Source organism: Lutjanus erythropterus, chromosome 8 (genome assembly GCF_056507025.1).
Source record: "Lutjanus erythropterus isolate fLutEry1 chromosome 8, fLutEry1.hap2, whole genome shotgun sequence".
NCBI classification, from domain to species: Eukaryota; Metazoa; Chordata; class Actinopteri; order Lutjaniformes; family Lutjanidae; genus Lutjanus; species Lutjanus erythropterus.
Genome location: NC_139324.1, coordinates 19,028,248 through 19,130,124, shown reverse-complemented (window position 1 = coordinate 19,130,124; position 101,877 = coordinate 19,028,248). Strand labels below are relative to the sequence as shown.

General features: G+C 39.9%; 4 protein-coding genes across 5 annotated transcripts; 2 read left to right on the top strand and 2 right to left on the bottom strand.

The window, feature by feature from the left end:
- The first annotated feature begins 2,540 nt into the window (after positions 1–2,540).
- LOC146322743 (uncharacterized) lies at positions 2,541–5,678 on the top strand. The gene is made up of 2 exons (XM_084724042.1): positions 2,541–4,493; positions 4,600–5,678. The coding sequence occupies exons 1-2, from the start codon at positions 2,580–2,582 to the stop codon at positions 5,341–5,343; spliced, it is 2,658 nt and encodes an 885-aa protein (XP_084580168.1). The 5' UTR covers positions 2,541–2,579; the 3' UTR covers positions 5,344–5,678.
- Positions 5,679–13,823: 8,145 nt separating this feature from the next.
- Positions 13,824–38,550, bottom strand: ankrd50l (ankyrin repeat domain 50-like). Of its 2 annotated transcripts, none has more exons than XM_084724818.1 (4): positions 38,306–38,550; positions 29,601–30,396; positions 19,229–19,446; positions 13,824–17,498 (listed from the first exon to the last, which is right to left on the bottom strand). In XM_084724818.1, exons 2-4 carry the CDS (start codon positions 30,026–30,028, stop codon positions 13,942–13,944), a joined length of 4,203 nt encoding a protein of 1,400 aa, XP_084580944.1. In that variant the 5' UTR covers positions 30,029–30,396; positions 38,306–38,550; the 3' UTR covers positions 13,824–13,941. The 2 variants fall into 2 exon arrangements, with proteins under 2 accessions (XP_084580944.1, XP_084580943.1); XM_084724817.1 differs by lacking the exon at positions 38,306–38,550 and adding an exon at positions 30,492–31,223.
- A 9,175-nt stretch (positions 38,551–47,725) lies between these two features.
- Positions 47,726–53,304, top strand: hpxa (hemopexin a). Its single transcript, XM_084725517.1, is given in 9 exon segments — positions 47,726–47,833; positions 47,877–47,985; positions 48,108–48,186; positions 48,651–48,810; positions 49,542–49,695; positions 50,168–50,380; positions 50,704–50,969; positions 51,109–51,217; positions 52,649–53,304. Coding segments are annotated over 9 exon segments (1,413 nt in total). The 5' UTR covers positions 47,726–47,740; the 3' UTR covers positions 52,879–53,304.
- A 35,544-nt stretch (positions 53,305–88,848) lies between these two features.
- On the bottom strand, positions 88,849–89,916 carry olig1 (oligodendrocyte transcription factor 1). Its single transcript, XM_084724041.1, has one exon. The coding sequence runs from the start codon at positions 89,868–89,870 to the stop codon at positions 89,094–89,096; it is 777 nt and encodes a 258-aa protein (XP_084580167.1). The 5' UTR covers positions 89,871–89,916; the 3' UTR covers positions 88,849–89,093.
- Between the last annotated feature and the right edge of the window lie 11,961 nt (positions 89,917–101,877).

Sequence of the window (101,877 nt, the reverse complement as noted above, 5' to 3'; positions counted from 1 at the left end):
TGGTTTCATATCAAGTGCAAATTCCTTGTAGTAGCTTTAATGTAAAATCATAAAATATCAAACAATCTACCGTCATGGGTCACAAGTCTAATGTTATTAATTCTACAATCTTAATAGCAGTGGCTGTGAAGTTCTGCCATCAGAAAACTGTTGAAAGTTAAGGTAAAACTGAAAAAATTCAGTTGTTGCTTGATTTTCCACCACAAGTAAAACATTAACCTAAATTTCATAATCACAGTAGTTGATAAGCACAAGCCTAATATTAAAACTAAAATCATGCTTAATTTAGCCAAACATTAACTTTTGTCACATTAGCTGAGGTTTGACCCTGCAAAAGCTAAAGAAAAAGTCAAAGAAAAAGGTAATCACAAGGCTCTGCAGTGAAGTGTACAATGATAATGTCAGTAACAATACTGGCTTCTAGATTCCAGTCTACAGCTTTTGGCAGTCACAAGGTTGTGGTTAAAGTAAAATCATCAAATGTAGCTGATATAAAAGCAAATATGAATTACAATACTGCATGTTGTTTACCTTTAATATTGGCCACTTTTTATTATAGCTGTGTGTATGTTGAAACTACTTGCTGAGCTTCAACCAAGCTTATTATAGTTCACTAAAACTAAATTGGAAAACATTTTAATTAACTGGAAAAAAAAGAACTAGACTCGGAAAAATGAACTAAAAAAACATCATGTACTTCCAAAACTAACTAAAAGAAAAGAAAAAGTATACAAGAAATATCCTTATTTTTGGCAGCACAAAAAGCATGATGAAGCTTTGGCACATGTTTATTGAGACTGGGATGTCTACAAAACTGTGAGTCAATTGTCTCTGCACAATGTTTTTGTTATTATGAAAAAAGACTGAAACTAAAAAAAACGAAGCACTAATTTGAAAAAAGAAAAAGAAAAAAGAACCAAACAAAAGCCAATAAAAATACAACATTATAATAACTTTCACTTCAAAATATAGATTAAAGCACATATGTCAGAATATACATAAGTATGAATGTGTCCAAACAATTCAGTAATAAAATTTGAGAAGTGCCAAAAGTTGTAACTGAATACTTGATCATTATTATTTTCTTAACTTAAATAGATACTTTGCAATTTGATTGATAATTATTTTGATATCAGACTGCGTTTATTATAAGCCAAGTTCTTGTACAGCTTTGTTAAATGCTTATTTGTCAGAGTAGCTTGTTTTTTCCAATTCTGGAAATATTGAAAAGTGTTGTGTAGTATTCGTGCATAGGACTGGCAAGTGTTATGTATTCCTGTAAATGAAAAAAAAATGTTTGGGGCCGTAAACTTCTTAATGTTTTCCCGGTAAGAATGCGATTTTCTGTGATGGCTCCCTGGGGTTCGAGTATTATCCCAATACATCACACGGACGACAGACATCCCTCACTGCCATTTCTCCACATCGCTTTGTTCTGCTCATGAATAAAATATCAAAGCAGGGTCTGTTTGCAGAACTGGGGAGTTGAGAAGTATTGTTGTGTTGACACTTGGGCTGTCTCTTTACCTCCCACTCCCACCCTCACTCTGGATGCTTCTGGCTGTCTGCCACCATTTGAAATGCTAATAGATTTCTCGGTGAAAAACTCAAAACTTTCTTCCTTCTCTATACTAGTTCTTTCTGCCCACAGCCTCGTCTCTCTCATGGCCCGCGTTATAACTGTATCACCTTTCCATAAGCAGCTGTTCAGCTGGCAGCATAGAAATAGCTCTACTAACAGACATATCTGGTGCAAACGGTAAAATGAGTGGTGGCTGAGTCGCCCCAGCCAAGCTGAATTAGAGCAGAGGTTCTTAATTTTTTTCTAAACCAAGGATCCCTTGGCTTAATAACCATACTGGGGACTGGGAAAGCTATTAAAGATATTTTCATCATGTCAACCAAGGGTGCTGATCTCATTACAATGTAAGGAGGGATAGTGGTTTGGACTATTAAACCAAACTCTACTCTAAAAGCAGGTGTTTTATGGTAGGGCCATATTTTTTCACAGCAAAATCCTGAGTTAAACCATCACTAACACTATTTTCTGATTGGCTTCAGTTTACATGCACAATCTGCACATATGTCATTTAGTCATTCACTCAGTAACATCATTAACTAACACGTGATGAAGTGTTTTCCACAGACTTGCACTACGCGCATTGAATGGTTCAGCACTACAGCGCTTGATTTCACTGGACGAAAGTGTTGTATGCAGTTCAGAGCACTTAGCGGATAGAAAAAAGTGTTTTGTTTATGTGAGAAATATTTCAAAAGAAGAGTCGGTTTCTGTTAATTTTTTAAAATAACAGGGATAGAAACAGCTTGCAGCACATGGTAAGCTATCTTAAAGCATACATCATGCATCTTGAAAAGAGAGGAAACTGAAGAGATGAATAGTGTTTAATTTTAGACTTGATGGGTTCAGTCAATAGATCTGCTAATGCTAATGTTGCTACATGTTGCGATTGCTGATGCTAATGCTATGTCTATATGCTATTTATCTTTCCCTTTATTGTGCCTTTCTGCAGGAACTCAAATTGATGCTAAAAAAGTAAGTAAAGATCCATCCATCCATCATGATGTATGTGGGAACTTCTTTGGATAGCAACCCCACCTCCCCTATTCCAGCCCACAGCCCAAATCCTGATGGTCAGTCAGACAGTCTTCTAACCCAGTCCCCTCCATGCTGGATGACACAGGCACGGTGTGACCTTGCCCAGGCAGAGGCAGAGCTACGTTGCCTACAAGAACGTCATGCAACTGAGACTGAATCTGTTAAACGGGGCATAGAGCGGGCCATCCTGGGAGCACGCAGAGAAGAGCGGCGCCTGTTAGAAAGGGTGGAGCAGGACCATCGAGACATGCAGCAGCATCTGGAGCAGGTCAAGAGGGAGAATATGGCAGCAGCCCGGGTCAGCCAGTCCCTGCTGGACCAAAGATTCAGTAAATTGTCTCAAATTCAACAGCGGATTCAGGAGATGGGTCAACAATCAGGTCTGGATGATGGAGGACTGCTGCTGAAAGAGGTTGCAGAGTTTTTACAACCCTGGGAAATCTCAGTGTCCCTAAAGAAAGTGAACTTTAAACCCAGTTCCCAACCCAATGCTGTCACCTTTGGAGATATTCGTGTGCAAGAGCAAAGCCTATGTCTGCATGTCGGAGGTTGCGGGCCACAGGGGCAGCTGTGTGCTCTTCATTCACATGAGATGCAGTGTGAAGACACAAACCATGAAGGTGCTAGGGGAGAAAAAAGCGCCCAAGGACAGGGGTGGACCTCACCAACAGGCAGAGTTGTTAGAAAGATTAGCCTCTCTGCCCGGAGTGATCTGGAATCAGAGGAGGAACAAAAGTTATCCTCAACAAAGATAGGTCACTGGAAGTGTGAACCTTCTGACTGGGCGTCAGATGAGATGGAATCAGGCTCCTTTCAGCCACAAGGGGAGGATGTATTCCTCACTGTCCCTATGGTATGTAAAAACATGGATACTGAAGGCAAGGAGCAGGGGTACAAGATGAATAGTAATGGAAAACATTATTCTCCTAGGAATCAGAGGAAGTTGCTTACAGTGGCCTCTGATAGGAAGCCATCCCCCTCATCTAAACGAAGATGGGAACATGCTAAGCTGAGTCACTGTTTGAGTTTAGACAGCCAAGATGGAGATAAAGGAAAACTAGGCCAGGATTCCAATACTAGACTTATGAGGTATGGCAACAGTGCACTAACATCTCCCAGGATGTCTCCAAGAGAGCCTCTGACCAGCCAAAGCTGCCTAGACCTCACCTCCAGATGCCGACCTCACTCTCGCCTCAGCCAGTCTTCTGATGAACACTCTCTAGGGACCCATGCCGACTCTGGCCGAGCACCATCCCCAGCAGACAGCCTTGACTCCAGCTATACTTTCATTGTTAGCCCATCTCATGACTACAATATGAACCGAGGCTCTTTGAACTACAATTGTCGTCTATCAAAGTCTGCAGTGGACTTGACACACAAGACACGCCCATTGATCAGCAGTGGGACGAATGAGCACGTAGGAGTGTGGAGGGTGAAGTGTGGCAACTTCAACTCTATGTCGAGCTCCACCTCAGCGTCACCAACTCTCAGTAGGGGGCCTAGGGTCTCTGACATGGGACAGACCTTTTCGTACCCTACATATAGGGGTCATAATACTGGGCACCAGCCACAGAATAAAATCACAGGGGTTAGCTCAAAACAACCCTTGGTGGCTAGGTCTTTATCCATGTCCATCATAGATGGTTCCTCTCAAGAGCCAAAGAGAGGCAGGGGAGAGAGAGGAGGGCCGGCCCTCGTGGAGTTGGAAGAGGAGGTAGACCCATCCTTGACAGTATTCAACCCCAGAGGAGTCCATCTGGTCAGGCAGTTTGGGAAGCAGGGCTCTGGTCGGGCTGACCTAACCCTGCCAAGTGGTATCCATGCCACACCACAGGGTCAACTCTTTATAGTGGACTGCGGAAATGCACGTGTTCAGGTATGTCTTGTGTTAAATGTCAGACGTGTACAACATACAGTATGTGTACTATAGTCAATGAAGTTGCCTCTGATGCTAAAACTAAATTTTTAATTTAATAAAACAGGTGACTGACCCTCGGGGCAATGTCCTCCAGCAAGTGACCTCTCCAACTTCTGATGGCTCAGCCAGACGATGTCGGAACTACTTTGACCTTGCTGTCAATGCCAAGGGTTTGATCGCTCTAAGCTGTGCAGCTGAGAGAGCCCTGCTTGTGTTCAGCCGACATGGTCGCCTACTCCAGACCTTTGGAGGGTCAGGGTTTGGCTCTGCAAAAGATGAGCTGGAGGCACCCAGGGGTGTGACTGTAACCAGGCTGGATGAGTTCGTAATTGCTGATATCAGGAAAGGTACCCTCATTGCCCTAAAGCTTGATCCTAAGACAGGCTGCCGTCTTGAGCGCACAGTGGTGACTGGATTCCACCGGCCCTACTTAGTAGCAGCTTGCCTTAGCTCAGGCATGATAGCTGTGTCCGAAAGGGGCAATGAAACAGGCCGTGTGCCCTGCATCAAAGTGCTGGAGCCAGGCTGGAACACAGTGAGAGTTCTGGGTGTATGTGCTGGGATGGGACCCGTCCTCTCCTGCCCCTGGGGCATCTGTATAGATACAGATGGTAATGTTCTGGTAGCAGACTGGGGGGAGCAACACAGAGTCCTGTTATACCCAGCACAAGGAGTGGGGTGGCCCATAGTAACCCAGGGCTTGAGTAGTCCTCGTGGCCTGACCTTGCTACCCGAGGGTCAACTAGCAGTGTCCGACAGCATGCACCATTGCATTAAGATATACCAGTACAAAGGGACCCAGGACTAAGAACAGTGAGTTAAAAGATAGATAGATAGATTGACAGAAACAAAGTGTCTATTTGTACCGTGGTGAGGACAGACAAAACAGCTATTTAACTATTCCCATCCAACCCCCCTAATCTATCTATAAATAGCGACAAATCCACTGTGCAGCTATTTAAGTAACCAATCACACTTTGAGACATATTTATTCTTAATAAAAACCAATTTTGGATAAGGTTACTGCTAAAGTTTGGTCTAGCTGTACCAAAAGAGCAACCCAATGGATTTTGTATCTTTGGCATGGTCTGAATGACATGAAGAAAGTTTTGAGGAATCAATGAATGGAAAGTTTTGATAATCACCTATCAAAAATGCCCTTTTATGTACAGCATTTCGTGAGATAAAAAGGGTGAAGCTCACACAAATTACAACAGAAAATCTGACAAATTTTTATTACTCATAAAAGTGAAGTCAAGTGAAGCAGTAAATTCCACAGTGATGGTATATTATCTGAGTGGCCAGGGGACATGGTAGAGGAGCATTTTTTTTTTGTCACCTAGTGGTTCCAGCCAACAAAGTAATAGCTACAGGCTAGGATGGTGATAATATAGCACAGTGGGGTATTTACTGCTTCAACTGACTACATTTACCATCAACACCGATTACACATTACACCAAAAGTGTCAAAGTTTCTCTTTAATGTGCAATGTCTGTGTGGGCTACCTTTAGTTTTTTTTCTGGGACATGCTACCTGTTGTCACCCACAGCTACTACTCTGCAGAGATGAGCACTGACAAATAAACTCTGAATAGTATTCACCTTGTATGGATTTAAAATATTCATCACGACAGAGTGGAGCAGCAGAGATTACTTTCTTTTCCAGTGCATTTATATTCCGTTGTGTTCAAACGGGTTTCAGTGTTTCTATGGAATCATGTCATGATTGGCTTCAGTAATTCCTGTAAATTCTACAATTTTTCACGCTGCCACTGATCTTTACTGACAATGAGTGGAGCTGTGTTTTTTTTTTCAGTCCTCCCACTTCCTTCTTTCACCAACAGTGTCTGTCATATATATCCACCACTCTTTGACGGATTCTGTGTTTAACACGTGGATAAACTGGTGCCAGGCAGTGCATGGTGGGTGAATAATCAGCAGTGACATGGGACTGTCAGATTCTCTTCTATTAAATGTGTCTGTTTGTAGCAGATGTTTCATTCAGGGGGAATTGCTTATTTGGGATCAGGCAGGGGTGTGTGGTTACTAACTACATTTATACAAGTATAGTATCCTTTAATCCATCTACAACCACTTATCCGAAGTTGGGTTGCGGAGGTAGCAGTTCCTGCAGGGGACTTTTTGGCATACTTTCAGTTTTTCTCCACTTCATGCATCTGATAGCAGTGCTGTGTTACTCACTACTTTTTTGAGATAAAGTCACATTACTGTCATTGGGTAAAAACATCCACATCATTCTTGTTTTAGCTTCATTAATACATTTCTGATATTATCTAATCTATTTCAGAACAGCAACAATATTATTATAATATTATTATTATAATACAATACAATATTATTACAGTAGTTTAACCCCCCCCCCAACAGTACAATTAAATAGTCAGATGCAGTACAAATACTACTAGATGTTAAGGCATCAATAATTAAACATTGTGAAGATGACCACTCAAAAGTCACTACTTTTACTTTTGATACCTCTGTACTTTTTACTGATAATACTTTTTCTTATAAGTACAATTTTTAATACTTATTTAAGACTTATAGATATAATGGAGTTTTTTGTTTTTCCAGTGTGATATTGCTACTTTTAAGGAATTGGAGTGCTTTTCTACTAACTGGGTTGTATCCAAAATGTTGTGGGTGTGAACCATTATTTGAAAAGACCAGCTGGTTTCATCTGTTATCATTTTTGCTTTCATAACTATAGAATATAGAGATATTATTATGTTATAGATATTTTTCCCTGGGAAATATACTGTTGTGATGATCTGCATGTTAACATTAAATTTAGGAAAAATGTTGGCTTAACTTTTTCATGTTTATTGTGTTCTTTTCCTCTTGTTGTTTTGTCTCAGAATACACAGGTGATGCCACAATGTAACAAATAACTTTTTGCTATTTGCTATTTGCTGACATATGATAGCAATTAACTACAGATCATTATGGACATTTTAAATGCCTTTTGGTGTATAGAAAATATGGAGTATTAAACCTATTAGTTAGTTAGTGTGTGGAGTTTTGTGAGTGTTGCTGTTTATTGCATCTACAAATTAATTTGCAGAATGGTGAATCTCATTCTATTCCAATAAATGATATTTTCTGTATTTTACACCAACATTTTACCATTATTTGACATTCACTTAACAATAAATCATTATGACAATATATGCCAGCCATCTCTTGCACTGGTGGGAACACATGAGTTATATTCTGCAGTATATGCCAACCATAATTAGAATTTTTATGCTGATGAAAATTAATAACCACAAAATGAAATTGCAGAAAGAACTGAAGGAGGACTCTCTTGGGTCTAACACCTACATACTCATAACAGTTGCCAAGCAAACAATAACATAAGAGCGCTGTTTGCATTTCGAGTCGATGTCCTCCCGTTCTGAGAAATTCATACTGACCTCTCCACAGATCAAAAGGTTTGCGCAGACTCTTTTTCAAGATCTACATTAGAGCCTTTAAGAGCTTGACTCATGCAGCACTATAAATACAATGGGGTTAAAGGTCCATTGTGTAGCAGAATATGGCAGGAATGTAATATAATATACAAGTATATTTCATTGGTATATAATCACCTGAAAATAAGAATCAATGTGTTTTCTTAACCTTAGAATGGGCCCTTTGTATCTGCAGAGAGTGCGGGTCCTTTTCCATGGACGCCATCATGATGTCACACTGCCATGTTTCTACAGTAGCCCAGAAGGGACAATTTTTTGCTTGAGTGTTGTGACCACCACAGGTTGTCCTACGTACTTAGAAGGGAAAAGTGATCCTTGACATTGATTTTCAACAGCTGACAACTAACTTTCCTTGTATTTTTTTCTCATCACTGCAGCCCTTGAGCTACCAAGCGCTGGTCTGAACCTCTGAACCTCCTCCACCTTTAATTTCAAGACTTGCTTGCTCCTGGACCCACCAAGTGTTTTTTTTAAAGGTGCAAGCAGTACTATCAACTGATTCTATGCACCAAATGAATATAAAATATACCGTAGTATAGGCTTTTAGGTGTGGATGTACAAGATTCCTCTATTACCCCAACAGCTGCTGACATTACAAACTTGGAAGACAGGCAGCTCAGTCGGCTATGTGTATTTCCTGAGAATGCTCCACTTGCTAATGTGAACTATCCCCTGGCTCTGCTGGAACTAATCTACATGTCAGGCTCCCAGAATACTAACAGTTTGCTCTTTAATAGGTAAAAGTGACATTATGTTTGGTGGAAAGGCAACACAAAAGCAACTAACATGAGCCATATAAGACAGCAAACTTAAGTTTGTTGCTGATTAAATATAACAATGTAACCAGCACAACTTATCTCACAATTCACCCCCAAATCAGATATACTTTTTTTTTTCTTACCCATTGCGCTTTTGATCCATCTAGATATTCAGACACATATTCAGATCCAGTGCTGTTGAATCAGTCGGGTCCAGTTTGGGTCCCATTCACTTATCACAGATCATCCGTGTAACATTATGAGTGATACCTGAGAGGATCAGAGAAGTCTGGTCATGATCAGACAGCTATTGAAGGCTACTCATGTTACATTAGGTAGGACAGAAAGTTTTGTTTTAACAACTTGTAAACTGCTTTACTGTTATCTTACTAATAGGAGTCAACTATGAAATTCTGCATGGGTCTGCGTCCTGACATAACTCTGTTTCAGTTATGTATAGTGCATTTCTGTGTTTGAGGAGGTTAGGGCACAAATATTTGTACCCATGAGGACATCTAGTGCAAAGAAGGCACATTGTTGTATTTTCTGCCATTGCCACTAGATGTTAGTAAAGAGACAGATTTTACTATACCTTTAAAGCCAAACCTGGCTGGCTCTCTGGAATTCAAGTTGATCCCAGTGCCTATTGTGATGTCTGGGGTCATTCATCAGCTCTTTTCACTGTCAACTTCATCTCCGTCTCTGTAAAGTAAATCTTCCTGTTTCTCGGTCAGCGGGTCCACTTGTTTCCGATCAGCTGTTTCCTGGTTGATGACCTATCCTGTTTCTCCATTGTTCTCCAGTTAGCGAGCTTTCTTGTTTCCTAGCCAGCTGGTCATCCAGTTTTCCTATTCCACTGACCCTTTATTCTCCCTTTTTTTTTTTTACTTCAGTCCGATATATTTCATTTACAGCAGACAGTTTGCATGCTTGCAACTATCTCACCACAATTGTCTGTTTGGAGCAAGCATTATTTAAATTACTGATTAATGCATTTATATAAGAACATCATAACCTTGTGCTCATTGTATTTATTGATTAGCTGTGGGGGAAGAATTATGGAAATGACTGGGCTCCTACGCACAAGACACCAACATAAAATTGACAGATTTCTTTACTTTAAGTGTATTTGGAGGCTCATATAAGAGTATAGGAGGCTCTGATTTGCAGAGTATCAAGCAAATACCCATCCCCCCAACCACTGTTGCATTTTTTTTGTTTCTAAAACCCCATTTACACCTGGTATGAAAATGGGATCTGTATCCGGATATGTTATCCAGATTTTTGTAGGGATCGTGTTTACACATGCCTAAAATCTGAACACAAAGCATGCCAGACTACCTTCAGATCCACTCAAATTCTGATCATGAAGCATTTCTCCTTGTGTGGATAACACATCCATATACAGATCACATTTCAATACCTGGTGTAACTGGACTATCTGTCTCTGTACAACTGATGTTTACCTTTGGATCTTGTCTACCAAACAAAAAGTTTGCTTCTATACTTGCCTTAAAGTTAACATTTAAGAAAACAGTTTCCTGCAGAGAGACTGCAGAGAGGCAGAGTGGTTGAAAGCTGCTGTTAACCTTTCCAGCTACTACTCATACAGCAACACAGCAACCAGCACAACTTGAAGTAGTGTGACTTGCCTATGCATACAAACATAACATGTACAGAATACTATCTTCTTTGTCAGTCACCTTGGTAACAGTGCTGACTACATCCCTAAAATAAAGCAAAGTACACTCTGCTGAATGCAGAGTGTAATTTAAGAAAACACTTATTTCTTCACTAATGTGTGTGATTTCAAAGCACATTTTTTTCTCTTAGCCTCCTGCCACACCAAGCTGACATTTTCCACCACTGAACATTTCAAAATGCTCTTCAGGGTCGAACAAAAAAAGGGTAAAAAGAGCTTTTTCAAAACCTTGATGTATGGCTTCACAGACACGGTTTAAATTTCAGTGCCTCAAACAGAAATAGTCTGCCTCCAACTCTCTGTGAACATTTATTTGTGCAGTTTCTGTCTGACAACAGGAAGATATTTCACTGACAACACCTGAATTGTGTGCTTGACTTAAGAGCCAAAGTTGCATGACAAATCTGTAGTTAGTTTTTGTCTTTTGTTTGGAAGGCTCAAAGTTTCCAAGGAGGTTCCTATCCATTTTCTAAGCTACATGGGTACCTACTACAGCACTGGATAAATAAAAAAAAAAAAATAGCTCCTTATCCAACAACAGCTAAGAACCAACAGCTAGGACTCTCAGGGATTTTTAACTGAATATTAACAAATTATTTGTTTGTTAAAATGATGAGGTGTTAAAACTTTACTGTCAAACAATGTAGCATAAAGATAGAAGATAAAAATTTAGCTTGGAATAGCATGAGAACTGATACTTAGTTACCAAGCTAATGTCAAATTTCTGAAAATGTTTTCCTACAGAACCATGGCTACCAGGGATGCAATACTCGCGGACCTGACAGGGACAGCATAGACCTACAATATAAGCCACCAAGTGTTCTAGTCTGCTGTTAAATGTAAGAAGGAAGAAAAACCACTGCCAGCAAGAAGAACAACATGTTAAGAGTCATGGTTGGAAGTACTTCGCTTTCAAGGTAGATCATCAGGGATTAATATAAAATTTGCAAAAACCAGTCTGCCATCGAACTTTTCAGACAAAAGGAGGAAACACTTTCACCTTATTGTGAGTAGAGTGAGTTTCAATTCAAGCAAATATTACATTAACATATCTGAAGTGTTATCCTTGTTATCCTTATTTACATTATTCCATGATGTTCATGATAGCTAGCTATAGCCATTGTAACCACAACTTGTAGTATTACCCTCTCAACTCCTTACTGTGTCATCTGTCATCAAAATGTAACATTACCGTTTCAAGTCAAAATTTATGGAAAAGTGGTCTCTCACCATGTTAGTGAATTCATACTACTGCTTGCACTCTGAGTTCAACTTCAAATTTAAAGTTCAGCAGCAGAAATCACTTTTCGATAGTAAGGATAAGTAAATATCACCCTCAGTCTTTTGTCCCAAAAGCTCATTAGAGTTTTTATTTCAGATTGCAAAGACAAATAACAATGATTACTTTCATTTATTTGTTTTGTTTTTTACCGGGGCATCGAACTGGGTACCAGAATCGTAGAATTTCACTAGCAATGGTACTAAATTTTGTGGCATCCTCAAAAAGGACAACATAACCATGCTTTAGCAACACAAATTAAAGTAACCTTCCATTATTACAGTACATTAAATTACCAGTGGAAAAGAGCATAACTAAAGTTATAAATAGGGGAGGTTTGGACTCTCTACACTGAAACACAGAATAAGTTAATCACAGAGAGCTGGAGGTGTCAAAAGAGATATTTAACCTGGTGAAAACGGCTATCTGGACACGTACAACTGATTGAAAAACTCTTATGCATAATTAATTGCTCTATAGATTTAAAGTAAATCAGTGAAAATGTTTGTTCAAAACTATAATTTTCAGAAAATCATAACACTCAGGACACAATACTAAGGTTCAAGGAGGCCGAAAACATAAAATATATACACTGCAAGTATCACATAATAAAACCTTTTTTGGCACTAGACCTTCATCAAAGCAAATGTTAACAAAAGACCTTATAATGACATCAAATGCAGTTCATAAGCACACTTCTCAAGGTTCAAATACCTGAGGCATTTCACAGATACCACATATCAGAGAAATGAAGGATGAGTCACAATTGGACCTGTCTGCACAGCCCTCCTTTCTCTAGTTTCAAAATTGTCCAACAACGCTTGCTTTTATATTCCCAGGTGGCCACCATCAGCTGGCTGCCAGACTTTCATCTCTGCATGATGCTACCACATCAGAAGCTAACCGTGACATTTAGTTGTAAAGTGCATGAAATATAAAGATTTAAACGCATACACACACCTTCACAAATAAGGAGAAGAAGACAATATCACTGCACTGCTTGCCATTTTAATGAATGAATTTATTTAAATATTGATCAAATGAAAAATGTAAAAGAACTAGACATTTATTTAGGCCACATACAAGTTTTGGAATCAACAACCCTCCCACATCCACCCTCAGTTTTTATGGTCCAATTTTCACTTTCCTTCCTGCCTGCTCTCTTCCACACACACACACACACGCACACACATGCACTGCAAGCAAGCCAAGTTGGTTCAGTAAACTTGGCTGTCTTTTATCGTTTATATTATAAACCCTATACTGGGTCAAGCTTTGGTAGGCTTGCTTTTTCTGCAAACTGTTTTTGGTTTTCAGTGATGGACCTATGAGGGATGAAGGCCAGTCTTTTATTATGAATATCAAAGGCTTCGATAAAGATCAAGGCCACAAGCTTAAAGCTTAAACAAGGTTGTTTACCGCTTAAAAGGAGATCTTTACTATCAAAAAACAGTTTAAAACATAGCCAAACCCAGACATTTGTGTTCTGTAACAGGAAATGCTATTCACTGTAGAGCTAATAAAGTCCCCAGCACAATGGGAACATAAGGTCCAAGTTGAAAATAAACACACTTAAGCTTTAAACTTACACTTTAAATGAATAAGCATGATATTGTCTGTGAGAGCCCTGCTCAACACAAACAACAGGCAACAGAAAGGCAGGAATGTAAGCTTTCATGTCATTCAATTCATTTTTCCTCTGGTTTTCTGGAGAGTGGTGGAGAAAGGAATCACTTCATCTCTCATCTAAACCCAGAAAATCATTGCATACTTTGAAACCACCTTCCCCTTGAACTGCAAAAATGTCCAATTCCACCTAAAACAAAAGATGCTGACAAACATTGGAATTTAAATTTCTGTTAATGTATGCCAAGTATTTTTGATTTGATACCATAAAACAACCTGTAAATACCCTAACAGGGTCTGCAAATAAGGATGATCGATTATTCTGTCATTTTTCGGTCTAAATAACTGAATGACTAAACCCTAATATATTCATTTAAAACTATATAAATGAAAGAAAAGCATCAAATCCTCACACTGGAAACACTGACACCAGTTCTGGTAATTTAATGTTGATACTGTTTGTTTCGGTACTAACCCACATACTGTAAGAAAGTAAAAAGAAACAGGTTTGTTGAAAGTGTAGCAATAGCCAACTTTGGTTACGTACTGGTCACAAGGGTGTCTCTCTCTTGTATAAGGCTGCACTGGTGGGACCCTCAAACTGCAGTTTGATTGCCTGTTTCAGGTTAAGCTGCGGGTCTGTGGTTGTCATAGTGACCATAACATCCTCTGGCAAGGCACTGCAAGGCGGGACTGGGGTAAAACTGTAGCAGGCAGGTGACAAAATGTTTTTTTGGGGTATAGAATCCCAAGCTTTCCCTTGAAGTGGGCTCTGTAGCCTATATGGGTAGCCCAAAGGTGGGCTCTCTCTGTTTTTAGCACCTGCCGCAGGGCTATCTTGCCCTGGCATGATTCCAAGGGAAGCCATGACTGAGTTCCATTTACCACCAGTGTAAATAGTCCTATCTGCTTTTATTAAGTTTGAGTTTTGTTTGCTTATTTTGTTGTGATATTCAAGTCCAGACGATAAGCCTTTCTGGGGCAGTTCGCAGTTGTGCACCATGGCAGTAACTGTGCAAACAGTGGGAGGAGGGCTGCCTTTGGGATGCCTCTGGCTGCTTCCATGGAGGCTGCCCATGCCTGAACTCCCTGCTGGGGGGAGGGTGGAGGGACGGCTACGACTGCGGGGCAGTGAGTGCTGTTGGATCTGCTGAATAAAGCTGAGGCTGTCAGCTGGCACTGTCTGCACCGTGGCCAGCGAGTGGCAGGTAGATGAGGTTTGGGAGCTCTGCATGGAGTGGAATCGTTCTGCAGTGGAGCCGGGGGAAGATACTGAAGAAGAGGAGGTAGCAGCTGTGACTTCACCTCCATTACTCTCTGAAATGCCTGAGGAGAGAATCTTGTTGGGTTTTGAAGGGGAGAAAGCACCAGAGTTAGGCAACAGTCCTATATATGGCTTGGCTCCATAGCTCTCCAAGAGCCTTACAATGTTAAAGTGCCCGTGTTTCCCAGCCACTTTGACTGGAGAACGGCCATATTTATCCATGTGATCTGGATTTGCACCTCTTTCCAGAAGCATTGCAACAATATTAGCATGTCCCTCCTGGGCAGCAATGCTCAGAGCTGTTGCCCCCTGGTAGCAAGCAAGGTCTATATTGATACCACTGGCTTCTAGGAGATGACGTCCTACTTCAGCATGTCCTGTCCAAGCCACTGAATGCAATGGTGGTCTCCCCTCTGTATCCTGTGCATTGGGGTTTGCCCCGTGCTTTAAAAGTAGGTCTACCATCTCCACACATCCCTGCCAGGAAGCCACATGAAGGGCTGTACGGCCCTCAGAGTCTCTCGACTCCAAGGGCACCCCCCCTTTCTCTATGAGGAGAGTAGTCATTTCAAGGCGAACCTCTAACACCAGGAGGTAGAGAAGCGGTCTTCCCTCTGCGTCACGGACGTCGGTATCAGCTCCTCGCCTCATGAGCAGCTCTGCAACCTCAGCATGACCTTCGAGAAGGGCAGCACTCAAGGCAGAATGTCCATCATATGCCCTGTGGTCAATGGGAGAACGTCTGTCCAACAAAAGCCTCACAGTGCTCCAGTGACCTTCCTGGGCAGCCAGTATAAGAGGGGTACGTCCTTCAATGTCCATCTCTCCGACCCGTGCCATGCTGCCTCGCTCTGTCAAAGCAGCACACACAGTCCGATGGCCTTCACAGGCAGCAGCGTGCAGTGGAGTCCAGCCGAGGTCATCTTTGTGGTTCTCGTCCAGGCCTCGGTCCAGCAAGGCGCGGACAACTTCAACACTTCCTCTTGCTGCTGCTAGACAGAGTGCTGTCCTACCTTCACAATCAATGGCGTCTACAGCAGCTCCCCAAAAAAGCAGCCGTGACACTGTTTTCATGTGGCCCATTGCTGCAGCTGCCAGCAGGGGAGTAACAGCCGCTGCAGCAGAGACGCTGCCATCAGGGCCGGCAGTCTCGTCTACATCAGCACCAGCTTCTAACAGAAGCTCAACTACATCATCATTGCCCTCATAAGCTGCAAGAAGCAATGGTGTCATTCCATCATGGTCTCGGTGTCCTGGATTTGCTCCACGCTCCAGTAACAGACTCGCTACCTCACCATAACCTTTGACCCCAGCTGCTGTAGGGACACAGAGGGCAGAGACTGACAGAGCAGTACGCCCATCTCCATCAGCTAAGTCAACTTTTGCATTGTGGTCCAGCAATATTTCCACAGCTTCATGATGTCCCATATAGGCAGCAGCAATGAGTGGTGTGCGGCCCTTGCTGTCAGCTTTGTCAACCTGTGCCCCATAGTCCAGCAGTGTCAGGACAATTTCCTCATGACCCCCCCACGCTGCAGCTCTAAGAGCAGTCCGGCCCTCACCATCGCATCCATCCACATCTGCTCCCGCATCCAGAAGAAGCCGGACAGCCTCGCTATGTCCTCCCCAAGCTGCAGAGCGCAGTGCTGTCCAGCCTTCGTTGTCAACATGCTCCATCATTTGCACCGCAGTTTCTGACTCCTGGCTCTTGGCCCATTCCAGGAGCACTGACAACACTTTGACATGACCCTGCCTGGAAGCCAAAGTCAGTGGTGTTTGACCCTGGTGATCACTGTCCAGCGGATCAGATCCCTGTGTCAGGAGAAGTTCGACTACATTTGCAGAACCCTCGTGGGCTGCACTGGCAAGCAAGGTCTGACCATCTGTAGAACCACACTGGTTTACAGACACCCCACTGGCTAGCAGCTTCTTTACAGACACCTCTCTTTCAAATGTCTGTTGTAAGTTACTTTCCTCTTCACCTACACGATGCACTCCAGCACTTGAGTTTGCATCTGATAAAAAGGCTGCAGGGAAGAGCCCACTGTTCATTAAGAGGTGAAGGACTTCTGGACTGACCAGAACAGATGACTGGGTTAAGGATTTGGTGAGGGCACTACTGTTGCCAGGTGTAAAAGTGGGCACACCTGTCCACAGCATCCACAGTGCCAATAATGCAGGGTTATTTTTATGGTGACCTGAGCAAACTAAATGTGTGGCTAGCTGGCAAGTGTCCTCAATGTCCAGTTGTGGTCCCTGCAAAGTCAGAGCCATGGCAAGCATGCTGTGGCCCTCTGCTCTGCTACAAAGGTACTTCTGTGTGCAATACTTAACATCCGTCAGCCACTCAGCAAAGCTGGCATGAAAAAGTAGTTTGGTTCCCCCAGGGCCATCAATCAGGACAGGAGAGAGGGTTCGGAGCTTGTTCTGGAAGTCCTGGAGGCTGAGCAAGGTGTCATGCGTCCAGGCTGCTGTGAACAGCTGCTCGGGTGTGAGGGGCCTTGTGGCAGCCAAGAGGACATTGAGTAGAGGCCTGACATAGATGAAAAGCCCCCGAGGGAAGAGTCTCTGGCACAACCACAGATAGAGGCCATTGAGAGTCCCAGGGATATCCCGGATCTCCCGCAGACCCACCAATGCCCCTGCCACACCATCCAACACACGCTCAAGGAAGAGCACGCAGCCACCACTCTTAATGTGCAGCAGATTCAGCATATCAGCTGTGTCTGGGGTGAGCTGACGGCGAAGTGCTGCCTCTTCATCCAGCCGGCAGAGGATATACTGCTGCACGTCACGGACTGGTGGGGACTTCCGCAGATCATCCAAACAGAGCTTGCGAAAACCTACAACACAGAAAGAGATGGTGCAGGATTTTAACCCTGATATAGTTTGCATAGCTGGCTAGCATAGACTTTATCAGTTCTATATTCTCACCCATTGTCTCCGTTATTGCCACTTGTTTAAATAACAAAAATAAGAAAGCTATGTCTGAGGGGAGGCCCAAAATCTCAGACTTTGAAAACCCCTGTTGTGAACACATTTAATATTCTTCTCCTTTCATCTTTATTTAAGAGAAGATACATACTATAGTGTACAATTTTCTACAGCTATAAAACAACCCTGAACCAAGTACCAGCTCTTAAGAAGAGTTTCAGTCAAGGATCCTTTTTGCTTTGGTTACATAACAACTTCGATGCCGATTTCTATCTCCAGCCATTACTGTACATCTTTTATTTATATTCACTGATAACAAATTGTTGTTTCTATCTGTTTAGTCTCTTCATGTGGATGTTAAGATTCATTCACCAGTTGTTTTTCTGGGTGGCAATCTTATTGTGTGATTTTTGTCTTTTTTTTTTTTTTTTTGCCAATTTAATAGTCTGCCTCTGAAGCAAAGAACAAGAGCCACTGCTCAGGGACAGATCCTAATTCAGCAGCACAGTACACTGGAGTGGAACAATATGTTAAAATTCTCCGAACAATCATTGTCAGCCCATCCATCAGCGATAGGCGATATCTTCGCCCCCCCTCCCACCTCCTCCCGTCCTCTCCGCTCTCAGCTGTGAGATGTGCACAAGCGGCGAATTCACTGTTACACATGCTGCATACGTTCACTATGTCCAATAGACAAAATAAACTCAGTATCTAGTGTCTAGAAATTACGTTCTCATACTTATTTTCCATTTTAAACAGAGAAATACACCTCCTGAATTAAAGTTTCTCTCCTTTTCCGAACTAAGATGACCTTAACTGGCTCGCTAACTATTCAGAAAATACACTTAATTCAAACTCGACATAAAAACATGTAAAAGTCACCAAAACCATCTTTGTTAGTCTGTCCACTCTTCCAACAATCACCAACTCTGGTTTGGTAAAAATTAATCCTTAATTCACTGCGTGAAAACAGTGTAAAGAGTCTGACTCTGCAGGCTGTTTTCCTCTCACTCATCACCCAACTCACCCAAGTGGGTGTGTACTATGACTGTGAGCGTGGTGCAGAGCAAAAGCTGTCACTCTGCAGTATTACATTAGGAAAATAAAATGACAAATATAGCCCTAACAATCAGCCAGAGAAAGCAATCAGATGGATTCAGTCCATCGTCGATTCAATTAAGTGCATCGTAATTTGGTAAAAGAGAGGAACTTGGGAGGTGGATGGTTGTATTTTTCTTTTTTGACACTTTGAGTCAATTTTGTAGCAAAGCCATATAGTGCACTTAATGCAGCGGACTTGCCACTTGCATCTCCCAACTGAAACACACACCTGCACAAAAATATCAGCAATCACTGGTTGCTAGGGTGACATATTGCCCAACCCTAGTGATTAAGGGTATGATGGGCAACCGGTTGCTAGATTTTCTGTAGAATCACCAACTTTGATGTAGCAAAAGAAACTTTAAAAAGTCCACAAAGTGACTTGGTCCTTTGTTTATTGTATTGTGATTCCACTGCCAAATACTGGCTGCCCAATATCCACCACACACATGCCTGAGGTAGTTCATGTACTCCTCACAAGACATCATAATATCTTTAATCAAAACGCCCAGTAAAATGAGTTATTCTTTCTTCATACCTGAGAACATCTTGCACACAGCCTTGTTGTTGCGGCGGACGGAGCAGACCAGCAGAAGCCAGCTGGGCAGCAGGTGTTGATTGACGGCCAGGAGCTCTGCAATGGAGCTGCTCTTGCCACTTCCTTCACCTGCCCCATATCCCATGTCCAGGGAGTCCACCACCACCATCAGAGTCTGGGCAGGAGGAGGAAGGTCCAACAGGGGTCCCAACACTGCTCTAAGGACACGTAAGAAAGACACAGACACACAAAGGAAGAGATTAAATTTAAGACAGCCTTGTAAGAAATGCATGAGTCGTGGGCAGATGAGGGGGTTGAATTAAGCAACAGAGTGAGCATTTTCTTTTATATTGACTGCGGTGTAATTACACCACAGATAAACACAGCAGGTCAAACTCTTTTGAATATAAATCAATTAAACTACATCAGTGAAACTACATCATGTCCACTACATGAAAATAAATGTCTGACTTAAGGCAATTATCTTTCAAGCATGGAAATGTTTTGTTGAGTATTTGCTTTTGTTTTCCATTTCACTTATTTTAGAAACAATCTTACTCATATCCTTCGTTTGACACACTGTCAGTTCAAACAAGACTAGGTCAAAACCTAGTATAAGGCTGAGCCATGACTGGTCAACAGTCCTCATGCATGAGTATTTTCTCATTTTTCTCTTACATTTGTTCTTTAATATAGCAGTAAGAGGAAACTAGGAGGAACAGAGGAAAATTCTATGTGGGATTCATGAAACATGCACTGACAGCCAAGCCTGTTCTTACCCACCTGAGCATGTTGATGAATCATGTTTGATCTTATATTGGATGCAAACGCCCCAATAAATCAGTATAAGGGCAGTATACTGAAATATTTTGTGCAAACCACAAACCAACAAACCACTGATATGGCCAGCAGGCCGCTGCGTTTGAAATTCTGGGCATCACTTACTGATGGATTTTTATTTAATGGATTAATGGAAACAGCCAAATACATACATTACACTGTAAATTAAGACCTTGGACCCTTCACACTTGGATAAAACTTTGATTAGAGAACATAAATGCCAAATATTATATTTCTCACTGTGATTAAAACTTGGCAAAAACCTAAAGTAGAGCATAATTGTCTTTTAAAGTGAATAGACAGCACCCACACCCTGCTGTGATCCGATGACTCAGATTATTGGAACTTGTGAGATTTCCTGCTCCACCCCTGGGCAAACGCACGCGCACACACACACACACACACAGACACAAACGCACATGCATGTACATACATGCACGCACACACACACACACACACACACACACACACACACACACACACTTGTAGGTTTAAGTGTGTACACGGGTTATAAACACAGACAAACATACCCAAGCACATGTGTAGAGCTCATCCTTGTCCCCTGTAACATTCCTGTTACTTCTCAGCTACACTACTGTAGGACTTATTTCTCTTGAACATGAAAATAATGCTAGTAATAATAATGATTTCATTTTAATTTAAAGTCAAATTAAAGTCTGCCCCTCTGTCTTAATCCAGGTTTCCTGTTTTTTCTTTTTTTTTTATCAGTTCTTTGTTTCCAGTACTCCTTAGAGTCCAAGTCAAGACAAGCCAGCACATGTGTATGGAAAAGGGGTATTTTTCATCATGTCCTTAACCCTGTGAAACTGTGGTAGTTTGGGTAGGTTTAAGCACAAAAACTACTTGGGTAGGTTTAGGGATAAGACCATGTTTGGGGTTACAACAGCTACATAATGTACATCATATGACTTCACTAAAGCGACTCACAAGAAGACAGTCACCGAAGTAACTTGCACATGTAACATTATATACCTTACAACTTTAAGTAATGTCTTGGTTTTCACATGGGACACGAATCCCGGTCTCCTGGGTGAAAAGCCCTGTGTTTGTTTGCGTCTACATTAGAATCTCCCCTTGCTTCTTCTGAAGTGGTTGACATACTACTCACTGTAACATTGGCTGGGAAAATGTAAACACAGGCTCATTTCATTGGATTTCAAGGAGAATCCCACTCAGTATCAGGCATCGCGGATGGTTTTCTTTGTTTATGTAGGTCATGTAGAGATATCAGTATTAAATTGAGACATTTCATAACCAGTTACAAAACTGCTTGTAGTTGCTTTTAACCAAAAGATACACACGGTGTCTACAGCAGCATACTGAACCTACATTGTTAAAAATTCATATATAACAGTTAATATGCAAAAAGGCAACAACTTTAGTAAATATATTTGTGCCAGGTCTGGTTTAATAATGTGTTACAGAACTACACATACAGACAGGGGTTTTGTTATACAGGTAAGAGACAGTGGTTAACCTCTGACAGCAGCCTGGTTATGAATGGGTCACACAGAGACCGAACTCTTTTTAATTATCCTGCAACAAACACAGGGTGTGTGTTTGTGTGTGTGCTGTTATTAGTGTTAATGTCTATGTTTAAGAATGACCGTAAGGTCCAGTCACCTTTAGTCACTGACAGGTTTTCTTTAAACCTGATTTTAAGAAAACTTGAAAAACCTTATTAACACACACAAAAAAGGCATGGAAAAATAAAAATTCTGAATCATTTCAGCCTCAAAATGATTAACAGTCTCTCAGGTTTTTGCATATGTGCATCTGGTGCCTACTAGAAGCAAGTCAAACAATCTCATAAAAGCGGAGTATTCTGCTCCCAGGAGAACAGCAGCTCCAGAAGTGTTTATAAAACACTCGGAAGAGGTCACGCAACCTGTAAATGGAGCCATTATGCCACAAATGAATGAATATTTCTCTTTACTCTGGCAAATACAGACGTTTTGTCAAATCAACCAAACAGAAATGCGAAGCTGAAAGAGTAACTAACAGCAGCAGGGTCAATAACTGCACGAGCCAAGGTCAACAACAAAATATCAGTCTTAGGATTTACATATGCTGAGGGAGTGGAGTGAGAAATTTCAGCATCACAGAAATCCAGAACTATGAGACTTTGGTAAATGATACATCCAACAAATCTCCCCTGCTTTAGTTACTGTCATGAAATGGTGTGGCCATGTTCTGAGACACACAGATTAACTATTGCTGCTTTAAACTGTCCATAAATTAATTAATTTGTCCTAACATGATGGACATATAAAGTATAGGGTATTATGCCGTAAGTATATAGCACTTGCTGTGTGAAATAGTCCATAAAACAGGGCTTCTACACCTTTTCAAAACTAAAATTTAGCTATTGAGCTATTTAATCAGATAGGCATTTCTTACGAAATGAATGCAATTACAGTTTTAAGCAGTTTCAAGCACAATATTTAAAATTCAAGCATTTTTTCAAACCTTGGAAACATTACATTAAAATTTAAGTGTTTTCAAGGACTTCAATCTTGAAAAAGAACACTCTTCAGGGCTGCAACTAAAACAAAGTAGGATACTTTACTTATATCATTGCACATATCCAGTAATTAAAAGCATATTTCCACCCTGCCCTGACTATGACAGTCACATCTGGGTTACAACAAGCTTATCACACCTTTGTGTGCTTTAGTCATCTGATTAAAGCGACACTCCCTCATCGGGCACACTTTCAGTTATGCGTAGGAGGAAATGTTATGAACCTTTTATTGCTGCTGAAGGTTTTCTGCTCCATTAAGCCCACACAGTGCTGGACACAGGTCTGTGGGTGACATTTGTCCCTGAGCTTTAATGTTGACTAATGACTTGTAGACGGGAGCTTGTCCCAGTCAAGGCTCCTATAATTAGGTGGTCGCCTCAGGGGCAAAAATTAGAGCAAAATTACTTCCTGTTAGTGCAGTACTAAAATTACTTCACCAACTCTCTGACCTGCTGACAGACCCATCCAAGCAAACCTGTCAGGCCATCAGGTGGTGGTTTTTCAATGTACAATGTGGTGGAGTACTTGACCACCGAGCCCTCTATAATCACGCCGTGTCTTCAGTATTTGAGATAGTGCTGCTGGTCACTGCACTATGTCCATATGTCCTAACTATTCACGTTTCTCTTCTGCGGGCCGCTGTTAGTGTGTTTCTTTCAACCATGCCATTGTTATTAGCACTTTTTGCTTTTTTTTTAGTCTTTTAAACCTGGTACAGGGACGTAGGTCAGGCGCTCGCGTGGTAGGGATGTGAGAGTTGATCTGCCTGCTACCTTCACTGGTGACTGAAGTCAGACTTTTCTCAGCTGAGTGAGACATTTGGAGGTTGTGGTCAGAACAATAGTGGGAAGCGATGTCATTGTCCATAGACAATCTTTCAGTATATACATCATCATATGCCAATTGGCCAACTCCAGAATAGTACAATATATAATAACACTGCATTACTTTGCTACTGAAGCAGATGTCAGTTTAAAAACTATAGTTTGCAACCCTTCATTTTTACAGTCAGGGATGACCTGATTGTAAAACTGGCCAACATAGACAGCAATAACAAAGAGATACAGACTGATGATATAAAAAGCAAACATCACAAGATCACAATTAAAACATGAATGACTGATTTAAAAAAAATGGGTCAACCACATGATTGCATGATGAGATGTGAGCATGTTTTCAAAAGCTAAACTACTATTTTAGCCATCTGCCGATTGTGAACCATCAAGTAACCATGGGGGGAAAAAGCAGTGAAATTCTGGATTTATGTAAAATGAGAAAATTAAATTACAATATAACACTATTGCACATTAAATTGTTCTGCATGAATATTATGTTACACCATGTTAATATTTGTTTTGCTTTACTGGTCATTTATATGATTTGTTTTCCCTCTAAATGCATCTGTTCCAAATTTGGGTCATCTCTGTGACCCTCAAGAAGAAGAAAAACAAGGTCAAGATCTTCAAATTTCAAAGCAAACAAAGGGTACAATCAGTATTTTTCAACCTGGGCCCTAATGTCCCAGGTTTTTGTGTTTTGGAAAGTGGTCCAGTATTGAGCAAGACCACTGCAAAACAGGCTGCAATGTAATCCTCATGGGCAACTGCACCATCACCAGACTCATTACTGTGTCATTATTAATGTGATTTTTATTTTCAAATATTATTTTAACACTTAAGTAAATATTTTTACAAATCATAAGTGCAATATCTGTCAAAAAGCAACTATTTATCTTTTGTTTGCACGAACACAGTTGATATCCGAGGTTACTGTCTAAATTTTCTATTGTGTAAACTATTAAATTCCCTTTTTTTCTTATTTTTTATTATCAGTATTTACAATGGTGCACAAAGTATGATGAAAATGCATTTAAATGTATTACAATTTTGCAGAAATGTATAAAATGAAACTTATTGTAATGTTGCAGTGAGGACATTCTGTAAGTGGTGAAAACCATAAAAAGTTCCAGATTAAAAGTGTAATGACTATATGCAATTTTGTGTACCTGTTTATGTGTATTACAGGGTCAGGAGAGTCAAACCGGTCTTAGTTGCAGAAACATCAATATGGATTTTCCCTGATTTGTTAGAAACTCAAAAGGGGTTAAAAAAAAAGCAGTGCATTGTGTTTGTGTCCAAGTGTGTGCATTTTGGCGGTTCCTCCTTTTTAATACACAACACCTTTTTGTCCAGTTTCTACTGGTTCATCATTATTTTTTACTCATATAAAGTCCAGTAGTTTTGTTCTCGTTAGCTCTTTGTGACATAAAAGATAGCGGTAAGGAGCTGTCAGCCTGACTCATGATATGTTTACTACATATCAGAACTAAAAAGCAGCAAGTTAATTTGTGAGAGGTGTGAAACCAACCTAAAACTATGACACAATGAACACATCTATTTTTTCCTGTAGCTATGATTTAAATTCAGAGGGAGACCCGCTCTGTGAACTTTAGATCTAACTGTTGAAGGTTTCAGGCAGAGGGAGCAGCAACACATAAAAGTTCAGCGACGAGTTAATGACTTGCTGACTACAGCTACCAGCTGGCTCAAGGCGTACGCTCCATGTATGCCCTTTCACTGCCAATTCAAGCCCGTGTTTCATCAGTTTGTCAACGGCTGTTCTCACATGGCAACGTTTCGCCTGCAGCCACTTTCTCCCACTAGAGCTACAAATGCAAACAGCGGCTGGCTGCGAGCCAGACTGAGGGGAATGTGGAATCCAGCTTGGTACTTCACACCAGAGGTAAGCAAACACAGGAGGAGTGCAAAAGGACTCGGGCTCATCGCAGAGTAAACAAACCGCTAGAGAGTGAAAAAGTCCTGGAGAGGAGGATGACCTCGCTGACTGGTGCTGAGATGGTCACTGGGGTACTGGAGGCATTTTTCACCTCTTTGTTCTTTTTTTGCCCTCTGTGAAAGGATGTTGTGTCGTAAATAACACTGTAGCATTCATTCACACTGGAGACCCATTGTATGTGCAGTGAATGGGCTGCATTATGAGAGCAGAAATAAATATAAGACGAGGGAGAATGGCCTCCGCCGTCTTTTTCCTGTGACTGCCGTGGCCTTTCTTTGCTTCAGTAATGGTCACATGGCTTTACTTTTACAGGCTGCTGATAGTCTAAACACCTGCAGAATCACCTCTATTTGGAAACAAATAGGTGCAGCCTGAAAGCTTTCAGGGATGTTTTTCCTGTAACACGAGCAGGACGTGCCGCTATGTTCAGCACAGTCTCACATTTTTCTAGACAGAGTGGGCAGCTTTCTATATGTACATGGCTGGTTGACTACATTTACATGTAAGCTAATTTTACTCCATTATTCAGAATACCCTCTTTGGATATTCTTAATATAGCACCTTAGGATTAAGACATGTGAGATACACTACAGGGCTGGGTATTGTTCAGAAATGTTGGATACCAGTACTGGTGCCTCTACCCTGGCCTTGATACTGGTTCCTGAATTATACTTTTTTTCTCTACAAAATCCATTTTACCAAAATTTACGAAAATTAAACTACACAAAGTGTTTTTCCTGCATGCCTCTAATGTACAAAGTATAATGTTAGAAAGTCAATCACCAGCATTATTAGATCTCGATACGAGCATGTTGCAGGCTTATTTACTTATTGACAATTGTGAAATTTATTCTTTACGTATCAAAATTTGGTATCGAATGACAACATATTTTTCGATTTTCGATAGTATTTAGGCAATTCTGTCTGTGCAATAAAAGTATTTAAGTTAAATACCCAGCCCTACGCCAGTATTGCTGAGGTTTTAGGAGCATCCTTTGGACATGTATACAGCACAGAGGGAATTGTGTCTAACTCTAACTCGCACAGTTGAACAAGTCCACCACTGATGGAAAACTTCAAAAAAAGAAATGCTCTTTTGACACAAAGAAGCTAATTTTGACATTAGCTCTTTCACTTTTCCATAATCCACTGAGAATCCACTGCATATAACCAGGAATATTAGTGGAAATTTTATTTTCATTAGCCATGTGAATAGCCTAGTAGGAACATTGTTCTTTTTGGAATAAGGGCAACAGTCTGAATTTTCAGTGCACATAAATGTAAGCACCGTTTATCAACTTCCTTTGGAGTTACATCAGGGTAGCAAAAGAGGAGTCTAGAGAAAAATGTTTACAACTCTATGCACTTTTGAACGTTTTTCATTGTGTGTATAGCCTGCACTAACTTTTAGTCTCAACCTTCTTCAGTTCTGCATGCGACTTCTCCTTTGCAGCAAATGCGCCTTTTTCTCTGACTATCACTCCAGAGAAGAAGATAAAGGACAATTATTTTAAGGTGCAGTTCAGTCATTGAATCACTGACATGTAATCATGTTACAAAATGAGGCAAACTTGATTCATTGTACTGAGCAGCGATTTCTTTGATTTTATATGCACATGCTATATTGTGTCACACTGTGTATGCCAATATCTCAGTGGAGCTGATATAAAATCCTACATCACAGTTTGTTATTTTACATTGTGATATCCTTATGATATGGTATCTTTTCTATAAAAAAAACAATCGATAAACTATGTATGGATTCAATAACCAAACAGAAGTGTGTGTTTTGTGTTAATTGATCAAGTTAGGTAACCAACAAATCAATGCATTACATCACATTGATGCAAAAAACATATGAGTGTGACTGTTCCAGCAGTCCTGCTCCTTCATTTCAACATTACCCACACCAGCCTAACACCACTTTCTATAACCTACATTTAATGCACATGGTCAAACTGTGACCCCCTAACAAGTGTCTGTCAGGTTAGAACTGAAAACCTGGAAAAAAGGACTGGTTGCATGGCAACTTGTGGCACCTGGCTAGAATTACATTGTGTCAATAATGATAGTACTGTATTTTAGCAGACGGGTTGTAATTTTAATTTGGAAGTGAGTTGGAAAAGCCACCACGGGAAAAAAAAACTAATATTTGAGGAGAAAAATGGATCAAATGGATGAATCATCTTGATCACTAATCACAAATCCTCAACAATTTCATGTTGCTGATTTCAAATATTTCGCCCAGCATGAGTGCAATGATAAGTCAACAAAGTCGGCGAAAACTTGTTGCCAACAAAAGTAATTGTCGACAACTCCTTGTTTATGTCATCGTGTGTGTTTTCAACACTGTGGAACTGAACTAAACATTGTTTTTCCCGGTGCTGATAGAAGTAGCAAGTGAGCCGCCTTCCCTAACTTCCCATCTCTGATGATGCAGACTTGGACTTGCCTCAGTATGAATGGTTGTTAGCTATCTTGCAGTTGCATGCAGGATTCCAGAATCAAGAACAAAAAATATGGCTTTGATTTCACTGGTCACCCTCACAGTCTCTCACCGGTCTGGGGTTCCCTTATTTTTTGGCCAACTAGCTGATTAATTGTTTCAATAATTGATGACTAATTGACAATCAAAATAGTCCTTAATTGCAACCCTACCCCGAACTAGTTGGTCATGCATCCGTTGTGTTCACAGCTGTCTTTATGCATCGGTTTGGAACGTGCATGGTGCACAGACTGTGCTTCTCCATGTTCACCCTATATTTTGGTTCATGTGCACCAGCACAACATGAAAAAGCTGATCACTGATCTGACAGATCTAAAACAGCTGTGACAATCATCACCTCACATCTGCACCCAAAGATTGATGGGGAGTATGATTTTCTATCAGGCAGTTATTTATTTATGTTTTTGGTTTTTTTGGGCAGGCTTTTTTGCCTTTAATCACAGTGATAGTTGAAGACATGACAGGAAACGGGGGTGAAGAGAGAAGGGATGACACGCAGCAAATGGGCCGCAGGCGGGAGTTGAACCAGCGGCCGCTGCAGAGAACTAGCAGCCTCAGTACATGGGGTGCACGTCCTACCAACTGAGTTATAGGGGCACCCCTCTATCAGGCAGTTATAACAACAAAAGAAATAAAAAATGAAGAAATTGATTTAGTGATGATTACATCAGACAAAGGCTGTTTTTTTAATAATTCTAATGTGTCTCACCTTGAATATGGTGATGTGGTTTAGTAATTAGTGTTACACAGCAGCGGCCTTCATGGACAAAACATGAGCTACTTTTGCTAAAAACAAAGTTAGAAATACTGTTATGATGAGCCCTGGTAACCAGACATCTCCCTCATAAAAAAGCAGACTATCTGTATGGTTATACTGTAGCAGCCTGGTGTTGTTTTCAGGTAACTTAATGAAGGTAAATAGAGAGAAAGGTCATGCATAACAGAATTGCACTCTGTGGCGGTGCTTCTCAGAGGCTACAGATTTATTAGTATATCACTGGTGACTCATGAATCTCAAACTGTTGCTGAAATTCACAAAATACCGTTTTCAACTTTTTCCAGTTGTGTTTCAACATAATCTGCTCATCAGGGGCCTCACTCAGACCTACATACGCTAGGACACACTCCCACTAATTTCAAATGCACCCCCAGCCATTTTGTTCTGAAATCAGGCCTCATTACAGAACACAAACTGGGTCATGAATGTGTCTCTGATCTCAAATCGAAGTAGACCACATTACTTTCTCATGATCAGACTTATGTCTAAAATTACTCCAAATGTCAAATGTTGAAACTGACTATTTCCAAAACAAAAGGAACTTGTGAAACAGGTTTTCACCATGTTGACTAAATCTGATAAACCACGTATTTGCCTGCTGACACATGTTGGATGTGACTTGGTTCAGCTGCTTTTGCTTTCATCAACAATATCACCATTTACAGTATGTGACACCACATAAATTTTGTGGTGTTGAGCTGGGAATGAGCCACGGTCTTGAACATGCACACACATGCAGAGTGCCTGGATGGGTTTCATGCTCGTAACATTTTGTTAACTTTCCTATCTCTCTCATTTGGCACCCTTAAAATTTCCCATAAAGAGTGATTTTCGTGGCTGTCAAATCCCTGGGGAAAAAGATCAGCAATGATAGGCTCAAAATTTGAAGTAAAAATGTAATACAAACCTCTTGAAGGTGTCATCAGGGTCTCTTTGACAGGTGAGAGGCTCCAGAGCCGAGGATACTGATGGGCTGCTGAGGATCTCTTTATACCCCGGAGGGAGGAGAGGTGAAGCCACCAGTTGCTCCACCAGGCCCAGGACGAACCTCCACAGCACCGTGCTCCTCTGGTCCTCCCTCTGGCAGAAATGGGAGGCCAGGCAACGTGGTGCCAGCCCAACTGCCAGGCCTGCCTTCGATGTGGGCCATACCACCTCAGTGCACAGGGCAGTCTTCCCAGCGCCGGGGCCCCCTGTGACCAGCAGCCCTGGCGGCTGTCCCGGCACGGAGCGGGTGTCCAGGCAGCGCCGGAGCTTGTCCAGGGCCCATTCCCGGCAGTAGAAGCGCCGGCCCTGGAGCAAGCTGGAGCTGCTGCCAAATCCACTGCTACTCATTTGTTCCCGGGGGACAACTCACTGCTCTGAACTCCACGTCCCATGCTCCTCCAGTGACTTTACTCTGTCTTTTTAGGTTGAGCTGCAGCTGGTGACACCTCTGGGCAATTCCTCAGTATTTCCTTAAACTGTCAGTTCTTGAAAGTGTTGCATCAGGCGATTATTATCAGTCTCACAGGTACTTGAGGTGTAAGGCTGACTAGAAGAGGAGTCAGAGAAAGGTTAAGTCAGCTAATGCTTCAGCTCTTCCTTTTCTTTATTCGGATTTGTTGTGGATTTTCTGTTGCTCGATTTGAAACGCTGAAGCGAAGACGAGGATCCATGGTTACCGCCGTTCATTCATCATGCTTCTCCTGGAGATCATGGAGCTGTTCAGTCAAAAATCAGACAGAGGGGACAGGAATGAGTCAACAGAGGAACTGACAGCATGTTTTTTCACAGATATAATGACACAGTATCTCACCCCTTCCCTGACTGAGGCAGCCTCAGTCTTCCAATTCCAGTTACGGTCTTCCCTCCTCTCAGTTTCCGTCCTGGCTCCTCTTAAGATTTCAAGCATTGACCCCAAACTGCAGCTTTATAGCATGAAATTCCCTTTTCCTTTCTCACGCCCTCAGCTCTTTACAACCCTCCGTTCAAACCTCACACCTCCCTCTCTCTGTGTAGCGCTGAGTCTCATGCTCTCTGGTTTTTCTTGTTTTTTTTTTTTTGTCTCCGCCCTCCCTTGGTGTTTGTCGGCATGTCGAGACATGCACAGGAGGGCAGAGACAGAGGAGAGGGGAGAGGGAGGACACTACATCTGACAGGCAGGAGGGGGTTACCTGGGGTCAAGGTTCAGTCACAGGGCAACACCACACCTTAAGCTTTAGTTTTAGGTGACTTATCCACCAAAACGCACCATTGTGCTCATGTGTAAGTTTTCCTCACTGAAACTTAATCTTCTGAGGTACTTTTGTAGTCACAACATGACCCTTGTTAAAATTATTTTGTTTCTAACTGAGTTATAAATGATTAATTCATGATATGTCAAAAGCTCAAGCAAGTAGTCAATGAATGAACTTAATCAAATAAGACAAAAAATAACATTATGTGCTTCTACCTTCTCAAATGTAAAGATTCAATGCTTTTCTCAGTTTGATATAATTGTAAATTTAATATCTTTGAATTTAAGCTGCCCCTTACTAAAGATTTTCCTCGTCAACCAGTAGTCATCAGTTCAAGCCATTAGTTGACTAAAACTTCAAACTCTATTATGACATCTTTTTTTAAAGATTTTTAGGGGTAGTGTTAGATCATTTAGATTTTATAGACTAAACCAGGAGTCTTTAACGTTTGTCAGGCCATGGATGGTATATCTGATAGAGAGATGGAGGAAGACCCCCTACTAGGCTACACACTGTATATCACACCAAATATTTTCAGATACTCTCTCTTTAGTGTTTACATCTTGCTGCTGAGTCAGCAGCACTTGTCTCACACTCTGCATTTTCACCCATGTTTTTTGTAGTTAAGGGTATGTCAGCATCTCTTGTTTATGAAGTTAGAAAACAGTCAATGGTGCCTCTTTGAGTGTCAGTTTACTTATTAATAGCCTGTGTGTTTTAATTATTCATTTTTTCCTTTTTTTATGAATAGGCCTGTTTATTTTTGCTAATAATATATGGGATTCATGTTAATGTGTATTTTCAGACATATCTTAATTTTTGGAAAAAAGAAAAAAAAAAAATTTAATAACATATCAAACAATAATTTGGGGGACCCCCTGTTGTAAAGTAGATGGACTAAATGATCAGCCAATAATAAAAAGTAATTTGTTGCATTTATTTTCTGTTTTTAAGTTTGATTTTTACATCCGTCATCTACTTCATTTAAATGTGTGTTTTTTATTACAATCTAATTTTAATAAATAACATGATATTATGGCTGGACAATATATTTATCAATTTATCATGATAAATTGTTTAATTTCAGCCAATATTGATACTTACTGGTCATTTTTAATTACCTACCAATTTTTCTAATACAGACCAGAAGAAAAAAGGTTGAATTTAACCACTTTACTTTTATTTTAACCACTTTATTTAGCAAGGTACACTGACAAACCATCTGGTTTCAGGTTATTGCCTCACAGAACCATCTGGGAAGCTGTCCATAGAAACTGAAAAGGGCAGGTGCTTTCAAACAACATTTGGCAGGTGACTGGATGAACCATCTGTCACGTCTAACATTGGCTAACTTCAACGAATTAGATCAACTCACCAAACCAAAGCCAGCCAGAAGAACGAAAACATTTTTCTGTCAATAAATTCCTTCAGGGCCGTTGTCTGCTCTTCATTCAATGAAGAAATACATTACAGTTCTGATATAACTGATGCTATCACAATATCTACACTAACATCTTTAAGAGCCGCCATTGTTTGCTCAAGATGTTTTCATGGACGCTTCTTGCTGTCAGCGTACCTAAAACCACACCTGTATCTACCAGCAGTCACTCCAAGGGCGCTGATTGGCTCTCAGCACCTCTGGTACAGACACAAACGGATAGCTTAGACCCTGGCAAGATGGATTCTTGCTTAATCTTGTGATCTCACAAATCCAACTGCCCCATATGGTAACACAGATAAAGTACTAAAACAAAAACCCAAGAAAACGGCAATACTGACGACCTAACTAGTCCTTTTTTTATTAAAAAATTCTTCACCATCATCATTTGCACTCATTTTCTCACTACACACTGTTTCAGTACACTCATAGTACACTCCATTACCAAAGGTTATAATAGTTTGTTTATGAGCTTATTATGGGCTTTCACTGTGGTTTTTGCCTTAATGCGTTTAAATGAAACTACAGTATAATTTCATTGTGACTGATGAAGCGTTGATGCACATCGCTATTGTTTTTGTTTATTTTGTTTTTCCTAAATTTGGTGTCCATTTCTCAATTTTTCACAATTGTCTTTCTTCCTACTACAGAGTATTGTCACTCCCACTATCTCAGAATTTAAAAGCTGTTTTTTGTGTTAATAGCCAACAGGATGAAACACAGCAGCATCCACCTCTTTATCAATCAAGTGAGCCAACAGAAAAATCCAAATCAAATCAATATTTGGTGTGACCACCCTTTGCATTAAAAAGAGCATAAATTCTTCTAGGTACACTTGCACAAAGACAGGGTTTTTGTAGGCTCATAGTCAGGTGTTTAACCAATTATACCAAATAGGTGCTAATGATCATCAATTTCATATGTAAGTTGAAACACAGTCATTAATTGAAACAGAAACAGCTGTGTAGGAGGCTTAAAACTGGGTGAAGAACAGCCAAACTCTGCTACCAAGGTGAGGTTGTGGAAGTTTCATGTCAGAGGTCAGACACCATGACAAGACTGAGCACAGCAACAGGATACAAGGTAGTTATACTGCATCAGCAAGGTCTCTCCCAGGCAAAGATTTCAAAGCAGACTGGGTTTCAAGGTGCTGTTCAAGCTCTTTTGAAGAAGCACAAAAAAAAACGGGCAATGCTGAGGACCATAGATGCAGAGGTCGGCTAAGGAAACAGTGCAGCAGATGAAAGACACATTATACTTATTTCCTTCAAAATAGGAAGATGTCCAGCAGTGCAATCAGCTCAGAACTGGCAGAAACCAGTGGAACCCAGGTACACCCATCTACTGTCCATAGAAGTCTGGCCAGAAGTGGTCTTCATGGAAGAATTATAGCCAAAAAGCCATACCTCCGACATGGAAGCAAGGCCAAGTGACTCAACTATGCACGAAAACGTAGGAACTGGACAACAACCCCCAACTTACAGCCAGTGTCATTAGGAACCATCTTCAGTGTAAAGAACAAGTATGTATGCCATAGTATGGCCCCCACAGAGCCCTGACCTCAACATCATCGAGTTTGTCTGGGATTACATGAAGAGACAGAAGGATCTGAGGCAGCATACATCCACCGAAGATCTGTGGTTGGTTCTCCAAGATGTTTGGAACAATCTACCTGTTGAGCTCCTTCAAAAACTGTGTGCAAGTGTACCTAGAAGAACTGATGCTGTTTTGAAGGCAGGTCACGTCAAATATTGATTTGATTTAGATTTTTGTTCTGTTCATTCAGTTTGCATTTTGCAAATTGAGAAAAAATAAACAATTACATTTTATATTTTTGAATTATTATATAAAAGGAAAGAAAATGAAAAAGCAACACAAGATGATTGAACCTCATAAAAACCCTCAAGGAATCCAGACAAGGTGTGTCAAAAAGGGTTCTGTGACAAAGTTAACATTGTGATGAGTTGAGAGTGCACACTGGTCCCTATTTCAAGTCAATAATCAAATCAAACATCAGCGACACTACGCAGAATGTGTCAGATTATAATTTAACACTCAAGGGAATTGAAAACCCTTGCTGGTGTGCACATCATCTACAACACAATAGTCTGGTGACAGCGTCATTCAGAGGAAACATAATAAGTAAGAATTCATTTTCACATGTGCAGCATTTAGCCTATATAGTTTCACATCCCCCCAGACACACCCACAGGTGGATTACAACTGTTGTACACCGTCAGCTGACAAGTGCCAAATACTGAAAATGACCTGGAAAATGAAGAAATGTGTTGTCTTAGCAGTACACTGAACACAGTAATAATGAGAACTGACACCAAGCTGTGAAGTTGTCTACATTCTTGTCATTACGTGTGGTATTTACAAAGCCCTTTAAACCTGGCATCCAGCCTGTAAAGACGCCGGTGCAGCAACCAAAGCCAGGAGCAGCGCCTGTATAGCGCTTCACTGACATGCAGTCTGTGCAGAAGCCCAAACGACCACCAGGCACAGTGACTTCCTGAAGTCATCAGGAAATAATCACATTTACATGGATTGTCTATGTACATGAGGGGTTTAATCAGATTTCACCTCTACCCCAGACTCTAATTTTATAGCATTACTTATTTTACTGTACTTATTCCAACTGTGGTAGTTACATAAGACACTGCACTGTGGTCCTCAGAGCATGAATGTGTCTGAATTTAACTAACAGACAAATATTCAGTGGCAGAAAAAACTTACTTAGACTTCTAGAGGCTACTGTACTTTGTGTCTGTTTTCACTGAAGTCTTTGGAAAATTAAATTAATTTGAAATTAAATTTTCTCTACAGTGATGTATCACAACATTTAATGGTCTCCACTTTCATTCTGCCACCCTGCTGTTACAGCAATACTTTCCCTGACTGACCCAGATTTAGTCAGACCCAAGCACACACTAAGAGACGATAAGAGATCTCGTAATGAGGACATGACCAGGAAAAAGGCACTCTCCAGGAGACATCCAGATGGAGGGATAAGGTTTCTCTAATCCCCTACCATATTTATTGAAACCTGGTTTCTTGTTCACATTACTTTTAAGGAATCAACTTAATAGCGGAAGTAGACTGTAACCTGATCACTTGAGTGTGTGTAAACACAATGAATGAAGTTGCTAGGCAACCAATGAGGGCACTGCACAGAAGTATTGGAAGGATGGATAAACTGTTTTCCATTAAGGAATAATTACACCACTTAACTCCCTCTAAAACCACAAATTGTATAGTTTTTTTTACATTTGTTTGTGTACGTCTTAAACAAATGGTTTGATATTGTGGGAAATATGCTTTTTAGCCAAGCTCTGGATGAAAATATCAATACCACTCTCATGTCTGTGGTGCACTAACATGCTTCTCGGATGGTCCCATTTCCTGAGCTGAGGGATCATTTATCCAACTCTGGTGTTCATGAGCTTTGAGGTCATGTGGAAACAACATGGACACTGTAGCCTCTGGGTGATGGGTTGACTGAGACTAGCATCCAAGTAAAGATACATGTTACTATCCACGTAAGCAGACTGAGCTTGAAGCTTTAAATTTCAAAGTGATTTTGTCTCACTCTTGTTGCTGCATCAGTACATTCCCTAAAACTACTAAAATATTGCTTTACCTGACTTGTAACAGTGTTAATCCTAATAAATAACTTGTCTAACCAAGCTAGGTCACTCTCCATTGACAATGGATTACATCCTAATACCATTTTATAAATATTACATGTGAGTAAAATAATTATCTGCAATACATGAATTCTTAAAAAATTATCAAATAAACATCTACTTTTGTCTGCCATTATTCTGCGTATATGACCTCAACAAACAAGTCTGCAAACCGTGTAATTTCAGCACACTTTCTGAGTTGTTGTTCCGACTTGAAGAGGCTTTCACCAATCTGCCCAAGAATTAATTGTCCAGAGTATTCGCGCAAATGCAGCAACAAAATACAATAAATGCAACTAAAACATAAGTAACTACAGTTTATTTCTGTAAGGCCAATTGTACACCAGACTGTTTCTTGACTGGGAACATTGCTTGTCAGAGTCTGGTTGCCTGTCAACTGTGGCATGTTCAGTCTGAAAACAACATGCACTGTTTGGCTGCGGTTTCCAAACTGAATGACACGTTTCCTCAAAATGGTGTGCAACGGTGTGCAACAGGCTTTCAGGTACGCATTCTCTGGTTCAGTGGGTGTGACAGACGTGTTACCCACACTATAATTTCTGTTAAATTAACTACATTTTACATTTTGTCAGGTACCTGGTCCCATTGCCTGTAGCTACATATTCAAAGGAAAATTAATTTTGCTTTTTGGGAAAACTTTTATTTATTTATTTATTTTTAGCAAGGTAGTTTAGAAGATTAAATACTGCTGTCATGTCTCTGCATTAAACATGAACTGAAAGAGGTGATTAGCTTAGCATAAAGCCGTAGCAAGCCTGGCTCTGTCCAAAGTTAAAAAACATACATGGTAGCTCTACAACTCAATAATAAACATGATGTAGCACAGGGGTCTTGAACATTTTTTTAGTCCATGGACCCCCTTAGCTGATAGCGAGTCAGAGCAGGGACCCCCTACTGCACATTGCATTGAAAATTTTCTGGTCTTCTCTCATTTGTGCTTACCAGCACCAAGTCAACAGCAGTTGTAGCATGGCTAATGTTAGGTGCACTTTCCCCAGTGGTTTTTGAGGTGGAGAGTATGTCAGAGCCTCTTCCTCATGAAGTTACAAAACAATCCATTGAGGCCCACGAAGGTGTCTTTACATTTGGGATAATAATACAGCTAACTGGCCAATATGTTTCAATAATGCCTCGCTAACTAGTTCATCATTATGTATAAGTGCTGCATGGTGATTTAGTAGGATTCATGGACAGCCGTCTTCATTGTTCTGCTGTTACGCAAATTAAATGTTTTGCTTTTTGTTTTTTTACAAATAGGCCAGTTTATCTTTGATAATACTATGTTGGATTTATGTTTAAGTGAATGGCCCCTGCAGTAGCTCTGAGGGCCTCGTGGGGGCCGTGGACCACATGCTGAGGACCCAGGCTGCGTCCCATTTTGTCCCGTCCATACACAAACAGACATGTAAAAATGACAGTTAGTGTGGAGTTACATGCTGCAACAGGCAATTTCTTGGCAAAACACAACCAGACGACTGCGACTTTGTAGAGTCTACTGATGTTGCCAGGCAACCAGCGGAGACGCTGCACAGAATGAATAAACTATTGTTGTTGTTTTTTTCAAGAATAAATTGTTACAGAAGCAAAGCTAAAACCACAAAATGTCACTTGAGTCCAGCGCTTATCGAGTATTAGCCTCGGCTATACCTTATAATGATTGTTTCTAAATTCAGATGTTTCTATTGCATTCTGAGGTTTAAAGGGGATTTCTATTCACCAGGCTATGACATGAACTGGGAAAAGCATTTTTCTCCCCTCAAATCATCTGCATTGTTTCCTTCTCACCCTTTTTCATTTCCCTCCACATGATTTGCTTTTTTTTTTTAAATCACCGACTCGGTGCCTTTCACATATTTTAATCAGGTAACTACAGACTAAAGTAAATGAGGCATTCAATCTCCTGTAGCCTACCTTCACATCGCAGCCAATCAGCTCCTTCACTATGGCTTCATTTGTCTCACAGTCAGAGTCCACTGATCCGCTGCAGGCTGTCCCTCCTCCACCTGTCTGCATCTGCTGCAACTATACCATAATATTCCCCACAGGCGTCGATAATGAAACCATAATCTGCACGCTGATGTTTCAAATGACCTCATTCATCGAGCGGCAGTCGACGCCATTGTAAACAAAAACACAAAGCGCTGCCCAAATACTTTGCCACTTTGTTTCCGACAAAGCTCCCAAAGTCAGAAATGCCGTTTATTTCCCACCAAAATACCGTGAGTCCAGCGAACATGATCCTTACCTGTGAGGAAAAACGCTCTCCATCTCGGTCTCCCTCCTGGACTCTCCTAACCCGACAAACCAATCGGACTTTACCGGATTTAAACATGTGTCCACTCCCACGGTCCTCCCTAACATCACGTTAAAGGTGAATTTATTGTCATGTCTGTCCTGTACATTTCAAACAGCGTCGTTTCCTCTCAGTCAGTCGCTCAGGAGATCTGCTCTTTCTGCTTCCTTGGACTCTCTAAAATGTTGGAGAGGAAAAAAAAACGTGTTACAATGACATCCTCTGCAGGGCTGGTTTCACACGGATATGTTAGACTGGACTACAGATCTGTCTTAGTTTTACTGGAAGAGTTTGAGTATGGAAATCCAGGTATGCCAGAAAAAAAAAGATAAAAATTGATTAAATGTTACGAATGACAAAAACCCAAATGCTCATGTTAAATTAAAGAGAAGATACTTTTGCTGCGGTAACACGTTAAAATTTGCATCTTTCCGTGCCATTCGCCTTGTGTGAACACAACCTTACTAAGTAAATTTTGATTTACTTGGTGAAACTTATTATAAGTCAAAAATATGCGGTAGTCAACGCTGTGTCAAAATTATGTCTGTCAATCTCATAGTTCTGAACTTTTGACTGAAGGGCCACTCACACATGCACGAATTGAGGGGAGTTGACGCAAATTTCCTTTCCTTGTGACAAAATTTAATTTTGGTGAACTTTGACAGGGGCGGAGTCACAGCATCAACCAATAGCAGAGGCGTTCACCTCTGCTGGCGATGGCTATTCCCCCTAATTTGTGCACGTGTGACCTTAACTTTATACCTCTGATCTGTTGGTTTTGCAAGTCATGTGATAATTCTTACTTACATTTTTGATTTAGAAAGTCAATTTTTGTAGGCCTGTTATGATTTTTACTTACTTTTAGCTGCATAAAATGTGGTTTATCTCAATATTTTTCATATTTTTTAAGTCAGTCATTTAAAATTATTTTTTAGTTTTGATTTGCTAAGTCTGAATTTTGAAATATTACAAATTATGAAATAATATCTGACTTATTGAATTAATTTTAACTTAAAATAATAAATTGTAAAAATTTTTACATTAAAACACAGTGATGAGATATTGTGTATCAGTGGCTTAGACTCAAACTTTTGATTAATATATAATCCTGATTTTAAAATTCTTAATTTAAAGTGTTCTTTTTTTTCCCCTTTGGCCTCTATTAATAAGAGTTAATGACACCTTCACACCCCCAAAGGCCTGTCTGATGTGAAAGGCACAATTCATGATCCAAGCTATAAACAAAAACTCTTAAATTTTAGTAATAATTAAGTGTTAAAAAAGAAACTTTAATTTTGCTGTATGTTGCTGTGGTTGTGTTTATGTTTGTGAAATTTAATAGTGAAACAGCACATATTTAGAATTTTTTGATCAGTTCCACCTTGAAGGTTTTTATTACATTTTTTTTTGGTGGCACCTGTGGTGATAAGCAGTAACTCCAGGTGTGTTTTTGGACCTCACTTCACAGAGGTAACTGTTTGCTGTCTTTTCCTTGTTTGTTTGGCCAAAACTGATCACATGCAACAATAGCAGACACTGGAAAAAAAAAAAATAAAAAAACATATTCTGCATTACACACAAGTGAGCTGAAAAGCAAGTCTCAAGTCTGTTAGCTCGGCCTACATCATTGACATACAGTAGAAATGGACGACATGAGAGCTCCCCAAAAGTGAAGCCAAAGCATCTCTATCGCTCCTTGGTGACCAGCTGCAGTAGAGGTCATAAATTCTGCCTCCCCAATGTTAATAGATTGGACTTGGGCCAAACTAAAACATCAAAGAGAAATTCTTATCACACTGATGCGATAAGTTTGTTTTTAATTATTTATTTGATGCGATAAAAAGGGGTTTTATGCCATGATTGACAGCTGAGCTCTGCTCGCGACTGAGTTGGCTGTTCGGACGAGAGCCTGATAGCATGGCTCCAATGATGGTCACTGCTGCACAGACTCTGGCTCAAAATGGCGTCACCGGCACAAGATGGCAACGCTCATATCCGGGGTATTTTGGCCTTAGTTTTGCACAGTGGGAGGAAGTGGAGCTTTGGTGTTTATCTTTATTTCTGTCACTGGCCTACCGTCTCTGGTGGAAGACAATGTGCCGCTAACTGTCCGCCATTTGTGATTTTTCCCTTGAATGTTGCCACAGACACACAGTTCATAAGACTGCAAATGCAAAGACTTTCGTCAGTGGTGCATAGGCTCAGTCACCATTGTCTTATATTATTCAGCCATTCTTAGTGACTTTACAGACTCATTCCAGGATATTAAATCTGATACCTGCTGGTGAGAAAAAGGAAAATGTGGCTCAGTTTGTAAACTGTATGCGTTTATAGCAGGTACATTTACCTACAATTGCAGCAAATTAACAGCTGACTTGGCAACATCATTTATTATGTTGCGTATTACACAATTTATTATTCATAAGCATGTTTTCATTTGTGTATAATCACCTGAAAATAAGAATCATTGTGTTTTCATTTACCTCCGTTTTTTTTTTTTTACAGTAGCCCAGGATGCACATTTCACACACACTGTAGGTTCTCCTACATGCTTGGAAGGGGCAAGTGAGATGAGGTGTTTGCACTCTGTAAGCTCATCTTTAGATTCCACTAACTCCTACACTGGTCCTTTACACTACCGAGGGCCCCAGTCTGTCGCAGGATCACAGCTGAACTCACAGTGAAATGAGAAATGACCTTTTCACCCCGTCTGCTAATTCTCCACATTCTACCATACTCTCATAGACTAATAAATACCACAGATCTCTTCTCTGGGATCATGTCTTTGATATTTCCCAGTACAGGTTTTGCCATTAAAATATATGTTACATGATCAGATGGATACAGCTCATCTCTGTGCAAACAGAAAAAAGACACATTTAGCAAAAAAACAAAACAAAACAAAAAAAAAATTACACTTACATTTTTGTTTGTTTCATCTTCTGACCTCCTGTATGCTGCTCTTTCACTCCAGAGCTACTGTGGCAAACTAAAATAAACAGTTAGTACTTCATCAATGACATCTCTCTTATGTGGAGGTCAATCAGTCTTTTACTTTATTTACAGGGGAGACCTCTACTGGACATCTGTGGTAACGACATTCAAAACAATTCAGCTGAAGATGAATCACATTACTTTTTTTTTTTAACCACTCAGAAAACGCATTTAAGTAAAAACTTTGGAGCACACTTTACTTTTTAAAGCAGTTTTAGTTAAACAGACAGCATTCAAGAAAAGTGAAGTGTACAGGTATTTCACACAGCCTCACACTTATTACACACAGATTTTTTTTTTTTTTTTACTTTTCTGACTGAAAGTAAATATGCTGAATCTGATTAATTGTAATGACCCAATTAAATACATGCATATTTTTCAAACTGTAGAATGTAGCTTAACTCAGGTTGCTAAAACTAAAGGAGGATACATGACCTCAGTGTCCTCAGTGGTGCAACAAGACCAGTATATACAAGATGAGAGTGTTTCAGTGAACCTGTCTACCATGTAAATAATATTAAAAAAATCAATATTTAAAGACAAAAATCAGAGTCAAAAATATTGATAATGCTTGTTAATCTATCATTTAATGATAAATTTAATGATGGACTTTTACAAATATTCCACATATATACATATTAACAGATTAATGTAAATAATTTACAAGCTGTATGACTGTGTAATTAATCCCATGGCATACAGCAGACACTGAGTTGACACTGACATCGATCAGATGCATTTCCTGCTTGATCTAATTAAAAAAGTAATTTTTTTGCATCATATTATTATGTAGATCAAAAAAAGACTAGTCTTTGTACAAACAACAGGTTTTATGAGTGTGTGATGTACTCAATTATGAGTTTCAAGTGTCTATATTTAATTGAAACCTGCTTATCTTTTTATTTCCATGCTTGTGGGATCTACTTTTTCCAAATGTGTTTGTGTCATTTTAAAGTTACATTTACTCACATTTTCTAGTTAGCCACTGAGTTATTCCTTTATTGTACTAAAAATATAAACTGGTACTTCCAAACAATGGAAAAATGGCTCTTGTGCATTCAGACCTGAGAGTGGCACTAGAGGAAAGATCACCAATGGGTTAGAGTCTTCAACATATCTCGCTTGAATCATCAGTACAAATAAATTGCAACTGTGTTGAAATAATTGAGGTTCATCCAAGAACAGCCACAACAAACAGACTGTGCACATAAATATGTCAGATTTTAAGTCGGCTATGAATTCCACTGTGCATCGCCCCAAGAAAAAGCCAACCACCAAGCTTCAAAGTCAGTGGTTTGGCTTTAGTCTCATAGTCTCATAATAATCTCATATATCTCATATATGTCTCATCTCATATTTCATAATTTTATTGTTATTGTTGACTCTTGAAGGGAGGCCATAGGGGGCCAAACTCAGTGTAACAGTGGCACTGGCTCCTGTTTGACATTGTGTCACTGTTTTGTTACAGAAGGGTCAGATCTGGTAGCTTCTGAGTTGATAACTGCACTTTGCTTAAAAATAGAGAGGAGCATGTTTGTGTGTGTTGCATGTGTTTGAGCATGCTCGACAGACTGCAGCTCTCTGACGCTCTTAACAACAGCAACAAGATAGCGAGGAGAATTAATGAACACCGTCACCAGGCAGCTTGCTTTTGTTCCAGGCTTTTTATGGACCTGCTAGGTGTAAATCTGAGGCTCTCTGTTACCTGCTGTCAGATCTACATGAAACTGCCTGTTCTCTGCTTGATTGCTGTGATCATGTTTGCTAGATTGGTACTTCTACCTTATGATTTGGCCTTCATGGATCAGAGTTTGAAATGTCTTTTTTTAACTCAAAATTGCAGTGTAATTCAGTGACAAAACCCAACACTGAAACACCACGCAGAAAACGTTAGGCATAAAGAGGGAAGAAGAGAAGCAAGGTAATTGGCTCTGAATAAAATAAAATCCACATAGTGTGTACGATTTCTATGAAATCATTCTAATGTGATCAAAGGTATCCAAATACACACCTCTTGAATGTAAACATGGACTGAACATGAACTTGTCGGTCTCTTTGCATTGCACATACAGACAAAGATAACCCCTGTTATTCACTTCTTGTTTGTTCATGACTGTCAACAGCAATGAAGGCCAACAATCTGAGCTCAACTGGGTTCAGAGTGGTCACAGACAGAAATATCACAAATAGACCAGATGACTGCAATGAACGCAAAAGGGAGCAGTCAGGTTATTAAAAACCAAAAACTAGCACATGCAAGCAAATAAGTTGGGGCTGGACAACACTAAGTAGCACAGACAATCTGGATAATGTGAGCCACTGCTGGGCTGTTTATATCAGGGAATAAAGAGCAGGTGTGCAGGCAGGTGATGATAAGGTGGCAACAATGGATCAAACTTTTCTCCAAACAGCAACAGACCTTTTTCATGGCAACCATATTGATAAGAAATACCAGGTGGTTTAACTAATGAAATTAATTAAGGTTCCGTCCCATTTTGTGTAGCAAAGCCTTTCTCAGCTAACGTGCACAACAGCAGCACCCTGACTCTGTTTGAATGGAGCAGACCCTTTATTCGTATCATGGGTACCTGCTGTTTTTTTCCCTTCCATTTCATGCCAAAATGACGGCTGTGAAAAAAGATTTGCTTGTCCAATTATCACTTAGCAACTACAGCTAGGCACAATGGGACGGTCAAGGCTTGAATTTCTCCACATGAAGCACTGTGTATGAGGCTATAAAAGCAGCAAAAGTAAAAGTAAAAGGAATAGATCCAACAGTGTGTTAATATTCTTAAATATTATGTAACTTAATAAAAACATATTTCCCATATGATTGTTAATGGTTCTGGAATGTAAAAAGATGTTCAACAATTTGCTGCAGAATATCACATTTTTACCGGTGATATCTGGGAGGTCAGGTGTAAATAATACAAAGTTCAGATTTTGATAATCATTCAGTCACTACTAGGAGAAAACAACTAATCTGATATTTTTAATTTGATGCGAAGTTTCATCGATTTTAAATTTAGAAAACTTCATATAGCTAGTTTTCATTTTCAAACATTTCAGAACTTGACTTCAAATAATGAGTGGAATGGATGTATTACAGATTGTTCATTAAACTCCTCAAATTGAGTTCCTTAAGAAACATGACAAACATGTTGGCAGATATCCCAGCATGCATTGTTTGACAGTTACAATTCTTCAGAGATCTGATGAACATGCATGATGGAAGTGTGTCCACTCTGGGAAAAGCTCAATTGTTGTTGTTTCTTATAATAATAATAAAAACAACCACGGTAAGATTAGTATCCACTCCTTTCCCCATTCATAATTGCACAATGTCCTTAGATTGCCTCATGTATTGTCTGTGTATACAATCTCTGAATCAAAAGTGACTCCAACAGCAGCATCCACAGCTGTAAAGCCTTTGTGACAAACAAAGAAGTGATTGTTCAAAAAAAAAAGTAACAAATGTAAAAAAAAATGTAACTGGAAAGAAAATCTGACTGCAGTGTTTGTCAGTTATTAACTTATACCTTAAGTTTTTAAAACTTGTTTCCTCAAATTTGAGAAACTTAAAGACTTGAACTTGAACTATTTTTAAAGTTAACTTACATGTTTTAGGCAGAAAAACTTCAAAATTTCAAATGTTTTTAGAGTGTAGTGAACTTTTTGTGGCTGATCACCTTAACACATAAATTTTAGTTAAGTGGGTTCTTTTCAAATGTTTTATTTTAGATCAAATTCATCATTGAAAGGGGAATCTCATCCATGAAAACTGGCAAAATGTGAATTGGCCAGTTCTCATGCCCTTTGACTGGCCTGAGCAGGTGACTCCTTGTCTGTGCTGTACAGTGATGGCAGACTATCATCATCCATTAATGCTGATGGCAGGAGTGACACACAGGAAGGTTTGGGCCAGTTTACTAGGAGGGTCTCATTTATATTTTTGTAGTTTCGGCTTACCCTGGTTCCAGACTTCTGTATTGATGTTAACATCTTGATTTTTTTTTTCATCTTAAATAGGTCTGATGTGCTCATTGATGGCTAATTCCCAGGTTGGAAAAACAACTCATTCAATCAATGCTTTGCAGTCACAATAAAGAATGGACATCGTCTTTCCATGACAGACTCAGACAGAAAAATGTCAGACACTCACCAGTTCTAACAGTACAGTTAAGTTGGTATATAATGATTTTAGTTGATTTTTCAAAAACAGTAAACGTGTAGGATTTTCATCCAGACTCCTCTCCAAGAGGTCTGTGTCCACTACATTTTTTAGTTCAGGTAATGCATCCACTACTAAAGAGACACACAGTAACACCAAAAAGTTATGGCACTGTTCAGCTAGAGACCTGTATGCCCTTTTGAATTTAAAAAAATCAGTGCAACAACAATTTTTTTTTGCATCAGGTTTTTCATCTGACGTACCTGTTTTGTTTTTTTTTTAAATATCCAGAATGAGCAATAAATTTCCAGAGAAACTATACTGGAACAAAAGACCTCACTTGTTAAAGGTCAACATGTGTCCTGCGGTGACTTATCAAATATTAACAGAGAAGAGGTGGACAGTGTTACTATTTATTGAAAAAACACAACCAAACCTTTGCTTCAGAATGACATCATGAAATGACAATATACAAAACAAACTGGGGAGATTTAACGTATTATACATAAACACTGGCGTATTTTACACTTTCTGGACTGTTTGAGTTCTGGACTGGTTTGTGTCAATAAACCAACAAACACTGCATCACCTTAACTTTAGTTTGATTCAGGAACCAGACTATTAGGTGTAAACTAGAAGATAGCACAAATTTTTCACTTCTGTCTGGTACCACTGTCTGGTATTTCTGAGTGGGACTCGAGCTAACTAGTATAAATGTCAACTACCACACGTACCGGTACATCATGTAATTGGAAAGGACGTCAGAGGACATCATGTCCAAAATAAACTACATGCATGCTGTTTGAAATAAAGGCCTCAGGATCACGCCTCCCACAGAAGACAAATATGAATTTGGCCAGGTCTCAAGGTTACACCACACACTCCTTTCCATCAGTCTCTCTGAAAAGCAGAAACATGAAACTGGGGTTTTCTGCTCTTTAAAGACATATTCACCCCCTAAATCAAAAACACATATTTTTTCTCTGGCCTATAGTGCTATTTATCCTTCTAGATTGTTTTGGAGTGTGTTTGGGAGATATCTCTGCAACCTTCAGCCAATCACAAAACAATCTAGATGAAATAGCATTATAGACCAGAGAAAATTATTTTAAAATTATTTTAGAATCAGTATAGCAGTGACTATTTTATTTGCATTCAGCAACTACAATTCATGGATATATCATATCGTCGACTACACTTTACAGGCCTCACTTTTATTATATTGCCACTGTACCTAATACCAATAGGCTGACAGGAAGCATACAGAGAACTATTTTTTTATATTGCAGCAGAGCATGTACATGATAGAGACAGTTTTAATTTCACTAAGCATTACAAACAATGAAGTCAATCTACTATTCTGTTAATATTCACCATATAAATGTTACACAACAGTGATTTTTAAGGACTGTGAAGTGCAGTGGTCAGCAGTTTTTATTTATCTTATGTTGGTGCACTGGGTTACCTCTCAGAGTTGAACAAGGTCCACCTTTGATCAGTCTTGGGAGACTTCTCGAATGTTCTGGACTACATTTGTTATAGATTAGCCTAAATTTAAATCTATGGCTACCTTTCAAAATTTTGAAATTTTGATTTTATGCAAAATTCTCAAAAAAAAAAAAAAACCTACAGAGTTTTTGCAGCATTTTCCTTAAACTTTTAATGACAAACTTTGGTTAATTTTTGCCACATACATGAAGCAAAAGGCAGCATGCAAATTCATTTCATCCTTCTTTTGCCATAGATGTATTTGATGCTTTTACAATAGAATTCAATGCTTCATAAACTGCTGCTGCATCCTCAGTAAAATGCTTTAGTTTAAATGTGACAAATATTTGATGATAACCTACGTCAGGACATAGTGTTATTTAAAGGCCATCAGATACACATCTATTGATCAGACTTTCATGGTGAAAAGGGGACTGTTTGAAATTCTATGAACCTCTACTGCACTAGGACTCACTCCTCTGGTGGGTTGTCTGAGCAGTGGGATGAGTGGACCAGAGCTCTCTGAGGTCATCAAACATAGTGGGCGTCTTTGATAAGCCCAGCATTGCTGCACATTGTCTGCTCCTCCTCCTTTGGTACCCAATGTGACGTCGCCCACGTAAACTGGGCCATAATATAAACAGTTTCTGCAACAGCAGCCAGGGCACCGTTTGCACGGCTCTGCTGTCTTTCCAGGCCTCTCCAGTCTCTATTGGACCAAAGGACTGCTCACCATGAAGCTGCTCGCTCACATCCTCTGCCTGGCCCTGGCTCTGGCACTGGCTCATGCGTAAGTGTTCTTGCATTTAGCCTGGAGGGACAAAACAGCCTGTATGTGAAGCAGCTTATGCTCTGCAAAATGAATAGAAGATTTGCTATGAGAATAAATTTCTCTGTCTGTTCTGTTCCACCAGGGATGAAGTGCATGCAGATGTGGAGGTAGTACATGAACCAGTGGAGGAAGAACATGCACATGCAGGTGAATTCATGGAAATCATTCATAGTCATTTTGACATCTTTGTTATTAGAAATACATTTCTCTTTAAGAATGCTGACACTTAGGCCTTCCTTTTAATTTTACATGACTATGATATTCTGCAGTCCTTGATCGTTGTCAAGGCCTTGAGATGGATGCCGTCGCAGTGAACGAAGAGGGAATCCCATACTTTTTCAAGGGTAGGTCCAGACATATTGAGGAATCATGGGTAGGATTCATCATATGAGCTAAATACAGTGGGGAGTTGCTTGCCTTTTGTTGTCAAAATAAATCGTACTTATAATACTTAAATTTGCATTATGTAATTGCGGAGTACTAAGTCACACAGACTGGGTTGCAGCAACAAAGATTAATCTAATCTAGTTATCTAATTAGTTCTAATCAGATTGTAGCAAAACTGGTTAAATTTGAGTGCTGTTGCAACCTAATGAGTATGGAAAACTGTTAACTTTTGGCTGCTCTGTATTCTTTAAAAAAAAATTGTATTGTTCGCTAGCTAGCTAAAAAGTCAACAAAATGTTATATCGTTTGCTTTAGTTAAAAAGTTATCTTGTTTGCTAGCTACCAAAACAAGAAAAAAATATTATATCTTTTACAAAATGTTACACTGCTTGCTAGATAGCTGAAAAGTTGGTTAGCCTAGTTAGACTGCTCATGATTTGCTCAATCCATCTCAAAAAGGCAGACATTTTATAAGGTAAACCTCCTCAGTTGGATGACCATCACCACCTGGGCCATGTGGATGCTGCTTTCCGCATGCACTACGAGGACAACCCTACTGACCACGACCACATGTTCTTCTTCTTGGTATGGTCCAATCTTTGACCTGTCTAATCAACATTAAGATTAAAAGTATTATTTTCCCAAAAGTGAACTCTTTCGGTAAAGGCCTGCACTGCCTCCAGAAGACGTCAGAGGTGCCTTTCACCAATATTTTCTGACCTCATTCTGAACTGTTATGGGACCGAGTTTCATGTCCTAAAGTCAACCACCTTGCTTTAAAGTAAATAACTTTGCTGTCTGAATTGTAAGTTATATAGCTCAAAAATAATAATTTTAAGTTTACTCCTGTATAATCAGATGAAGGGAGACCCTATTTTATGAACGACTTTCTCCCTTGTGTAATGGCTCAGTGATACAACATGTGTACACAAATGCATGTCCCTCAGAGAAGAGCAGGTAAAGTTAAAAACAAAGTTTTACAGGGTTGTTGTGTTTGGCAATAGGCAGGCAATAGTAGTAGTAGTAAAGTGAGTGCAGGGGAAGTCAGGTGATGCTTGTGTGATGTGACTTCTTCTGGGCAAGGAAGGAACTGTAGGTTCTGAAAACTGATTCAGAGTCTGGCAGACCTACTTGCAGAAAATTATGAACTTGCCATCATCATGACACCTTTACAATCATCAAATTTTCCTATGTTTTTGTAAGTCACCTGGGGTACAAACCATAAGATATTCTCACCATAGACTGCTACATTTCTGTATGTGTTTAAGTACCTATCATTTGTTCAACCTGGAACTCGCTGTGATTGGTCGACACAGGACACCAAGGCGTTCAGCTATTACCAACACAAGCTTGAAGAGGGCTATCCTAAGAACATCTCTGAAGTCTTCCCTGGAATCCCGGACCACCTGGACGCCGCTGTGGAGTGTCCCAAACCAGAGTGTGAGGAGGACTCTGTCATCTTCTTCAAGGGTCAGTCAATATTCTTACCTACCTCACTGCAAGAAAACTTTAATCCTTCAATCCAACTGTTTTTTGGTCCTGTTTGTGTTTTCTGCAGGATATTTTACTGAATCACAAAAATCCTCCTTAACAAGTCTTAACATTGCAAGATTGGACATTTTTAAACATTTTTGCTATTTCCACTGCACTTTTGAGACTGTCTGTTCAAATTTCTGGAAAAAAAACTGTTCTTTAGATGAGAGCAATTTTAAATTTATTGAGCAGTTTTGGTGGAATCCTCATCAAATGAGCAGTGTAGGAACTGTATCTCTTTTTACAGCTGTCCTTAAAAGGCGTAATAAAGTGACCTGTAGGATGCTTTAGGTCCTGGAAGTGTCATTTGCTTAATGATAATCTTACAAGGCCATTTCTCAGTATCTTAAGCCATCTGAAGATTAACATCAAAAAACATCTCTAAAATCACGTGTCATTTCCTCTATAGGACACGACATCTTCCACTTCAACGTCAGAACCAAAGCTGTAGATGAGAAAGAGTTCGAGTCCATGCCAAACTGCACATCTGCTTTCCGTTTTATGGAGCACTATTACTGCTTCCATGGGCACATGTTCTCCAAGTTTGATCCAAAGACCGGTGAGGTGCACGGAAAATACCCCAAAGAGGCACGCGACTACTTCATGAGATGCTCCAAGTTTAGTAAGTGAAAAATCAGTCATTCATAAGCCAGACACTTCTTTCATACATAGGCTATACTATTTGAAGTCACTGATATATCAGTAAAATTGATGTGACTGGTTATTTCTGGACAGCATCTGCTCTTGGCTATAAAGGAGTGCATTAGATTTTCCTCCAAATCAGACACAGTGTAACATTAAAATGTAGTTTAAGGGACCTGGGAACGGTCTCAGTTGCACAAGAATGATGTTATAGTGTGTCAGACTTAATGAAGCATTGATAAAATGCTCTGCTAAACATGTAGCATGTGGACTGTATATATGATATGCTTGTTTGTTGTTCAGGTGAGGACAGCGACCATGTTGAGAGAGAGCGCTGCAGCCGTGTTCACCTGGATGCCATCACATCTGACAACGCTGGGAACATGTATGCCTTCAGAGGTGAGATATGACAACAGACTACTTTTTTGCTTTGAGAACCAGCTTTGTAGATTCACTGAGAGTCAGTGCTGGAACACGTTCTTAAATTGAAATTTGACACTTTTCATGTGGATGTCCGATCAGTGTTGATGGTCAATGTGATGAAGTTTTTATATACCATTAACAATTCAGTCCATATTCACATATGCTCTCCCTGCCACTCGTCCTGAACTCTCTCTTTATCTTGCTTCTGAACTCTGCTGCAAGTTAATTAATTGTGTTTTTTTTATACTTCCCGCATCCATGAGGCTGTTTTGGCACTCCCTCGAGCACTTGGTGCCCTACACACAACAGCCTGTGAAAGATGAGCTGGGCATCGAGGGTCCCATTGATGCTGCATTTGTCTGCGAGGATCATCACATTGCTCACCTTGTCAAAGGTAAAGACACAGACAGTATTTAAAATAATATGCAAGTCAGATGACCTACCTACCTGAAAGAACTACAGGACTTTTTGAAGACACTAGCTTGTGCATTTACAGTTCATTTACATGCAGTGGAACTAGAAATTATGTCAATGAATTTATGAATATTACCTTCAAAGCAGTTCAAGCAGAGACACTTCAGTCCTGGATTTGGCCTGCTGCCAGATTGAACAGCATTCATGAATATATGAGCAGGGTAAAAGTGAGAATTGTCAGGTTATAACAGCAACCCGTATGAGCATGACTGGATGTTATTAGTCAGCTGGTAGCTGATCAGCTGATCAATGAGCCATTGATGGATGGTTGGTTGTAACAACTGTAGTTCCTTCATGCTACACACACATGCGATACAATTAATTAAATTCAGAAAAGAATATGATGAAAATATAAAACAAAATAGAACAAAATAATATAGTATACAGTTATTTACATATACAAGCATATACCCAGGAAAGAATTCTGTAATGCAGCCTTCTAGTTACATTTATTTATTTAACTGTCCAGTATTGTGGCTGCGTGGACGTACAATCCAGCTATTTATATATGTCTCTGTATCCAACACCATTTGCAGTGTTCTTCTACCAAATCCTACTGTTTGAATAGGCAATAACAGTGTACACTACATACAAGAACGGCAGTTGTTGCTGTCCTCTGATGCTCAGAAGTATTTATAACTCCTATCTCTGATAATGGGTAGAAGAGGAATCTTACTGACTCTGATGATGTCCTGATTTTTCATTTAACACCACCAGCTTTCACCAGATAGTGAATCCTAATAACTTTGCTGACCCCCTACTTTTGCTCTGGCGCCATCATGACTTGTCGTCTGAGGGAAATGTCTCAACATGTATTGGATGGTTTGAAATTAAATTTGGTTTAGACATTCATGTCCTCCTCAGAATGAACTGTAAAAGTTAATGGCTTTTCAATTTTTTACCATCAGAACAAAATGTGTTGTATATTTTATTAGTTTAGTAAATAAGTAGGCTAATTGCATGCTAAATATGTTAAACATTTTATCTGCCAAACATCAACATGTTAGCATTGTCAGTGTGACCATGTTAGCATGCCGATGTCAGCATTTAGCTTAAACACAGCTGTGCCTATGAACAGCCACTCTCTGTTGAAACAAAAGTTATATGCAAGTCTGAGGTCTAAAAAGTGTCACTTTTCAACCAAAATGATCCCAGTTTTGACCTAGATATCTAAAGTCTTTCCACCAGCATATCACCAAATAAATGTTTTTTGAAAAATAACCAACTTTATTCTCAAAAGACCAGATTGAAACATCACTTCTGGATTGATATTTTACCCTTGTCAAGTTTTCCACAATTGATAAATAGATACAGTACCCACTCACATCTCGTCCTGCCTGCTGTCTTCCAGGTCAGAACATATATGACGTGGAATTGGAGGCCAGCCCTCGTGTTGCAGCCAATGAGCGCCCAGTTGCCCTCTTCCCCAAGATCGATGCTGCCATGTGCAATAAAGACGGGATCAAGATAATCGTAGGAAACCACTTCTACCACTTCAGCAGTCCTCTAACCTTAATTGCTGCCAAGGCCCTGCCTGAGCAGCGCAGGGTATCCTTGGAGCTTTTCGGCTGTGACCACTAAGATGTGTGCTTGACAAAACTGAAGGGATTGTGCAGAATGTCACATACAACATGGTGAATCATGGAAAAACAACAGCACCAGCAACATCATGCAGGAGACCCCTAAAAATGAGCCACTAAGCTTTTGACATTTAAAATGATACAAAGTCCTACCAGCTGTTTCCCTTACCTCAAAATAACATTTTACCTCTTTTTGGAAGTGTTCTCACTTTTTGTAATTAGGCTCAGTGGTCTTCGATGTAAAGTGTGCGAAAGAGATTAAGGGTATTGCATGTTTCTCTGTGATTCATTTTGTATGGTGCTGCTATGAATAAAGTGAATAAAGAGAGGCAACACACAACTCAAAGAGTATACATTGTCGGGCATGGACAATCCTAGGAAGTGCCCTAGACTTTGTTTTTAATTATATGTAAACATGCCGTCTTGTTTTGACACAGTTACTTGAGCTAAGATTAGACTAGGGAGTTCATCACCCATGCACAGTGACAACTAACAAAAGAGACAGTCAGGTCACAGCAAACAAACGACATACAGCTACATACTGGCACTACAGTAATAACACTAACACATATGGTAGAAGAGTACCTCATGAGCCCACCTACTACTAAATAAAAAATAAAAAAAAAACATAACACAAGCTTAAATTGGCTATGATCAATATTCTAATACGACCCCAATTCTGAAAACAGCTGGGATGTTGTGTAAAATATAAATAAAAACAGAATGATTTGTAAGTCCTTTATAAAGACAAAATATTTAATGTTTAAACTGATCATCTTTATTGTTTTTTATATATATACACGTTTTAAAAAAGTTGTCACAGGAGCAACAAATGACTTGGAAAGTTGTCGAATGCTCAGAGGACACAAGTTTGGAACGTTCAGCAGGTAAACAGGTTAACTGATAACAGATAGTATCATTACTCAGTATGAAAGGAGCATCCTGGAAAGTCTCTGCCCTTCACAAGCAGTGATGGGATGAGGTTGACCACTTTGTGAAACACAGTGTGGGCAAATAGTCCAAGGTATAAAAAATGTTTCTCAACACACCATTGCAAGGACTTAATTCAGTAATTACTTGAAATAGACTGATGATTTCAGTGTACTGAATTCAAAGCCAGAACAAGCAAGTTCTGGCTTTGGACCAGTAGAGGGAGCAAGAGTTCCACTTCAGGAACCAGCTTGATTGACAGGACAGTAAAACTCTCTTGTCTGTCTGTCCATCTGTCTCTGTCTTGTTTCTCTCCAGCAGGGCAGTACAGATAAGTCTGTGCAGGTGTGATATCATTCTGTTCCTCTGAGAAACACACTCAGACTGAGATTTGAGTCGATGAACCAAAGGGAACTTTGGTTTCAAACTGAAATGTGGAAGATGTGAATTATTCTTCTTGTGAACCCCCAACAACCCAAGATAATAGATAGTAGATAGATTTCCTATCTGTAATTAGGAATAATTATTGAACAACTTATACACTCAAGTACCTGCTGTTACATTTTTGCAACCATGCTGTAGGATCAGTCATCGTTCAAACCCACAGAACTCAATTAAGATTTCAAAGATACCAAAAATATACAATATAATATTAAGTTGCCTAAATTTGAAAAGACAAGTTGAGGCAATTTTGTAATGATTCATTCAGATTTTCTAGTCAAATGAACTTTATATCAACTCACTTGTACACAAGAAAACTTTGATAAATAATTTCTTTTCAAATTATAAAAAGTAAAGGTTTAATTGACTTGATAAATAAAAAGTGCACATTTACATTATGTTAATGAGAAAAGACTGGTTGATTTTACAAAATTCCCGTATGATTTTTCACAATGTATGCAGGGCCTATTTGGTGATGTCATTTTATGATTTCTGTGGCTAAAAACTTGACTTGAATGTTTTTCCTTTCAAGTCAAGTCTTTAGTTGGTCTGGTCTGAAGTCAAATATCAAATCCTTGTTTTTGTGACATAAGTTTAAATCAAGTCCAGGTCTCAAGTGTTCAACGTACAGCTCTGCTCACAGGGTTCACAGATTTGCAACCAACAAAAGATCTTTCATTCAATGTGAAACATGGATTCAAGTTCCTTCATTTACTACTAGAAATTAATTTAACTGTAAAGTCAGGCTTAATGAAGAGAAGAAGAAGACTTTGATCATTTTGGGGTTCTCCCTCCCGTCCTCAGTGACCTGCTGTGCATCATGCAGCTCTGAACTGAGGCAATGGGGTGATGTCAGCTTCATGACCGGGGCTGAAGTCTCTGATAACAGCACGCTTCATTGGATCACACAATCCTTTACTTCACCCAACTGCCTGCTGGGATGACAATGGAGGGAGAAACACTGAGGCCCTTCACTGGCGCTGGTATGATGCCACGATCAACTGAAGAGGCTGCCAGCCCAACAACACACAAGCACATCAAATCTGAGTAATGTGTCTAATGAGAAGAACATGTTTTGAGATAGAAAGTTCAAGGCCGGTAGTTTTCTTTTAATGCATCTGGATTAAATACTGAGTACCACCTACAAGCACAGTGGAGGCCAGTTTGATGACCACATGACAGTTTGATCTCTTTGAAGTAATGCCAAAACTTTTAATTATTTTCGCATATTATTTATAATTTTAGGTATGAATGTTTTAAATAAATTCTTACATATTTGTCGTTAAGGTCAGATCCATACTGAGGCTACTAGATACCTAAAATGAGATAGTACCAGTTTGTATAAATGTTTTATGTTAATTCAAATTACAAATTACCTGCATTTTAATTTAAAACCAGTAGTACACTTGATGAAGAAATATTAGTATTTTGTAACAAGATACTTTTTGATGTATTTCTTCTCACCACCTGTGGAGGAACATGGAACAAGGGCTGATGTCAGTAATCGAACTGGGATGTTATGGCTACCTATAACCTCTACCACCCAACATTGACGCTGACATTTAGAAACAGCTGATCAACTAGGACTCATTTCACTTGTCAGTGTCAAAATATAATGTGCTATTATGTGTGGTAGAACAACTTGCATCAACCATAGATCATATATTAAATAGATTATCTGACCTTTTTAATGTATGTCTATGGCTCTAATTCACTATTTGGACTGCAGTACTCATTCTAAACGCTAGGGACTTATATATATCTCCTTTAAACTTTTTTTCCTTCTGGTGTGAATCATCATGTTCGATCAAAGACAGTCTCCCAGAGTAAAAGAAAAAACAAAATGACTGAGTAAATAGGACTGGTGATCAAAATCTTCAGGCTCAAACTTTTTGAAAAGCTTTTACTATCACATCAGTGTTTTAAGCTGAGTGTTCAGAGTAGGTGTTGTAGTAGTCTGTGAATCCAGAACAGCTATAGATACCCAGCTGATATCTCAGACCTGCTTTAACAATTACCAGTAATTTTCACTTTGACACAGGTTTGGTTGCAGCGTTTGTGTGACAAAAAGTTTTTGTGCAATATCACACATACAAATACGTACACAGACACACAATGTACTGCCCTAATGGCTCTTCTTCATGCTTCTTCTCTTTTGCTCTCCAGTGAGGACAAACCACTGTTGGACTGTCTGCGGGTATGTACAGTATGCTTCTGTGTGTGTGTGAGTTGTCTCCTTGCTGTTTGTTATGCTGCTTAATTAACTGGACTGGGAGAGTTGACGGACATCTGCTCTCAGCCTGTCGTTTAGGGTAGCTTGACCCCCAGTAAGAGTGTGTGTGTGTGTGTGTGTGTGTGTGTGTGTGTGTGTGTGTGTGTGTGTGTGTGTGTGTGTGTGTGTGTGTGTGTGTGAGTAGAACAAGCAGGTATGGACATTGGCCAAGACTGTGCCAGATAAACGTTGGATCTCATGACCAGATGGTGCCAGCTAGCGTCCCCTCTGCAGACTGGTGACCGCTAAAAACACTCCCTCAGATGTAACCTCGGTGCCCTGCATCAAACTGTCAGAGAGAGCAGCGAACCAGTCTGGTAAAGACACACAGGAGGGACCAAATGACACACACAGACACACACAGATACACAAACACACACACACACACACACACACGCCTACAGAACAAAGTGATGTGGATATAGCTCAGGGAAAAGGCCTTTAAGGCCAGTTTCTCTTAAGTGCAAAAGTAGTTCAGCTGTGTACATTTGATGCTACTCATAAAATATGTCTCCTGCTTATAGTGCAAGTGCACAGAGATGTCATTATTTTTATCGGTACCTGTTCAAGCAACAAAATCGTCAGTCTTTATCTGTATTCACATATTTTCTAATCTAAAATACAATGGCAATCCAATTGTTGTGCCTACAAAGCATCAAAAGTTATGTAATATTTGCATATAATTACATTTGGAATATATTCCCACATCATCATACTGCAGGTTTCATCTATCTTCTCTCTCTCTCTTGTTATTTTAACTTAAATGACTTTTATGAACTGTCTGAAGCCCACCACCACTCCTTTACCTGAGGGATATTGACAAATCAGAAACTGAAAGAAATGTTTCATAAATCAAAAGACTCTTTTTGGCATTGGAAATAGAATCAGGTTACTGATAGAAGATAAAGCAAAGGATTATCATAATGGTTCCCAACTGTTGGGTGGATTGTGAACCTGAGAGTAAAGTTTATGCAAAACACTAACACAACCTAAACGACAAAACTACATTTTTTTTTTATTTAAAATTGTATTTTGAAAAATACTATATATATTTTATTAACTGAAAAATTTTGAATCTGGTAAAATAATTTTAGTAAACAATAAATGAATAAATAACAGTTTATTTCTTACAGTTTACTTGTTTTTTATTTTAGAATTCATTGTGTACAACCGAATAAGTGTTGAATAGGAGTAGAAATGTAGGTTTAAGGCTTGATCTTATGAAAACTTCTGGTTTTAGCATATGTCCATTCTGTTCAGTTAAATCCGTAAAGGCATCTTTCTCTCTCTTTTTCAGCCTTCCATCCAGACTACAGCAAAATGGTGCTTTTCCATTGTGGTCTCCAGAGTGTAAATCTTAAAACGCCAGCTTGGTGTCTCAGTGTGTATGGGGTAAATGATGACCTGAGCCAGCCCACTGAGGGTCGGGGGCTGTTTGCCAAAGTACCAGTAAAGTTAAGAGGACAACCTTTAGTTGCCTCTAACATTCTTTGTGATTGTTCATAAACAAACTGTCAATAGGAGCACGTACACAGGAGAGCTGTTGTTATTTATGTGGCATTATGTTGACTTTATCAGATAATGTCACAATTATAAAATGAGGATTTTATCAGCAGCTGTGGAACCTGATTGAGAGGTAATGTTTATGGGCTGAAATTAAATAAGTATTTCATCATCGTTCAGTTGTCTGACAATAGAAACATCATCGTTCAGTTGTCTGACAATAGAAACATCATCATTGTGAGTTTCAGCTGCTTTAAAACACAGTTTGAGTGACCACAGCAGGTCGCCCTTATAGGAGACTGAAGGAAGGTGTGGCAGGTTGACACTCAGCAGAATAACCAGCTGTCTGCAGCTGTTCAGTCACAGTTGGCTGTGTGACAGCAGCAAGTTTAGGAAGACCACTTTTTGTCTTTTTCTGTCTTGTCATAAACTTTGGTATAGCTGATCATAGCTGTTATTAACTTGCCCTGATGTAAGATGAAGACCTACCCATGACATAATGATTTGCTCGGCTAGGCCGTCCGTTCCACTCCTGATCGGATGTAGTAAGCCCAAACATGGTCTCATCCTAAACCTAGCCATGTAGTTTTTGTGCTTAAATCTATCCAAAGTTTCACCATTTCACAGTGTTAATCATGTGTTAAAAAGGCTTTAGATACAGGCACTGAAGGGTACCTTGTCCTTCAGTATCAGGTGTGGTGACAAATCATTGGTATGTGATGAGTTGGGATGAGAACATGTTGAAAATGGATTAACACCACGCAGGATCAGTTAAGGCTATAAGAACAACATGGACGCCAGAAAATATTTCTTCATTGAAAAATATGCTTTCAGATAAATGAAAACACAAACATACTTCCTTGTCTTGATCTTTCATTGTCTTTCTGATCACCCACCTCCCCAAATTTATCCTTGTTACTCCTTCTCCACTTCATCTCTCCTTTGCCTCTCATTATCTCCTTCTTTCTTTGTTTCTCTTCAGCTTCGACCACTTCCACTCCTCCCTCCTTCATCTGTCTGTACTTCAAACTTTTTCTCCTCCTTCCTGTCTATCTTAATCTGCATCTCTCTGTGGTTGGCAGTGTGCCTGGACTTTGCTCTGCTGCTGTTTTTGCTGTCTTGCTGTGAGCAGTCTCCCAATTCCTCCCTCCCTCCCTAAAGTTGCCACCACCTCCACATCCTCGCCTATCACCTCCTCCTCTCCTCGAAGCAACCTCCTCCCTCCTTCTCCTCCTCCTTCTTCTCCTCCTCCATAGCGTCTTGTGGATTGGGTTGTGCGGAGCTGTCAGTCCCTGGCTGGGCCTGCCAAGCTGCACGTCCTGGTCAGAGGGGAGGCCAGGGCAAATGGTCGGGGCGTCGTTGTGGGTCCGGCCGACCTCCCACCACTGAGCAGCGGACCCCCTCAACAGATTGAGCCTCCAGCTGGCCGGCACGGGGCCCGCCATGGCCCCATGCTGAGGGCACACATGCCACAAAGCACAAATTCCCACTTGCACACAGACACATACACTAACATGTGCATGCATGGAGACACGTTCGCCTGCACTTAGAAACAAACAGACGCAGACACACAGACACCACTCTGTATACTTAAGCTGTACTGTGATTGATTTTTTGATAAAAACATGGCTTCATAGGTATACACATTGCATTCAGCTTCACACTGAAGGAAGCCTTGAAACATTTGTAGGTTATCTGGTGGTTTCCCATCAGGTAACCTGCAAAATAAAAGTAGGTTAAAAAAAATATATACCAGTCCAGCTTTGATAATTGTGGGTAACGGGTCAGTTCTGGTATTCAGCTTTGCAGGTGCAGGTTTGCAAAGCTGTACCTGTACAGGACTCTGAAATACAGTATATACGGTTGTCATACAGCTGTGGAGGTAATGCTTTCCTAAATTAAATTAAATGTGAATTAAAAGAAGTGTGAATGCAGAGGAGTGACTGGGTACAAACAAATAGGTTTGATCCATGAATGTACAGAGACAAGATGGAAGTGAGAGAAAATTAAGAGAAACAAATGGAGTTTGTGTGATGAACTCATCAACAGTGGGAGTTATTATCTGTTTATGCTCTGTTGTGGCAGTATTGTATTGTTATAAACATAGTCATACCTTGTTAGGCAGCCACCGTGCCTTTCTGTTCTTCCTCAGTTAATTCCCAGTTTGCCTATGCTGACTTCACAACCTCTGTCTCTCTCTTTCAGCCAGGTAAAATTCTCCACCTGTCTTCATTAGCTACACTTGCAGAGGGAGGTTTCCTGCCTGCCAAGGTCCTTCGGGCCCCCAGACACCAGTGCAGAGGCCTCCAGGGGCCAGAGGAGCCAGGCTGCACACTGTCGGTCTGCAGTCTGTTCTCCAGTTGTGACAGCGAACGCATCCTTATGATGACAATTAGTGGCTGTTAGAGAGCACAGATGAGCAGGGGAGGCACGAGAGAGAGAGAGAGAGGAAGGAGAGGAGGAGGAGGAGGAGGCGGAAAAGAGAGGACGAGGGAGGGGGGGAGGGGCAGGTGGTGCAAAAAGCAGGACACAATTAACAAACATGGGAAAAATACTCGCTAATGAGGACAGGCAAAGCTCAGGGGACCTGGGGAGATGGAGGGGTGAGGGAGGGGAGGAGGGATTATGACTTTAACTCTACATCAGGGGAGCAGGGGGAAGGAAAGGTGGAGGCAGGAGCAGGAGTTACTTTGTGACAACACATGTGTGAGGTTGAAAAACTAAAAAAAGGACAGGCATTCTTCTTTATAGGTCTTCACAGGTCCGCTTGGTGCCTCGTAGCTGAGATCTGACCTGAGATATTCTGGGGCCAAATTATGTTCAGTCTTACTGAGTTGGGTACATTGTGGTCTCAGGTCTGTGTATCAATATTCAAAGTCCATCTGAACAAACTTTTTTTTATCAACTCTGATCATGTGGTGTGGTGTCATCATCATTAGTTTTTTTTTCTTTCTTTTGTACTTCCTGATTGGGCCAATCAGTCACTACGTGTCGTTCCCTGATTCATCACACCAAAAGACTGTGTGAGGCTGCTATCGCTTGATCGCTTCAGTTTTAATGTTCTTTTCAAAAGTTAATGTCTCTGGATGTCTAGTTCATAACTGCTCTCTATCTCCCTTTTAATCTGTGCCTCGATTACCCCACACAGAACTTTGCTGTCAGTAATGTTACTGTTGCTGGTGTTCTGACATCACTCTTGGACTTACTGGGTCTGATTCCAGCTGGTCGTCATGTGGACACCATGATACCGCTCACAGTGCCACTGACAATGTTTTAAGAAAATTAGCATTATCGGAGAGGATTATGTGAAGAGCAGTCATGTTTTTCTGCCTCATTATTTTCATCCCGTTATCTTACTGCTTCTAGTTTACACCGGCATGTACATGCTGGCATGTGCATGGTTATGTGACATGTATTTTCAGGTGTATTAGTATGGAGGTTTTTTCAAACTAAAATGTAGTGTGGATGGAGCCTCAAATAACAAAGCTGCCCAAAGTTTAGAGTAGTTATGATTAGAGCCAAGGAGGAAGTCAGGTGACATTATTATCTCGAGAGGTACCAAAATGTGGTGCCAGTGTGACATCTAATGACGCACAGGACACACTTATAAGCAGAGGGATGCACTGTGCTCGACTGCTTCTGTAACTCCAAGCTCATCGGCTGGCAGTGTGAGCATTCCCCCGCCCCGGCAATGGGGCAAATAGATATAAAACACTAAATGCGACCGCTAGATGCCAATTTCTAAACAATCAAATACAGCCTCAATATATTCAGTGGGTTCTTTGACACATATTTTCAGTGGATAATCCGTTGATCCCTAACCCCCACCTCACACCCAACACAACTCAATTTGTAATTCTGAAATGAACTCTAAAGTATTTAGAGATTTTTTTAAAATCAGTTTTGGCCTATCAAATAATAACATTGGAAAAGATTCATGGATGCATCTAAAGCTTAGTCCACACATGGGGCTATTTCTCTCAAGTTTTAATGAGTCATTTAGGAGAAGAGACTCTGCAAACATTTTGGCCTGAGGCAATCCCTAGTGTCATTAACAAGGCATCTGTGTGTGTAGGAGAGAGGCTTGTTACTCAGATTGTTAAAGAGATTTTCTGTGGAGTATTAACACTTCCATAATTATACAACAGGTTGACACTGCAAGCCAACCTTTTTTAACCATTAAGAAATGTGTTCCTTACATGGCACACACTGGAATCACTGTCCTAGAGGTCACAAAAATTTTCAAAAAGTGGTATCAGTACAATGAAATGGCTACTAATGGGAGTAGGATTGGGTGATATGTTAAATTTTTCCACCAGGCTGTCAGCTTAACAACCAGTGATAACAAGCCTTTCATGCAGGTGTGTGTGTATGTCAGTGTATGCGAGTCCCTCTCTGTCATATCCATCTGTTTTCAAAATGGCAGCCTGGCGAGTAACTTTCTCATATTACAGCCAAACAGTGCACTGAAATATGTTTCTGAATCCGTACCTGATTGGTAGTGTTTGGTTTGACAGTTTGATCTGAGTCTTGTGAGCAGTGTGTGTTCAGAGTTTTTCCAAAACTTTATTGAGCAAACAAAGCACATATTCTTCTTGGCCTAAGATGCTGTTGCTGTGCTACGACCTCTAGTGGCAGTGAAGGTGGCATACAGCAGCTTTAAGTTCAACTCAAGTGTCCAGATCTGGTTTACCCTTTAGGCAGGCTTCAGCTTGAGGTACTGACTCTACTGACCTGGTTTGGCATCCCTTAAACCTAGAGTACAGATTCTCTGCAATCCCACAGCACCGTCACACCCAGTCTTCTTCCCATGACCCACATCCAGTCTGTGTATGAGCCGGGCATCATCACACACTGCGTCTATTGTCTACCGGCCAACAATACAAGGGTTAATAACTGGCTAACCTAGAGAGACGTGTAGCTAAAACAACAATAACAAAAACAACAACAACTCACAAAGCCCTCCCTCCAAAAAAGAAAGAAAAAAAAACTGTGACAATGATGCCATCCAGGGAGCACAAGTCCTCCATTGTTGAGGGCTGACATGCCGTATTGTGCCTGGCAGACTACATTGCCTCATAGCAGCTGGGACGTGCTGGCAGGGGAAACAGGCCTGACTGTCATCAGCTGGGGGAGATACAGTGTGATGCAAGCAGCATTACATCACATATGATCCTCCAGGCAACCACTGCTACACCGCTCAGCACTGTTCGACTGGCTGTAAGAGACTCTATGGGTTCATCCGAGGACTGACAATACAAACCACTTGTTTTTCTTTATCCTCAAAACTTTATTGAACATAGTTCTGAGGCACTGTGGATGTGAATTTTGATAGAGAAGTATGGTGATTAAAAAAATGAATAAATAAATAAATAAATCTTTTTAAAAATGTATTTGGAATATTCTGACTTTGGAGATCAATTTGGCAGTTATTTAAATTTTATTGTATACATTGAAAGGCCTGAAAACTTTATACAGATAAAGGTAAAAATGCATTAATTAGTCACTTTTAGGGGAAATAAACAAAGTAAGATTAGGTGTTATGAGTTTATCCTTAGGGTATGCATTTTGACTAATTAAGTAGCTTTTCTAAGGGATGGTTGCTGCCAAATGTTTTCTTTAGCATTTGTTTTCTACAGACAAAATATTTTTTATTACTAATGCACATTTTCCCCAGTGCAAATTCACACCTGAAACAACTACCTTAATGCATATCTCTTGATCTCTATCTTTATACTTTATACTGTTCACTTTTGCACATTTCCTGGTCAATATTTAGCACATTTATATATAAACTGTACAGCTCTTGGCCGCCACAAGCCAGTTATCCCTGTGGTAACTTTTCTGACACCTCCTGCTTAAAACCCAAATATGTATATATATATATATATATATATATATATATATATATATATATATATACACACACACACATATGTGTATGTGTATATGTATATATGTATTTGTATGAAAACCTACTTGGCAATTAACCCTGATTCTGATTCTGATTAGATTTTATCACTCTGATGCTTTGCAAAAATCAGTTTCCTAGATGCTCCAGTTTTCTCCCTCAGTTAAACAATATGCAGGTAAATTAACAGCTCAGTACAGTAAGTGTTTAAGGTCATCTGCATGTATCTTAAGGTGGAATTATGCTTTCTGAAAGAAATATTTAAATGTTCATAATGGGAGAAAGAAGCGATGCATGGCCCTTTAGTGAGGCAGGTACAAGTACGAAAAGACAACATGATGCAGGAAGTCTTGCTTTAGATAAAGTTGCGGAGACAACCATAAAATTGGATAAACCTTGACTTCATCTGACCTCAGGGGACAGAAAGTGATTTGCTTCATATGTGAATTTAACTTTTTCTTTAATTTTTCAAAATTCAAAACATTGAGAACCCCTGACCTACATGTAACCCAGAGGAGCGTGTCAGCCTTGAGTTCTGTTATAAACAGGTTGGCTGTCTAACATGTATCCCACCTCTCCAGCGATGGTTAGGCTCCAGCTAACAGCCAGTTTCAATATATGCATGAAACAACAAACAACATTTAAGGATCAGAATCTATACTTGTGATACATTTTGTTTCATTTATTACACTTAACATTTGCTTAATATTATATATTACATTTCCTCCCTTCAAGTTTTCCATTACACAAATGGAGGGTCTGAGGACAGAGAGTGTCATACTGTATGTTCTACCAATTGACATAGTCCAAAATCCAAATGTCTTTGAAAGAAATTTAGATTTTGGACTGTGTCAATAAACTTGACTTAAAAAGAGCTTTTTTTTATTATAATTACGAAAACAAACAAAAGTTGACCTTGAAGGATTAAATCTTCTTCAGATGAATAAATGTGTTGCATATTAGCCATGTAAAAGAGGTTTTTTATTAAAATGGTGTAAGTAGCCTTTAAAAAAATATTTAGAAAATAACTTAATTCATCAAGTAATAGTAAGGTCACATTTCAGTGTATCTGAGTGTGTAAAAAATGCCCTCATAGATACTTGTACTGTTTATTAGCCTTGTAAAATACACAGAATTTGATGTCTACAAGTCATGGTGCAATTAAAATAATGTCTCCCCATTATCTGTATGCAAACAAAATTAGCTACAGGGCTGTTCTGTCAGTTTTGAACTGATAAAAATGTTGACCTAATCGCTGCACTTACCACAGACACACACACAAACATGCACAGATGCACACACAAACACAAACACACACACACTTTTCCCAGGCAGGTCCTAATTGCCTATAAATGTCAGTGTGAGTCAGTTTGCGATTGTCTTCTGGTAAATTAACTGGTGGGACTGGCACCTCCTCATTAGACAAGAGATACACGACACAGTGAGAACACAACACACTGGTCACCACTCAGTTTGCAGCTACTGGCTGCAACCCTGAACTCCCCTGGGACTGTATCAAAGACCAAAAGAGGTGGTGTGTGTGTTTGTGTGTGTGTGTGTGTGTATGTTTGTCTGTGTGCATATGTCTGTATGTGCGTATACATTTTGTATTCATGCATTTGTGCTTGTGTGTGCATCTGAGTCCTCCTGAGGGAAATTAGCCGTCTCTACCCTGCTCAGTCTCCAGGTCCGTCCCTGATGTTTTCTCTCTCTGCCAGGACACTCCCACTCCCATTGGGCCACACTGCGGCTAATTGCTAAATACACTGGCTGTTGTTTCAGATGTTGGCAACAGTCTCTGTAGAAATGACTGCCGTTCTGGCTAATTGGGAAACAATATCCAGACATGGGTTCCTATAGTTTTAGGCTGTGATTTACGGAAGTGCTGATCTGTCACTTACATGCTGATGGGATCACATAAACCTTACTTTGTCTTAGATCTGCAGGTGTTCCCATTCGTCCCATTTGTTTTTCTGCTTTTTCTTAGTTTATTAACAGAAAAAAAAAATCTGATTGTATTTGATGAAAAATTATATGTTTTGAGGCAGATCCAAGATTTTTTACTGTTGGGGCTGGGAGAACACTTGTTTAGTGGTGTCCATGCCAGATGAAGAATATCCCAAAAGCAATATAAGTCTGTGGCCCAAGGAAAAGACAAAAAACCTAACCAAATATAAATCGCCATTGCCATTGTTTCACAGATGCAGATGTACTGGGGGAGATGATCAGGAGTCCAGGAACTACAACAGGCTGGGCAAGCCAGCTGTAGTGACCGTAAACCTAACAATTTTCTATGAAAACTCATCAAATTTAGTTTTGTTTTGAGTATACTGCCAAATTCACTTCCATCTCACACAAACCTGTCAAAACTGCTTTGTCCAGTGTGTAAGATTTACATGGATTTATTGGCAGAATATGTCAGAAATTGCATATAATATTTATAAGTATGGCTGTGTCTGAAATTTCATACAAATTTGTTATTAATTAGGCTAAGGCTGGAGAAATCTTACAGTATGCAAACACTGGACAGTACAGCGGTATAAATCTCCCACAATGCAATGCATTAGTGAATGACAGCAACAATATAACAGAAAATGGCAGACAGTGACCAAGGCACCTCTGGCATAGTGCCAAAAATGCTACAGTTTAAGAGGAAGTAAGGTTTCACTTTGCTGGGAATAATATATTTTTTAAATTAGTTTGTAATTGGCGCAGGTTACCATGGTTACACATCTCCACCTGGCAAGAAGGCTTTCAGGATACAGATACATATTACTGTTTAGTTACACCAAAGTATGTGAAACGATGGTTAACATGGGGTATGTAGTGCATTGTATGCAATTTCGGACGCAGTGGAGGTTTTAAAGTGTATAATGACCTGAAAATAGGAATAGTTGTATTTTTGTTACCTTTAAAAGAGCTGTTTTTTTATCTACAGAGGGAGCAGATTTTTACCATGTTACACTGCCATGTTTCTACATAGCCCAAAACAGACAAACCAAACACTTGCTTTAGATAAGGTTTTTTGCATTTTTTATGAGTTTTGCTGCCATCCTACTTGCTCCTTTATGCTTCAACGGTGCTGGGTGAGACAAGGTGTTTGCAATCTGCAAGTTCACCTCTAGATGTGGCTAAATGCTACACACAAGTCCTCCAATTGAAACACACTTGTATTGGCTGATGAGCCATGTTATATTAATTCAAGGTATATGTTTTGGCGAGAAATGACAGTGTTATCTCTCTTGGAATATTTGTTTTATGGTTTGAATTTGAAGAAGTGGTTTGATGAAAATTATGATGGGCATACTCTGCCTCTATCCCCTGTAGGAATGATGCCATGCAGACTGAGCACAGTTATCTTTCTGCTCATTCACAAATCTGTAGCTTTTCTCCTTGACCAACGTCCCTTTGTGAGAGCTCACACAGAGCACAGCGCCACTCCTCACAGCACTCTGTGAACTTTAGTCAGACGATTCCCTCTCTAAAGGTGTAAAAGGAGAGCTGTTAGGAGATTTATTCATTCCTCAGCAACAGCGAGTCCCAGAGTGTCTCAAGATTTTTTGGAGCCCCGGAAACAGACTGAGAGATACAGAGAGAGAGAGACAGGCCCAAATAACTTAAGAAATAAGTTATGTATAAGAAATAAAGACTCGATACATATTCACTCCCAAATGAAAAAGGCCTGAAATGTACATTTGATTTTTAAAGTCAAGAGAGGGAGCTAGAGAGGGACTTTTCGCAGTAGCCAATAGCACTGAATGAGCGATAATGCAACGCCCCCTCAGCTATACAGATATAGTGCAGCGGTCCATTACCCAGCTGCCTCTTCAGTCATATTTAAAGTCATATTTCAAGCAGAAAACTCCGTAAATGACCTCTGTATTGTATTCCCCGTTGGTCCTGAAAGCTATGTTCATCCTGTTCCAGCTGTGTTCACTGGGAGGTTGCTGAGCCCCGCTGCATTGACCACTAACGGCACCTAAGTTAGTTGAAGCTGGTGGACATCAGACGGAAAGCTAGAAAGCATTTTCTCCATTAAACCTGGCCCCATTCCACCCAGAATCACTGAATAGTCATTAAGTTCTGTTTTTGTACAAGTTAGATTGTGTTTTTGTACAGAGATGTTAATCAGTGAAGCCTGGTCCATCGCTCAGTATAGCTAACGTTAGTTGCAGAAGCTGTCCAATGTAAAACCCTTCATGCATAATCGACCAACATCACTTTCCCCAAAGTGAATAAACAATAGCCAGCAAGTCTGTAGTGTAACAATGGTATTTTGGTGAAGCAGAACAAGGTTTGAGTTGGCAAACATCTGGAAAGACACACCTATGAACCATGCTGTTACTAACAAGCTAACTGCCTGATGATGTGGAAGGCATTTTTCATTTCATCTTACTTTAATACTTTTTTATTGCCGTTTTACAGAGTTTCAGAGTATTATTTTTCAGACATCCAGCTGTTCCTGTTACTACATGGGGCTGCCAAAGAGAAGTTTTTTTTTTTCTTATTCAAATGAAAATGTGTTTTCTGTCATTTCTGTGTAAAACAAACAAGCATTGAAACAGTTGCTGCTCCTTGAAACGTCTGAGTGTGAGAATAGAAGTCTTCCAGGCTCCGCAGCATGTATGAGCCATCTGTTGGACAGTGAATGTGTCTCTGCTTCCTTCACTGTGACAGCACTCACTGTGATTTACACTGTTACCGCCAACTGTCTCTCATACTGAAAACAGGGACGTCTCTGTATACAGTATGCTGATGGTACACAGATTATAGTGGTCAGCCTGTCGCTCATAGTCCAAGAGAGAAAGAAAGAATTAAAGAAAGAAAATAGAGAAAGAGACAGAAAGAAAGAAGTGACACCATTCACACTGTCACATGAGTGTCTCCTCTGTGGGTTTGGATGCAGGTGTGTGTTTCGTCTCCCAAGCTGTGTTGTCTTTGTCTTTGTATGACACACTGAATAAGGACAAAACACACACATGCACACACACACATACACACAAAACCAGCCTGTGTTCACTAGTCAAAACCAGCATGAATGACCTTATTGAGAAAGAAGTAATCTAATGTCGGTTTATACGTAAGTGCAGTAGATATCTACAGAAGCTTTCTAGACAAAATGTTAAATTTACATATTTTAATCATATCGCTGCTTGTGTCTCGCATGTGAATTCAATATTTTTGCAGATTCGTGCTGATATCAATACAACCCACTGATATGCTAAATCAAAGGTAGCACATGCTTTCTGTCAGCGACTCGAGTGCTGTTCGGCAGCATCACACTCAATGATCAGTGATTGCTGAAATTTAAAGGACCAGTGGGCAGGATTTAGTGGCATTTAGCAGTGAAGCTGAGGATGCAAGCAGCTCACCTCACCCTCCCCTTCCAAGTAATTGCAGTGGCTGTGAAACTCACAAAAAATGCAATAGGCCAATTCAGTCCTTCAATCCAATCCTTTTGATTTAAGATTTCACCAGCTGATATCACTACAGCAACACTAGACACATGTATCGTACATGAAACACCTGTGTTATGCTTTAATTAATATTTCCCTTAGTATCTACATTTGCATTCTTTCATATAGTTAATGATACAAAGCAGCGGAGGATTACACACATATTTATAGAGCTGGAATTTCACCCAGGTAATTTATGAAGTTATTTCACGTGTCTCATGTCTCATTACTGAATAGAAGACTACTTCAGTGCAATCACTGTGTTTATGTTCTTTCATAGAGAGCAGTAATCATGGTGAACGGGAGGTTTGCAGATGTGATTGGCTTTACTTAATGTTTATTAATGAAAAGGAGAAGACTACTGAGTCTTCCTTAATGTTGTTTACAGTTTCAACAGTCTACAACGGCATCAGAAACATGTCGGAGAAAATATAAGCTGACCATTCACAATTCAAATCAATTAGTTTACATTTTCACTGTTCCTAATGTAATTAATATTAATTGAATGAGTTCCTCTGATAGCTAAACTGTGATATGACCATGACATGCCTAATGTTCACTCAAAAGTAATGACTGACCTCAAATAATATTCAAGAATATTCAAAAAGTACACAAAGAAAGAACAGACAAACACACACACACAAACAATGTGAAGACTCAGACAGAGGAGGAGGATGTGTCTGAAGGCTACAGACTTTCTTTCTTTATTCTTTCTTTTTGTGTTTCTCTCTCTCTGTCACACACACAGACACACAGACACACACACACACACACACACACACACACACACACACACACACACACACAGAGGCATCTCTCTTCTGCAGCAGCCTTTCACTACTCAACTGTCGTTGAGACTGTATGGTGACCCGATCTTATTCTGCTGGTACACACACGCGTCCATACAGACACACACACCCTTTGTCCCTTCTCCACATATAGTCTCTTTAGATTTAAAGCTCTGTGTATGTCTCTGTGTGTGTATTTGTGTGTAGTATGTGTGTGTTACCTCCAAGGATGCCTCCTGACATTACTTTTAACTGAGCTTCGCTAAAAGAGGAATTACTGTGTGTCGCCATCAGGTTGTTATTATATTGTTAACCTGCTTGAGTAGTTAACAGTTCTAAAAAAAAGTGTTTTAATATTTACATTACTTGCTAGGATGGACATTTCTGCATTGTGTGAGTTAGCACACGCATGACAGTGGGGTGGATGTGTGTTTTGGGGGTGGCAACAGTGTGTGTGTGTGCAGCACAATGTTTGTACTGTGGGGGTATGCAGACAGATGGCCGGGACACTTGTACGTCTGTGGTTGAACAGTCCCACCATTGTCTGTGTCACAGAGAGAGTGGATTGTTGTGGCGGCCCGTCACACTGTAGTGTCTGTAAATCTCACATGTTCTGAGCACCAAAACTCCCTCTGACTCCCATGATGCTGCTGCCTCCTGAATCATGTCAGCCGATGAAGGATGTGACAGATAATTCATTTCCAAACCTTCTATTCTAAATTTAAGATCCCATTTTTAAACCGCATCCTATTTTTGACATTAACCATAAGCCCAATGTTCATATATTCCATATAATCAGTAGATTACTAGTTTTTACTTCCTGTCTTCACAATCATTTATGAGGCTTGGGTAGTAATGGATTACAGGTAACAGGACTGCATATTTACAACACAAAAAGGGATAAGTAATCATGAGATAATGAAGGACTACACAGTAACTATTCAATATTATGTATCTCTTTACTTTAGGGAAACAAACAAAGCAAGTAATCATAAGATAATAATGCATTAATGAGGGACTGCTTAATAACTACTAGACCATGGGTCCTTTACTTCCAATTGATACAACATACAATTTGTCTTTTTCTTATTTCAGCATGTTAATATCCTCATTCCCAGTTTTGTGTGTGATAAATTGGCTAGCCTGCACAGATTGCTGACCTCAACCCCACCCAACACCTTTCAAATAAACTGAAACACTGACTGCAGGCCAGACTTATGTGCAGGCTTGCAACATCACTGGTTTAATTCTGGCCAGCTGTCCTTGTCAAATAGTCCACCTTGCTCTCTCCCTGTGTTTCATAATTTTTTCAACTGTTAACTATCCAATAAAGAAAAAAATGTCATAAATAATCATTAGAAATAGTAATTTACCTTGATAAGGCCTCATATTAAAGACAACTGCAATGAGCATTTTCTGACCTGCCACTTCTGTAACAAACAACTAAAGTACAGTAGACTAATGAGACACATGATTTTGACATGTGTTCTCATTAAATATATTTGAGAAGTTAGACATTTTTTTAATAAGCAGTGAAACATTGTCATATCCTCCATCTCCATATCCTTCATTGTCCACCTCTATACTGATGATGCCCTGCTCTACTGGTCCAGACCTTACATCACCTTACGGCAACACAACCACTAACTTAAAACTTGACTGGTGATTTGCTGACCCACACACACTCGAGAGACCATATCATACCAGTTCTCCACAACCACGACAAGACCCCCAGTAACTTACTGTGACAAGCACGTCCCTCGCTCTCTGATCTCCTGCAGCCAGTCCGCCCGCTGCTTGTTGCCTCAGGTCCGATGATGCCAAGGTCTTTCCATCATCTTCCTCGTCTTGCTACTCAGTTACACTCTGAGCACACAGAGAAGAGCTATATGAATGTGACTTATTTTTGTGATTATTAAAACAGCATGTGGACATGCAAATATATTTGAGTGCAGCTTAACGCCTTGATCACAATACTTCATTTACTTCTTGACAGATTTACATAAAACTAATCCTTGTGGAAGTTTCACACAAAGTATTAGAGTAAAAAACATTTCTGTTATTTTACAAAACAGACAATATCAAGCTACGGTCTTCTGTATGTTTGTTTGTTTGCACTGAAAAGAAACAGACATGTTGAAAGTGACACCTCACCTAAAAGTGTACAGATGGGATCCAACACAAAAGAACTTTGAACCAATTATCATAATCTCTCTCTCTCTCTCCCTTCATTTCTCCTCATGATTAAACATGGGAGAGTTAAATCAGACGATTAGCATGCTGTCAGGGAGAAGTCTAACTGCTGTTGTGTTTCACAGTGTGAGAGACAAAGCGCTGGCCTGCACACCGACAAGCCTCCCCGGCCAGCTACAGTAAACTGGTAAACACACGTCTGTTTGGCTCAGCGGGGGATGACAAACACCCGCCGAGGAGGAAAGGATGAGAGGGCGGGAGGAACTGAAGAGAGAGCCCATTTTGACTCTTTGGCTTCTGTGTCTCTTGGCGCCTAATGTCCAGAAATCAGGGGCCATTCTGAAAGGTCCCGGCATGGCTGCCAAAAGCAGAATGGTTGGAGACAGAAGGAAGCGGGAGGAGGTGGGTAAAGGGCAGTTTATTTTAAAGATGGAGATTGGACAGTGGACTCACCTTCAGTTTGTTTTTTTGAATTTTTAAGGTTGGAGGGAGGGAGTGGGTGGACACAGGAAAGAAAGCTCTGATGAAAGACAGTCCCAGAGAGAAAGACCACAAAGCCTAATTCTGCTGTTTTTTTCCCAGTGGCTGTCTTAACAAAGATGTTAGTTTTTGCATAAAATTATTTGTTTTTCAGTGGATTACCTTGATTGGGGTTATGCAACGATGTAGAATCACTCCATTACATTTATTTTTCCTATCAGGACAGCTCTGACTTTATTATGGCTGTTCTTGCACGCTAGTTAAGAATAAACTGGTTTGATATACATTTCAAAGTTTTATTTGCTATGGCAATGGTATAAGGTTTATTATCAGTCAGTTCTAATGATGGTTTAGTCCACATGTTCTTGCAAAAGTTCAACTGACTGCTCTTAAGTCCTGCTCTGTGCTCCATTAACAGTTGAGTAAGCTGTAGCTCAACTTTCTCCTTTTTTGTAAAAGATTTGACATTAGCACGAGCAAATGTATAGCTAGCTAAACATTAACACAACTCTGTCTCATATTTCAACGTTAGCTTTTATGGAAACTCGACGATTTTGACGACTCCTGGTGATCTCATTTCTTGCTGTCACAGTAATATTTTCTTCATTACTTCGTCTACAGTTCCTTTCACAGCAGATTTCTCAGACTGAATTTGTCAGTTATATCCTGCCACATCTTCTGCTTGTGCGCATTTGCTATAGTTGAGTTAAAACTACTTTGGATAATGTACTTGTCCTTTCAATATTCTTTCAGAAGAATCATCTTCTGTCCGTTTTGGCTTTTTCTTTTTCTTTGCTTGTTGTTGTCTACTTTGGAGAAGCTAGCTAACACAGGCTAACTAAGTGTGTTATTTAAGCTGCCTAACAACTACTGAAGGTCTCTAGTAACATTAAAGAATGAATTGAGTGAAGCCAGAAACCGCCATGAAAGCTTTAGTTTAAATGCTTGGACAAGGACACAAGAGGGGGGAGGCTTTACGCAACTCAAGTGAACCCCTGAGTTTAGTGAAATATTTTGCTTAAGGTAATTTATCCAACCAGGCACAGATCTTGTAATGTCTGTGTGTAGCAACTACAAAACTTCTAATCATTTTTATCCTTGTGTTGAGGCACTCACAGCATTTGGTTGAGGTTAAAGATCACAGCCTTGGTACGATATAGAAAAGCACCTGCAGTGACTTGAAACACAACACTTTTATTAACATTTACCCAAGAAACACCAAGTGATGTGCAAAGAGAACTTTTAGTTACTAGTTGTTGGTACTATTTTGTTGAAAGGGTCTCCAGAGTGTCTCTGCATTGCTCTGTACCAACATACATGTCCATGGATGTTTCATGCCCTCACTCAGTGATATTTGGAGGTCACTGGTCTGATTTGATGTCTGTCCGCTGAAAGACTTCTCCCTGAAGCTCTCATTCAGGCTGATCGGCCTGGCCGCAAGCCTGCCGCGCCACACTTTACCGTGCCGTGTAACCATGCCGACAGGATTGGGCCGGGGTCCAGGAAGACAGTCGGCTCTGGAAGCTGTCAGCAGCAGCTCCGTTTGACAGCATGCAAATATATGCAAATGAAGAGGTCCAGCCATGACACCTGCACACAGGAGGAATGGACCATGCCCTTCCCAACAGAGGACTCAGGATGGTGGGTACACTGCACAACACACACACACACATTCATACAGGCAAACACAGACAGACACTACAAACCTTTAGCACCCATTAGCTGCTGCCTTCACACTGAGTTCTTTATTTTTGACTCACATTCCTAATTATAGTCCAAAATATAATGCTTACATAAACAGCCAAAATCAAACAGATCTTTAAATCCTTTCAAGGGGTATAAGTCTTTTTCTGTTAAACACATGGAAATGTGCTATCAAAACACTCACCAACTCTTTTTTCTAAAATAGATGCAAAGGGTAAAGTTCTGTCAGTTGTTATTTGTTGCTATTCTTTCACCAGAGCATGGCTATACAAGATGGTACAACATAGCTAATGCAATAGCTATCCCCATTTTGGACTTTGTTGTCTAAGCTCCCTCATAAGGTCAGCACTTTCAAATGGCATGCAGTCAGCCAGTCAAAAGAACAAATTTTTGTGTGAAATATTAATAAAGTTCAATCCTATGCCATAGGTCGTAAAAAACAACAACAAACAAACACAAAAATTCATCAGAAACATTTCATTTACACAACATTAACAAAAGGCCACCCATGAATACTTGTGCACTCATGTGAAGTAGCAAACCTACTAAATCACTGTGTGGCAGCTATCCATTACCACAGGCTAGTTAACTAAGTATTATTATCCCAAGTGTGTGGATATACCTGCCAACTCAGAAACCACAGATGAAATTGCAGCGAGTAAGGCTAGCGTGCCTATAGGCTGCTGACTTAGCAGCCACAGATAAGCATAAACAAACGAAGAACCCAAAATATTCAATGCACTATATGTAGTAGGAAGTCCCTGCTCTGTCTCTCAATCAGCTAAGCACAAGCGTCTATAGTTAATCAGCTCCAATCCCTGGTTATATCAAAATCGTTTTGTTATGTGACTTAAAGGAATAGTTTGGATTATTTGAAGCAGGGTTGTATGGGGTACTGTTGCAGATGGGGTAAGCGGAAAAACAGATTTTAGCCACATATGTAAGGCCTGCCTTAAAAAATCAATATTCGTTTAAATGGACAGGTAATGCTATTTTGGTGTGAGTTGTTGAGTTTTGAAGATATTTTTATATTTTTGACTGATGTTTATTTTTAAATTTTTTCAACCGTAGCGCTCAACCGTATTCCTATGCAAGAGCACCTGCCTGTGCTGCACCGTATCACGCTGCTGTTCAGCTGCTTGGGTCAGAAAGGTGCAAGAACGGACTATGGTGCCTGCATGTGTTCATCTGGGCTGTTTAAACAAACAGATATCCCAGTCACCATATATGTATAATGTTAACACAGCCAATGAAACTGTTGTTGTCTAATAGTCATTATGTAATAAATAAAGTGAGTGTCAAAAACTTACTTTGAGGACAAATCATCATTTGGCCCTTCAGGTCTGGGATGTTCTTTTTCCAATTTGTCTTTGGAAAGTTGTCCACAGGACACCGTCATTCAGTGCCACAGGGAGCTCTGGATGGTCGGTGATGCAGACTATCCTCACAAAGAACCTCAGGTTGTGTTCTAACCAAGTTCCTCTCATTACAGCTGTCCGCGTCTGTGGTCCGTGTGCTTACAGTTTACACATGTGCACCAGCAGCCTGTGCTCTTTCCTATCCTCAAGTTTGGTCTTTAGTTGCCACAGAAGTTTGTCTTCTCTGTCTGTCGGCCCGTTCAGTCTCTCTCTGCAGACGTTCATTTTCTGTTTCGTCTTGTTTATAACAGTTTTCTCATGTCTCCACAGTGAACTGCATTTCATCATCTCTGTTATAATCACTTTTTTTATATAATTGTATTTGTTGCCTCATGAATAAACTGCTGTAACAGCTGATCTGCAGAGTGATACAGTGCAGCACCAGCAGGTGCTTTTATGTGTAGGAATACGGTTGATAAAATGTAATGCTAAAACAAAGGGCTCTCTGACAGAAAAATAAAGTGGAGAAAAATATTGAAATATAATGTATATGTAAACAGATATTTATTTTTTTTTAGGTAGGCCTTATATATATATATACTTCCTGAGTTGTAAGCTGCCCCTGCATTACACTATGATTTATTGAAAACAGATCTGATCAGAAATACACTATTCTGTTTGAGTCTGATTGTTGAATATCACTGAGAAATTTTGGTTAAACTCCAGTTATAAGACAAGCACACTGTTTATCAGTGTTCAAGTGCATCCAGGTGAGTTTTTCGCTCATCTCTGACCTCTAAAGCAGCACAGCCAACACACGTTCTCCACCTTTTAACTTACGGTGGAGCTTTTTCCAGCCTTCAAAGTAAAGTCATTTCATTTTATTGTTCAATGGGTCAAAATCATGTACCTGTGTGATAAAAATGCACAACGCTGCTTGGCCTCTCCGCGTTCCTCTGAAGTGTTTTGACTCCTGCGTTGACCCTGCCGGCTGGTTTTGGCATTCCAGCAGGCTGGAGGAGAGGAGGAGTGGAGCTGTGGCCCCCCAGCATACACACACACACACACACACACACACACACACACACACACACACACTGTCCTTGGGTTGAGGCGTCCAGGGTTTCTGCTGGTCAGCAGAAAGAGAGCGGCTGTGTGATGGCACAAGTGTGTCTGTGTGTGTTTGGGGGTAGGTGTAGCTGTCAGAGCATCGCTGTGTGTGTAGGTGTGCATGTGTGTGTGTGTGTGTGTGTGTGTGTGTGTGTGAGGTGGGGCAGCCTCAGGGAGGGAGCTGAAGTGTAGTGGCTCTGGTCCAGACCTTGTACCATGTAAACTGACTACACACCCAACCCTTCAAAAAACTCATATTTATGACACACACACACACACACACACACACACACACACACACACACACACACACACACACAAACAAAGAGTCTCCCCTTTGCCCTTGGCTGTCTGTTTTGGTGTGCATGTGAGCAGATGGACAGGTTCGTCGACCCTGAGGGAAGAGAGGAGCGTGCTTCTCCTACAGTCACAAAATACAAATAATACACACAACAAGGAAATTAAAGAAGAATAACACAATTAAAATGATAGAAGCAATATTGTTACTTTGGCCTAGGTTGTTACTTTTCAGATCCTCCTGTCAGTGATAGAGTCTTTCTAGAAATTGCAGTCTTAGCAGGGGGATAAATGTAATGATAAATGACACCAAGTTAACATTGATGACTAACAAGTCAACAAAAATGTGTTTATTAGAAAAGTTTCCCAGCTTTATAAATGAGACATCAACTTGAAGCTTGCTATTCTTATCCGACATCCGTGATGATATATAGATTAATAAACAATACATATTAATGAAAATGAATAAATTACACCAGGTAATTTAGGCCTGAGCTGTGTCCTGACTCGCTTGTTCTCTTCCTGGTTCTTTTAGAACATTACAGCAAACTGTATGGGAGATGGTTGGCAGTCATGTAGAGTCCACATGTAAATAGATTATTAAATGCTAAACTACTGGTAAAATTCTTTTAAATGGCAAATCCAGTAGCTTGGCAGTGGTGGAATATAACATTTACTCAAGTGTTGTACTTAACCTTCCTCACTTTGTCAAATCCCGCAGGTGCTTTATTCTATCACACCATTCTTTCATGTCAATAATTTGGTTCCTTGTGACTTCATACTATTATTATTGTTTCTGTTTTTGTTTTTAAAATATTGATGTATGGGAACTCCAGTCAAAAGCACCCAATTCCACCTATCCAGTTTCAAAAGAGAGATGGAACAATTTATTGATTAAGTTCACGTTTGCCATTTAAAGTCACACACAGTATCAGTGGGGTAGAGACACTCTGTCAGCCATTTTAAAGGAGACATACAGATGCAGCAGACAGGCTTCCTCATGTGCATTTTGTTTTACAAAATATGCAAATTAACTGTCGCTTTTTTGTCAGATGACATTAATTACATAGCTTACAATGTTATAGGAAAGAAAAACACAAACAGTTTGCAGTGATGGTGATTTTTAGTAGTTTATCAAGTTGGAAGTATGAGGGTGAAGTACAAATTTGTACTTTACTCGAGCATTTCCATTTTATGTAACTGTTTACCTATACTTTGCTAAATCCCAGCGGCAGATATTATTTTCTTTATTTCTCTATATTTGTCTGATAACTAAAATCACTAGTTGTTTTTTTGTATCTCCAAATTTGGTGATTTTTTCATTAGATTATTTATTTATTTATTTATTTATTTATTTATTTATTTATTTATTTTAATGTATGAAAAAATGAAATGAATGAATAAATAAATGAATTAAGTGTTCCTTTATGGGTTGAGGTAATTCTTCTACGTCTTAAACTAAATAAACTATTAGATGAGTTGGAAAATGTATGCTGTTTTCTTGCACAATGAAAAGTTGACTTTTAAGAGCTCCATGGTTCTCACAGCTGCACTACAAACATATGATGATCCTATATTTCATATGATGCTTTGCTGTAGATTAAACCACCCAACAGTATATGAAGCATTTAAAATTAACTCTACCTGCAGTAAAATGCAACATAGACATTAATGCAGCTGCAATATTAATCTAAAAACATAATACTGTATATAATAGCATAATATACTTTATACTGCATACAACACTGACAGGGACAGTTTGATTTGCAGAATGAATATTTTTAGTTTTAATACTTTAAGTACATTTTGCTGATAATGCAACATACTTTTACTTAAGTAAAGTTTTGAATGCAGAACTTTTAAATGTAGAGGAGTATTTTCTATCCAGAATTAGTATTATTACTTGTACATAAATACAACATGTGAATACTTCTCTCACCACTGCACTTTGGCAATAAATTGTGTTATGAGTGTTTTAACAAGCTATACAGAGTAAACAGGTATTTTTGTATGAAGTTATGCAACCAGTTAGGATAAGTCACTGTGTTGATGTCAGGCAATAAAATCTTTTGAGCTTAAATTTGCAGTTTTACCACAACAAAGTTTCTGTTATTTTAACCAAGCTGTTCATGAGATCACATGACTAACATGCTTGTCAATGCAAAAAAAAAAAAAAAAAAAAACCCAAGTGAAATGAGAATCCTCCTCTGCATCTCTGTCCCTCTCCTCTGTCCTGATGATTGATGACTCCACACACACTCAGTGTTTGCCTTCTTCACACCACTCTAGTCTCTCATATAGGGAGAAGATATTTATGGGTTTGCTGAACACTTAAAACTGAGGAGATGCTCTTGTCTCTTAACGGTCAAAATCTCAATGATGGATTCAGACGTACATTTTAAAATGTCAAATAAATCATCAATTCAAATTGTAATTTTAATATTTTTCAGAATGTTTTGGCCTCACCATGACATTAAGAAATATGTGGTGTATTTATATGTAGTGCGTCATGTAATTTGTAAATTATGGTTCCTGCCAGTATGTATTTTGTTTTGCAGATTTGACAAAAATAGTTTTCAGCAGCAAAGGTTGTAGCAAGATAAGATTAAACCAGATGCATATTAGAAAAAATAGTAAAAGAAACCATTCATAATATTTTCTAAATTTTACTCCAGCTCCCCCCGTCCTAATCTGGGCCATGTTAACTCATGCAGCAGTAACAGTGAAAAACTAACCCGTCTCTGGGAGCACAATGGCGGATGCCCCCCTGCCCCTCAGACTCCCCACATAGACGGCGCTGTCTGACAAGCCCGCCTGCCAAACAACTCAATTAAGCAGAAAAGGAGGCAAGAAAGAGGAGCCCAAACAGAGGAGCGAAAGAAAGGAAGGGAAGAAAGAAGACAGGAAAACAGAGGACAGAGAGGGCTGGTGGCTGTCAGGCCGCGTCGACACCCAGCCGACGTTTGGCAAGAAGCGACAGAAACACAAAACATGAAGAAAAGAAAACTGATCTGTGATGTGTTAACTGGAATTCCTGCTTCCAAGGCCACCAAGGGTTCAGAGGGCAAACTGAGGGCCAGGGGTTCATTGCCACAGCGACAGTGACATACACTCACACACATTTAAAAGGGCCATACCCATGTTTTCCACTCAAACTGGCCACTTTACAAAGACTGCTCTTAAGTTTTTTTTAATTTAAATTAATATTTAAACTAAATGACAATCTCACATTAACCAGTGCTTATGTTGTTTGTGTGTGTGTGTGTGTGTGTGTGTGTGTATATATATATATATATATATATATATATATATATATGTATATACATGTATACTTTTTTTTTTCAAATAATAAAATAAATAATTAATAAATAATAATAAAAATTCATTCCCTGCCATCAAACTGGCCTATGTCTGTCCCTAAGGTTATGTCCGAGACTAACAGTACTGCTAACTGAGTTTACCAGCTAACAGTGGTGAGCAGTAATACATTATGTAATATGTAGTGTAACGGATTACAATTTCCAAAACAGAAATACTACTACTACAATTTCCAAAACAGAAATACTAGTTACTAATCCAAGTGACTCTGAGTTACTTTTTGACCCTTGTAGGTCCAAATGACGGCAGGTCAGAGCAGGTCACATCAACTGCTAACCAAAAACCTAACCAAACCATGGAGGATGAGGGAGAGAGAGACACACACACATACTGTCACCGGTGGAAGTATTGTCAGTACTTTGAATTTGTTTGGCTAGTTTGTATCAACCACAGCCGACATCTGGACAGCTAACAACAAAAGTTTTCTGAGTATAAACAGTTCACTGTAATAGCAGTTCAACCTTGGAGCACAACAAGATCGTCACGTGTAAAGCACCTCGAGTTACATGTTGTGTATGAAAGGTGCTATATAAAGTTATTATTATTATTATTAACAAGGTACAAAAGTGAGTAAAGTAAAGTGTATCTTATTACTTTTGATACCAAGTAACAAATAAAGTAATATTATTACTTTTTAAGGGAGTAATAAGTAAAAAGTTACTAATGACACTTCTTGAGTAACTTGATTAACACTGCCAGCTGATGGCAACTAGCCTACAGCACCATTAGCAGCAGTATGCCAGTGACATCCATGTTAGAAGAGAAAAGGTCTGTGTATACTTTCATCCTAGCCCTAACAGTGAGGTGTATTAGGGGCTAATCCTAATAGTAACACAAATTAACTTACAATTACATTACATTACGATTGGAGGTAGTCGTGTTCTGCTGTCCAGCATTTAGCACATGCAGACAGACAGTTTGCTGGACCCTTTTAAAATCAATGGACTTTAATCCCCCAACTCACAAAACTGGCTTACAGGATCCAAGTAAAGAGTTTTTTTTCACATGTAGCAGCTGATAGAAAGTCTTATTCTTAGATCCTAGTTTTGCTGATTGACACACTAGGAAAGGCTCCAATCTCCTGTGTAGGTTAAGTTAAAAATCAAAAAACATTTTGTTTGACATCAAACTGTACTGACACCTGCATGATTACTGAGCAATAGTAAAGTACATCTGAGAAAAACAAGAGCTGATATGGTGTTTATGGCATCTTAAAGGACCAGTGTGTAGGATTTAATTCAATTCTAAACGTTACAGGCAGATACTTTCTGTCCACATTTATTTCATCTGTATTTCTGCATTTTTTTTCTGAAAGGTTATAGATATGGATGGTATGGAGCAATACCACCACAAGTAATGGGTGCAGTGTAGCCAATAGTTGCAGTGAAATATGACACAGAACTTTGAAAAATCCTACAGTTTAGTTGGTGAGTTAGTTAGTGAAAAGAATTCCCCATCCATATGACATTATTACAACCTCCTCCAGTGTTGCCATGTTTGTCAGAAACTTTTTTCCATTCTGGGCTACTATAGAAACATGGCAGTGCAACAGAGCAGCTGAGGATCTGCTGAAAATTTTCCATATTTGTCAGTGAATCCCTATTTAAGGGCCCTCAAAATAGATTAATGCCTTCATCTTATCTACTGAAAGTTACATGACCTGATTATGGTGCTTTATGGCGCCTTTAATCTGAAATTGTTTTGAGCAGGAGAAATCCAAGTATTTGAAGGAGGACAGGTAAAGTGACGAATTATCCCACCCTGAAATCCCGTGATATTTGGGGGTTTGGGCTGCAAAAACTATTTGGACCAGCCCTGAACAGGGGAGTCCTTTCTCTTTTCAGCAGAAACTGTACTTTACTGTTGTACTGATGTGTGTCTTTTGTCTGTTTAGCAATGCCATCTATATTTTTTTTTTATTAACCAATTCCCACCTCTTCTCATACTTACATTTTTTTTAAATAGATGCATTATTGTTAATATAATTTTATCTGTGTGCAGTTTTCTAAGTAAATATATTATACAGTGATGGGGGAAAGCTTTTCATTATTATGACCATAGTGTCTCAGTGTGAGCTGCTGCTCATTGACTACCTGCAACATTAACATGAAAAAACAAATTACTTTTTTTTTTATTTAAGTTAAAATTAGCCATATATCAACCCTAAACCAAATAATTTGCAAAACTTTAGAGATCATTTCAGATTTTGTAAAGACAATACAGCTCCTCTGACCACACACCATCTCAGCCCGTCTTTTAGCTGCTTGATAGGGGTAATGAGGTGACGGTTGATGGTGGCCTGTAAAGTTGTAATGAGGGCCGCGGTGTGAATAGGACAGAGGGCTGGAATGGGTGGGAGAGAACAAGATGCTTAATGAGCGGGCCGGCGGGCTCAGCAGTAACCCTGTTGTATCGGCTCGGTCTGAGAAAGAAGGGGTGACAGAGGGGATCGGGAATTTCAGGGTGGGACAGCACAGGAGGGCCTGATGTTATTTAGGGAGGGAATGAATAAAAGCTGGGTTAGAAAGTAAATGGGGGTCCTGACCAGCCCCTGTGCTCTGTTCATTGTGGAGATGAAATTTATGGCTCAGGACTTCCTAAGCCAAGGACTCCCCACGTTGACTGGTTAAGTGCTATGAAACAGTACGACAAAGGCTGCAGGCAAACAACACTCTGAGATGAGAGGCTGCAGAAGAGGGGACAGTGCAAAACAATGTGTACCGTCCACATTAGAGACACATGTTGGAGGATAAAGTGACTGGTTGAACACACAACAACATGCTGAAATTCAAATGGATAGATGAAGATATAACAGTGTTTTTCAGAAGTAGATATGTAGCAACATGTGTGCTAGCAAATATTTGTAGGTCTAAAAACCCCACTTTTGTGGAGGCAGTTTGGCATCACGCCCCCCCCCCCCCCCCCGCTTATTCTGTACAGCTGATGATTTACTGAGAGGTAGAAATCTGTATGCAAGTACTTATATCTGACAGGAGAGTAAATATTCAAAAGTATGTGATGAAGTGTACAAATACATGAAAATAAATGATGAGGTAGAAACAAAGAATGAAAAAACACAAAACAGAGAGGTGCTTTCTTCATTAGATTTCAGTATCAGGATGCCAGATGGTCGATATTAGATCAGTCTGAAAATCCATTCATTGAGTTGTATTTATTGACAGTGTTCTAAGATACAGTACACTTAAGGCAAATGTCAATATCCAATGTGAATATAATAAATAATAAGTCCATATTAAAACCGGCATGGGTGGTTTAAACACACTGGACTATCAACAAGAACAAAACATTTCACCATAATAGGATTTTTTTTAAGCTACTAGCTAAAGGTAACTTTGTTGTCATTCATTCAGTTCTATATTTTTCACTCTTTCAATCATCGTATGTGTCCTTGTGCTCCCCAGTCACTTCATATTGACTTAAGGTGATCACCAGTGAATTCAAGGTACTGTAAATGATATTACAAATTGTGTTTACAGTAATATCAGCTTTTTATTTTACTACTTTACATTGTTTTGGTAACTCATACTTGTTTGTGAATATTACTCTGTATTGGGCTATTTATACTATTATGTACCATTTGACACTTGTCTATATCTGCTTTGTATTTATCCTGTTTAAGTCTTGTTAGGGTTTTTAAAAAGATTTTAATCTCACCCAGACTTTTTATCTGATCAGGTAGAAGGAAAAGTAATGTTTCTAGAAAACACTGACAGGTTTTGCATGTGCTATGGTTTTAATGAGAGTAAGAGGCATTCAGTGCTAAGTCTACTTTTCTGGTGGTTGTCTACAGTGAACAGGGTGTCCATGTGTGTGTGCGTGCGTGCGCCTGCGTGTATGTGTCTGTGTGTGTGTGTGTGCGTGTGTGCATGAATGGGGGCGTGTGTGTGTGTGTGCGTGTGCTTGCATGTGTGCATGAGTGCGTGCGTGCGTGCATTGTCTTACGAGCTCTCCTCGCCCCATTGAACAACAGTGATGAAATGGAGATGAGTTAAAGTGCTAACACAAAGCCTGACCAGACCCCTGCGTCGCTGCAACAATGAAAGCACCAAACAGGAGAAAGTGAGAGCCTCTTGGAGGAACAGAGAGAATGAGCAGAGAATGAGAGGGGGGAGAAATTAAGGAGGCAAACTTAAAAAAAGAGAGAAAAGAAGAAGGGCTGAACCATCCTGAGAGCAGGAGGAAATGGATGGTGAGCAAAAGTGGCAGAATAGAGAGCAACCCGGAGAAAATAGCAAGGTAGCTAATCCCTCCAGAGATAAAGCAGCTATATGTAAATGAAAGACGTGAAGTTTGGCCATCTTACTTTGATCTATGAATCAGGCTCTCCTTTCCTCCCCCTCCTCTCCTCCTTCACTCTCTCCTTCCTCCTTTTTCCTTGTAGGAAAATCAAGCCTTATTTAGCTTAATCTCACTTAATGGCATCCAGCTCCTCTTTTGTCCTCCCTGATGCTAATAGATTCCCGTCCTTTCACCGGCCACTATTCACATATCTACCCTCCATAATCCTCTTATTCCGGGGTAGCAATTATTTTGAGTATTTTATCAGCATTATGATTATGATTATTTTCATTATTATTATTCATGCAGGCAGTGCTAAGGGCCAGGTTGTGGCTGAGAATATCCTCCCTCCTACCAGTGCCTCTTATTCTCGCTCAGAATGAGGCTGCCTGCTTTCTTCCAGAGGGGTGGCGAGTTTGCAGGAGTGAACCCCATTCAGCGCGACACATTTTCTGGGCGTTTGAACATATTGTTGAGTGAGTGTAATGAGTAGCACCAAATCACCCATCCCGGCTCCTCAACACAGAAAAACATCAAGAATTTGAGGATGGATGAGAGAGAGGGGGCTAATAATCAAAAGGCCTCCATTCTGCGGAGCAGTAATTACACGGGTGGGTTTTGATCTTTTGCTTGTTGGGGCGATGAATAGGGGGAGAGATGAGGACTGTTTCACTATTTTTGGGCGGTGTGGAGGGTGCAAGAAGCTTTTCAGCTCAACTTCTCGTCACCATCGACACTGAAGACCCAATAGATGTGGTGCGGCACTAGGAGAAGTTTGCCTCCATTCATTTTCTATGAGAGACTCACTTCTCGAGGTATTTTGGGGTAGAAATCAATGTAGTCCTCACCAGAGAGAACAGGGTGGTCAAAAGTTGAAATTCAAATTTTACGCAAATGAAAGCAAAATGTGACAGAAAGCTTCATGGTGTTTTGCCATTGGTTTAGTTTTTGTCGAGTCAACTTGTGGAATCGACGTTTTCAAACTGGGGTCCGGGGTCTTGAGAATGCATCTTGCTAGGCTTCAAGTTATCCGTTTGTGTCTGCACCAAAAGTGGTACAGCCAATCAGTGTCCTCTAGGAGGGACTACTGGCAGCTATGGGAGGGTTTTAGATGTGATGACAGTGAGACATCTATTGGTCGTTCATTATCGCCTGTTTTCGAAAAACAACGGTAATTAGATGAAACATCTATAGGGAGAAATAGAATATTATAACTTTCATGACATTTTTGGAACTTTATAGACTGTAGAAATGTCTGTCTTCTTTTGAACATAATGGGACTAGAGGGGACTCGGCATGTGGTGCCCAAGGTGCCAAAAACCTCAATAGTAGTTTGTCTTTCCAGTTATCATAACCCAGTTACTTAAGATTATCCACAGACCTTGCTGTTAGCAGTTTCATGTAGGAACTGTTTTCTTCCTTTCTCATTTATCCAGGCATATGTTACTGAGAATCACCTGATTACATTCACTCAGTTACACAAATTCTCACCTGTAATCTCCACTGGAGCAGTCAACAGTTCAGGACTTTGCTCAACTCATTTATTGAATTGTTCGCTCTTTTGGCAAAACTCACATTTTAACTTGCTAAGGCACATTTTGCACTTCTGCTGCAAAATGTTGCACATGGATGGTAGAAGCTGAACACAATTACAACACTGTCGTCATTTACACATGACTCAAAATTCTTCACATTTGTTTCTAATGGTGTGAATTACAGTTTTCTACAATTGTTTATGCACAAAAATTGGAATTTTAAATGCAGTTGCTGAAATCTGAAACGTTTAAATTTCTAAAACAAGTCTGCAACATTGCAAGTGCAATTTCTACCATAAACTGAGTTTTCATTTGTATGTAAATCACACTTCTTGCAAAACACTGCACATACATCTACAGGTGACCTGGCCTGCAGTGATAGGCTTGGAGTTTTGTCTTCATCCAGCACAGGGAGTTTTCACCTCATTGTCTTGCAAGGGAAAATGTTGCTTGTGATGTGGATTACAGTTTTGTTTTTCATTTTTTTACGATTGCTTGCACACTGATGTTAAAAATAACACACAGTTAGTGAAACCTGACACTCAATGATCAAAACCTCAGCCCAGATGTGCACAACTATAAGAACATTCTCAGCTTCAAACAAAACACTGTTTTTCAAATCACTAAACACGCTTCTCTACATTAGACACAGAAATCTAATATGATGTCACTTCTTTGCCCTTTCAAAGCACTGCCTTTCAAAATATCACACAATTCAATTAATGGATCAAACATGGCTGTCAGGTGCACAGACAGTCAGGTGTTTAATTGTAAACTCACCAATTAGGCACGACAACTATTAAAAGGCAACAGGTGAGTGTACTTGTCTGCAACACAATTTGAGGATATGAACAAAGAAGATGAGGACCAAATTTATCTGATGTGATTTGACCACATTTTGACATGAACACAGGTGAAAAACAACTTTTCTCTAATACCAGAACACTGTAGCTCAGAAGCTGAGTGTAATTCATACCTTCTATTTTGTCTCCACATGTGGTGCATGTGTGGTGGGTGTGGTGTTTTGACAAAATGAGCTCTGTTTTCAAAATTGTGCTTAAGCAGTTGTAAAAAAAAACTGTAAGATCTCTGGTCTGACACAGTACAAAAATGGGAGACTGAGGCAGAAGGAATCTGTTATCTTCATCACTGAATTAATCGAAGTATGTACAGTATACACTATTTTCTGTACCAAGCTGTGAATATGAATTTAATACACTGATTTTTTTTTTCTGTAGCTACATGCTCTGAACACTGTGTTCTCCGTCTTCTTTACTGTAGTGTGTAATGACTGCTCAGCAGTGTTTATATAAGGACTGGCTGATCTGAAAACAGTTTGATTTTGCCAGAGAGAGGTTTTTTTAAATGTAGTTTGAATATTTCATTTTGTGAGTTTTGAGAAGACAGTGGAAGGTTTCAAGAAAAAGTGTCTTAGCAGTTGTCAAAAACTGTAATACATGTTTCAAAATAAGCTTGTTGTATCATAACTAATCTGGCAACAGTTCTCAATCAGAAAGCATTCAATCATAACACAATGACTTAAAAACAATGGAGAGCATTATATTAATCAGATTTTTTCATCTTTGAAGTTTAAAAGATTTTTTTTTTTTCACATTTGTCATTATTTCTTCATAGAATAGAGTAAGAATAACACCTTTTGACTTCACTGACTGTACTAAATAAAATGTGACAAGAATGAATCAGACGCAATTTGCTTCATTATCCTTTATTATTTCTATATCTTTGCATATAGTAATTTACATGTAAAAAATAAATCCTTGAAACTTAAAAACAAATTCTTAAAATTCCAGGGCTGCTGAAATAGAATAATTACACCACTGTAATTCTCCCTGTCCACCAACCCACCAACCTTGATCCAAACAAAACCAGTAGCTTTCCCTTTTTGTGTGTTTACTAATGAGACTGTCATCAATTCTGTCTTGTATGTGTTTGAAACAGTTTTGTTTTTTCAGGTGGTGGAGTATGAATGAGAAAAAAAGAGTTCCTGGATTTTGGTAAATGTGGTCATTCAATTCATTTTGTGTGAATGTGATGAAAGATGATCCCCAGTTTGGTCAACATAAACTTTTGTTTAACTGACCATGTGAAGACTTTTGACAGTATGTTAGCAATTGAAAAAACTACATCATTTTTATTTCATATGAGTCCTTGATCTGAGCCCTCTCCAAATGTTTACTCCATAAAATTGTCACATCTGTCACTCAAAAGCAACAACACAAGAATCACACTGTGGACTCAAATGCAACATGGACAAGTGATTACAGCTTACACTCTAGACAAGAGTTATCAAAGTGTTTCTCTGTTGGTGATATAAGAGAAGTAAAATGCAAGTCATCCCTGAAACAAAAATGGGATTATTAGATTGACTTAGTAAAGAAACTCGCTTACCACCTACAGAATGCATAGATCCACTGGGTTTAAAAATAATCATGATTAATTGCAGTAAATGTGTTAAAAATGTTAAATAACAATTTTTATATAAAAATTTTTGCATTCACATAACAGTCATCAGTCCAGTCTTCAACTTCAGCTTCAAGGTGTCACTTTGGGAATCTTGGGGCCGGAGTAGGATGGCTAAATCTGGGTAGTCTGCAGACTCCACAGGGGCACAGGGGACCTCCTGAGCCCCCTGCAGAGCTCCATTGCACAGGGGCGAGTGAGGCCTCCATTGGGCCCGGGGACAACAGGGGACATTTACCAGCAGAGGACGATGAAGAGGAGGAAGAGGAGGAGGTGGAGGAGGCTGCTGAGGTGAGGAGGGACTCCTGCGTGAGGAGGAGCTGACTGGGGCCAGAGATGAGGGGCCACCCTCCTGTGAGCAGCAGTCGGGGGACCGGCCCTGCGTTCACCCCCATCCCCACACTCACCTCCCCCAGCAGCCGCCGCATCTCCTGCAGGGACGACCCCAACAGGAGGATGTAGTTCCTGGCCAGAACCAGGGTGGAGATCTTGGAGAGCCGTCGGCCTGCAGGCGCTCCGGGCTGGTGGGATTGAGAGGAGGAGGCGGAGGACGGCGAGGAGGCATAAGGCACCATGACCTCCCTCAGGGCATCCATGGCGATGTTCAAGTCCTGCATCCGCTTCCGCTCCCTGCTGTTGATCTTCCTCCTGAGCTCCTGCTGCTCCTCAGGGCTCAGCTCCCTCTGAGGTTTGGTCGATCTTTGCCCACTCTGGAGGCCAAGCATGGGTGCTGGGTTCAGGCGGGAGCTCAGGTTGAACCCTGGAGGGCAGTGGGGTAAATCCTGGACAGAGCCGGGGCCACACAGAGCCAGAGACTGCTCCTGGGCCCTGATCACTGGGTTTGACAGCACATTCATAGTCTCTTCAGAGGTGTGTTTATCTTCAGTGTAGTCTTCTTCAAAATGTCTTAAGTTTAAATGAAAAAATAAAAGAGTCGAACAGTCAAATCAAAAATACTTCTGCTCTAAAAAAAAAAAAAAAAAAATCCACACCCTGCAAAAATCAAATCTTCATTCCCTCCACCTGTTGATCCCCCCTTTGGTTGCAGGATCCAGCTGCCATCCAGCGCAATGACGAGTCACCAAACGTTTGTACTTCAGAGGTTTCTGGCTGAGTGAGTGAGAGCTTCCTAAAGTGGCAGCTCAGTTTTATCTCATTTCCACAGCTGTGTGAGGCGAGAATGACAGCTCACACAGGGGAAAAGTGAGCTAAATGCTCCCCTCACATGCCCCCACCTCAGCTCAACTCCTCCCAGACACATGATGTGCTCTTTAGAGACACACATGAGCACGTCTGAGTTTCTGGATCAGGATCTCTGAAGACAAACCTGTGCACAAGAAGCCTATACAGCATAAAAGTCTATCTGTTTTGAAATCCCTTGTTTTGATTTTTTTTTTTATTTTGTATTATTCCACATGTACATCAGCATTCTAGTTTTCCCAGTGCAGCTCAATTAAAAAACTTCAACTGAGTGAAATACTGTGTTTGTCATATAACCAGACAAATAAATATTTTTCCAAGCAGAGAATAGGAAGATCTTCTTTCTTGTTTTGCTTATTTTATTTAATTTTTGCTGTGGCTATCTTTGCTAGGACACTTCTGTTAAAGATTATTTTAATCCCAATAGCCAAATTTCCATCCAAATGCATTGCAAATTTCATTAAGATAAAAGTTCCTTGAGCTAATTCTCCAGTCAAAAAAACATTACACCATTGCAGAAGAAAAGGATACAACAAAATGATGGAGGTGTAGAAAACAAGATAGAAATCTGACATTTCTGTTCCATTACTGTGAAGATGTCAGAACTTCATTCAGAAAAAGTGTTTTCATCCCCCATTATGTGCATTAACTCTTTCCCCAAAAAGAATAAAACCAACTAACCATTGCAAAACCTTTTTTGTGAAATTGAGGAAGTTTGTTTGAATTTTGTTTGAAGTCACAAAATATAAAACAGTATACAGTGTAAAAAATGAGACAAACAAGTCAAATTCAAACACTCTACTCAGCCTACACATTTGTCAATGAGGCCAAAAAGCTACAGTTATGAATATGGGGACATCTGTTTATACAAATTGATTTTTTTTAAAGTAATGTTGGTCCTTCCACCACTTTGGTGGAATTTGAAATATCTGTTCAACAACCATGAAATTTCTATATTCATGGTCCCCTGATCACCTGACTCAAGTTTTAATTTCTTCTAATATTTTAACTAAATATCTGGAATACTAATGATATTCCATCAGCCTCTGCTGTGCTTTGTGTTTAGGAATAATAAGCAAATGTCAGCGTGCTATGATGCTAAAATAAGATCATGCTAAACATCAGCAAGTTAGTATCATTATTGTTAGCATGTTAGCATGCTGATGTTAGCACTTAGATGAAAGCCTGAATGCAGCCTCACAGACTAGAGGCATTGTGTTTACTTTCTAGTTAACTGAAAGTACACACAAAAAGCACAACATTGTGAGCTTAATGGAATGTACCACTACAATCATTTAACAGCTTGGAAGCCATTAAAATCATCAGTACTGTGTAATGTGACAGAGAGCAGGTATTAGCAGTATTAGTGTAGGTATTAATCGTGTCAGAGAACAGTTTTGGCACACAGTGAATGGATACATCATTGTGGGCTTGGAGTTAATTGATGGTTTTGAGGTGGACGTTATTGTTGCTCAGTTCTGAGCGGCAGCGCTCACCAAATTGGCTGGCAGAGAGCTGGGCACGGTTCCAGACAGGCAGACAACAGGCCAATTGACTCCAACCACAGGTGAAGCTGGCTTGGGGCACCGAGCAAGGCTGGAAACCTCAAAAGTGCCATTCATGAGCCACAAAAAGACCTCAGCATCACTCCGTTCACAGCACAGTGCGCCTGGCCGTCCTCTTTTTGCACTCCTTCCCCCTCCTCCTCCTTGTAAAGCCCATCTGAGCGGGAGAAAAGGAAGGCAGGGGGAAGAGGGGAAGGACAGCACCGTTACAAACAGAAAGCAAGTTGTTTACGATGAAAGCAGAAGGAGATGCAGAGGAGGAAGACCCTTTCTTTTTTCCCCAGCCGCTCTTCTCTTGTCGTTCAACAAGTGAAAGATGTGTGTGGAGGCGCTTCCCTTCCCTGCCAGTGGTCCGGTGGCGTCCGGCTGGTGCTGTGATTGAAGCTGAATGGACGGCTGCAGACGGACAGGAAAGGGAGGGCCTCATGAAAAGGGCCAGGCGGATGGCCCTCGCACCTGCAGGAGAACAGAGTGCAGGCAGCCAGGATGAATGTGTGTGTGTGTGTGTGTGTGTGTGTGTGTGTGTGTGTGTGTGTGTGTGTGTGTGTGTGTGTGCGTGCGTGCCTGTGAGCTCAATTTGATTTCTAGTGCCTGTCTAACAATGAGAGGTAATAAACGGAGTAATGAAAGAAAACAAGGCATGATCGTTTTGACTGTATTTGGGGATCTGGTTTCTACATCAAGAGGGAAAAAAAGGACACCTGCAAGGAGCCACACATACAGAAGTCAGAAAAGAGGAGAAAGAAAGAAGCTGGTGTCTACCAGAGAAGTGCACCTCCCCCACTTTTTTTTTTATCCACCACTTACAAGGGAAAGAAAAGTGAGCTTGATTTGGGGCTGCAGCCCAGCATATCCGCCTCCCAGCTTCCAGGCTCCTTTTGATGAGGCTGGACCAGGGCAGGAGCACCGGTGGCTTCAGGGCAGGGTGAAGACTAGTGTCTTTATGGTGGAAAGAGTACTATCCATCTGGGCAAGGCCGTCCAATGGTGGGTCTGCACCTGGGAGCTAAATGCCTCGTCTGTGTGGAGCCATTTCCTGCGGCTGACAGACAGGAAGACACCTCAGCCAAACTCCTGGCTCATTTTGTCCCCCAATACAGGATGGAAAATACACCCAAAGTGATACTATTGAAAAGTTTATCATTTTTTTGTGGTGATTGTTAAAAAGACTCAAATATACATACAAAAAGTGCATCTTTAATTTTCTTTTTCTTTTCTTCCTTCTGTCGTTTCTTAGTTGTTTGTATTTATGATTTTGACCCCACTGTTTTTGCCACTACGGCTTTGCAACTTGGTGGCCCACCATTTTGATTCTAGTAATAGGAATTCAACTGAAAAGTGGGGAAAATGAGAATGAGCGTCTGATTATTCACTGTGATCACTCTAAATACAAAAGACAAACAAAATAAAACCCAAGTACTATGCCCAGTACTCAGGCATAAACATAGATTTCAGTGGGGTGGACAGAATAGATCTCAGTCAAAATTTGAAGCTTGTGCATTTCATGTATATACAAAGTGCCAAGTCTTTCCTTTTAAGGTATTATGTTACATTATATTTTGAAATGCCACCTGCTGCGTAATTTTCACACCATAAATGGATGCAGAAAGTGCACAAACTGGTGCAAAATGTCACCAGAATGCAGAAAATTAAGTGTTAAGTGTTCAAGAATTCTTTGGAAAGGACCCCTGCTTAATATTTGCACCACCCAATGTTGACATGAAACCTTTGCTCTTGCTATAGTGTGTTTGCGCAACAAATGGCATTAGTAAAAAAAAAAAAAAAAGTAATGTTATTTATTTCTTTTACTTTAATGTAGTACTCATCATAGCTTGTTACTGTTGAATTACAGTCCTGTGTTGCTGCATTGTTCCTTCAGCCTGCCTGAGCTTTCTCGAGTCTGAGGAATCATAATTCATAATCACTGATAAATGCACATGTTATTTTGAGAAAACATTGAATCCACAGTTTTGATCACCAGAGCAGCACAGAGTTTTCCTTGTAGACACAGACACAAAACAGCCTCTATTGGCTCATCAATTGAGAACAAATTGGTGTAATTATGACTCCACCTCACTGGATATAAAGAGACAGTTTCACAAATTAAGTCAAGCCACAGACTGGCTGCTGCTGATCTGGACTCAGTCTTGACTTAATGGAGTCAATTTACATCAGGTGTCTGATTGAGCTTTTTTGTGTGTCACTTGATGGTGTGTCGATGTATTTGTTGCCTCAGTAGGAAGACTTGTCGTGTTGTTAATGTCTGAGACGGCTCTCCAAATTGGTGAGATTACTCAGCTATTCTCTCTGTCCTTATCTGGTTTTGTCACTCACTGCTTGTTGCTCAGAAGCTTATGAATGAAAAAAAAATTAAAGACTATTTTTAAAGATTTTAATGTTGATTTTAAGGTTATTTTAAGTACAAAAATATTCAAAGAAGTGAAATGTTGTACCTCAGCTGATGACAGCCTTTAAGAGAAATTAAAATGTTTGTACTGACATGATGGTTTGGTCAGTTACCTGGAGGCCTGACCATTTCAGTGATACTGGGATGTAAACATCTGAATGGACTCTTGAATATTCAGTTCAAGCTAACTTCAGGATGTCTAAACCACAGAGGTGTTCAGGAAAATGTGTGGAAGCAGTTAAAACTCACAGAGAAGGACTTGGTAAGCAGGAAAGGCAGTGACATTTTGAGAACCTGAAGTTAATAGGTGGTGAAGATCTGTACGAGTTGGCTCCTTCATCTTGAAAGAAGGACCGGACAGTTTTGCCCTCTATTTGCTCTCCAGACATAGTCAACTACCTGTTTTTTTTGCCAATCCCACACACACACAGCTTAAGACCTTAAATGTCACAAAGGTTTTTGGATGTGTGGATGGTGAGAGAGGCACAGTATCAGCTCATCAGTTTTGGTTTTGGACATTTAAGTAAGATTTTTGGGATTCCGAGTCTAATAGTCAAGTAGTACAACTTTACAATACATACACTTTACAATACATAACAATTGAAAGGTTCATCTTCATCCAATTTATTAAATAAACCAATTTATGAAAAACTAGTTTTGTTTTTCTCACAAGCTTATATTTGTTTGGCCAAAGTTGACCATTCTGTGCAGCAATGCTGCCTTCAAATGGAAGTTGTGAACTTGTGAGAAGTCATACACAACTCATGAACTCATGAGCTTTCAGACAATTTCCACTCATGACCTCAAGAATTCAACAGAGATGGGTATTTATTTGAACTCTTCCCATGAACACATGAAGGCCGCAAATCATCAGTGACGAGTGACCGTGGCTGATTGCTGATGCGCCATGGAAACACTAAAAATTTCCACAAATCTGAAGGTAAAAACAAGATTGAAATATGTGATCCTGAAAACTCAATAATGAACAAAGATTCTGTCAATATTTTGCCATATTTACAAGTTTTTTGACAAGAAAAATTTGAAAAGTTTAAGACTGTTAAAAATGTACTAGTCACTCCCTTTTCTTTTAAAAACTCCAGCACTGCTGTTAAGAGCAAATGTCAAACCTTAAAATAATACCCAAAAGTTTATAAATCACCTGAGACACTCTCAAAGAGGGGTTTTAACAATCACAGCAAACCCTGCAATATCCTATATGGATCAGTAAACAATTTTATTTATTTTAGTAAAGTTTTTTGTCAGAGGTAACCAGATCGCTAAACATGGAAGTGCACCTGCTATCTGTCTTCTGTCTATACTATGCAGAGAGGGTCTAATGAGAAATTAACAGTTGCCAGTGACTGATTTCACCATGTGTCCCTGCGGGCAAACAGGTGCAGCAGCACCAACAATGGAAATATAACAGAGCAGGACTTTTCAGAGGGAAAAGGCTGCTCTGCATCAAAGCAGGGACGGCGGACACACTCGTCTATTCGCCCTATAACTCCTGCTCTGTGAGGCTTGGCCAAAGACATGAGAAGATTACAAGCTGTTAATAAGGTGGAACCAATTGGCTGAAGGTCTGCTTTTGTCCTTCCCAGCATGCTTTGTGAGCGCTGGCCTGGGATAGTCGGCATTTGGTGCTGATCATAGTGTGGCAGGGATAATGAAGGTGGGAGGGGTGTAAAGTTTAAGCCCCGGGGCCGTTTGTGAAAGAGAGCCTAAATGCTTCACGCTCAATAGCTGCACACGCTCAGTTGGTCACGGTTGTTTAAATACAGATGGACATTTGCCACATTCATATTTCATGTGTCTAAGTGGTCCACTGACACTTTCAGTCACACTTATTTTGCTTGTTTTGCTGTGGTGTTTTCTTGCAGGATCCAGATGAGTTGTTACTCTCAAATGAAAATCCTGTGACATTTAAAAATATTCTTGCACTTTTAGACTGATTTGTTTGCAACAGTCAGCTAAAGTGCTCTAATCTTTTGTCGCGGTCATTTAAAATTACCCCAAACATAACCTAACCCAGTGATTGTCTATTGTTATAGCAGATGTTCCGCTCTGAAACAATGCCAGCAGGGATTTGTAGTGTGGCTGCTAATAGGAAAGTGTTAGTTAACCCCGTCCCCCACAAAGTATCCTTAAAACCCCCGATCCTATTTAACCGTGACAATGATGGATTCACAGACACTAAACTTCCACAGGAATCCTTGGCCAAAGTCAAACACAGAGCTCCTTCTTCTTCTCCAGGCCAGGAGCACCCCAGTTAAACTCTAAATGTTGTGGGGGCGGGTTGAGATGTTTCTTTTTGGGTTTTATTAGCGGTACAAGGCCAATGGTGGGTTTTCAGAGGTTATCCCCATCTGTATGGAGGGCGGTCCAGCGAGACCAAAGTCACTGTTAAAAGTGAAAGCTGATAGCAGTATGATGGATGAGGGTACACGTCCCTGAAATTAGACTTCTGAAAGTGAAGGAAAGGGGAACAGACATTGAATGTGTCTCTGTCAAATAAAGAGACCACAAAAAAACAAAAAAAAACAAAAAAAAAACGTTGCAGGGTTGAAATGTGAGGTTTGTCTTCCTGATTCACCAGCAGAACACTGGGTAACATAGAAAAGTCTTAACTTAAATGTTTAATCAAGTGTCAAACATTAGACTTCAACAACATCCACTCACTGTGTCTCTGCACACTTGGACAAACCTTCTTCTTTCTCATTTTAGAGGATATCTTGAGTTTGTTTCAATTTGGGTGTTGTTTTCTTAGTGTCAGCCAGCCCATTCTCACTTGGTGAAATCAGCATTTAATCTTTTGTTTTGCTGCTGTAATAAGAATTATCCTTTATAAATCTGATTACATTAATGAGCACCTAAGAAATGATGCAGAAACTGATTGATTGTTTGACTGTTTGTTCTTCACAAATGAATCCACACTATGGCTATCCATATTGAGAATACCCTCAAGAGTTGCTGAGTTTAAAAATCTGGTTGTACTTACTGATTTTCAGTCTTGACAGACATGGCTTGGTAGTTCTGCCTATGAGCAATCCTTAGAAACCCAGTATATAACAGTATTTTTAATCTATCTACATTTGTGTGAACGTGTCCTGGTTGGGACTGTTCTTAGGGCCTCCCTTTGGACATGTTTCACGCTCAGCCAGCTGGGAGGACCCCACGAGGCAGAACAAGGACACGCTGCAGGGATCACATCTCCCAGCTGACTATAGGGAGCACTGAGGGATCCATCAGAAAGAGATAAAAGATACGGCTGAGGTAAAGGCTGTCTAATGCTGTACTTGCTTCTGTTTGCTGCACTGTGAATGAATGAATGAATGATCATCGGATCAGTGGATAAATGAAAAGTTTGCTTAAGGCAGACAATTTGTTTCAATTATGGAGTTTGTCAGAGTGTATATCCACCCATACACCCACAGACCATTATACTACTACACAATTAAAAATGTTTTTTATGTTAAGTATTTAATTGTTAAACTATGGCTGTTTCTTCGTCTGTTTAACCTCTCAAACAACCTTTAATTTCCGCTTACATTTCCCCTCAGTTTTCTTTAAATGAAAAAAATGACACTATGAGACAAGAGCAAATACATGATCATGATCTGCTGTCCAACACAGTATGTCACAGTATGTGAGGCTTGATTAAAAATCAAGACTGTGTTTTTTTATGGCTGCACTATTCCATGAAAATTAAATATTCCAGTAATCTTATGTAGCATTTTGTGAACACTGGCCACACTTTATCCTACAGTACACTAATAAGACATAACAAGCTGCAATCTGCATGAAGCTACACAAAAACTAGAAATAATACGTTCTTAATTAGACAGTATAACCTAATTAGATACCATACACTCAATGTTACTCAATTATTAAACAAAAACTGGACATATGTTCCTCATTAAACAGTATTAGACCCTTATTAGCTTACAGTACAATTCTGTTGTAAATCTGATAATAGTCTAATAAAGAGTCTGTCTCCAGTCTAATGAAGAACATATTATTTCTATTTTTTCTAATTTAATACAAGCTTGTTACATCTCATCAGTGTACTGTAAAATAAAGTGGACCTTAACATTTTCTCAACATTCAGTTCAATTCAATGACATATTTTGTATGTTGGGTTCTAGAATACAACCATAAATGTATATATTTTACTAGTTACACAACAAGAATTTGCACCTACTGGTGGAACTGAGTTCAAAAGTGATCTCTTTATACTTTTAAACATTTTCTCCCACTTGCTGGATGAAGAAAGATGTTATTTTGCTTTTGAAGACATTGTTCGTATTTCCCAAAATCTTGCCACGCCAGCGTGCCAGATGGATGCATTGGATGTAAGATGATTCTTTCAGGCATTGATGGACACATCTGTCAGCCTACACCCTGTATCACACACACAAACACACTGAGTTACCTCCCACCCCCCAGCTGAGAATCTCTCTGCTATGCCTTACAACCTCCTCCTCCTCCTGCAGCTCATTCACCTCCCACTGTGCTCCTGCTCCTCACAGCCTCTCAGCACATTAAAATCCCCACTAAGACCTGAGAGATCAGACTGAAGCAGGCACCACTCTCCGTTTCTATTCAGCCTCCACTCTGATTAAACTTCAGCAGGTTTATCACAGATGTTGTTCAAACTCATGACTGGCCTCCCACTGAGGACTGCTAACTACTGAGAGTGTGGTGGCAGATGATAGAAAATTGTATTAAATAAATGATTAAACACAGACCTAAGACTGAAGAAGAGATGCAAATTTTGGTATACGTCTGTCCAGCTTACTTATAAATTAGATGACAGCCAATCAGAGTGTGGTGCTAATTTGATTTATGAAACAGGGGACTCCAGGGAAGCAACAACTCAGAGCTGACATATGTTGCAGCGCAACATGATAGCAGGCTTCAGTAACTTGACAAATTGGGGTTGTGGTTATTAAAACATCTCATGGTGGCATGGCTGCCGTGGAGGCAGAAATCATCACAGTGGACTGAATTAACCTCAAGCTGAAGAAAATTATTGGTGTTATTATTAAGTTGTGGCTTTGTGAGACTGTGCTAAAGCACCATGCAGCTTTGAAAAAACAGCTAATGTCGGCATGCTAACATGCTCACAATTACAATGGTAACTTGTTGATTTTTTAGCAGGTATAATGTTTTTCTTGGGTACCATCTTAGTTTAGTGTGTCAGCATCCTAACAATTGCTAGCTTGCAGGTAAACAAAGTGTGATTTTGAAGAAGAATGAGGAAAAGAAGAAGAGGAAGGGTTACTTTATTAATCCCCTCTATTGGTGGAAAATCAGTGTTTCAGTTATATTGTTATCATTATACACAAACATATGGCTCAAATACACACATGCTTGCACAGGTCTCATAGACATGCAGTTATTTGGAGGGATATAGAGCAGAGTTTCTCAAAGTGTGGCCTGCAGGCCAAGAGCAGCCCTCAGAAAAATTTTGTATGGTCACCAATTTGTGTAAACATCATATAAACGTAAGAAATCCAACATATCTTTTTCATTTCACTGCTTCCCAACTGATAAGAAAGTGAAAATTCAGTCAAAATTCATTATGCTGATGTTAGCTATTATCTAATGGTAGCTAATGTGTTGTTATAAATTGAAATATGGCCCAGTGTCCCTCTTTATTGTCACTATTCATTTTCTTGTTTGATTTTGTTGTGAATTTTCCTTCAAGGAATTTTCAATATTAAACGCCATCATGAGACTAATTACAAATCCTACAACTAATTTTTTGGTTTTCATTTGTGGCCCTCATATTGACTCTCAGTCATCAAACTTTGAGAACACCTGTGTTATAGTGATGGGGCTGCCACTTGTTACACACTCTGAGCAGTTAAGTTCCTCGCCCAGGAGATGAACTGGCACTTCTGCACGCTAAACTTGAATTGGCCACCCTCTGGGTCCAAAGCTGTCCGTACAGACTAAGCTACTGCTGCATGAGAGACCTTTTTTTGTTTTTTTTGCTTAAACCTAGCCAGACTTTAACCATATCCTTTATTTAGCAATATGTCACAGCTCCACAAGGCCCCCAGTCACCAGGGCAATATTCGTCAGATCAGCAGTGAAAGTTGGAAACGTCTGTCTATCTATGCATATCTTGTTTTTGCCTTTGCTCTTCAAATGTTAATCCTTTTGATTGGTGTGAGGTATGTGTAAATACATTTTTTGTGACTAAAGTTCAAGTAAACACCGATGCATCCATTTCTGTCAAGGTAAGACAAGTCATAGACAGGACTTAGCATAGAATCACACCCTTGTGTGTGTGTCTGTGTGTGTGTGTCATGTTGAGTTTCTTTGTCCAAACATCCCAGCTGCCAGCAGTCAGAGCTGGCTGGGCCACTGCCAGAGACAGGCATGAGTGTGAGGTGGTCAACAAACCATATGGAACATCATCCACACGGTATACACACACACACACACACACACTCACACATACATTTTGTTGGTTACAGAAATATTACCTTTATGTCAGTGTGTGTCTCTGTGTATGTTGGTGTGATGTGTGTGCGTGAGAGAGAGTGTTTTAAAACATTGATTTTCTTTGCCTTTACAGTTTTTCATGTTAAGGTGTATTCAGACTGGATGCAGAGCAAATTTAGGAAGTGGAGTGTTTTTCCTGAAAAGTCACTGGAAAGACACAAGTGGATGCCAGCAGATGCTGATGACAAATTTGCACTTGTTTTGTTCTGTAGGATATAAAAATTGTCAATTGTTTTTGGGACGATTTCCTTGAAAAAATGTAGTTCCAATGTCATTTGTCAATCCTTTGAGGACCACAAATCTACAATGCAAAATCTCAGAGGCCGATATCTCATAACCTGGACAAATAAATGTGGGCGGGCACTATAAGGCCAGAAGTACATGGATACCCTGACATATGCTTGCACTCAGCCTCAAGACAATTAGTGAGGTCCAACACTGATGTTAGTTCACAGGCGATGTTCCAAAGTGAGATAACCATTTCTGGACCTGTTTATGGACCTGTCTTAGTGAACAGATACATTGTCATGTTTAAACTTCCTCTATAGCAACAGTTTGATAGCAAAGGTCTGTTATTTAAGCAACATGGCACAACAGGGTGAAGCACTTGTGCTGAGGTTTGTAAGAATCACTTAAGTACCAGTAATGATGCTAACGGTGATGATAGTGTCTGTTTCCCTGGAAACACACAGGGTGACTAATAACTTGAAAACAATCTGTCATATCAGTACAACTCCTTTGTAATGAAATCTAGTTTTCTAACAATTAGCGACAGACAATTTCTTGTCCCTGTTGAGTCATCAGCCAACTTGAGCTACCGTTAAGATTGTGGGGCTTCACAAACTGAATAAATACCAGATATTCAAACACAAAATCTGCTTTGCCAGCTCAGCCTTGTAACTAAGATATCCACTAAATGAATCATTTTCATGGACAAATTTAGCCACTATGTCCACCATCTTCACATGTATTTTTAAGCTAGTGGCACCGTGTCACTAACTCAGCCAGAGTGTCCAAACATTTTCAATATCTGTTGGCATTTAGCCTTTCAAAAACAACATTTTAACTGCAGCCACAAAACCCATTGCGCTCAGGTTAAGGGAGGCACACACCTAACAATCTAACAGCACCGTAAATTATATTCATTAAAGATGGTTGATTTAATTATTGTACAAAT

What these genes read in the sequence shown, in the direction of transcription:
- ankrd50l (XM_084724818.1), bottom strand. Translation starts at nt 30,028, where the DNA reads ATGAGTAGCAGTGGATTTGGCAGCAGCTCCAGCTTGCTCCAGGGCCGG. An exon ending in CCTGATGACACCTTCAAGAG is followed by an intron (nt 19,447 to 29,600) that starts GTTTGTATTACA and finishes ACGTGTCCTTAG; the next exon opens with AGCAGTGTTGGGACCCCTGT. An exon ending in TGTGTGCAAGATGTTCTCAG is followed by an intron (nt 17,499 to 19,228) that starts GTATGAAGAAAG and finishes TCTGTGTTGTAG; the next exon opens with GTTTTCGCAAGCTCTGTTTG.
- LOC146322743 (XM_084724042.1), top strand. Translation starts at nt 2,580, where the DNA reads ATGATGTATGTGGGAACTTCTTTGGATAGCAACCCCACCTCCCCTATT. An exon ending in GCGGAAATGCACGTGTTCAG is followed by an intron (nt 4,494 to 4,599) that starts GTATGTCTTGTG and finishes TTAATAAAACAG; the next exon opens with GTGACTGACCCTCGGGGCAA.
- olig1 (XM_084724041.1), bottom strand. Translation starts at nt 89,870, where the DNA reads ATGAATGTGCTGTCAAACCCAGTGATCAGGGCCCAGGAGCAGTCTCTG.